This window comes from Podarcis filfolensis (assembly GCF_964270895.1).
Source record: "Podarcis filfolensis genome assembly, chromosome: 13".
NCBI classification, from domain to species: domain Eukaryota; kingdom Metazoa; phylum Chordata; class Lepidosauria; order Squamata; family Lacertidae; genus Podarcis; species Podarcis filfolensis.
Window position 1 is genome coordinate 51016028 of NC_139615.1, and position 102537 is coordinate 51118564.

Here is a 102537-nt window from a genome sequence, read left to right on the forward strand (position 1 = left end):
ATAAGAATGGAGTTAAATGATTTTGAATGGAGTTATATCTGTAAGATGATGTCTCTAAGCTTGGCTTTATGGCTCACAGACTTTGGAACATTCAAAACATATACAGGAACTTTTAATAGTATTTATTTCCATGAAATGCTTGATTTCATTATGCTTTTGATGTCCATATGCTTACAAATAATAAACATCACCTGAGAACTTCCTGTTGTAGGATTAGATTTGTGCTTTAAATCACCATAAAAATGGCTTTCTGATTACCACATGCCAACCAGTATCTGATTCATTGGTAAAAGAACTACATCTTATATGAGAAGAAGTGATGGTTGGGTTGTCATTTTTCTTCTGGTAGGGTAACTGGTACAAGCTTATCCTGGCATGGAAAAGCACCAATGTACTAATTAATCAGTTAGATTTCTGAAAGTCATATATATGTCAAATGCATGGCAGTACACATATACACGCTTGAAGATTAGGCATCCAGAAGGCTCTGGACAGGACAAAAAAAAAGAAAGAATTGCTATCTTTTTTTAGGACTGGCTCTATGGTTATGAGAGCCCAGATTAAGCTCCAAGGTCTTCTCTCTGTTAACCCCTTTCTCTACAGAATCCTTCCACATTAAACTCCCTCTCTGCTTCCGTTTCCCCCCAAGACCTAGGTCAACAAAGGGCTTGTTTTGAGTGCACCAAAAGCCCCTCTTAGAGCAGCACAGTGGAAAGCAATGTTTGTAAAAGTAAAAGAAAGAAGTTCCACATTTGAGAATTTGTCCTTAGTTGGCTTCAGAGGCAAATTACTTAGGAAGTGGTTACAAAATCATTGATGGGTGTCAAGTACCCATCTCCTCTGGTGCCCAGAGAGCCCAGTCCCTTGGCAAAATTTGGGACAGAACCCTCTCAGCGAAAAGTACAAAGGAGCAAAAGAGAGACAGGGAGAGTGAACCCTGAACTCCCTAAGAACTCTGGAGCCTGTTTACTTTCAACAATATATAGGGCTGGGCCCTTTCTTCTGCCAGATTCCTGTTTCTTTCAGAGAGCTGTCAGTTATTGTTCAAAAAGATATACTAAAATAGACAAGGTCCAGAACATGCATAAAAATATACCAAGTCCCTGACAACTGCCTCACACTCTAAACAAAAACATGGTCAGGAGGGAAGGAGGGAGAAGGAAACGCCCTGTGCTTGGTGGATGAAGCTAAAAGGACTCAGAGGAAATGCAGTCAAAGGAAACTTGCACAATAATTAAACCAAAGATACAGACAAAGATAATCCTTGCAGAACATCAAGAAGGAAGTCAAGAACCTGGAGCAGAGCGGAAATGAGAGCCACAGCTCTGGTGCTTAGAAAGATGCCGCAAGGAGGGAAAGATGACTTGTTTGTACACAGTAAGTCCTAAAAGGCAGGAAGTGGTGCCTGTTCTCGCCACCATCATGGGATGTTTGCGGGTTGAAGGCACTTGTGCCCATTTCTTCCCACTGTAGCTGTTTAATGCAAGGCAAGTGCAACAGTTTCCCATCATAATCTAATTAAGCATGCAGGCATTGACTTATACATGTTACTGAGAGAAGGCTAGATAAAGAATCTTAGCCTTATTCTTCAACATGTAATATGTATACCACAAGCCAAGGATTTCGGAGTTGAACAAGGATAATTTGTAGTCACCTTGACTTGTAGATCAAGCATTCTGCTGATGCCCAGTAGACTATTTGGCCAAACTTTGCCTGTCAACCTTGATAAAGCATTTCTCAAGTCTCACGAAATGGAGAGAAGACTTATTCTCTAAAGAGCTTTAATGTATACCTACTGAGACTATTTCAGTAAGACCATATTTTGATGGTTTATCTTTTTGACCTCAATCAGGGATAATTGATTTACTCAACTAACACTTGGCCTGAGACATGTGATGCAACACATCATGATTTTATATTTTACAGAGGCTGACATAAATTGTGTGGATAAGGACTGTTCCAACAGCATCCCACCGCCCTTCCTTTTTTCCTGGTGACCAGGATGCATCTTTGCTGTAGTGGGTTCATCTGAAATCAGATAGTCCCTGATCTTATGGTGTGCCCAGCCCACCTCCACATGGCAGCCATTTTGTGTTGTCATGCCCACACTATGGCAGCCGTTTTGTGACTGGTAGCCACACCACTCTCTTTTCAAAATGTGCCCATTGGTGCAAAAAGGGTTGGTGACCTGAGAAAACCCTTAAGCTGCATTTTTGGTACTTCATGGGATCTCTCCAACACTGGCTACCCACCTCCATCCAGAATAGATTTCTGTGCCCACAGCAATTATCTAGTTTAAGCCATAGCTTGATTGCCCTCATCCATCCCAAAACTGCCTCTGGGCACTTTCTAAAGGATTTCCACAGCCTCCCTGGACTAGTAGTTGGAAATGAAAAATACAACTGAGTAGCTTATGTTTTGTCTCCTTTTTGTACTGCTGCTTATTTGGAAGTCAGTATTTGCAAACCATACCGCAAGCAGTTTTAGTTGCACAGAAATAATGATTATGCAAACATATACTTTATTGCTTTTCTGTTGGTAGAAGACTACACCACACTGCCATCTGCTGGCATTAGAAATACTACCAACGCAAGATTCTGATTTTTGATAGGTGAGCAGAGAAGTACATATTTACAAAGCAACCTTAAAAGACATGAAGCAAGTAGTCTCAATAATGTTCAGTTGAAAGTTAAACAGAGCACAGACACACACTGCTTTATTCTAAAAATAGAGACTCCAGAGTTTTAGGCTGAGAGAAAGGCACCTCCCAGCCTGGAAATTCCTCCCTTTTCATCGCAGATGGGTGGGAACTGACTGTGGTCATTCACTGGTAATCAAAAGGCACTCTGCACTTGCTCTGGGGAATCCTCTTTCTGACTACTGTTTCACATGATCCATAGGCCTTGAAAATCAGTTCGGTGGAGGCCTTGCTAATAAACTCTGATCTCATGCTGCACAAACCAACTATTAATAAAAGGTCACTTAATGACATTAAGCATTATTATTATTCTTTATTAAATTTATATACAACCTTTCATCCAAGGACCACAGGGTTTACAGTGTTACATGTAGCTTAGTTCAGATCACAAAGGTGACTAACTTGAGAACTTGATCACACACTTCCAACAATTTATAGAGAGGTGCTTTCTCAGCCATAAATAGTAGACTCTCAGACTGAAAACAGCAAAAACACTAATTAAGAATAGTTGCTTCCAAGTAGCACAGTAAGATTTATTACAGAAAAGGTGTTGTCATGCAAGTGGCAGAAGCTGAAGTCATTGTCTTTTAAGCCCAGTTCCCTGATCTAAGCTGCAACCCTAAAGCACACTTGTCTGGAAATAAGCCCCACTGAAACAGTGAAATTTATTTCTGAGCAAACATGCATAGGGCTGCAGTTAACAAAAGCCACCAGAGAAATTAACCTGAGCATTATGGTACCACACAATCACCATTCACCTTGGTGAGTCAAAGAAAGACATTAAGTGCTTAAGACGGTCTGTTAAATGACCAATACATATATGGTGGTGAAGCTGAGATCCCAGAGGAAATCGGCCATATCTGACACGTGTATTGTATTGATACTCGGTAATTTTTAGCTACTACTTTCCCAACATGACCTTCTCTACCCTCTTGAACTTTTTGAGCTCAGCAGATAATTCCCAGTATCGAAGGTAGAGCCACATTAGCCTTCCATTCTGACGTTTATTGGTGTTAAGCAAATTACTGCAATAGGTATCATGCCTGAAAATATCTTTTAAGCCAGTTTCCAGGTCCAGGTCCACAGCAACTGGATCAGTTGCTGCTCTAATCAGCAAATTCTTCTCCACTTCCAGTCGCCGGTGTCTTGGTAGCACAAGGCTACAGTAGATGTCCTGCCTTTCCGTAAGAGCATCTTCAAAATCTTTTAGTAAAGCAGTTGCTCTCTTTTGCCACTGCTCTTCCTTCTCCAGGCAATTCTGATACAAAGCACCGGCAGCTCCAGAGTGCTGCAGAATCTGCTTCTCTTGTTCTAATTTTGTACGTTCTTGTTCCAGAGTTCTTCTTTCTTCTACCAGTTTACGGCTCTGAGAGACAAGGGCTTCACGGTAACTCACTGTCCTGTTCCGTTCCTTTTCCAGTTCCAGTTCCAAATGGGCAACTGTGCGGCGGTTTTCTGTGATTATGTCACGATATTTAGATTCAAGTTCTCTCTGTACCAATGAGAGCTTCCTATAGGTATCTTTTCTCTCTCTTTCTATCTCTTTCTGAGACTCCCTGGACCAGATCCAACCTGCAATGCATGATTAATATCTCATGATTAATACTGAAATTTTGCAACAAAAATATCTAATAATACTTCCAAAAATAGCCCCAACATTAATGAAAATACCTATCTGTTCAATTATGCCTAGATCTGACAAAGTCCGACTGGGGAGTACAGGGATGTTTTTAACTCATTTCCCCCTCCTTGGTTTTAATGTATCTAAGTGGCTTTGTTTTTAAGTCGCTTTGGGTTGCCTTGGGCAAGATATAAGCGACTAAGAAATTTAATAAATCATAATAAACGTGCAGGGGGTTGAGCCTATGGGTGGGGTGAAAGTTTTGGCACTTGCTAGATTTAGAATATGACCCCAGTTAAAAATAAGTTGCCAACACGGCAAACAAAGAGAAAGAAAGCGAGAGACCCTTGCCGACATTATCATTATTTTCTGAAATAGAGATGCAGACATAAATACTATGATGACATTCCAACAGCCACCCTAGGCTTCCTTCTTTATTTAAAGGAACCCCCATTACTTCTGAAAGCACTTGTTGTGTTTGAAAGTCACCTCAATTTCAAAAGTCTTGTTATGTGATGTGAAGAGCAGCTAGTAGCGGTACTGCTGTGGCGGGAAGGTAAACTGTGTTTCCGTGAGCTCTGGCACTCGTCAGGGTGTTCTGTTATGCCAGAAGCGGTTTAGTCATGCTGGCCACATGCCCTGGACAGCTGTCTGTGGACAAGTGTGGTCTCCCTCGGCCTGAAAGTGAGATGAGCGTCGCACCCCATAGCCGCCTTTGATTGGACTTAACCGTCCAGGGGTCCTTTACTTTTTTTTTTTTTTAAAGTGGCAAAAAGCACAAAGCCCAAACTCCCTGCTTATCTGGAATTAGTCAAAGCATTCTTTGGATTCTAGCCATTACTTTAATATATATCTCCTGGAGCCTCACCAACCCCCACCCCCCAAAAAAACAAACAGACAAACAACAATTATAGTGATTTGACTTCTTATATGCACTTTATACTTCTGGACCAGAGGAAATATTACATTAAGAACTTGAAAACTACATTTTTTAGGAGAAAATTATTTACCCATAATAAACACATCTAACGCCAGGTTTGCCCATATCCTATGTACGGCCATCACTCTTACTCTTTTTTAATAAAAAAGTAAAACGTATTTCTTTTCCTAAGTTTACATTGGCTTTGGTTGACTTTATCCCACATTAGGTCAAGCCCACTGCAGTTTTTTTAAAAAATATTATTTTTATAATTTATTCAATTTGTATGGTGTCTTTCATCCATAGATCTCAGGACGGTGCACAGCGTAAAAATGCAAGGTTTCTAAGAGCTTACGACATTAAATCACCCAGTCCAGTTTGTACCAATTCCTGTTAAGATAACTCATCCAACAAACTGCAAAAAGGAGAAAGTCTAATTTTATTTCAAGTGTCACTTACGGAAGGCAGCCAGCCCCAACATGGGAACCAACAAAGCATAATTCCATTTGCTTCCATGGCCTTCATCATCCCTTGCATTGGGCTGGATGTTCCAGTTAGGAGGGTCATTTAAATTATTCATGGACAGACCTTTAAAATTAGAGGAAACAAAACATTTAGGTTGTTTTAATACCTGACTGTAAAATTCATTCTCAACAGATGCATTTAAATTGACACAGTACCAATACAACTCTCAAGGGAAGGGGTGGAATAGTTCAACACCCACCAAGGGGTGGGGATGTGGCCATGAAGGTGAGCCAGTCTCAGATTCCCTCCTGTGCGTTGGCTCTGTCCACCTTCCTTTCTCTTTGCCCTCTTCCTTCTTTCCGCTGCATCATTTGACCCTTTACTTGCTCCTCACCTACTACTACTTTCCTGCCCCCAACTTTGCCCTAGTTTCTGCTTCTCCTGCTGATTTCCCTTCACATTTTCACTCATAGCCCATCCATATAGACATATTCCTTACACATTCCTGTGGGAATAATCATGGTAACAGGCATGGATAAGAGAAAGGGGACTGATAGTACAAAGGAAACACCTAACTGGCCTTGTGCTTTTACTCACTGGTGTTCCTGGCAGTAAAGGTCATTCAGAGGCCTTTCTCTCAGGTGAAAACATACATGCTCCCCAGCCTGCATTTGGCCAGTCCAGCCTATTACTTTCACTTCCATCTCATCTATGCAAAGGTACCTCTTGTCAGGGCATACAAAGCAGTTCACAAGAAAATGGCCAGCCCAGTAAATCTGGAACATTTCATGCAGAGGTTAGGCAGTCACTTTCCAAAATTCAATCATAGTGCATGTACAAAAGGGATGGGGAACCTGTGACTCTCCAGATGTTGCTGAACCACCATTTGCATCAGCCCCAGCCAGCCTGGCCAGTGACCAGGGATGAGGGGAGTTGTAGTTCAGCAACATCTGTAGGGCCACAGGACTCCCCATCCCAGGTTTACTCGCACTTCAGTACTTTTGAATATTCACAGCATTTCTAAAAGAAACATTAAATGAACGTGAAAGACAAGGACACAAGAGAAATAAATAAATCCTTACCCTTAATTTCTCTTTAGCAGTCAAACAAATTTGATCACTCAGAAGATAAAGGGAAAAGCCTCTTGATCAAAGCCATCCTGGAACTAAAATTAAGTTAAACAGTTCATGTTTTGCAAGGAAACATAGGCATACATTTCTGAATACAGTACTAAAATTATTTTTATTTCAATGAACTTTTTAAATTGGCAACACCAGGTTGCTAATTTAAAGTATAATTTTATCTTTCCTTGCTAAAAGTGGTAAGATCGAGGGTTCGAAGAAAAACACGAACTTTTCTCTTTTTAGGACATGGAATATCATGAGATCTGAGTTCATCCCAATGCAAGCCCTGTGCCAGTATTTATAATAATTTCAACAGCAATCTGTTTAACAGTGGGAGAGAGGATATTTCCATAATAATTGACAAAAGAGTCCCAAAGGTGTTACGAAATAAGAATTTACTGACTTAACTTTATATAACTTGGCTTTATATAACTTTTCTACTGTCACAAAAACAAAGGTGAAACACAGCCAAAGGGGCGGGGTAGAAATAAATAAATAATAATTTGTACCTGCACCTCCCACTGTTAACAAGCTACATATCCAGAAGCTGTCTGAAAAGGCCCAAGTTTCCCTTGACTATTTATCACTTTATGCCAGTTCAAGTGGTAATATCCATGTGTGAATGGACATTTACAGACAAAATTTCATTTGCCCAGGTGTCACCAGAAATGCAATGCATTTCAAATGAGTCAATTCACACATAGCTGCCAGGCTTCATGTGCATCTGTATCGATGTTTACATGTAAGACATACATTTGAGAAATATACCCAAACTCTCAGAAGCCCTCGATACAGAAACACACATACAGCACACCTATGCACTTTCATTCATTCATTTTATTTGTATGCCACTTTTCCATACACAAAAAATCATGCTCAAAAGCGGCTTAGAAGAAGAGGAGGAGTTTGGATTTCATATCCCACCTTTCACTCCCCTTCAGGAGTCTCAAAGCGGCTAACATTCTCCTTTCCCTTCCTCCCCCACAACAAACACTCTGTGAGGTGAGTGGGGCTGAGAGACTTCAAAGAAGTGTGACTGGTCACCCAGCAGCTGCACGTGGAGGAGCGGAGACGCGAACCTGGTTCACCAGATTACGAGTCCACCGCTCTTAACCACTACACCACTCTGGCTCTCTTACAACAAAGAAAACAGGAACGAATTTCAAAATCAAACAGTGAAAAGTCAATTTCATAATAACATATCAAACCAACACAATAGCAAATTTAAAACACAAAAAACACAGTACATTATAAATGTAAGAAGACTATGTAAACAACACCCAGCATCCAACAGCAAGAATAACAAGCCAGCTTTACAGTTTCACCTTGGTCCTTGAAAAACCCCTCCCATGATGTTGCTCACAGTCCATCCTAGGGGTTGGGGTAGCTGAAAACATCCCTCCTCCCAGTATGCGCTTTCATACCAATGTATGGCAAAGATGGGGAATCTGTGGCTCACCAGATGCTTGACACCAGCCAGCGGCGCGGCCAAGATGGTGTCCAACAACACCTGGAGGAGGGCTACGGTTTCTCCGATCCTAGGTAAAGGCAGTATAAATGTTCACTGCACGTAGAAAACTAGCCTATCAGGAAAGCCTAGGCTAGAACCCTTCAATCCCTCAATGTTATTAGCTCTCTCTACTTTTAATTTTTTCCTGCTCCAGTGGAAGAACATTTAAACCACACAAATCCTTAACCGCAGCCTCAAGTGGAACAAGCCCAGCCAACTCCACCCACAGCCACAAATCTGTTTTCTTTCTGAAAAGCAGAACCTTTTACTTGACTTATAAAAGGGCCACTTAATGTTTGAGACGCAAGAAAATGAGTGGGGGAAGGGCGGCAAAAAGACACGGGTTTGTTGCTATTCCACGTGCCTTGAAAGCATCCGGCGAAGCCTTTAGTTCAACTGGGTCCCCTGCAAGGGCGAAAATCCGGCCCCCAAGTACCTTATGGGCCGAGTTCGAGTCTGCCTTTTCGCTTGTCATCTGTCAAGCTTTCTCTTGGTCCTGGTAGTGGAAACAGACACGTAAATGCTATTGCAAAAAGGACTGTTTTATTCTGCTTTTGGTGCCGTGATCCGCCCCGGGACTTAAGGGGAAGGGCGGGCAATAAATATAAATTTACTATACACACATACCTTATTGTTATTATAAAGCGTGGGCATTCTTAAGCGCCCTCCTGCCAAAGCGGCCTCCCAGGGAGAAAACCAGACACAAGAAGCCCCCCCTCAACCTCCGAGCGGCGGCGACCACCTAAGGTTTCTCTGCGCCTGCGCAAGGTGCCCTTTCAAGCCCCGCCCCGCTCTTGGAACGAACCATCCCTGTGAGGACAAGGGGGAGGAGGATGATAACGATTATTTTCCCCCTCGGAAACTCTTTCGAGTACAAAAGAGCACTAGGCAGACATACTTTTCCTCTTTGGGGGAACCGAGAAAGGCATTTCGCGTCTCTGTTCCTTTAGACCGTGAGGTGCCTTTGAAAGCTCCCGCTTGTCCCCCCTCTCCGGTTGGTTGGTTCCTCCCGCGCGCCCGCCCTCGACAATTGTTCGGTCAGGGCGACCTTCCCCCGTTTCTCGCGCGCAGGCGCAGTAAGCCCGCTCTCTGCCCGGCCTAGTTTCTGAGGGCCGGTGCGAAATGGCGGCGGCAGTGGCGGCTTCGCAGGCGTTGCGGCGCTTGAGGCAGCTCCGCGCGGTAAGTGCGCGGCGGGAGCCTGGGGGGGGGGGAGGAGGCGAGTCCCGTAAGGCTCAGCCGCCCGGAGACCACGAGGGAGAGGGCGGCGCCGCTGCTCCACAGGCAGCTGCCCGGCTGCCTCGCCAGCTCCGCACCGCCGCCCTTCCCCCGTTCCCCAAAGAACCCCGGGGCGCTGTGCAGGCACCGCCCGTGGCCCTGATCCTCCTAACAACCCGGCCAGGTTGGCCAGCCTGAGGGGGAGGCGGGTGGCCGGTCCTCAAGGTCACCCGCGGATTCTCTCATAGATCCATCCTTTGCCTCATATGGATAATCCATATAGACAGATCTATATTATGCTAAAATAGAATCGTAGAATTGGAAGGGACGCTGAGGGTCATCTAGTCCAACCCCTTGCAGTGCAGGAATATGCAGCTGCCCCATTAGGGAACCTGCAACCTTGGCCTTCTCAGCACCGCACTCAAACCAGCAGAGCGACCCACTTGGGTCACATGTCATAGCAAGTTACGAAACATTTATGCGTCCTCATAAATAATGTGAATGGCATACTTTGAGAGACCTTTAAAAATAAATCTTAAGCATAACCCCTCCCCCCCATCAGCCAAAGATGAAGAGGTTGTTTCAACTCTGAAAAGGCAGCTCAGGTTCCCTACATTACAGTCACAGCCTTCTAAGATAATGCCACGCTTCTAAGATCATGTAGTAATCTTCCAATCGTAGGACAAGAACAATTAGGGAACATTGCAAGGATCAGTGCGGATCTCCATGTGCTGCCTCTCAGCTAGTTTTGGCACATGTACAAATGATTACAGGTGCACCAGTTCTTTCGGGGTGAATTAGATGGTGTCCCTTGAAGTTCTGTTTTATGTAACAGGTCTTGGCACCCAGCTCTCTTGATGCTCAAGCATCTATATAAGAACATAAGAATAGCCCTGCTGGTTCAGACCAATGGCCCATCTGGTCTGACGTTCTCTTCTCATAGTGGCCAACTAGATGCCTATGGGAAGAACGTGAGCACAAGAGCAATCTTCTCCCACCCGCCCCACAGTTTCCAGCAACGTGTTTTCAGAAGCATTGCTGCCCCCCAACTGTGGAGGTAGAGCATAGCCACCATGGCTAGTAGCCATTGGCAGCCCTCTCCTTCTCCATGAATTTGTCTAATCCTCTTTTAAAGTCATCCAAGTTGGTGGCTGCCACTGTCTCCTTGAGAGCAAGTTCCATAGCTTGACTAAATCTCCAAACATTCTGTTTCATTGGATGTCTACAAGTTCTAGTATTATGAGAGATGGAACTTTTCTCTATCTACTTCATCCATGCCATGCATAATTTTATAAACTTCCATCGTTTCACCTCTTACTCACCTTATCTCTAAACTAAGAAGTCCCCAATGCTGCAGCTTTTCTTCATAAGGCACTTGCTCCCTCCCCCTTAATCATTTGGGTGGCCCTTTTCTGAACCTTTTCCAACTCTACAATATCATTTTTTTAGGTGAGGTGACCAGAATTGTACACAGCAGTCCAACTTCAGTTGCATCATAGATTTCAGCATTATGATACCAGCAGTTTTATTTTCAATTCCTTTCCTAATGATCCCTGGTATGGAATTTGCCTTTTCCCACGACTGCTGTAGCTTGCTGTTTGCATTACAGTCTAGCCAGGCAAAAGCACTCGAAGGTAGTATGTGGAGCAGGGCCAGTGAGAAGTGCAGCTTGGAGAGAGCGGAAGTGTCTTGACAGAGTCCAGAGGGTTGGCTATAGATGCCTAGGGAGTCACATTTGGTCCCTGGGCCTGTGGTTCCTCCACCACAGTTGTAGGGGAACACCAAGCCAGTCTGGCACTTCTGCTTGAGACCTGGCTTCATTAACTGAGGGACCAATTCAAGCAGCAGCCCAGTATATGCATTACACTAAACCATTCTTATTTTTAAAGTATGGTTTAGCAAGAAAATGCGGGACGCGGGTGGCACTGTGGGTTAAACCACAGAGCCTAGGACTTGCCGATCAGAAGGTTGGCAGTTCAAATCCCCGTGATGGGGTGAGCTCCTGTTGCTCGGTCCCGCACCTGCCAACCTAGCAGTTCGAAAGCACGTCAAAGTGCAAGTAGATAAATAGGTACCGCTCTGGCGAGAAGGTAAACGGTGTTTCCGTGCACTGCTCTGGTTCGCCAGAAGCGGCTTAGTCATGCTGGCCACATGACCTGGAAGCTGTACGCCGGCTCCCTCCACCTATAGAGCAAGATGAGTGCCGCAACCCCAGAGTCGGCCACAACTGGACCTAATGGTCCCTTTACCTTTATAGCAAGAAAATGCACTGTGCTGGTGAATGCTGCTCAAAAGTAATTTAAACCATAGTTTGAATTTTATTTAAATTATGGTTTACAGTGATGCAAATCAGGTCATTGATAAACAATGAGGTGGGGAATCGTGTCCCATGTGAGGGGCAGTGCTGCCAAGCCCCACCTCCTTTGGCGCATCATCCTTATTCTTTGTTCAGCCCTCCACTAGTTTGAGGGCAAAGGTTTGCATTGGGAAGCCTCCTCAACTCATAGAGACCGCGTGAGCAACTAAAAACCTTGATTTTGCAGGATTTTAGATTGTGAAGGGAGCCTCCATGAAGTGAGGAGTCTCCCTGCTTCATTTGCCCTGGAGCTTGAAGTGTTTCTGTGGGGCAGGGCAGTGCTTACAAGTGCTGTGGAAGTCAAATAGGGCTTATGAGAAGGTGTATTAAGAAGGCTTTCCAAACTGGTCCCCTATCAAAACTGCACTTAACATTTCATTTGTGTCATATCCACACATTGCCCAAAATGCTCCTTATAAAGTAGGTATGTGGGGCAGTTCACCCAAACTACCTTGAGGACTGAAAGGTTATCTTTCAGTGGCCAATATGAAGGAGTTTTAAGTCCCACTACTGAGCTTATACTTGAAGTTTGAGAAGTTGTCATCTAAATTGTGTCCTCTAAGTCTAATGTACCAATGGAAGCATTGCAAAAGTTGGAAGGTGGGTTATTGTTTTGGGTTTTTTTATTATTTACTTGTATTTTGATCTTGTATTTTATTCTGTGACACACCCTGAGATCTTGTGATGAAGGGTGGTATATAAATGAACTAATTAACTAACTATTTGAGGCCATGAGTTACTAACATAGGCATTTGCAAATGCTTGAAGGAACAAAAGGGGGTGGGTGGAATAACTTATGGACTTCTTTGCGAACCCATTTCTAACCTGTGTTTTACCATTTAAATGAATACTCATTCTTAGCTGAAAGTTAGATTCAAGGTTGATGATTGAGGGAGGCTTTAATTATTCTTATTCCACAACCAGTTACATGTTTAGGAAATTCTGTGGTTACTGTAAAGCAAGCTGAAATGCTTGTTTGCAGTTGAAATACAGTACTGCTACTTTGTTTTGCTTAATAGCTGTAGACTCTTTGTGAATGCTGAAACCTCTCCCACCCTCAGCTGCCATTACAGGGCTACTACCTAAGGGGCATTTTGCCCTGAGCAGAGAGAAATCTAGAACTTCATTAACTATGAACCCCAAAACTTGAGATTCCCTGCAAACCCTTTGTAGGGTTTTGTAGTCTTTTGTAAGTTTTGTAGCATGAACCCCACATTTTAGTGCCCCCAAACCTAGTAATTGATACTCAAACCAGGGGTCATAGGTTTTCCCTGATACCAAACATTGTCCCATTTACTCCAAAGCAGTGCCAAAGTTTTGTAGCCATTTTGTAGGGTTTTGTTTGGTAGGTCTGCCCCGCCCCAATTGAGGAATTGCTACTTAAACTGGGTGTAGCTTCATTAACTACTGAGTAAGATAGTAACCCACTTTTGGGGATTGGCAAAATGTGGGGGTTAACTACAAGAAGGCTGCAAAACAATTGCAAAACTTTGGCATTGCTTTGGAGTAAATCAGACAGTGTTGGATTTTGAATTTTGTTAAGCAGGAACCCTGGTTTGATGCATCAGTTACTGTGCTTTTTGTGTGGTATTGCCAAATATGGGCTTTACACTGCAGAACCCCTATAAAACAACTACAGAACTTTGGCGCCAGTTTGGAGTGGATGGGACAATGTTGGGGTTTGGGGGATACCTAGGATACCAGTTTGAATGTCAGTTACTCCATTTTGGGGGCCCTACAAAATGAGCTGGACCATAAAGAAGGCTGATCGCCGAATAATTGATGCTTTTGCATTATGGTGCTGGAGGAGACTCTTGAGAGTCCCATGGACTGCAAGAAGATCAAACCTCTCCATTCTCAAGGAAATTAGCCCTGGGTGCTCACTGGAAGGACAGATTGTGAAGCTGAGGCTCCAATACTTTGGCCACCTCATGAGAAGAGAAGACTCCCTGGAAAAGACCCTGATGTTGGGAAAGATGGAGGGCACAAGGAGAAGGGGACGACAGAGGATGAGATGGTTGGACAGTGTTCATGAAGCGACAAACATGAGTCTGACGAAGCTGTGGGAGGCAGTGGAAGACAGGGGTGCCTGGCGTGCTCTGGTCCATGGGGTCACGAAGAGTCGGACACGACTAAACGACTAAACAACAACAACAACAAAATGCAGGGTTCAAGCTACCAAATGCTACAAAACAGCTATGAAACATGGCACCAGTTCAGGGTGACTAGGACAATGTTGGATTTCTGAGTGTTACCTGCGAACCCCAGTTTGATGTAGCAATTACTCAGTTTGGTGGCCCTACAAAACGACTACAAAATCCTACGAAAGGTTTGGAAAGGATCCCAGATTTTGGGGTTCGTAGTTAATGAAGCTGAAATCTGGTTCTCAGAAAGATCACCCATGGTAACTTGTCTTAACTGTTTATTATTCAGTCTTATTTGATGCTTATTTTTCTAATATTTCTATGTCAACCAGTTGAGGTTTTCATGAGGGTTTTCCTTCCCTTCAAAGAGAACATATATACATAGATATATGCATAGAATCAGAGAGTCTTTCCATCCAGTCATAATTCTACTAAGTCTGGTGCTTAGATTCCTCTTATTTTTGAGATCTCTGTTCTAACCTCTGAAGAATGGCAACTTAAATTAATCAGACTTGTCTGTGAATAATGAATTTAAAAGGTAAAGTCACATTTGAAGAAGGAAGACAGTTAGCTTATCCTTGAGCTCTTTTATATTAATTCTTGCCAATGTTTGATTTTTGAAAAAGATGGCAATTCAGAAATGCATTAAAGTGCTTGGAACAGCTTAATTGCAGGTTAATGATTTGCTTTTCTGTACTGTTATACATTCCTGTGAATTACTTTAAGCAATAAAACAAAGTAAAGTTATGCTAGCTTTATCTGAGCAAATATGACGATGTGGTAAAACATAATAGCAAACTTGATCTATGAATTGAGACTATGCAGAAAGCAACCCCGGTTGTTACATTGTGGCCACATTTACATTTTGGAAACCAGTTCGTTAAGGATGTTGAGATTTGTTGGAAGGTCCCTATTTGTCTCCCAGAGCTACAATTACCAGAGTGATTTAACAATCAATCCTATTTCCAGGGAACCACGACTGTTATGGTATAGTGATTAAAAGTGGTGGTGTGAATGTAGCCTATATTTTGTTCAGCAGTTTCAGGTATTTGCATGGGATGATGGGAGTTGTAGTCCAAAAACATGGAGGGCATGGCATTGGCTGTCCCTGGCTTTAGGAGATGCCCAGTAAAAGAGATGGTATTTTCTGGCTAGACTTAGCAACCATAATATGCAAGTTTCCCTGGGCAATCTGGATGCTCTTCATTGAAAAAAGAAGATTGAAATAAATTCATGACAGTCATTTCTACGTATAGGCCTTCTCCCTTTTCAATATTTTCTTGACAATTGTGTGGAAACTATACCTGGTGAGTTTCTGTGTGTCAGGGGGAAAATGCCACAAAAAGGTGAGAAATCCCACTTGTAACCTGGAATAGCATGCATTTACTTCATATTAAACATTTTACAGTATATAATTTAGAATGCTTAGGATAAGGTGTACTTCATGTAGATAACTGTTTATCACATAAGTTATAACACTTCTTTGTCTTGCTTCAGCAGGGGCCAGCAGCTTGTCAGGCACTCTCTCGCAACTTTCACTTCACTGTTTATGGAAAGAAAAGTGCATCTGCCAAAGTATCTGATTCAGTAAGTTCTTACTTGTCTGGCATATTGGACATATTCTGATAGCAGCCTTCCCCAACCATTGGTTGTGCTGGAAGTTGTCCTCCATAAGATCTTGAGGGCGCCAGGTTGCGGAAGTCTGTAGGAAGGCCAGCGTTAGACATTAGCCATGCGTCAGGTGCGTTTTGCCACTGGCGCGGGTCCAGTTGCAACCATGTGGAGATCTCTGGATGCCAGCTTGGCAACTGACATCTTCATCTGGCTGGCCCTTCCAGCTTTCTTAAGCAGGTAAGCAGAAGAGCTTATTTATTACATTTATATCCCAGCTTTTTCTTCAAGGGGTGCATGGTTCACTCCTCAGTTAATTGCTACAACAACCCTGTGGTAGGTTTAGAGGCTGTGACTGGCCCAAGCTTCATGACTGAGTGGGGATTTGTACCCTGGTCTAGGGCTTAATCCAGCATACTAACCACTACATCATTCTGGCTTCCTAGAGTACTTGTGCTATGGGGCAGCTATATAAATTTAAGTAAGTTAATAAATACAAGGAAAGCAAAATGTCACTTGGAGTAGGATATGAAATATTTTCTTGAAGCTTTAATTTGTTTAATTGTTTTATTTGATGTTTTAATGTGTTGTAAACCACTTCAAGAATTTTTTCTTTAAAATATAAAGCGGCCTAGAAATGAAATTAATAATAATAATAATAGAACTCATTGTAGGGTGGGGGGGAAATGGTGCCTAGACATTGCATTGCGGTGACTGTAACCTAGGTTTAAGGTGCCATTTGGCAATTAGCTTATATAGCTGAATTTCTAACACTGATTAAGACATGTGTGAGAAGAGTGGACTGGGCACTTGATTGTATTGCTTGCTCCTGATTCACCAAAGCATGGTGAATCAACAACAAATCAACAGTGGGCAGCGTTAACTACGGAGTTTGAAATTTGTTTTTTAATACAGTAAGTTCAAGTGTGGTGCTCTCTATGTGTACATGTATATTCATTATAATTATTCTATGGTTTATTTTCCTAGATGTTGCAAATGATGTGCCTGTTCATTTATATTTTTTCTCAACCAGATTTCAACACAGTATCCTGTAGTGGACCATGAATTTGATGCAGTTGTGGTGGGTGCAGGTGGTGCAGGTTTGCGAGCTGCGTTTGGCTTGTCTGAAGCTGGGTTTAACACAGCATGTGTTACAAAATTGTTCCCTACCAGATCCCATACCGTTGCTGCACAGGTAAGAGGCCAGTCAATTCCAATTTATGGTTCATAGACTATAGACAGCGAATGGAGTAAGCTGTGTGTTGTCTGGATTTGGGTGTTGTACACTGGGTTACATTGTATAGAACCAATGAGCCCATCTGCTATCTGTGGGCATAAACTCTGTTACTGAAATTGTGATAAGCAGAATGCAACTCATGCATTTATATATTTGTTTTGCTCTTTTTAAAAATTCTTAGGCCTAGTTCTCAAAGAGGCAACCCTGTGTCTGGACTCTACCACTTCACATTGCACGTGGGGGTCACGGAACTCACTATTCTGCCTTTGAAAAAAACAAACCAAAAAGCTCCTCTTCACTTAGAAAAATAGCATGTCTGGGAGAAGGTTCCAGCCCATCTCTTTCCTTGGCATACTTTGCTATGTTGTTAAAACACGAGTTTGGGGTGTATAATCCATTATTTTTACTATTACCTAAAACATCAGATGAGATAATACTACACTTACAAATTATTCCATACTCTCTTCACAAAGCAAATGAAATATATCAAGCTATTTATAGATCCTTGGGTGTGCCTTTGTTCTAAGGTTAGTTTTTAGGATGGCTGGTCCTTTGTCCAAATGCTCTAGGGAAAAAGCCATACAGCTTTTGAAGATGCAGATCAGCTAAATTTCTAATTCCAATTGCAGTTCTTATGCTATCTGCTGACTACTTCTGAAAACTTGTTTCAGAGTTATGAGTCTCATCTGGGCCTTGAGGCATGAGGGACAGATTTTATCAGGAAATGGCTGGTGTAAGACTAATTTGAATGGGTCACAAGGAATCCACTGAATAATGTCCGCTTTCTCAGGCCTGGATTGTGAAACAGACCAACGATTTCTCCATCTGTGAAGGTTGCTATCCTGGAATGGGTTACCCCTTCCTCTTACTCCAACAAGCAGGATTTATGCAGATTAGCTTTAGAATCCTTCTCCTTGACAGTTGGAGAGGTAACAGTTCTCTTCCAGTTGCTGGCCTCTGGGACTTAAGCTCTGTCTTCAACTTTACTTGAAGTTTTCTAGTGTTTTGTCTCTAGTTGAGCCTGGATGAGGTAGTCATCCAGATTGCTGATGGGGAGCTTCTGGTTCCACCACTGTGGAAACAGCTGCACTGGTTGCCCATCTGCTACCAAGCCAGGTTCAGGGTTCTTGCATTTATTTGTAAAGCCCTGAACAACTTGGGTTCAGGATACCTTAGGGATTGCCTGAACCCTTATATTCCAGCTTGATCAATGAGATCTTCAGCAGAAGCGTCTTTGATCATTCCCCAAGTTGGTGAGCCTTATTTGACAACAGTGGAGAAATCAAGCTTTTAGTGGCATTGACCCAGCCCTGTAGAACACCCTGCCAATAGAGATTCAGCAGGTGCCTTTTGTGCAAACTTTTAAATGCTGAAAGCATTTCTGTTCTTCCAGGCCTATGCAAGGCAAGGAAGAGGACATCCCACCCCCCACCTCCAATGGTCTATGGATATTTGTTTTAAATTTATTTTTGCTTTTAACTTGCTTCTAACTTTTTATGATGATATTGTTTGGTTTTATGTTTTTATGTTGTTGTAAACGACTGTGATATGTAGGTGTTGCATTCTAGGTCATTGCACGCAATGATGGAGCACCCATCAGCCTGTTATGTCCCCCTGCGCGCGCACCCCCCCCCCCGGTTCCAGCCACTTCTGGGTTGCTGTGATTGCTGTGGTCCCAGCTGGTAATGTCGGACCTTAATCCTTGAAGGGATAAAGTCGCAGGACTCATTAACTGTTGGCGTCAAGTGTTTGTTTTAATGCATTTATCTTCTTCTCAACCATTTAGGGTACTTGTTTGTGGCTGCAGCTTCTACAGGTGCACCTGATATTAGGTCTGAAATTGAGTGTAGCAGAGGCTGTTATCATAGTGATAACTTTCTTCCTCTCTTCTACTCCTGCTCTATCCCCCTTTCTTCAAATTTGAAGACTTGCCTGGAGGCAAGATGGGCTTGTAGGCAGGTGCATCCCTGTGACAAATTGGATTGGGCGTCTGAAGGTTCCCACAGATAAGAAAAGAGGAAAACAATTCTGAGCAGGATGCTGCAAGTTCCTAAGCACAAGCGACTGGGGATCCAACACTTAGAGCTGCACCCATCATCCAAGCTCTGGGGGAACCGAAGACCCAATGATCAGATGACCTCTTGGCTAGAGAGGTCACAGACTTTCAGTCCTCTATTTATACAGAGAGGACAGTGAGTGGTTCAGTAAAGAGGCACCCTGCCTTAAAGTACCATTCTCTTGCTAGAGCTGTAACTATTTTGGAACTGGGGGAAGATCAGGCTGCCTGTCCCACTCCCACTCCTGGCCTTTAGTCAAGAGGTTTATCCCAGGTCCTGGGGGCCAAACTGAATCATTATGTTTACATGAAGTATTTAAGAAGACTCTCAAAGTGGAACGGCATCTCTTCCAATGAATTTGGGACATGTCTAAAAATTGTACGCAATGCCTGCTTCAGGGAAGAAGATGTACTTAAGGAGCCATGCACCCATTGCAGTCTTAATGGAGTGGTAAGGAGAATGAAGTGGTTGAAACACTGAACCTGGATGCAGGCTGTAAGATTAACCTTTCCAGTACTATGGTCATAAACTGCTTGGTGATAAAGCACTGAATGAGATGCTGGAAGAAGCCATGGATAAAACAAAAGCCATACCTAGATTAAACTATAAAGGAACTGATTGCTAAGTATTGCATTTGAGCAAATGTTTGCTTTTGATTTCCAGGGCGGAATCAATGCTGCTTTGGGGAATATGGAAGAGGATAACTGGAGATGGCATTTCTATGATACTGTGAAAGGCTCTGATTGGCTGGGAGACCAGGATGCAATTCATTATATGACAGAACAGGCTCCTGCTTCAGTTATCGAGGTATAAGTAGCACCATATAAAATGAGTCTTTCTGAAATACCCTTTCATGACCGACTACTATAGCAGTTGTGAAAAATGAACAAACCTCTTGAGGTATGTTCAAAACCATTTTTTTCTTTGTAGGAGAAACCAGTTTTCTAAGTTTTCTCATAGTGAAGATTGCACTGTTTCATTGTATTTGCGTGTTCTGATTCTGTAAACTGCTCCAGAACTCTATTGCTTCATAGTAAGGTCAGATGGTACAGTATTACTTCATTCTACAGAATGTGGTGCTCTGGCAAATTGTTATAGGGTACATTACAGCTGTGAATATGCCGACACTGCCAACTTCTCTGAGGATATACTGAGCCTCAACAAAGTTGTTCCAGAGGGAGGAGTTTCTTACAGTGGCTTGGAGAATGCACACAACTCACATTAACTGATGGAGGTCTCCTGCTTCAATCTAGTTAATTTCCCCCAATTTTTTAGAAAGTTCCCAAATGTTCATAAGCCAGATTCTTGAAACTAGGACACAGTGTGTGCAAATCAAAGGTTTATTTAGCCTAAGTTAACTTTTTTGTTTTCACATGGCAGATTCTTTCTAAAATTGAAATATGTGTAAAGCAGACTTTCCTTGTTTTCATGCTGATGGTTAAATGGCTAATAAGTTCCACTTGGATTCCTTAGCTGGAGAATTATGGCATGCCGTTTAGCAGGACAGAAGATGGGAAGATCTATCAGCGTGCCTTTGGAGGACAGAGCCTAAAGTTTGGGAAAGGGGGACAAGCTCATCGATGCTGTTGTGTGGCTGATAGGACAGGCCACTCTCTGCTTCACACCCTGTATGGTCGGGTAAGAAGATGCTGGTGGGGCAGAGAATCAAGATCACTGAATTTAATTAGTAGGATCACTTTTGAAATTGATAGTTACACTCCTATCAGTAACTGACTCAGAAAAACTCTTAGCCAGCACATCCATGTGTCTTCTGCACAGTCAGAAAAAACAAACAGGAGGCATGTGTGGCGATCACACAGGGTCCCTGATTGTTTTACCGTCTATTGATCCCTGTGCCACCACTTTATTTCTCGCTGCCACCACCCAGGCCCTACCTGGTACAATACTGAGTCCAGCCACGGTTAAATTGGAACATAAACTGCTGTTTATTTATTGCAGTTTAACAAGCGTGTGGATTTATAAACGGTATCAGTCAATTACAATCATGGGGTGCCTATCCAGACCTCTAACTTCTGCTACCTGCTCTCACTCACTAAACCACCTCTCAGATATTTCCTTGTCTTCCTAGTTCCTAACTGTTCCTGACTCAGCTTATTTCGCTACACTAACTCAACCTACCCACAGACTCTATCCCAATTCACTCCCACTCCAACCAACCACTCAACTCCCAACAAACTCCTTCCGCCCCTCCCAGAGCTGGTTTTATAGTCCCTCTGACTCCACCCCCGAGAGTTCTGATTGGGTAACTTGTTTAACTATTTCACCTCCAGCACTCTCATATGTTAACGTCACAGCGTGCATTTCTAGATACAGCAGCACTCATGAATCGCCCTACACAAATGTGTTTTTCTATGTTTCATTGACAAATGGTGTTGTTCTAAAAAATATTTTATAAGCTTCCTTTTATGCTGTTGGCGAGCACCCAGAAGGTAGTATACTACAAAATTTAAAACATCAAAAAAGCAAGCATGAGATGCATTCTTCCTGTCCATTTCCTGGCACAGGTAATCCACAAGGAAAGGAGTAGCCCATGTTTTCCTCTCCATGTATTGTTGAACCCATCATCCCTGACTAATGGAATTATCATACTGGAGTGATATTTATGAACTGCCTAAAATAGGTTGGTTCTGACAAATTAAAATTAGTAAAGACTTGCTTCCAGGGTTACAGTCTCATAGAGTACCCCAAAAACCTTGTTGAATAATAATATTATTATTAATAATAATAATACATGATTCTTTCCCTCTCCCCCTTTAGTCTCTTCGATATGACACGAGTTACTTTGTGGAATATTTTGCCCTTGACCTCCTTATGGAAAATGGAGAATGTTGTGGTGTTATTGCACTTTGTATAGAAGATGGAACCATACATCGTTTAAGAGCAAAAAATACGATTATTGCCACTGGGTAATATTAATGAGCTGTTCATACTGATGATATGTGAATGTACTTCCTGGAATTGTCTGTCATTCTGGCCTCAGGCCAGATCAGGGAGGAGTCTATTGCTGTCATCCTTTTCTCTCTCCCCCCCCCCCCCCACGGAGAGAGAGAGAGTGTTTCCACCAACACTCATTGGGAAGCCTCCAAACCCTCCTCCCTTTGGGTTATTTTCCCTGCCCTTAATACTGTGAGCCTTGCATCCTGCCCATTAAACAATTCTTTCCCTTTTCCTATTGAATAGGAGGGGGAAATCAGACTTCATGTCAACAAACATATGCTCCCAATACTTTGTTTGCAAAGATGAAAGGGAATGCAGAGATGGGGGCTGCTTACAAAAGATTATGAAGTCAGACTTTTACTCTAAGAATATTTTACACTTTAAAGTAGGAATTTCATATAATATATAATCTTCCTAAACATGTAGCCCTGTTAAAGATAACAAAAAAAAAATACCTCTGTGTGATGGGATGTTGAGCTGCTTGTGCGTAAAGTTCCTAATCCCTCAGTGTTTGGCTAAGTCCACAAACCACTGTCTGTAACGGAGCGCCCATAAGCATGGCTCCGTCAGTCGCTGGCAGAATCCGACAGTGGGCGTTTACGGAATTTCTTCCAGCATAACAGCTCCTTAACGGAAACACGTCTTCTGGACTCTCTACGTGACAATTTCCGGCGAGGAGTGGGTGTCCCTAATGGAGGTCCTGAAACCTCCTCGCTGTTCTCGCTGGAATTGTCTCTGAGCCAATCTTCTGACTCGCCTTCCCTTGGAGCTCTTTCTCGCCCCCTGCTGGTTCCCTCCTCCGCTGATAAGTCTCTCTCAACCTCTGGTAGCCCCTCCACCACCTGTTCTTCTGATGACAGGTCCCTGACATCCACCTCCCCTCCAGGGCCCCCTCCACCACCCCCCTCCCTTCCTCTGCTGGAGGCGAGGGAGCAAAACCCCTGAAAAAACTTCCCTCATCTTCCGAAGTCTCGAACATTTTCCTCCACCGGTTGCTGTTTTGGGTTTCTAAGTACTCATCCTCCTCAGAATCTATTCCTTCTTCCCACTCTGACCCCGTGAATCCTTCCAATTCCTCCTCCTCGTCGGTGGTGCCAAAGTACTCTCTCCGGAACCTCGCTACTGACTGAGGTTTCCTGGGGAACCTTTGATGGAACGCTTCGATCAAGACCTCGTCATTGACTTCCTCTGCCGTCACCCAGGTGTTTTCTGACTCCGGTTCCCCTTCCCACGCTACCAAATACTCCACCTGATTACCCTTCCACCTGGAGTCGAGGATTTCCGCCACATGGTTGCTGCTTTCCCTCTCTTCTAAGACAGGTCCCTGTGGGAAAACCCCTTCTTTTCCCCCCCTATACGGTGACAGTAATGACCTGTGGAACACTGGATGCAGTTTCATGTGGTTCGGTAACCGGAGTCTGAAAGCTACGGGGTTAACCTGTTGAATGACCTCAAATGGTCCCAATCTTTTGGGTCTTAATTTCTTGCAACCCCCCTTGAACGGCAGTCCTTGGGTGGACAGCCACACCTGATCCCCCACCCTTATGGTTTCACCTTCCCTTCTGTTCTTGTCTGCCTGCTTCTTATATTGTTCTTTGGCCCTTTCTAAGTTGAGTTGGAGTTGACGATGGATCGCTTCCATTTCTTCTACAAAAAGTTCTGCGGCTGGGACGCTCCATCTCTCCCCTCCTCCCCCTGGAAATGCCCTGGGGTGGCACCCATAATTAGCCAAAAAGGGGCTCATCCCGGTGGACACATTCTCCGCATTATTGTAGGCAAATTCCGCCAGCGCCAACTTTTCCACCCAATCGTTCTCTCTGTCATTGACATAACACCTCAGATATTGTTGGAGGATACCGTTTGCTCTTTCCGCCTGCCCGTTGGTTTCTGGGTGCCGGGCAGTCGAAAAATTGACCTCCACGTGCAGTAAGCTCATGAGCTTCCTCCAGAACCTGGACGTGAATTGTTTGCCCCGGTCTGAGACCACCCTCAAGGGGGCGCCATGCAGTCTAAAAATATGTTCTACAAACAATTTAGCTGTCTCTTCCGCCGTGACTGCATGTGAGCAAGCTACAAAGTGGCCCATCTTGGTTAACAGGTCTACTACTACCAGTATGGCGGTTTTCCCCTTGGATTTCGGCAGATCAGTCATAAAATCTATCGATACCGCCTCCCATGGCCTCTCTGGTGTGGGCAACGGTTCTAACAACCCCGCCGGTGCCCGCCTTTCTCCCTTGGCTCGCTGGCATTGGTCACACCCTCTTACATACTCCCTTACATCTTCCCTCACTCTGGGCCACCAAAATTCCCTGGTAACCAACCACATGGTTTTGTGTTGCCCAAAATGCCCTGCTGTAGGGCTGTCGTGCATCTGTTTGAGTACTCTCCCTCTCAATTCCCCTTCGGGTATATATAGTGCCCCTTTGTAATACAATGCCCCGTTTCTTTCTTCAAAACCTCCGGAGTTTTCTCCCTCCCTCCTTAGACCTTGGAGCTTATTCTGGGCGTATTCATCATTCTGCGTCTCCTCTACCAGTTCCCTTTGCCCCACCAACGCCGCCCCACACACCCAGTGGTCCTCTGGGATGATATGTCTCTCTTCGGGTGCTCCCTCCCCCTCCAAATACTCTGGTTTGCGTGAGAGAGCGTCCGCCCTGACGTTTTCCGGGCCTGGCACATAGCAAATTTCAAAATAAAATTTGGAGAACTCCTGTGCCCATCTCACTTGCCGTTGGTTGAGCACTCGTGCCGTTCTCCAGTACTCTAAATTCTTGTGGTCCGTGCATACTTGCACCTTGTGTTGTGCACCAATTAGTAAGTGTCTCCATTTCCGGAACGCTTCGTGAATGGCGAGTAGTTCTCGGTCATATACCGTGTAGTTCTTCTCGGATTTGTTCAACTTCCGCGAGAAGAAGGCACACGGTCTCCACTCCGACTTATCCTTCCCCGGCTGAAGAAGCACCGCCCCCACCGCCCGGTCTGATGCGTCAGTTTCCACTCTCATGGGTTTTTGTAAATCCACATGCAGGAGCTGTTCTTCCGAAGCGAAAGCCTTTTTCAATTCTTTGAATGCTTGCTCCGCTTCTGCCGTCCAAACAAATTTCTTCTTGCTGCTGAGACAGTCCGTGATGGGAGCCGTTAAATGGGCAAAGTTCTTGATGAACTTCCTATAAAAGTTCCCAAACCCTAAGAATCTTTGCACATCCTTTTTCGTTTTCGGTCTCTTCCATTCCAGTACCGCCTGGACCTTGCCTGGATCCATGGCTAACCCCTTGTCTGACAAGCGGTACCCCAGGAATTCCACCTCCTTGGTGTGAAACTGACACTTCTCTAATTTCACCCACAGTTGGTTTGCTTGCAGTCGGCTCAACACTTCTCTGACGTCCTTTACATGCTGCTCCTCATTCTCTGAGTAGACTAATACGTCATCTAGGAAGGCCACACAATTCTTGTAGAGCAGAGGCCCCAGCACGTGGTTCATGAACGATTGAAAACATGCTGAGCCTGCTTGTAATCCAAAGGGCATAACGAGATATTCGAAAGCCCCTAGGGGGGTGAACATCGTTGTCTTCCATTCATCCCCCTCCCTTATCCGTATCAGGTTGTATGCCCCCCTTAAGTCCAGTTTAGTGAAAATTTTTCCCTTCCTCACCCGGGTCAAAATGTCATCAATCCTGGGCATGGGAAAGGCCACTGGTTCCGACACTGCATTTATGCTCCGGAAGTCCACTACAAGTCTAGGTTTATTCGTGTTTTTTTTGTCCACAAAAAACACTGGGCTGCCCCCCCACCGCTCTGGACTCTCTGATGAAACCTCTCTTCAGGTTTTTGTCAATAAACTCCCTCAACTCCTGCATTTCCCTGTCTGACATGGCATACAGCTTGCCCATAGGGAGCTGGGCTCCAGGGACTAGATTGATCTGGCAGTCAAAGGGTCTATGCGGTGGTAGTTTGTCTGCTTCCCTTTCGCTGAAGACATTGCTCAGGTCAGCGTATTGTTTGGGCACCTTTCCTTTGTCCGTTACTTCTGTTCCTGCTAGAAAGGCCTTTGCCCCTTCTGGAGCCTTGCCCTCTTTGCAATGTTCTAGGCAATGTGCTGACCCAAAGGAGACCACTCTCTGATGCCAACCCACTAGCGGATCGTGCAACGCTAGCCAGCTCATCCCTAAAATAATGGGAGCCCCTCCCAAGGTGGCCACATGGAACGCTATTCTTTCGGTGTGCCTGGCTACCCTCATTACCATTGGGACGGTCTGTAAGCAGACTCCTCCTCCCAACAGCTCTCTCCCATCGATCGTGGTCACCTGCAAGGGGTTGCTTAAAGGGATAGTCTGTATCTGGTGTTCTGCTGCAAACTCCTTGCTCATAAAATTACAGGAGCTGCCTGAGTCCAATAGCGCCCTTATCTTTAAGGGATGTCCGTTTGGCAGCTCCAGCAACACCTCTATCACTAGGGCTGGTCTCGGAGGTTCTGGCGTGGGCACTTTTACTGCTCCTTGGCCTGACTGCTGTGCCCTGATGGTGGCAGTCAGGCGCTGGCTTTTACTTGGTCCTGTCCTTCCTCCTCCTTCCCCCCAACAGCTCCTGCCATCCCTTGCCATTCCTTTCTTTGTGGACAGACTCTGGCAAAATGACCTGGCTGCTGGCAGAGATAACATTTCTTGGGGCTCTTCCCCTCCTTCTTCCGCCCTTCACTGGGATTTGAAACTGTCCGCGCGCGCGCTGTTCCAACTTCCATCGGCTCTGCGGGCGGGAAAGCTGGCTCCGGAATCTCTGGAATGCGGAAATCTCTCCAACGCTCCCCTTTCCCTTCCCGCTTCTCCAAGGCTCTGGCCTCCTGGCGTGCTCCAATGGTCAGCGCTGATTTGGTCAGCTGGTCCATAGACTCCGCCCTGGGCGCCCGGGAAAGTTCATCTTTCACAGCCGAGGAAAGTCCCTCTTCGAAAAGCATTTGAATGGGTTCCGCTGACAGATCCCACCCCAATTTGTGTATCAACATAGTAAACTCAGTCCAGTACTCACGGACAGATCGGCTCCCCTGTTTACAAGCCATCAACTGTCTGCGCACCACTCCCTGTTCAATGTCGCTGGAAAACATCAGGTCCATGGCGCGAAAAAACTTCCGTGCGTCTTTCAAGACTTCATTATGCCCTGCCATCAGGGGTCTAACCCAGTCTCTCGCCCCTCCTTCGAGATGGCTAATCACAAACGCCACTCGCGATTCCTCATCGGGAAAGTCATCAAACTGCAGATTAAGAGCATACTGCATCTCTGTCCTAAAGGCTTGATAGTTCCTGGGATCCCCCCCAAACTTCTGCACCAATCCTGGCATCTTTCTTGCTTGTGGGGGGGCCTTTGCCTTTTCTGCATCCTGAGCCCTCCTCTCATCGAGCCTCGCCGTTTGCAGCGCTAGCTGGACCTCCAACACCCGGTACCTTTCTTCGAGGCTTGGACCGGCTCCAGCTCCTCCTGCTTCTCCGGTTCCGGCTGGGTTGCTCATGATGCCTTCTCTGCACAAGCTGCTTTCAGGGACTGTCGGATTGCTGTGATGGGATGTTGAGCTGCTTGTGCGTAAAGTTCCTAATCCCTCAGTGTTTGGCTAAGTCCACAAACCACTGTCTGTAACGGAGCGCCCATAAGCATGGCTCCGTCAGTCGCTGGCAGAATCCGACAGTGGGCGTTTACGGAATTTCTTCCAGCATAACAGCTCCTTAACGGAAACACGTCTTCTGGACTCTCTACGTGACAATTTCCGGCGAGGAGTGGGTGTCCCTAATGGAGGTCCTGAAACCTCCTCGCTGTTCTCGCTGGAATTGTCTCTGAGCCAATCTTCTGACTCGCCTTCCCTTGGAGCTCTTTCTCGCCCCCTGCTGGTTCCCTCCTCCGCTGATAAGTCTCTCTCAACCTCTGGGAGCCCCTCCACCACCTGTTCTTCTGATGACAGGTCCCTGACACTCTGCTTAATTGTATTTTTATTCTAATGACTCACATTGAGTTAGAAGGGAATGGGAAGGAAAAAGTGCTGTAGTTTTCCCAGGCCAGCTGGTGCATATTTAAAAGGTGGGAACTGCAAGCTGCTCTTGCAGAGAAACAGTTGGGAATGTAGTCTTTATCCTTTGATCCTTTGCAGCTGTGTCTTTGTATCCCCTGTGTCTAGTGCTGGCCGTGGCATCAGGTGTAGGTGGATGTGGCTGAAGAGGGAATTGCTTTATAGCTGGCACGGCCAAACTTCACCCTCCAGATGTTTTGGGACTACAACTCCCATCATCCCTAGCTAACAGGACCAGTGGTCAGGGATGATGGAAATTGCAGTCCCAAAACATCTGGAGGGCCAAGTTTGGCCATGCCTGCTTTACAGGAATCCAGAGATTCCTCCTGTCTAGTTTACAGTGAATGTGCAGATTGCTGTTCCCAGTTAGCATGTGGGAGCAGCAAACCACAGTTCTTGTGCCCAAACCAGGGACTATGTTTTGTTTTACACCAACAAATTACAATCATGGTTGAAAGATTGGGGCAAAAGGGGGAAAACAAACTAAACAGGACAAAATTTGGAACATAGGACCAATACAAAAGGATTAATCTCCAACATTTATTTACATCTTGATAGAGATAAAATTATATTGGATGGTTTGAAAATAATATGGGTGAGTGATATTGGAGTAGCAAAAGAACAAAATGTATGAGAGAAAATATGGATGATTTTATCAAAGAAAGCAATATCATCAACCCATGGGAGAATTCTTTAAAATTATTACATCAGTGGTACATTACACTAATATCTCTGCAAATGCAAATAATACAAAATGTTGGAGAAATTGTAATTGGCAAGGGTGTGTGTGTGTGTGGTGGCCATTTTCTGTATCACAGTTGTGTATTATGATATTTTTATAGAAATGGCAAATATCACACATCAAAAAAATATCACACACCAACATTAACTCTTTTAACAATTTGGGCAGAACAAAATGAGAAAGTGAGACCTCTGGAACAAATAGTATTCATGTTGATGGCTGCTTGCAGGGTGATAACCAAAAATTGAAAAACTGCAAAGTATTTGACATTGGATTGTTGGTACAGAGAACTGTAGCAAATAGCGATGGGAGAAAAATTAACCCACCAACTTAAATTAGCTAAAGAGAAAGCAAAAATACCTGATTTTTATAACAGAGGTTTATTATTCCTGCTCGCATAGTCGAGCAACTGAATCAGGAGAAATCTGCACGTTATGGTCAATCATTAGCCATGGCTTTCCATGGTAAGTGTATGCAGCTGAAATCGTTGGTTTTCTTTGTGTTTGTGAAATGTACTGGCCAGATACTAATAATGAACTCTTTTCCTAGAGGATATGGGCGCACCTACTTCAGCTGTACATCTGCTCACACCTGTACTGGAGATGGCACAGCAATGGTAACACGGGCTGGTCTGCCTTGTCAGGATTTGGAGTTTGTGCAGTTCCATCCCACAGGTAAAATGATGTTCTATAGCATTACAGACAACTAAGGTTACTGTGAAACTCTTTAACCTTTAAATTATACCTCATTAAACCTTTAAATCCAGGGTGGGCATTTGGGATTGGAGCAGCCTACAGCTGTTGAACTTCTTTCTCATGGCAGATGAGTAGTTCTCTCTTGCAGTACGTAGTTTGAATGACTGTTCCATCAGATTAAAAGGATTTACACAAGCTTGTATATCTGATTATTGGAGCTGTCTTTTGAATCTTAAAGCAATTGATAGCTTTCTGCCTGTGTTACAACCATGAAAAAGTATAATACATCTTTAGCTTGTTCATGCTAGGGACATATTCATGAGAAACAACGACAATAGATCCCTCCTAGAAAGTAGATGAGAAATGGTTGTCTGAAGAGGCTAGCTATAGATAATGACTGTCTTGGAAACATTTAAGAAAAATGTCTATACAGGCAGTGATTGTTTTAGGCGCATCTGATATATGTGCGACCATGTATGCGTGCATCATGCTGAACCCAGAAGCGGCTCAAAAAATCACAAAAACTTAACAAAACGGGGTGGGGCAATGGCAGAACAGAGTGTTTGCAGTCTTTTTCAGTCGTGTTTCACATATATGTGATTTCACTAAGCCGTTCAGTGCCTTGGAACGTAACCCCAATGTAAATGTACAAATGTGAAGCAGGTTTGGAAATACTTTAATGTATTTATTAAGTGTCTTGTATTATGTATCCTGATCTTCTTTTCTGAAGAGTGCCCAGAGGGTGCTATCATAAAATCCAATGAAACCATATGTGATATGTAGTAATTAAAATGTGAGTTATAAAAACAGCACTACCTGTATGTAATTATCCGCTTCCAAAAGCATATACAGTACAAATAAAAATGTCTTCAAATTCCTTTTGAAAATAATCAGGGAACTGCCAGACTTGACTTGGGAAGAAATTCCAGAGACAGAATGCCTCTCTCTTTCCTTTGCAACCTCCTAGCCACCCACAGCAGTGATACTGCAAGAAGAGCTTCTCTCTCTCATCATAAACTGTGTGTTGGGACATACAGAGAAAGTCTTTGTATACTTAGAGCTTTGTATACCAATGTCAACACCTTGTATTACTGGCAGCTGGTGCAGTGCTGTCAGAATTGTTGCTGGCCCTCTGGCTGCTCTGCTCAGCAGCTGAGCTACCATATTCTGAACCAGCTGCAGCCTTGTGACTGTATAATATACAGTAGTTTAAGCCACTTGCTATATCTCAAGATTGAAACTCTGCCTCTGCCAGTTCCTACTCTTTCTACACCAAAGATTCTGTCAACTTTCAAAGGGATAGACAAGTTAATCTGTTGTAGCAGAGTTCTGTACTACCCTAAAGATTATACTTTTATGAACTAGTACTTGTTTTGTCAGGTGCATAAGGTGGCATCTTATGCTGGCAGTTGTAAATATGGAGAGCTTGTGTACTTTGGGATTAAAAACCTTTTAAAAGCCAAGGCAGTACAGCTGTCATTTTCTGTTCAGAGCCCTACAAAAGTGGAAGCATGTCCAGCATATTCACAAAAGCAGCCATTCATGGTAAATAAACAAACAAACAAATGTCATAACAAGAAAAATGGCATTAATTATTTTGCATAAAGTGTAAGCTAACCTAAATCATAATGGAGTCTGATTTTTATAGTATTCTACTAGTTTCTGATTTTCCATCTTGGCAGCCTCGTGCTAGAGAATTCCACTGAAGAACAGCAGCCTTAAAATCAGCAGCAGAATGTCTTAGGAGAGTGAAATACTCTCTGCCATATTTTAGTATTTATTTGGGATGGAACAAAATACCACCAGTCTCCAGTTAAGCGTAAAATAGTGTTTTGTGCAAAGATAGAGAACAAGTTTGAGTGATTTGAAGGAAGAATTGCAACCAATATTCTGCTAGCAGAAGTATTTATATCCTACTTTAGGTGTTCAAAGCACTTCCCATACATCCTCAGTATTCAAGAGCCCTGTAGAGTTGATAGTTTGTCACCCCTATATTGGCAGGTGTGAGGCTGAGAGAATGCTGACTTTTCAAAAGCCATTCAATGAACAAGCTTGATTGATTATCAAAGCCAAGATTTGAAGCTGGTACATACACTATATTGGATATTAAAATGTTGGTGTCTCATTCTAGTACTATGACATTGAGGAACATCTGTAAAACATAATCCCTAACAAGTTTATAATGTAGTGACTGCTTGTTTTGCAGGTATTTATGGAGCTGGCTGCCTTATTACAGAAGGCTGCCGTGGTGAAGGAGGCATTCTGATTAACAGTGAAGGTGAAAGGTTTATGGAGAGATATGCACCAGTTGCCAAAGATCTAGCTTCAAGAGATGTTGTGTCTCGTTCAATGACTATTGAGATCCGAGAAGGAAGGTAAGTCTGGTTTTCCGCAACTGCTACCTTTCAAATATTATAGGAGATGTGGGATTGCTCAGTTTGTAAACATTGACCAATCCAGTATCTTAAAGCCTTGGTTCCCCAAATGTTGTTGAACCACAACCCCCATTATCTTGGACCATTTGCAGTGCTGACTGGGGATGGTGGATGGTTGTAGTTCAACAGCTTCTGGGAACCCAGGATTAAGGAAAGCTATCTTAAGGAATAATAGTATTTCACTGAGACCATCTTGAACATGTCCTCCTGGCAATACAGTTCTTCCCGGGATTTAGGAGACAGGTGAGTGCGTACAAATGTAGGGATGTTTATGACCTACAGACTGGAAGGAGGGGGTGTAGGGCACATGGACAAGCCTCAGACGTGCTACCACATATGAGTCCTAATTGTAAGAAATGTGTTTCATTTATTTAAACTTTACAAACTGTTAGTAAATAGAAAGTGAAATGTGGGTTGAAAAAGATGGCTAGTTCCTGTCACCAAGAGAGCTGTTCTTATTTTGCCTTCCTATATAAGATGATGAATGACTTTAAAAGTTTGCCTCTAGATAGGACTGTGGAAATGAGTGTGTTTAAAACACTTTTTCTTTTAACATTAGAGGATGTGGGCCTGACAAAGACCACGTGTACTTGCAACTGCATCATTTGCCACCTCAGCAGTTAGCAACTCGTCTTCCTGGGATTTCAGAAACTGCTATGATATTTGCTGGTGTGGATGTTACCAAAGAACCCATTCCTGTTCTGCCCACTGTGCATTACAATATGGGAGGTATTCCTACAAACTACAAAGGACAGGTAATTTTCCAGAAGTAATATTCAAATAGGAAGTATTCTAAACTGAATATTGTGGGTGTTTTCTGCATACTGATTGATATAATTGTGAAAAAATAGCAACTTGACAGCCCACTTTGACAGGGGGACGGGTCTGCCTTCCTGTTAGTCATCTGACATTAGGTGATTAAAAGTTCAAGCTGTAGCTGCAAAGGGAGATTCTTCCTTTGTAGCCTTGGCTCTTCCTTCGCATCTCCAAGCCAAGAATGCAAATGAAGAATTTGCAGGTATTCAGGGCTAACCAGGTCCACCTTTCCTGAGCATGATGTTTTATGACATTTTCCCTTGTTAACGTAGGTTTGGTTAGCCCAAAATGCCCTGAATGCCAACCTCCAAGGCCTGGCAGACCTAATTCGGCCTGTGAGTCTTTGGTTCTCCCTTCTCTCTCTGCCTTCTGCCATCACCACCTTCACTCCTTGTGTTAGCCAACAGCTTTTAAAAAATGACTACAAGAAAGTAGTAAAAATGGTGACAAAGACTGTGTGTATCCCACCCTCAAAACTGTGTGGCTCCTTTTGTCCCTACCTTTGCTGTGCTCTCACTAACTTCTGCATTGGGGAGACTTCTCTGTCCATGGAGGATCTCTGCGGGGTTTTAGAACCCACTATAATCAGGGTTCTAAATCATGCAGGGATCTTTCTGCAGTGAGAAGTCTTCTCCACACATGAAGTTATGGTGAACACAACAGTGCCAGGAACAGGAGGAGCTGGGTGACTTTTGGAGTGGGGTAAATGCGTGGTCCCACCACCTCTGTCACCACACTTGCCCTCTTCATGTGAGCGGTGCATGAATAGAGTCACTGTATGCTTATATTGATTTCACACTTATTTTTAATGGCAGGTGATTACTCATGTAAACGGCAGAGATCAAATAGTTCCTGGCTTGTATGCTTGTGGGGAAGCAGCCTCTGCCTCTGTTCATGGCGCTAATCGTCTTGGAGCAAACTCACTCTTAGATTTGGTGGTCTTTGGCCGTGCGTGTGCTCTTAGCATTGCGGAATCCTGCAAACCTGGTAGGTCTCCTTGCTTGTTTTTCATTTCCCTTGAAAGGCTTTGAAAGGGCTGGGTACCTTTGAGCATTAGAGCCCAAACCAGCATGCTCTCAACCAGCCCTTTACTCAGGAGAGGTTGGTGCTGCTCTTTCAAGCTGGGGCACCTTCAAACAGCAGGGAGTGGCTGACCACTCTTTCCACATTTTCCTTCCCAGGGGAAAGGCTGAGGAATGGGGGCTTGCATGGAGAAGTGGGACTGGTAACAGCTTTTCACTTGACCAGCAAGGTCAAGAAACTCTATTAATGCCTATGAAAGAATATTTCCCTTCCTACCAAATTTATCAGAAGGGGGTGGGCAGGCACTGAGAATTTTACTAGGAAATAATTGAATTACTGATTGGCAATATATTCCTCTTGTTCCTTGCCTTCCCCCTCTCACCCTGACTGCTATCTAATTTTTGTAGACTTAACCGTAGCTGAATCATGCTTGTGTCTACTCTAATTAGGAGAGCCAGTTCCGTCAATTAAACCAAATGCGGGTGAAGAATCTGTAGCAAATCTTGACAAACTGCGCTTTGCCAATGGAAGCATAAGAACTTCGGATCTGAGACTTAATATGCAAAAGGTATATAAAAGGTTTGCTTGGAGGCTAGGCTAATAACATGTAATGTGAATTGCTAAAACAGATATATAATGTTTTGACTTGAAAACTGGATTTCTGGCATTTCTAAAATGATTTTCTTCTTTTTAAAATTTTGTGCTCTGGTATTTTCGAGGTGGAGGGGCTGATTATCCATTCATGATCTAAAAGTTGGCAAACACCCATGAAACCTAGGTTGAAACTCCTGTTGAGGTGCAAAGCTTCCTAGGTGACCTTCCTTAACTTTCAGCTTAAGCTGCTTCACATGGTTGTAGTAAACTGTGCTCAGAATACAAACAGGATGTTCCTCTGCAAATGGAACCTGCTTCTACACTCCATCCCTAAGGGCTGTTGCACTTCTCAAGTTAAATTTGCTTTCATGTCCAGGACCTCAGCACTCTACTCCTTCCTTTTTATACATAGGTAGAGTTGCATTCAGAGTATTTCAGATTTATACAGATTATGAAAGATAGCAGGCTGGCTGTGTTGATATGTGTTAATGGTTACATATTGCAGCCTAGAGTAAATTCTCTTGGAAGTGATGGAGCCATTAAGAAATAGCCAGGGCAGCTTAGGCACCAGGGTGATTTAACCGAAGACAATGGTGTTACTGCACATGAGTATGGACTTGAGGGTTTGTAGAAAGTGATATGGGTGTATTCAAACAGATTTTGACAACTGAACATTCTGGCAGCTGTAGGAGGTTAATTTTTTCTTCGAATTTCCAATCAATGTATTGTTTCTCAATTTCTATTTATAGACAATGCAAACCCATGCTGCAGTGTTCCGTACAGGTCCTGTCCTACAGGAGGGTTGTGAGCAAATTAGCAGTCTCTATAACAGCATGGATGATTTGAAGACATTCGATAGAGGTAAACTGTCTGAATGTAGCATTGTAAGCTTGGCGTTTTCTTAGAGGTGTGCAAGTAAATGATTGTGGCATCTATCATCATATGCAGTTCAGAGAACTTTGATGTTAAGAAATGTAACGTCAGTTTGACTTAAAAACAAGTACAGTGGTACCTCAGGTTACATACGCTTCAGGTTACAGACTCTGCTAACCCAGAAATAGTGCTTCAGGTTAAGAACTTTGCTTCAGGGTGAGAACAGAAATTGTGCTCCGGCGGCGCGGCGGCAGCAGGAGGCCCCATTAGCTAAAGTGGAATTTCACCAGGCTTTGTCTACATACTTAGAGGTCATCTCTGTAAATATAAGGTCTAATAATTAGCTTAAAAATTAGCTGGAACTTAATTTGTGCTCATTTCTGTGCTTATCTGTGCACTCAAATGCAATACATTCTGCCTTGTTGGAAGAGCTATTTTGTAAGGTGGTAAATCAGTCAGACAAATTATGTTACTCCATCTGATCACAGATGATGGGACCACATCTCCCCGTATGAACTGATTCAGACCCTGCGGTTATCATCTGAGGCCCTTTGTGTGCCTCTACCATTAGAGGTCCGGAGGGTGGCAACGCAAGAATGGGCCTTTTCCTCAGTGCCTCCCTGTTCCTGGAATGCTCTCTCCAGGAAGGCTTGCCTGGTGCCTTCATCACATATATTTAAGCACCGGTGGTACAGTTGAACTAATGACTTTTTTTGTATTTCTGTCATTTCCCCCCTGATATTAGTGGGGAAGAGAGCAGAGGGGAGAGTGCTGCCCTTTTTCCTGTGATATTTTTTCACATTTTTAACTAGGAATATAGCACAGACTTCAGGCTCATGACACTGACACAATTGTTATAGTTTCTAAGCTGCATGCAAGACAGCTTTGCAGGCCATGACTCAAACAGTTTTATATGAGAAACCACCAGAGACATGTTTTCTCAGAAGGGAGTGTTCACTTCAAGAGAGAGTGCATAGAATTGCAGCCTTGGTCTACAAGCAGAGTTGTGCTTTTGTCTGATTTGTATATTGGGACTGCTGAAGTGCCCCTAACATTTCATTGTACCTTTAGGTATTGTCTGGAATACTGACTTGGTGGAGACTTTGGAACTACAAAATCTAATGCTCTGTGCTTTACAAACTATTTATGGTGCAGAGGCTCGGAAAGAGTCACGTGGTGCTCATGCTAGGGAGGATTTTAAGGTATGCACAACTTCTTTATGTATCACCTGTGGTCCATTCCTGCTCTCACCATCCCTGAACATTGATTATGTTGGCTGGGGAGGGGGAAAGAGGAATGGCATATGGAAATAGTGGCCCCAGTTCCAGGAAGGTGCAGAATCCTGAGACACGTGGAGCTTTCCTCTTCTGAGCAGCCAGAGTGTGTCGAACAGTTCTCATTGAAACATATTGGGTTTATATGTGTTGCTGCTACCCCTGGTACTCCCAACCTGATTTGGAAAGAAAAAAACTTTGAAAGGACTGCTGCTTTGTTGCAATGACAGATCTTCCTGTGTGGTTTTAGGAGAAGCATCAGAATTTTCCTGTTTTATTCCACATCTAATGTCGGTATTGGAGAAGTATTCCAGTCTACAAATGCTTACATTTGTAGCAGCAGGCTACATGTGACTGCATATGTGCATATTAATCAGTGTGATACATTATTAGTGTTTGGGGCTGGGGAAGATTAAGGGAGTTGGGCGGGCCAGGTTCAGAAACACTTGAGCTTTAAAGCAAAATTTGCGCATCTCTGCCCAGTCACACCCCAACTTCCATTTCATTGCCAATGAGCCAATTTATTTTTAAAGCAGAATTGCACGTACCAACATGTTGAACTGGAGGTACCTCAGTAATTAATTTTGTAAGAAAGAAGCACAGCCTCAGCTGCTCCACAATCTCACGGAGATGTCTCTATCAGTGCCCCTTTTGACATCTCTTCTAAATGAGTGTTGTGGGTACCATCAGCAGCTTTTAAAAATCAGAATTATTGGGCTTTCAGGACAGCACTTCCACATTTAAGTTGTTTATAATGCAGCTAAAATATTTAATCCAGGACCTCTCTATATAAGAAAAGATAAGGCAATGCGTGTCCACAGACACAACAAAAAAGCTGGTTTCACTGAGGAGGTAATGAAAGCTAGAACCTAAGGAGTTGCACATTTGTAGAAGAATAGGTAGTGCTTCCATATTCATTTCTAGCTCTTCTAAATTCCTAAAGAAACTAGAATGTTCTTTAATATTTAAGGCTGTGTCATCTTCTGAGCAGAGCTTTGGGTTGTTGCCATTATCTCACTCTTACATTGTGTTGCTTAGGTAAGGATTGATGAATATGACTATTCCAAACCAATCCAAGGGCAGCAGAAGAAATCATTTGATCAGCACTGGAGAAAGCATACTCTCTCTTATGTAGATGTCAAGACTGGGAAGGTATGTGATCCCCCCCCCCACCTTGGCCTTTGAAATTAGGAATCCTGTATATCCAACATACTGCTTTTGGTAGTGTGGGACTTGTTTTCCAACTAAAAGAACTCAATTTAAAGAAATTTTGATTTCTCTTTTGGATTGTAATGAGGTTGATTCATTTTAAGTGCAAAATAATAAAGTTGTAGCTTGACTCTTGCTGTGCAGTCAGCTTTCTAACAAAGACAAACAACTGGTTTTTTTCAGGTTACTCTGGATTATAGGCCTGTAATCGACAAAACCCTCAATGAAGAAGACTGTGCAACAGTGCCACCAGCTATTCGTTCCTACTAGTGACTATCACTGAGTTCCTTGTAAGTTTCCTGGTAGAGAAGTGAACATCATGCAGCTTACTACTAGACAACTGTAATGCATTAAGTTTGAGAGAATCTTCATTTGCAGCAGAATCCAGGAAGCTTAGTATATTGGCCCATTGCTTCATGCGTTAATATATCATGGCAATACAGAGCTCATGCAGCAAAGTAATCTCATATTGTCTCTGCTTGAGTTTGTAGGTTTCTCTAAGTAGCTGGAGCTCTGCACGCAATTCGTATGTATTACCTTTATTTTGACTGTGCAATTTTGTATTGACTTTCTTAGAGTGATACATTAAAAGAGTAAATGCAGTATGGTGGTTAAGAGAAACAGCAGCATTTATCCAATAGTTGGAAGTACTTACACCCATTGAAATGAAAGGGTTTAAGTGCACTTAACTATTGGATTGTGGTCTTAGAACTTTATAATTCTCTACATTTTACAGTTCACATTACTTATTTAAATCACAGTTGCTGCAACTATAACTTGTGAACAGTGTCAAGCCTAAACCAAATATCATAGCAGATCCATAAAAGCTTGGTAGGACTTTTCTGTCTGTTGGCAGACACTAAAAATTTAAAGAATCCAGCTCTCTCTCCCTTAAATATCTTTACCTAGGTGAATAATACACTGTTGAGAATTGAAAGTTGTATATCTGGCATTCTTTGTAAGGCATTCTTTGTTTGGAGTGTGTCTCTGAAAAGGGTCACAATGTATAGATGGATATTCTTTCAGAAGCTTCAGTACTGTCGTATCAGTATCATCTGAAAAATCTGAAACAAAGTTTTCCTAACTGCTTTCTGATTTCATTGACAAGTGTGCATATTATGTATTTACTTTGTATTTGTAAAAATCCAGCACATTAAATAGGACAAGAATATAAGTACAGCGTGTGCCAGCACTGAAACAGTTCTATCAATTTCTCCATTAATGTTGTTCAACATGTGTGTGTTCTTGGATTTCACAGATTAATTTTTTGTAATTAGAATTTTAGCATATGCGGAGTAATTTCTTTCCAGAAGGCTTTTCTCCATGAGTAAGAATTCCAGATATCTTTAGTGCAAACATGCTTTTTATTCACCCCTGCCTCTCTGAAGATGTTTAAAAGGGGATGGAGTCCCCTTTTATGCAGAATCCAAGAACACCCCAGAAATAGTAGAACATAAATATTTTATACACACGTCTCTGGCTGTACATGTCTTAGGTAAAGGTAAAGGGACCCCTCCTGACCACTAGGTCCAGTCGTGGCCAACTCTGGGTTGCGGTGCTCATCTCGCTTTATTGGCCGAGGGAGCCGGCGTGCAGCTTCCGGGTCATGTCGCCAGCATGACTAAGCTGCTTCTGGCGAACCAGAGCAGCGCTGTTTACCTTCCTGCTGGAGTGGTACCTATTTATCTACTTGCACTTTGATGTGCTTTCGAACTGCTAGGTTGGCAGGAGCAGGGATCAAGCAACGGGAGCTCACCCCATTGCGGGGATTCGAACCGCCGACCTTCTGATCAGCAAGTCCTAGGCTCTGTGGTTTAACCCACAGTGCCACCCGCGTCTTAGTTCACAAATAAAAGCTTAAAATACAAAAATTCATGGGGAAATTATGAAAAAAGAGGCTTAATTGTATAAATTCCCAATACAGCCCTGTATCGTGAAGTTTCTAATATTTGATGCTTTATTATACTTTTATATTTTGCTAGAAGCCACCCAGAGTGGCTGGGGAAACCCAGCCAGATGGGTGGGGTATAACAACAACAACAACAACAAAACAACAACAACAATAACAACAATAACAACTGTTGTTGTTAAAACTGCATACAACTTATAAGTGAGGTTTGCTGTCTCTCTGGTATATACATCTAGGATGTACTGGAAAGCTTATCAAGCCCACTGACTGTTAGCCCTTTCTGCTGATTCACATCAGGAAAAATGGTACTGCCACACTTGGCTTTGAACACACTGCAAGTGAATATGAGGCTCTTGGTAGCACACCGTTGGTGGTTTGTTACTCCTTCCTGCTGAAGGTTTTAGGCTAAAAAGAGAATGAATACCAGAAGTGAATGGCTGGCTACACAGATGATGTCTTCAGAAAAGGCTTGCAATATTGTACCATGATGGACTACTGGCCAAAGAGAGGTTCCACACCACAAGGGCTGAGAAGAACATATTTGACTGATTGGTTTGGTACCCTCCCAAACACACTTTCTGAGATGCTTGCTCTGGAGAGAGAAAATGCTATATTTATAAATGGAGCATTTGCACCTATCTATTATTTAAGCTATTTATACTGCATAATTAAAATTCAGAGTAAGACAATACCTTTTATGAAGATCCACCAAAATTTCACACTGTAGTGAGAGTTTCCCAGAACTTTTCCATCAGGCTGGATGTTACACAATGTTGGGTTGGTGGAGAAAGAGAAAATAGCTGGCTTTATGTTTAAGTGATAAAGCTGGGTGTTCTGTGCCACCCATTACCTCTGCCTTGTGGCGTCCATGTTATCCCCAATACTCCTCAACATCTACATGAAACAGCTGGGGGAAGTCACTGAATATTTGGGATGTGTTGCCATCAATATGCTCATAGTACACACCTTTACCTTTCTTTTCCACCTACAACTCCCAGGGAGTCTGGGACACTTGTGAAACACCTGAAGGACCAGGTATACATCTTGGAACTGCTCTTGAACTCACTGCTTTCTGGAGAGGCACAGGTAGGGCAATAGCCAGTAGTGCAGCTCAGGCCCCATCTGGAGTGGTAGGACCTGGTCCTGGTCGCTCATGCTCTCCTTGCCTTCAGATTGGACTGCTGCAATGCCCTTTATGTGAGGCAGCTTCTGAAAGCAGCTCAGAAACTAACTGGTGAAAAATACAACTGTTGGGATGCTAATGAGGGCCAGAAGGTTTGAACACATTTCTGTTGTTGCATTGTATTTCTAGGCCCAACTCAATGCATTCGTATTAATCTTTAAGGCCCTAAACCAGGCTTCCTCAAGCTCGGTCCTCCAGATGTTTCTGGCCTACAACTCCCATGAACCCTAGGATGATGGTCAGGGATGATGGGAATTGTAGTCTCAAAACATCTGGAGGGCTAAGATTGAGGAAGCCTGCCCTAAACAGTTTGGGACTGGGTTACCTAAAGGACTGTTTGCTCCTTTATGACTCCCATCTCTTGCGGGTGCGCAATTAGCGCCAGTGCCTTCTGTCAAGAGTTTGGGTGTAATCATCGACGCCTCCCTTTCTATGGAGTTGCAGGTTGCAGCTACAACAAAGGCGGCATTTTTCCATCTCTGCCGTGCTAAGCAGTTGGTCCCTTACCTCTCTCACCCTGATCTCGCCACTCTGATCCATGCGACGGTCACCTCCAGGCTTGATTATTGTAATTCACTCCTTGAAGCTGACCCAGAAACTCCAGCGGGTGCAGAATGCCACGGCGAGACTCCATATGGGGTATTCGCCGCGGGATCACATTCATTCAGTGTTATACCAGCTTCACTGGCTCCCAGTGGAGTACAGGATCAGGTTTAAGGTCTAGTTTTAACCTTTAAAGCCCTATACGGCCTAGGACCCTTGCACCTACAGGACTGCCTCTCCTGGTATGCACCCACGGAGGACCTTATGGTCTGCAAATAACAACAGCTTGGAGATCCCGGGCCCCTGAGAGATTAGGCTGGCCCGGCCTAGTGGAACCCTCTGCCACAAGAGATCAGGGCCCTGTGGGATTTGACATCTTTCCGCAGGGCCTGTAAGACGGAGTTGTTCCGCCAGGCCTTTGGTCAGGGCTCAGCCTGACTCCCCTTCTCTTTCTGTATAAGAACTAGTATGAAAGAGGCCTCCCAGCATTCTCACAGGCCCATATAAGAACAGCGTAAACAGTTAAGCCTAATGAACATTTACTGTTCCCAACCCTAATCCTGCGGAAAGCCAACTAATTAGATTTTAATTTGATCCTGGCTTATTTTTAGGAGGTAATTTTTGTTTGATTTTATACCAGTGTTATATATTTGATGGAAGCCGCCCTGAGCCCAGTCTTGGCCAGAGAGGGCGGGATACAAATAAAAGATTATTATTATTATTAATGTCATGTAAGATTGAGGTCCTACTTGATATGCTAGCTGGTAAGATCTGTTAGGTTCCAGTTGCTGAACACTCTTCCAGTTAACATTTGCTTGGCCCCTTCCATTCTGGCATTCAGTAAGTCCTTAAAATTATTTTTACCACTGCCCTTCCTTAATATAGTTTTGTTAATCCAATTCAGTATCTCTCACGCACCTACTTCTTGTCTGTATTTACTATGTGCTTTATACCCTGCCTAGGGTTCTGTTTTATTTCTTTCTGGATATTGGTTTGAGAGCTTGGCTCTGAAAAGCAATCAGTGGAGCAAATAAAAATAAAATGGAAATAAAACCTGTGTGGGTCTCTGCCATAAGATGAAATATGGGAAGAGCAGCAGACTCCCTTAAGAACAGGGCTGCAAATCTGTAGTCATTTGCCTGGACATAAACCCTGTTGAACTCAATTGTGATTTCCTGCTCAAACAGGCAAACGATTGCACTGAAAAATAAGGACATGGTTGCTTATACAACAGCCTTTATTTTAATTTTATATTTCATAAAATTTATACACCACTTGATTGTAAAAAACAACAACCTCAAAGCAGTTTACAAAAAGATAAATCAAGAAAAAACAATACATTAAAACATAAAAAGTTAAAATTACTAAAACATTAAACCACACCTCAAGCATCTGGGTAGACTTGCCTAAAAATGTATGCTTTCAGCAGGTGCCAAAAAGTGTTCAGTGAAGCGTACAGTGCTGGATTTCAATAGGCAGGGAGTTCCAAAGTGCAGGTGCTGCAAATGCAGAACTGGTGTTCTGTGGCACCTGCAGCAGTGCCAGTTCTGCCAATCAAAGTGGGCACATGGGGTAACGTAGTTGATTAACTTTAGGCATAGTGAAGTTAAAATGCCTTATAACTATTTTCTGCCATGTTGGGATCTCAACCCAACCCAACTACAAGTTATTATTTAATTAATTTGTTAGTTGCTTTATTATTGTTGTTTATTGAGTTTATTATTTATTGAATTTCCGGAGGTCTCAGGGCGGCTTTGTCTTGCCTGGGGAACCCAAAGTGATTTAACAAGCAGTTAGTTGTGAAACAGCTTCTGCATCTAGTCCTTTCCCCCCCTTTAGTTACAGAAGAGAACTGGCAGCAATAGTAGTATAGGAAGCAAGAAAACCATAAGCAGAAGGGGTGGGGAAACTTAAACTAAATAATGGCCCTTCCTTCAAATTCAAATATAACGATACTCAGGGAGAACCACAGTTTTTACAACAGGTGGCAGGAATTGGTAAAGGTAAAGGACCCCTGGACGGTTAAGTCCAGTCAAAGGCGACGATGAGTTATGATGCTCATCTCGTTTCAGGCTGAGGGAGACGGCATTTGTCCACAGACGGCTTTCCGAGTCATGTGGCCAGCAGGACTAAACCACTTCTGGTGCAACGAAACACTGTGAGGGAAACCAGGGTGCACAGAAACACTGTTTACCTTCCCGCCACAGTGGTACATCTATTTATCTACTTGCGCTGGTGTGCTTTTGTTTTTTTTTATATGAATATTTATTAGATTTTCCAATTTTATATAAACACAAAAAAAGAACAATATTAAAAACAATTCAATTTCAATAACAGTTTTTCAATCACATATTTCTTTGACTTCCTCATACCTCCCCTTCTTGTTCTCTAGTTCACCTTATTAATTCAGCAAATCCTAATCTCTTAACATTCCTTTTAAAATAAAACCTTATTTTCCATTCAGCTTTTTTTTAAAAAAAAATTTAGACCTGGTGTGCTTTTGAACTGCTAGGCTGGCGGAAGCTAGGCAGAAGAACGTCGGGAAGCCCAAGAGGCTCAGTGGCTTGGACCACAGCGCCACCCACATCCCAAAGAAGTGTTCCCTGACCGGGAATCGAACCCATGCTGCAGCGGTGAGAGCGCCGAATCCTAAGCACTAGACCACCAGGGAATTTGTGGCAGGCTGGCAGCCAGGAGGGAGCGCGGCAGAGAATCGCTCCCGCGCGTGCTCATTGCAGCTGGCGCATCGCGAAGCCGCAGTTTCATTGGCTGTCCTCGTCGAGCCTGCCCCTTTTGCTTTTTTTTTTTTAAAGCCCTGCTCCGTTTCCTTGATTGGCTCGCGCAGGCAGCATGGGGGCGGGCGAAACCCTCCTTTCCTTCCACCCCATTGGCTGCGACTCCGCCCACTCCGTCCTCCCCCTCCCCCCTCCTTCCTCCCGCGGCGCCTCCCTCCGCAGCCTCCGCCATGTACCGCTCGCTCCGCTCCCTCCAGCGCCTGAGTTGCGCCAGGGGCGCCGCCGTCCACGCGCGCCAGAGGGGCCCGCCGACCTGCAGCCGCCTCCCGCAGCCACGGAGGATGGTGAGCCGCGCCGCCCCCCCCCCGCTGCGCGCGCAGTGGAGAGAGAGAGAGGGAGAGAGAGGGAGGCGCAAGGGCGCCGAGAGGTGACCTTTGCCGGCCTCTCGCGGGACAGGCGCCTCCTGCGCGGCTGAGGGAAAAAGCGGCGGAGGATCAGGCCCCTTCCCGCCTTTGGGGGCCTGACGCGGCCTCAAGTTTCTCTCTCTCTCCACATATATAAATTTTGAAACTTCCATGGCTTTTATTATTACCGCTTTCGCATTCTCCCTCCCGGGGGGCGGGCGGGCGGGGCTCCCCGGCATTTAGCCCCCACAACAACCCGGTGAGGGAGGCCGGGCGGGATTCAAACCCGGGTCCGCCCCCCCCCCACTGATTTGTTCATATGGCGTCTCGGGCGAGGACAACGTTTGACGGCCCCTCCCTCAAATATTCCTCATTTTCACAGTAATTCATTTTGGTACAGCTGCTTTTTCAAACGGATCTGTTCAGTGTTGCTGTTTTGCGCCCCTTTGCCTCCCTGCGCGTGGGAACCGCCAGCAGCGTCCCAAATCCAGCGCTGCTCCCCTCCTTAGGATGCCAAGCACTCTGAATTGGGAACTGGCCCCCTAGGAAGAGAGAGGCTTGCCCCCAAGTAAAGATGAATATAAAAGTACCTTGTTTTTAAGGCCTGCGGTGGTGGCGGCTGTTAAACACCCAAGGTTCACAACATAAAAACACAAAACTACATTAGGTGGTACACTGGTACTTTGGGTTACAGATGCTTCAGGTTACAGACTCCGCTAACCCAGAAATAGTACCTCGGGTTAAGAACTTTGCTTCAGGATGAGAACAGAAATCGGGCAGCGGCAGTGGGAGGCCCCATTAACTAAAGTGGTGTTAAGAAGATTTCCAGAACGGACCTCCAGAACGAATTAAGTTCTTAACCCAAGGTACCACTGTATTTGTAACCTTTGTTTCTTAGGGAATGTGAGTGGGATTGGGCTGCATGAGTGTGAGCTGCTTCAAGTCTCACTTCATCCCACTACTACAAGAATATTTCTGGTGTTTGCTGGACCAAAGCATCCATCACCCTCAACCTTTAGCCATGCTGGCGGTTGCAGGCAGGTCGGCTGCTCCTGCACCTGCTGCTTTGGGGCTGCTGGTCCTTCCCCTCCTGTGAAGTTCTTCCTGGCACAAACCTCTATTGTCCCTTGGCCCCAAGGCTGGTGGTTCACCCAAGTGAACCGTGACATTATTCTGGCCAGGAATGCAGTAGGGGTATGGGCTCCCCTAAAAAGCAGGGTATTCTGTACCCCCTTAAAAAGATACAGAAGCTCTGATTTTCCTCCCCTCCTCCCTATTTATGGGGGTTTCTTCTGGTCACCTTCTGTGTTAATGGTAATGTTATAATTGCCTCTGAGCAACTTAACGTGAAGTAGGGTGAGCCCCTTAGGTGGTAGAACTAGGAAAAGTTCACTACTGTATATTAATATTCTGGTACGCCATGCAAACTGAAATATTTTATTAAAAACCAATTTAGTAAAGTACAGTTGTATTTATTTAATACTTACGTTTTAAGATGAGAATACCATACGTGGAATGAATTTTAAGGAAATGAAGTATAGAAAATTTAATATTCTGCTTTTAAGCAGAGCACTGCATTCAATTTTTTTATAATAATCTAAAGAAGTTAACTACAGCTTTGAAACTGCCCAGTTTGAATGGGGTTGTATCCATTCATTGTGTTAGGAATTAATTTTTGAAGTGATGTATTTCTGAAAATTGATTCTCCGCCCCCCCCCCCCCGGCACACAAGGTTTTCTACACTACATCACTGGGGACTGATAAGGCTAGATTTGGCTTCTTGGCCACTGTTGCTCCAAGCCAACTGTCAAATGAAATAACCGTTTTCATCAGTTCATCAGCATTTAATTCTTTTTGGCTATTTGTTTAGGCTGTGCATGCATACAGTTGTAGGTGAGCACTTCCTGATAACTGTCCAGCAATAACATGTAACAATAACAATAACAAATGCAGCAGTTGTTCCAGCGACTGAGTGACAGGTCACACTAGTTCTTGACGTTTATTGAACATTATTTTCTGAGGGAGAGTTAGAAACTCATTACAGCATAACATTCTGATCTTCTAAGCTAAATAGGCTACTTAAGATGCTATTTTAAAAATCCCTTTACATTAACTTGGTTGTAGGAAATGGAGTCTTTTGAAAGTAATTCTCCAACCTCTGACACAGTCACTCTGGACAAGTCTGTGGCTTGTGTCTCTTCCCTTTTCTTGATGTCTCTCCTCCCAACACACATTCCCATGACTTAGTAATAGTGTGACATTTTCCCAAGGTTTCTGAAATAACAATATTGCATTTAGAAATGTGCCTTAAAACTGTGTGACTTTATAGCAGTGTTGAAGATATATCACTAAATATAATGATTCAAAATCCTGCTAATTATTATTATTTAATTAAAGTGGTACCTTGGGTTAAGTACTTAATTCGTTCCGGAGGTCCGTTCTTAACCTGAAACTGTACTTAACCTGAAGCACCACTTTAGCTAATGGGGCCTCCTGCTGCCGCCGCACGATTTCTGTTCTCATCCTGAAGCAAAGTTCTTAACCTGAGGTACTATTTCTGGGTTAGCGGAGTCTGTAACCTGAAGCGTACCACTGTATTTGAAAGTTAAACTTACAACAATTGCATTTTCCAATAAACCTTGCTAATCTCATGTAATTTGTGATGCAATCTTTTACGTCACAACAGTTAATATTTAAAAGGCAAAAGTACAAATATGGTTAAGTTGTTTGACCTCTGAACTGTATCTTGGCAAAAAGGCACAATGGAGAAACATGTCTGTTTGGTATTGTTATCGGAGTTTGAGAACAGCAAATTGTAAGAACTTCATAGTAAAATCTGTGGCTGAGAAGTAAAACAATTCTACAAACCTATATGCATGATCAATTGTTCCTGTGAAAGTGTGTACTACTTGAGATAACCTGATCAGAATGGTCCATCCCAAAGACTGGTGGATCCAGCTGAATTTTGGACATCTCTATGGAATTTCTCTTCTTGTCATGCTTTCGACTTGTTCAGCCTGAGAAATGTGGACAGGATTTCTGGGTATGTGTTGTTGATCACATGCTTTGCTTGAGCTTTCCTATCCTGCCTAACTAAAATGACTAGAGTGGAGCAGGATGTGTAGACAGCGGAAATGGTGCAAACCTTATTAAGTAACACAGATCCCTTGGAAGAGAGATTGAGTTGTAGCTCTGTGTAGGGAATAGTGCTCTCCTAAGAGCTCTCTGTTCATGTTTTATTTGTGGTCAAGGACAGTTTTTAACTCTTTCATTTGTACAGTTGTAAATTTTCAGAACATATTTTGTATAGCCAGCCATCCAGCTATATCTGTATCTTACTGTATTTGATTCCTTTGCTATGGTTTGTGGCTGATGCAAATAAAGATTTTATCTATCTCTCTGCACACTTAACAAAGTACATTTCTCAGGAATCAGAATTAAAGTGATATGATACTGCTTTAAATTAGAGCAGATGTGGCCTGCATATCATTAAATTAAAAAAATATATATTTCTGAAGACTGAAAGAAAAATGTGCCCCACTTTCAAGGTTGTCTCCTGTACATAAGATTCTGTTACTGCTCAATTATTGTTCAAGCAGAATCACACTACTAGACATATTTTTTGGCAGAAATAAAATGTTCTAACAGTGAACTCTTCCATTACCTGGCTAGGATCCATAGAATTGTTTATGTGAGGCTCTTCTGTCCTAGGATAATTGCTGACTCCCCGCTCCCTTTGAACCCATGATATAATCACCAACTACTTCTGAACCTCCCATCAGTTTCAAAATCAGATTCCCATGCAGCTGGGGAGGGTGCTTTTGGACTTTACATCTAAATACTTCCCTATTGGGCTCAGGGAACTAGTTTGATCACAGTACTCTGGCTCCTAGCAGCAGAAGTTTTCTTTTTGGTTCTGCTTCTGCCCATTGATCCACAGAATTTGAACCATGGTGTGTATTATGACCCTGGTGCCTTTTCTGATAAGATACTTTTAAAAACAGTAACTTTCTGGCATTCTGTGCTAACATTTAAGTGTTTCTATTGTTACTAGGAGAGGTCTCTTCATTTTAACTCTTGATTTTTTTTCCTTCCTCAGGCCAGTCAGGACTCATTTAGAATAGAATATGATACCTTTGGTGAACTCAAAGTTCCAAATGACAAGTATTACGGTGCACAGACTGTGAGATCCACAATGAATTTTAAGATTGGTGGAGCAACAGAACGGATGCCAGTGAGTAATTGAAAGTTGAATTTATTCTCTACAACAGGTGTGGGGGAGTCCCTGGCATGGGTTCCAACTTGGATGGTGTGGCCATTTCCCCCTAACAATTCTCTCCTGCCCCACACCTAACATTATATGTGACATCAGGAGTGGGGCAGGTAGAAATGCTGCTGTCAAAGTAGAATTAGGCGCCTTAAAGTGCTTCCAATTGTTGCTTGGCAAAGGTGACTTGCTGTCAGTGCCGACCAGCCGATTGGCCCTTTCAGGAAGCTGGTTGCTACTGGCTACACTATGAAGTTCACCACTGAGAACTTCATAGCATGCCTGATCCCTGTGGGCTTCCTGTAAGAAGAGAAGAAGAAGAGTTTGGTTTTGATGTCCCGCTTTATCACTACCCTAAGGAGTCTCAAAGCGGCTAACAATCTCCTTTCCCTTCCTCCCCCACAACAAACACTCTGTGAGGTGAGGCTGAGAGACTTCAGAGAAGTGTGACTAGCCCAAGGTCACCCAGCAGCTGCATGTGGAAGAGCAGGGATGCAAACCCGGTTCACCAGATTACAAGTCTACCGCTCTTAAACACTGCACCACACTGGCTCTCCACACTGTAAGCACTCAACAGGTTATCGGTGCTCTCAGGAAGCTCTCTCGGATCTGCACTTGCATCACTACTGTAAGCACAAGGGGAAGCACCTGACATGATTATGGTATCAAGATGATTGACAGGTGGTATACCCTGGCCAGCTGTCATAATTATCTGTGAACTGTCAATCCTGTTTTTTGCCAGTGCTCTAAAAGCAAGCTTGGTGTCTCGTGCAGTATAATATCACATAGAACTGAAAGAGGTTAATTTTTGACAAAAATCTTCTATTTTGAAAGTTGAGACTGATGGGGGAATGTGTTGCCCTAGTATGTTTTCTTACTGGTTAATATTGTTTTTTTGATTCACATATAACTGCAACAATTTTTGGTCCTATCAATAGAGTACAATGTGGGAAGTGATAAGAATGCCTGGCTGTATCAATTGGGCTTGTTTAGAAGGAAATAATGCAATTAAAATGGCTTCCTCTATTTTATATGCATGTACAATATCACCATTCTTATTTTTTAAAATCTTAGGTCCAAGTAATAAGAGCTTTTGGTATCCTAAAGCGAGCAGCTGCTGAAGTAAATCAGGATTATGGCCTGGAGCCAAAGATTGCCAATGCCATCGTGAAGGCAGCAGATGAGGTAATATTTTAATATAAAAGCTCTGCATAATTGAACCAGGATTGATGTACTGAATTCTTTGCAGATATTTTCTTGTCTTCTCAAAATGATAATGCCTTCATCAGCCTGAGATGCAAATAATGTTCCCATGGTCCTTTTGCATTGGTCAGAATGTTTGGTGCTGCCCAATGTCAGTTGCATGATACTGGTCACAGGCACTGTGCAAAGTGGCAAAGAGTGAGGCAGGCTCTTTGAAACAGCCTCATAACTAGTTAAAAAACTCGTCGGGCTCCTTCCAGTATCATTGTTTCGTGTAAACCTTCCTTGTGGTAGCGTTTAAATATTTTTTTGACTAGTACTTTGCTCATGCTAAAATTAGTCTGAAACAGTTAACACAGCAGAAAAACCTATCTAGATTGGATCATTCTTCTCATCCTGCTTTAAGATATTTTGCAGAGGTATGTGATGATATAAGGTTTGCATTACTCCTTTGAGGAAGAAGCATGTAGTGTGGTGTAAACACACCTCATCACAGAAACTGAATGTTTTAAGTATACAATATGGAGTTTAAACCTAGAGCTTTAAAGGTGTCTATTCAATGTTATCTCATTTAGTAGTTCAATAGTGTTTCATATAAATTAATGGCTGTGAAACAATGTGTAACAATGATAAATGTGTTTTTGTAGGTATCTGAAGGTAAATTGAACGATCATTTTCCTCTAGTGGTGTGGCAAACTGGATCTGGAACACAGACGAACATGAATGTTAATGAAGTCATCAGTAATAGAGCCATTGAGATACTGGGAGGTAAACTGGGGAGCAAGGACCCAGTGCATCCGAACGACCATGTTAATAAAAGCCAGGTCACTATGTGCTCCTTCCAAATATTCTTGCTGTGTGTTTACATTACATATTATCTACTAAAAGGTCAAAATATTTATTTATCAAATGGGTTTTGTTTGATTAGGTGCAAGGTGTTTCAAAGGGGGGAAATATCACTTCAGTTGTTGGCATGCTGCCAATGACCAAAACATTCTTGAACAAAAATAAACTATGAACTATGAACAAACTATGAACATCCGATCTTTAAAACTTATCAGATGATTATTTGCTTGGGATGCGGAATTGCTCTTTGTGTTGTTGCATATAAACAGTGATAAGGGAATCACTAATTGATTGCTACATCCGAATGTCACATACTGTGTGTACATAAAATCACCCCCTTTTTACCTATATGGAATTTCTTTCCATTAACTGACCTATACTGTGTCAAGCTTGGGACTCTTACGATTTGTGTTCCTGATTTTGCTACTGGTTGTGGCATCATAAATAGGAGGAAGTGTCCTTTTTACATGCTTTTGAGTGTTTTCCTACATTGAGCAGTCTAGGAACAGATAAATAGTGAAAGAGATGTTCAGATAACAAGCATCTTGTGTTTGCATCTTCTCAGAGCTCAAATGACACGTTTCCAACAGCAATGCATATTGCTGCTGCACAAGAAGTTCATGAAGTGCTGTTGCCGGGGCTGCAGAAGCTTCAGGATGCCCTTGATGCCAAATCAAAAGAATTTTCCAAAATTATTAAAATTGGGCGTACTCATACACAGGATGCAGTTCCCCTTACCCTTGGGCAGGTAAAAAAACATTTTGACAGTTTAATATTGTATGAAAGTTCTATTTTTCTCTTGGAAGGAGTGGGGGGGGGACTCATTGCAAACATTAACTTTGTTTCCAGTCAAAAGGCATATCTTTGACTAGTGATAAGTGGCTCGTTTATGTTAAATTCTCACATGGAATGAGAATAATCTGGACAATAATATGATCTTGTTTGGCTATCCCTCTTTTTTTTCTCCTTTGAAGGAATTCAGTGCTTACGTGCAACAAGTCAAATATGGAATCACTAGGATCAAATCAGCCATGCCAAGGGTCTATGAGCTGGCCGCTGGTGGCACTGCTGTTGGCACAGGACTGAATACAAGAATTGGTTTCGCCGAGAAGGTGGCTGCTAAGGTGGCTGCACTTACAAGTAAGGGAGGACATGAAGGAAACTTCTGATAGCCTCTTAGAGAATTGAAATATAATTGTCAGAGGAAACAACAAAGCAAAAGAAATGGGACAGTAACTGCCTTTTCTAGAAAGAAAAAGCAGTGCTATATTCTGTAGCCCCTTCTCTCCGTGTTTCATCTACCTAAGCTTCATTGTACATTGGTGTTCTGCTGTACCAAAGGCAGCTGGTGACTGGATTTATCAGCCTGCTATTTCCTGCATCAACAAGGTTATGAACAGATAAAGCTTGAACTATATTCTTCAAATGAACCATCCAAAGATTTTTAACTGCTGGGGGAGGACATAGGAGCATTGGAATCTGAAGCACTGGAGGGTAATGGTCTAATTGTAGCAATACCTTCTTAACACCCCGGTTTCCAGCATTAGATTTAATATAGGTAATTAGATATTTTGTATTTAATAAATTGTTTTCCTTTGCCCATTAATTATTAGCCTGGGAGCCCTTGGAGATAAGAGTACCTAACTTTGTTTATAGATATCTGCCCAGAGCTGATTATAAAGTGAACGGTCGATATAAAATGTTTTTGTTTTTTAAGAGCACTTGAGCTATTAGTATGTGCATCAAATGCAAGAGTCGATGGATGGGATGCTCATGTATATATATATATATATCATTCTTTCATTAGACTTGCCCTTCATTACTGCTCCAAACAAATTTGAAGCCCTTGCTGCTCATGATGCCCTGGTTGAACTGAGTGGAGCAATGAATACCGTGGCTTGCAGCCTGATGAAGATAGCTAATGACATCCGTTTCCTGGGTTCTGGACCTCGATCTGGTTTGGGGGAGCTAATCTTGCCTGAAAATGAACCTGGAAGCAGTATTATGCCAGGTACAGTGTGGTTTTTGTTAATTTTGTGTTAATAAATAATGAGCTAGCATCTTTGACCATACATTTTAACGTACAACTTTACATATTTTTCAGTTTTTGCCTTCAAATATATATGTAAGCAGTACTGTTTTTTGCTGCCAGTTTATGGAAACGGGGTGGAGCAGTCTGTACTGACACAAAAAATTATATATCAAGATCATTTGGAAAAACTGTGGTAACAGATTATTCATGAGTAGTAGATGATATTATTGTGTCTTCAATAATTCTGGCAGATGTTCCAACATTTAGAACCATATCAGGCTTGTATTTTTGAACAATTTATTCTAGCTGCAGACTGCTAACATAACTTGCATGTTGCATAAATTGCTTGTATTTTTAGTGAATTCAAGTGAGGACTGATTTACATTTGGCAGGCACACAGTATTTTATCTTACGGTAATTGTTTTTCTCAAATTATTGCTGTAATTAGATCTGCCTTTGAAACCATGCCATTTGGAGCTATTTGCTTTCAGTAGAATCTTCAGTGTTCTATTATCTACATAGATGTGCCCCAGGTTCTGTATGATCACATCCAGTGTTGGGGGTTTTTTGGTACTAAATCTTTTAAATAATACTTTAGTAGCTCATTTGTAAGAGTTCCCTTTAAGAGAAGAAATGAATGGTTTTTTAAAAGTTGGAGAGATACTAATTTGAGGTCTTTTCCTTCTCTTCTCTCCCTCCCTGCTTTTTACAGGAAAAGTGAATCCTACTCAGTGTGAGGCCATAACCATGGTGGCAGCTCAGGTGATGGGGAATCATGTTGCTGTTACAGTAGGAGGCAGCTGTGGCCACTTTGAGCTGAACGTCTTTAAACCCATGATTGTACGTTTGAAGTTCTAATTAGATGACCTAGATGTCATATTTTAGTGCATGGTTAGAGGGGCTTCGTAATTGTAATGAGTCGATAATTGAGTTGTGCTGGAGTCGCATCTTATGCACGAGCTCATTTTAATTTTGGGCCCTAGCATTGCATTACAGGAGTGGCTAGCCTGAAAGCCTTATCTTACCATTTAAAAGAAATGTTTGGCTACTTCCATGGGATCCCCTTGCCTGCATTGTTGACTTCCTCCCCTCCCAATCTTCCTTGGTTCTAGTGTGTGGAAGGGTGGAAATGACCGCAGGCTATGGATGTGGAAAGGGGGTCTTTCCTGTTGAGCAAGTCTTAGATCCAGTGAATTCAAGGCCTCCCCTGCCACATCCCCAGAACTTCCCATGTTGGAACCTAATGCCAGCTACTGCCAGAGGGAATCCCTATTGGCACATGCCCACTGAGCTTTCCACAGGCGCGCGCGGGGGGGGGGTATTTCTGCAGTAATGGCTGTGCTATGGGAGGGACACTTCCATGCAATCCTAACCCCTTCCAACTCTGTGGATCTGGGAGCTAGTGTTGTTCCAAAAAACTTACGGACATAAAAAATTTAAACTTGGTTATTATTTTGTCAAACTGCAATTCTGGAGTCCTTGTCAAAAAACCCACAAACCAGTTGCTTTACTATAGGCTTCTTAAAATATCAGCTATTGAGATTCCATATCCAGTTGTGTTAAAAGGGTTAAATATTGCCGTCTTGACTTTTATTGAACAGAAAGTGAAAATGTTGTATAGCAGCTAGTCTTCTAAATCGGCACCTGTGATTTTTAATTGTATTTTAATATTTCATTTAGATTAAAAATGTGCTACACTCTGCACGACTCTTAGGAGATGCCTCTGTTTCTTTCACTGACAATTGCGTGATTGGAATACAAGCCAACACAGAGAGGATCAACAAACTAATGAGTGAGTCGCTCATGCTGGTGACTGCCCTTAATCCCCACATAGGTAAGTGTCTAACACATGCCAGTCTTGACTCATGTGAAGTGCTTAAAATGAATCTAGTTACCTGCTTGAGCAGATTTCCAGAGACCTGGAATGCTGGCCTTGGTACGTCTGTAACGGAAGGAGGGTAGGTTATGGTCCAGTGGGAAATGTAAAGACTACACATAGAAATGTAATAAAAGGGGGAAGAGCATTAATTGTGCCAAACTTCCCAGAGCTTTAAATAACACAACTGTTTCACTATTTGAATTCTAATCTAACACCCAGATACTGATTGCAAAGAAGGAGAGGAACATAACAGTGTGCTGGCCTGGAACATGAGAAGCTGCCATATAGCTAGTCAGACCTTCAGTCCATCTAGTTCAGTAATGGGCTACCCTCAGTGGCTGACTGAACCTGCATGAAGCTGATGCTCCACTGCTGAGCTATGACAGCTATTCTTGCTTAGAAGTAGCTGCAACTTTAATATACAATACTTTGTAATTGGTGTGATGTTGACTGCTCAGAGACAATCTTCTTTGGAGTTGAGGCCCAAATGAATGTATTGATAGATAAAGGGCTGTCACTGAAATAGCAACGCTGTCTCAGGCTCTCTCCTCTTCCACTAGGGATTCAGTGTGCAGTGTAGATGTCATTACGCTACAGGTTTCATTGTCTGCATTTTCATGAGCAGCATCCATATGCTCCCAAGGACACATAGTACAGTGGTACCTCTGGATACGAACACTTCTGGTTGTGCACGCGTCAGGTTATGAGCTGCACTAACCCGGAAGTAGTTGCTCCCCGATGCAAACTTTGCCCTGGGATGCAAGTGGAAATCGCATGCTGGAGGCGCACGTGCAGTGGGAGGCACACTTTCGCTAATTTCGCCTCATGTTAAGAACAGTTTCAGGATAAGAACGGACCTCCGGAACAAATTAAGTTCGTAACCAGAGGTACCACTGTAGTAGCAGTTACTGTTAAGTTTAGAAAGCAGGTGACTTCGTCGTTTGGTTTCTCATTGACCTAAAAATTATCTTATATGACTTCTCCTTTTACATTATGTGTGTAAAGGCTGTTCATTAAACACAATAAATGGAACTGACTGACTGACTTTTACATTAGGCTATGACAAGGCGGCAAAGATTGCCAAAACGGCACATAAAGAAGGGTCGACACTAAAAGAAACTGCTATCAAGCTCGGATTTCTAACATCAGAACAATTTGATCAGTGGGTAAAGCCAGAAGATATGTTGGGTCCTAAGTAACTGTGACAAATGTAGTACAAACAAAATAAATAAATTGTATAAAGTAAACAATTTTATCATCTGTTTCTGTTATGAAACCCGTTGCATTTTGTCTCTGAAGTGGTGGGGCCTTCTATGGTAAATATATAACTTTGTATGTACTTCAAATATCCTGATGAAAATGCATCTTGTTTACAGGCAGCAGTGTTTTTAAAACGGCCCCCAAATTATTGCGAAGTTGAATTTATAGGGCTGTTTGTATTCATAAAATCAATAACATGCTAAAGTCAACATGTCTTTACTAAAAATATACACATTCATAAGCACCAGCACACAGATGCAGTTAAGCGCAGTGGAGGTTAAAACAGACACTCCTTAAAAAGCTGAATGATGTCCCCTACCTTTAGTCAGGCACCAACACTGTATAGCTTTGCTTTATCCTGAAACAAGTGTTGGTGCCTGATGAACCCATAAAGGGAGGGCATTCCACAAATGGGGCACAACCACAGAGAAGGCTCTTATCCTGCATCATTGTTATAAATGAACTTCATCTGCATAGAACTCAGAAGAGCTGCCTCCTCCTTCTCCAGGTTTGTTGCTGAACTTGTACAATCAAGAGAGATAACTATGTTTAACAATGTAAAGGCGCACTAGAAACCTGCATTGTATTTCATGTTTGCTGCAAGACAGTGATTAGCCAACCTGTGCTTTTGTCACTCATCTGCAGGACAATTACTCCATCACTGTGGGGGAGAAAGAGTGATCTCTTGGAAGATGGTGGTGGTGGTGGTAGGGAATACAATATTGGGAGCAGAACAGCACAATACAAAGCAGGTGGCAAGGGCCGCTCTGAATATCTGCAAAGCTCCACTGCAGCACTGTGACAGCATACAAACTGCTTGATTCTGCTCCACTCTGGCAGCCATTTTGTGACTGGCGCCCACAGCTTTTTCAAATCCTGTAACAGACCTACTGTTGAAAAAGACTGGTTTACTCCCTGTGACAAAGGCATATTAAACATTATTTGTGGAGAGAGTGGTTAGGAAAAGCCTCAACAATAATACTGCAAGCAAAGCTTGTCCAAAGAGGCTGAGAGAGGATTCGGGACAGACACAAACTAGTCTGCTTGAGAGCCAAGGTGCCGCAGTGCTTAAAGTGTCCAGCTCTGGCCTAGGGGAGACCAGGGTTCGAATCCCCCCACACACTCGGCCATCGTGAAGTTCGCTGGTTTTGCCCTTGGGCCACGGTCGCTTCCTTTTCTCAGCCTAGCCTACCTCACAGGGTTGTTGTGGATTAAATGAGAAGGGGGGGGGGCAGAGAGAACCTTGAGCTCCTTGAAGAAAAACAGGCGGGATATCTTAATGCAATAAATAATAATATCAACAACATTCCTCGATCATTGCCAAACAGTCTCTCCCCCTCTCCATAGGTCGGATTCCCATAACGGAACTTATTCGTGTCCCACCTGCGGTATTTCAATAAGGCACAACCACGCCATTCTAGGGCAGTACAAGCAAACGGCAACAATAAATACACAGTAAATAAACAAGGCATATCTAGTGTAAATAGAGCACCCGCCCTCCGAGCCCCTTCCCCCGAGGGCAGGGCGGGCGCGTCGCTTCGTCTGCGCGAGGCTCCTTCCTTCCGCCTTTCCTTAAGGCGTCGCTTTCGATGACGTAAAGCATCACGTGGCACCCCTGTTTCCCCCACTTCCGCGCTTCTGATTGGCGGGTGCCGCCGGTCGCTTCCGGGTTCGGTGTTGCTGTCGGCGGCGTCGCTCTTCCCGGAGGGGCCCCCACTGCGATCCTGCTCGTCCCGCGGCGCCTCCCGCCAAGATGAACCGCTTCTTCGGAAAGTCGAAGCCCAAGGCGCCGCCTCCCAACCTGACGGACTGCATCGGCACGGTGGGCGCCCTTGCTTCGGGGATGGGGCGGGGCTCCGTCCCGTTGCTATAGAAACCCAGCCTACAGCACCCCCCCCACCTCGGGGTCCCGCAGGAATGATGCGGAGCCTTCGCTTTGCCAGGCCTGACAAGGGGGGGGGGGAGTGAGGGGGTGGAAAGTAGATCACGGCCCCCCATCGCCAGTGGATCACCTGATCCCGACTTATCCAGGGTCTGAGCTTTCCAGAGAAATCGCAGAGCGCTGGAAGGGGTACCCAAAGGGAAGCCGCCTATTATTATTATTATTATTATTATTATTATTATTATTATTATTATTGGAAGCCGCCTATTATTATTATTATTACTACTACTACTACTACTACTAATACATCTCTACTATGCCTTGTCCCCCTTACAACACAACTTATGGGTAAAAATAAGGACAACTAAAAACAGAATGAGAGAGAGAAGCATTAAAAAGCATTTAAACACACATACCCTGGCAGATTAACAACTTATTCTACAAAGATTACAGAAGGAGAGAGGGGGTCAGACTGTGCCTTGGCCAAAAGCTTGGCAGAACACCTCCGTCTTGCAGGCCCTGTGGAAAGATGTCAAATCCCGCAGGGCCCTAGTCTCAAGGGCAGCCCCACATAGAGTGAGTTACAGTAATCAAGCCTGGAGGTGACCATCGCATGGATCACAGTGGCTAGGTCAGGGCAAGAGAGGTAAGGAGCCAACTGCTTAGCTTGGTAGAGATGAAATAATGCCGCTTTTGTTATAGCTGCAATCTGCGCCTCCTTAGAAAGGGAGGTGTTGAAGATTTACTGTTCAAAGAGTAATCAGTATCTCACTGGGCGTATTCCTCCCCTTGGATGTGCCTATGTAGCTCTTTGGATCCAAGCCAAGATCATGGCAAAGGATGTTGCCTTGTTTACATATATAGCAACTAGTTTCTTTTAACTAGGTGAGTGAGCAGTGGTGGTCCCCGCTTACCTCTTGCCCCAAGTGGCCTGTTATTGCATGTGTGGTACCATTGCATGGTAGGAGGATGCTTCCAAACATTACCTTGCCTGGCTAGAGAGTACTGATTCTTTTGTCATTCATAACTGAACTTTTTTTTCTCTTCCTCATCTTTCCTTTTGCTAAAGGTGGATAGCAGAGCAGAGTCTATTGACAAGAAAATTTCCAGGCTTGATGCAGAACTGGTGAAATACAAAGATCAAATGAAGAAAATGAGGGAGGGGCCTGCAAAGGTAAGATGTGAACAATTTAGGGTGAGGCCACTCAAGCCATGTGACATGAAAACTAGTTTTCCAGGTTTTTAAAAATGTTGGTGAATGTCCACAATTGTTTTATCAGTGTCTGAGGCCTGTGCCATGCAGGGCTTCAAGAAATACCTAATGTGTAGGACACACTGGGTGGCGATAGGCCAGTGGCATTCTCTCTGATTTACCTCACAAGGTGGTTTTCAGGATGGAATGAAGTAGGTGGGGAAACATAGAGGAAGGATGGGTTCAAAAATATATATAAGTAAGTAATACTAGGGAGTTATTAGTTATTTAGCTTGCAAATTTTACTGGTTCATTGGGTAGACTTCAACATGAAGTACATTCTCATTTGTGCTTGTAAACCTCCTTGGATGTTGGTGTGGAAAGATGGTATATAAATCTTAAAAGTAAGCAATCTTGACTTTTTAAATGTTGCACTCAGAAGTTAATCCTTGGCATTGACATCTGATTTTTACCTTTTCTCTAGAACATGGTAAAGCAGAAAGCCCTGAGAGTGTTGAAACAGAAGCGAATGTAAGTTTCATACTCTCTTCAACTTTATTTTTTGAAATGGAGTATTAATTTGAAAGGAGTGGAAACACATGCCCTTAACTTTTGGCTTCTCTTAGTTAACTAGACTACCATTGCCGCTACTCGACCATTCCCCAAGTTCTGTGGCTCATGCAGAGAATGTGGCAATAAGGAAGAGCAACCCCGCCAGCCCTAAGTTGCTATAATGGGGTGTTTCTCACACTGTGATGTTTCCTGGCTATAGTCACAGCCACCTACTTCCACTTCTAGCAGAGGCTGTGGCCTCAGTCCCAGCCAGATGCACCATTGCCTGTTGACAGAAAAAGAGAGAGATGTAAGTGGACACCAAGTTGGGGCATTGGGAGGAAACTCAAAATGCAGGAGCAGCCATGTTCCTTGGACATACGGAGGATAAGCAACCCATTTCACAGTTTTCAGCTTAACCTTCTTCCTTCACTGATTTGAAACTGGAGAATAAAGTTGTCTACAGTACAGTTGGTGTCACCTAGTAGTATGACTGTCATAGTTAAAGGGCACATGCACTTAAAAAAACATTTTTTCCTTTCTTTGGGATCAAACTTCAGATTTCATACAATGTTCTTGATCCACTGTCATGGGAAAAGGTGGGGTATAAATAAATATACAGTATAATAATAACAGTAATCTCTGGAATGGAGAACAGACAGCAGCTCTAGTTTGTGAGTTACTGTGACTCAGAGTCTGAAAGCTTTGTGTCTTGACCATAGGTATGAAAACCAACGAGATAACCTTGCTCAACAGTCTTTCAATATGGAGCAAGCCAATTATACCATCCAGTCTCTGAAAGATACAAAAACAACGGTAACTTTAGTTTTCATTTAAATTTTTACTTGCATTTATGTATGTGTTATAGTGGGTCTTAATATTTTACCTGGCTACTTCTCTAGGTTGATGCCATGAAACTGGGAGCGAAGGAAATGAAAAAGGCTTACAAGCAAGTAAAAATAGATCAGATTGAGGTAAGTTTCAGTGTTACATGAAAAATAATCACTGATGACTCTACAAGCATGTTTACACTTAAATCTGAATTAGAGAACCTCTTTTATAATGCCTCTCCCTCCCTTTGGAATGTGTCTTATTTTTATATCTGTCCCAAGGAATAAATATTATCAGTAGTAGTTTGTATGAGCCAAACTGTTTATGAGGCTAAAACTTTTTGTGAGCAAAAAAGAAAGGCAAAATGCAGAATGGATATCTGAACTGCATACCAGTCAAGTTAATTAAAAAGATTTTGTTCATTTTAGGCAAATAAATAGGACCTAATGAATGCTTACCATTGTTTCACAATCAAATAGACCTCTTACCTCCTGTCATTTGGATTTATATTTCATAATAAACTTCAGGACTTGCAAGACCAATTAGAAGATATGATGGAAGATGCTAGTGAAATTCAGGAAGCATTGGGTCGTAGTTATGGAACCCCCGAAATTGATGAGGAAGACTTGGAAGCAGGTGAGTTACAAATTAATTCTAACTGCAAAGCTAGGACATAATGGGTTCAGGCAGATAATGCAGGCTCAATTCCAACATTGTATATAATCTAGGTTAAGGGCATTTAACTTTTTTGGTTTGCAAATCATTTGCAAACTGGAGAGACTGTTTTGGGCACTACATGCACACACCACAACTGTGTACACTCCCCTCTCTGTCAGCAAGTAGGGTTTGAAAACAGTTTTCACTTTTCTCCCAAGGCCTTTTTTTGTTGTTTGTGTGCAGGGGATGGTCTTCCTGGAGGGTGCGGTTTGGGTAACAAATGTCGACCTTCCCTCCCTGGCTGCAACCTCCATGAAGATCATCCTCTGCAGTGATTCAGCTTGGAAAAAAAGCTTTCCATTGGCCACAATGCAAAACTGTTTTACAGACTAATTGTGTGATCCTTTCCTTGCCTTACCTCCTGCAACCCTCACATTGTTCCTTCTCTATTGAGATTAGGTTTGTAGGTTTGAAATATGCCTTCCGTTGTATCTCTTTTGGTGCAGAGGGAGACACATTTTCTGCAGGAGTGAATACTGTCCTCAGGAAGACTGCAGTTAGGCCTGGAAAAGTGTATTTTGTTGGCTAATATATATGGCTTCCTTTAAACAACATATCAGCAGCCATTGGGTTGGGGGTGGGAAGAAGACCCTGCAGGAGCCTGGGAAGAACTTTGTTGGCACAGGTGTGCTCATGGGCACCTTGTTGGTGACCCCAGGATTAGTGTGATGTCCAAATTGATAAACCATTGGTGAGGTGCATCTGTGTCCCTCGTTACTGACTTCAGGAAGAATCTCAAAACATTCCTGTCTACTAGGCAGTTGATGGCTGAAAGGCACTGTTCGTGGCAACCCTGAGATTACCGGTTAAGGGAATCTTTAAAGTGTATTTTGTTTTAAGCTGTTACATTATTGATCTTTTTGCTTTCCTGGGCTCCTTCAAGAGGGATATAAATCAAGTATTAGAGTTTATGCTATCTGAGGGCAATCTCTTCAGAAATGTTCATTTTTTGTGCTGTACAATAGGTATTGAAATACTATTTCAAGTTCAGGGACAAGTTCAGCCATCCTCAGTTTTCCTGTTAGTGATAGACATTTTGTGTCCTAACAACAATTTTAGAGCTGGAGGCACTGGGTGATGAACTTCTAGCTGATGAGGATAGCTCCTATCTGGATGAAGCTGCATCTGTTCCATCAATTCCAGAAGGAACGCCAACTGAAGCAAAAAACAAAGTAAGTCTTCTTTCCCACCTCCTATTATGCGCAATACATTTACAACAGCGTCACCAAAATCAGACCCAATAGAATACAGTGCTTGGATAGGTTTATTGCCCTCATCCTTTTCTTTCTTCTTAATTATCTTGGCGGGGGGGGATCATAATATATTTATTAGGAAATATATTTCTATCTTCAGTACCAATAATTAAGCGGTATAAGTGCAAAGGAACATTCGAAGCTGCATTATAATGCAAGTCAGGACATTGGTCCACCTAGCTCAGTATTGCTTACACTGATTGCCAGCAGTTCTCTGGGGTGCAGGCAGGAATCTTTCCCAGCCTTAACTGGAGATACCAGACATTAAACCCTGGGACCTTCTGCATGCAAAACATGTGCTTTGAGTTATGGCCCTTTCCCAGGTAATGTATTTGATTGAGTGAACATCTGTGGGCAGTGCAATAAGGCAAACAATGTTGAAGAAAACTTAACTATGGTTTGGCATGTGGTTTTATGTTGTAAACTGCCCTGTGATCGTCTTATGAAGGGTGGTATATAAATTTAATAGATAATCATTTTGCATGGTGTCGGAATTGAAAAATTAGGATTTGCAATCAGCCAGCAAGACAGAATGAGAACCCTGGTATGAAGTAAGTTTGCAAACCACAGTTTGTGGCTAGCTATAGTTTGGCACAGTGTTTGATTTGACAAGCTATCTATTGCCATCATGCCACCTCAAGGTTGCTGTACCATGGAAATAGGAGTACACCCACAAAGCTGAGAGGCTGGAAAATAAAAGCAGACAGGTAGCTTGAAACCATGGTTTCCCTGGAAGCTCAAATCATAGCTTGGGTTCTCAACTATGGTTAGTGCAAAGCAAAGTTCAATGTTTGTTTAAATTGACCTTGTGCCTTAACCTTTTATGTTATGTACACTTTCTCAGTACCATTTGCTGCTTAATTTAAACTTATGATGCAGTATAACACCCTGGTCCTGTATTTATATTACACCTTCATTGGGCAGACAAATGAGGCTGACTCTTCCTCCATTTATATATGAAAACAAAATGAAATATTTCTCTGGCTATTCTCAAACTAAATCTTGGTTGTATTATAGATAATTCTGTCAAATGGTGGTCTCTTGCCAGCTGTGGTCCTTCTACATTATCTTTGCCAAGCAAACATAGTATCAGCCTTTGTTGCTAGCCTCCTTGAGTGTGTTAGAATGACAGTTGATGAAATATTAATAAACAAGTGGCTCCTGTAGTGTGGATGCACTGGTAGGTTCACTGTTTGCTGGTGCTGATATCTCAGGATATAGACAGTAAGATTAACATACATATTTTATATACTTTATACTATTAACCACAATTGTTTGCTTTTCCTCTCATAGGATGGTGTACTGGTGGATGAATTTGGATTGCCACAGATCCCTGCAACATAACTTCTCTAGCTCAGAAGGACTGCTGCTTTTCATCTTTCTTAAGAAGAATACCGTGGGTGGTGCAGATAAAGCTTTCCAGTACCACTTGATATCACTACATAACAGAATGTAGAGTGAATGAGTGACAAATTCCCCTCCTTTTGAAGACATTTTATTACTAGCTTTTGTATTAACAGCAAGAAATTGGTACAACTCTTTCCTGCAGTGGGATCTGTTCACAAGTTCTGAAATTTGGCTTCATCACTCCTGTAGTGTTGTAGTATTATTCTGAAAATTACTTTGGGCTATTTATGGTTTTCTTTGATTTATATTTCTCCGGACTACAAAGGGCACTGTGATGGTATTTCTTAGACTAACTTTATTGTGCTTGCTTGAATCATGCATATTTTCTAATGATGCTACCATTTGCCATTTATTGTGGATATATTTGCTATAGCCCTTAAATGTAGCTGAGTAACAAAAATAAGCAAAGGAGATTACATTGTATAATCCATTTTGACCTAAATTATATACCGTTTAGGGTTGCTTGATCTCTATAGTGTTATTTATTTTTTTAAGGTGCAGTTCCTTCTGTCTCAGTTATTGTTAAATATCAAGATGTCAACTTTTTGATGTCATTGGTCTCCAGCCGGTTACAGGTGCTTGTGAAACTATGGTTTCTTCCATTTCTACATGGGAACTATTTATGTGTTTCGGAATCCACAAATTTCAAAAAGCCTGAAGACCTTTGTCCCTCCCCATGTCTTAGTTTAAAAGCCTGGTCAGTAGCTCATTTTATTGGAGGGCCACTTTGAGGAGGGTGGGACAAGTGGGCCCCCAAGAGACAGTAAACCAGTCCCATTGTCAAAGCCACTACTCCCTCTGTGTACGTTGGTGTGGGTTGGCAGCTGGGACTTGGTCAGCTGCTAATACTCAAAGGGCTGGGCTTGGCCAGGTAAAGGAAATAATCCACATTGCTATGTCACCTGCCATCTCTTCCTGCAAAACATATCCTCATTAAGTTAAACAGGATACACTTGTCCAAAGTCAGTGTGAATAGGCTTCCATCCCAATGAGACAGTTTCTATTTGTGTAGTCTTTTTGTGTAGAAATTTGATGTTGCACTTTAATAAGTTCCATCTTGTGAAATGATGAATACGGATAATTCCCTGCAAGGGGTTGTTGCAGATGACTGTAGGGTGAGTGATGTCTTCAGCAGCCATGATGATTCGGGAAGGATTCCCTAAAAAGTAGCAAAGATTTGACTGTGATTCCTTTAGGAAACTAGATAATGTTCAATAAAAACCAGTTGGCTGGCTGGCAATGGAGGTATCACAGGTAATAATCACATATGCTCCATAAAATGGTATGCTTATTTACCAAGACTGTTCCTGTTCAGAAATAAAACTGGTGAAGCTTTTTGTGGCAGGGAAGCAGGGCAGGCACTGGGGAAAGTGCTCATTCTACATTTCTGCGTGTCAGGCTGCTGTTAAAGGCACAAGAGCAGCACCAAACACACTCACTCCAAATTCTTCTGCATAGACAGGGAAAAGCTGTCCGAAATGTCATATTCCCTCATATGAACATGCTCTGGTTCAGAGATCTTCAGAGGGGAAGCCTCTGCCCTGCCACCCTCACAGGCACACTCGATGGGCATGTGGGAGAGGGCCTTCTCAGTGGTGGCTGCTCCCAGACTTTGGAACTCCCTCCCTGGAGAAGACAGTGCTCCCTCCTTGCTGTCCTTCCGCTGGCAGGTGAAGACCACCTCGTTCCAACAGGCTGCTGGGAACCAACTGCTTCGAATGAAAGGGCTGGTGCTGTGCTGTTTTTGGTGGATTGTATGGTTTTAATAAAAAAATAATAATACTGTAGATAGATACACATTTAAGTTGTGTGCATTCAGCTTAACCTGCTTGGCAGAAAAACCTAAATGGCAGGTGTCTGGAGAAAAAAGAATGGCAATCTCACCTGCCAGTATGTTTTGAATGTATGTGCACTCCTTGGAATGTAACCCCTGCGTAAGTCAAGAGTTGCCTGGAATCACAAAAATAATAGTGTACTGTAGAACCCCCTTGTTCCCAGCAGGCTTTTGGGAACGGGCTGCTTCTAATGAAAGGGCTGGTGCTGCACTGCTTTTGTTGTGATTGCCTGTTTTCAAATAGTTTTATATAGTTTTAATTCTGTTACACAGCTCAGGACCTCAATACCTCTGCATACGAACCAACCGGACCCCTGCACTTGTCATCCAAGGCCCATCTGTGTGTGCCCCCTCCACGAGACACGGGGGGGGGGGGGAATGGCCTTTTCTGTGGTGGCTCCTCCTGGTGGAATGCTCTTCCCAGGGAGGCTCGCCTGGTGCCTTTGCTGCATCTTAGGCCCAAAGTGAACACACTCCTCTTCCCCCAGGCCTTCAGCCATTGAACAGTCTGGCCTTTTAAATGGGGTGGGGAAGAGTGCTATTGTGATTTCTTCTCTTGTAATTGCTTTATTGGGTTTTTTTTTATTATACCATGTGAATTACATTTTTAATGTTGCACACCGCCCTGTGATCTTCGCAAGAAGAGCAGTATATACATGGAATTAATAATACTGTAAATAGTTTCCCACCCACCCCAAACGTTTCTTAGCTGATCTTATTTTTAATCAGTACATCCGCCTTCGGCCCCTGTGAGGGGGGGCGGTATAAGAATAAAAACAAGACCATAAATAATAATAATAGGGAATAATAATAAATGATAATAAGAGATGCTTAAAAGTAGGTAAATAAATAAGCCAGCAAGCGGCGTCTTCCCCGCCCTCGGGGTCTCGGGGTCGGCGGCGCGCCTCTCTCGTCGGGCTCCGGCTGCTCCTCCTCCTTCCCCGGCCGGCAGTTTCCGGCGCCGGAGGGCGGCACTCGGCGTGGGCTCCGCGAGGGCGAAGCGGGGCATGGCGGTGCCCGGCGGCGGCGGCGGCGGGGGCTCGGCCCTGACGGTGACCGTCACCTACGGTGAGAGCGCGGCCGGGCGGGGCGGGGGGCGAGGCCGGGGCTTCGGGCCTAGCGGAGCCTCTCTCCGCCGCGGCGGGCGGGCGGGCGGGCGGAGGGAGCCCGGAGGCGGGCGGGGAACGGGCGGCCTTGCGCCCCCGGCAGCCGCTCCCTCCCCCGTGGATGTCGCCCCGCTGAGGGAAGGAGATGAGGGGGGGGAAGGGGGTGGCACGCGCAGACTGGCCCCCCCAGACGCATCGCGCCCACATCCATCCATCCCCCCGTGCAGTTGTGCATTCATGCATCCATCCATCCGTGCATTCACACGTACATCCATCCCTGCATTTGTACATCTACGTGTGCTTTCCTCCATACATACATGCATACATAGCTTGACCCCATTCCTGAAACCCAGGAGGTTCCAAGGCTAGAGTGCCTCAGAGCATGTGTGAACGTGCCCAGTATTAGGAACCTATGAGAAGAAGAACTGGCTCTTGCCAATTTCTGTGATGTCACAATATCCTTGGCAGCCAGAGGTGTCATAGTTCCTCTGCTGTGATGTCAGAGGGTGCCTGGACAGCTGGGCAACGGATGACTCGGAGAGACTGTAAAGAGACTGAATTTTACCTCCGCAATGAGCTCAGCAGGGTGACCCTAAGCAAGCTGTTCTTGCCCTCTTCCCAAAATCTGTTTTACGGGGGTGGGGAGAGGATATTGAACTGAAGTTAGAGGAATTTTTGGAAATTATATACAAATGGCTCAAGACATTTAAAGTCATTCTCTTGTATTATCAGCCACTATATATACATGTTTTTTACTAGGATTAAGGTCAGTAAGAGAACCTCTGCAGCACAATCTGATAAATGTGGATAATGCAAGCTGGCTGTTCAGTGAATTCAGGGATGGGAGGGACCTGCATGGCTTTACTGGGGTCAGTAATAAAGACTGGCCAGTGGATAACAGTCTTGTAGCAGGGGGAAGATGGCAATTTGAGGATGCAGGCAGAGACGCCGATGTGGGTTGAGAGGCCTTTGGGTTCACACCAGCCTTCTTTGTTGTTCTGGCTGCGGCTGATGGGGTTGTAGTTCAAAGGCACCAGGATGGCAAAGGCTGAGCCCCTGGGAGTGTACGCTAGGGGCCATATTCAACTAAGTCATCATACTCAGAATAGACCCACTGAAATCAATGGACTTAAAGTTAGCCACACCTGTTTATTTCAGTGGGCCTACTCTGAGTATGATTATGGTTGAACCTTTCATGTGTGAAGCTTTACCCCATTGCTTTATCTCCATGTTAGGTAAACTTTATTTGTTAAATACTTGCTTGTAAGGCTGTAGTTTGCAGCACATATGGGCTGAGCTAAACCCAGTTTGTAATCTGAATATATTTTCATTGTGGTATTTTCAGGTAGTGAAAAACACAGTCTTCAGGTTGCTTCTCAAGAAGAAGACAGTCAGCCAACAGTGCGTGATATGGCTCTCTTAATTGAACAAGTTACTGGAGTTCCAATTTCTTTTCAGAAACTGATATATAAAGGTAAGTAACGTTTTTATATTTGCAGCACAATCCTATGCATGGCAACTCAGAATTAGGCTCCACTGAGTTCAGTGGGGCAAAATATCAGTTAGAACTGGTCTTAAATAACTATATACAATTGGGTGAGGATTTATTTTTGAGGAACAGCTATGCTAATTTCATCTCTTTTTAAAAATTGATTCATCCAGAGAACAGATCATGAATCAGTTAAAACTACAAAGTGAGTTTTATTTATCAAATGCTGAAGTACGTGCATGCATTGTGAGAGAGAACAATTAATCACCAATATTCATTCTTCTGCTTTTTTTTACTAATATATTTGCCCAGGCACTGTGTATTTGAGTCAAGCTTACACAACTTTTGGCTCATCAACCTGAACACAGGCTACTAGGCATGTATGATATTTGGCACACCTCCGCTTTTTTACAGTTTCATGTATTACACAGGAGATATGAGAGGCTTGCTGAGCCCATGATAAAGAGCTATAATGGATGGTGGGCTCTGTTCACATTAATGGGTTACAGTGTGCTGGGTCAGTTTTAATGTTTCAGATTTATTATAGTGCATGTAGTTTGAAAAGGAACATGAATGGTATTACTGCTACACTAATTTCTGGGATTCTCATAACCATTTTAAGGTATTAGGAACCCATGAGAGAAGAATAACTGGCTCTTGCCAATTGTTGAATTTTATTTTATTTTATTAAACTGAGTATCAAAGTAACGCTAAAAACCTTTTCAGATGATTTCATTTGTCTTCTGTTTCTGTTTTGTTTTGAAAAAAGTTTTGTTTTGTGCTTTCCTTTTAAAGAGAACTAAGCTCGATATTTTATCAAATAAATAGAGCCTCTAAAAATTATGTTTAATGAGTACAGCCTGTTCTAGTATAAGCAGCTGATTCTCTGTGATGTCACAATATACTTTGGCAGTCAGAGGTGTCATAGGCTTCCAAGTGATACCTTGTATCAATATCAACAACGAGCATTTTTGGAGCCTTTTATGTTAATCAGGTGACGCTTTCAGCTTTATGCTGGTATAGGTGTATAAAAGGTATACAAGTTGTTCCATATTTGTAAATGAACGTAAAACTGACTCTTCATTTTGTTTGCTGAAGTTTCCCAAATAAATTTGTAGGTTTCTTTGTTTTTCCTCCTAGGAAAATCCCTGAAAGAAATGGAACAGCCTTTGGCAACATTTGGAGTTAAAAACGGTTGTAAAGTCATGCTGATTGGAAAAAGGGTAACTTTCATTTTATGAAGGCTGTGTCTCTCTTTCCCCTCTCCCTCCCTCTCTCCCTCTCTCTCTCCCTCCCTCCACACACAGAAACACACGTGGATGAACATGTATCGTTGAGCTTCCTAATATGAGAAGTCATATTTTTCCCCCCAATAAGACATTTGCTCACTTGCTATTTCTTCTCAAGCGCAGAGCACTTTCTCCTTGCTCTCCAGTAAGGAAAACTGACTATGCTTTTGTTTCCCCGTTTTTTCACTTTTGGAGGGGGTAGTTTTATCCGATCCCTGGCTTGGATCCACTATTTGCACTGCTGCACAGCCTCTTGCACTAGCATGAGCAGACGATGTCTCTCCATGCAGCACTGCAATGTGTTACAGGCTGCAGCACATAAACCCTAGTGGATCACAAAAAGATTTTGAAAAGGAGCTTGCACAAGCAGATGAACTTCTCTAGATTTAGTGTCAGCTATTCTGCAATACTCCTCCACTAACTTAGAAGCAGCTCTTCCACTCAAGCCCCTGATTTTAGTGGGACTTATGTGCCTAACTTGCTGTGGATTCGTTTCTAATGTCTTTTCTGCCTTCTGTCCTCTCTGTTCTTCCCATGTTGCTCTTTTTTTGTTCTGTTTATCTTAAAATGTATTATTTTGCCTTTTAAAAAATCATTCACAAGGCAGTACGCAAAACATCTTCAAATAATGGAGCCTTAATTAACCAATAACCTTGTTTTACTGTACTTGTTCCTACACAATAAACTCTCTGTTCTCTACTGAAATATTTATGTGCATTGCATATCTGTGATAACTTCTCAAACAGAACTGGAAGGAACCCAAATCATCTAGATTGGGGTGGGGAACCTGTGCCCCCGCTCCCCTTGATGTTGTTAGAGTACAACTCATCATATTTGAACATTGGCCAGGCTGGCTGGAGTTGATTGAGTCCAGCAACATCTGGGGGACCATATATTTTTTACCCCTGATCTAAATAAACTTGCTTTTTGAAAAGGAACCCCTCCTTTTCCTAACGACGCAATTTAAAATACATGCATCTTCCAAAATCTTAACTGTAGCTGTATGTTACTGCTTTGGATACTGTTTTCTTTTGCCGAAGAACATAAAATAATAACTTCTAGGTACATATTAGTATTTGCCAACAGCAGTAACCATCTTTACTTGGTTGCACATCCATTGAAATAGTGAGTCTATTGATTTTTTTAAAAAAACCAACACCAAGCAAATTGATAACTGTTAGAAGTAGAGAGAAGCCAGGGTGCTGAATGGAGTAATAGCAAGCTTCTAAATCTTTGTTATTGTATGCTAGAATAAATGTATCATAAATGTTAGGATTGATGTAAACCTGTGCCATCTTGTTCTAAATTACCCAGAATAGTCCAGAAGAAGAGACTGAATTAAAGAAATTGAAAGATTTGGAGAAATCTGTGGAACAAATAGCAAAAAAAATAGAAGATGTTAATAAAGAGCTTGGAGGTATTCAAAAAGTAAGTTGATTTCTTATTTCAATAGTTTACCTAGCTTTATAATTTTTAATTGTTGATACTATATTTCCTAATTTAAATGAATTTACCTCAAAAGATCGGTCACCTATCTTGATATTTATGCCTCTTCTAGAAAAATGCTCTAGCTATTTATTGACTCCTCTTTTAATCCTTCAAAATAATAAATGTGTATAATAGTATTTTGACAAACAACATGATAAATTATATTATCTAGATAAGATGTCTTCAGGTATGCTATGAGTAAATTTTTATGAGAAATTACAATTTCCATACAGGGATTTCTAGCAAAGAATCTTCAAACTGAAGCTCTTAACCAGTTGGACAAGCGGATCAAGGGAACTGCTGAACAGTTTATGAAGATTCTGGAACAAATTGATGCCATTGTGAGTAAACAATTATAGCAATAAGTTGTTGATCTCTGAAAGAACGTTTAGTTGTACTTTTAAGTAATATTAGCTTCGGAATAGTAGGCTTTCCTAGTCACTTAGTAGGCACCACATTAATGGCTTTTTAGGGCTTTTTTATGAACCCGTTGTTTCCCCACTATTAAATAGGTATCTCTGTTACACTGCCCATTTTCTGTAACACACAAACAATAGTTCCATATACACATTCTTCATAAGGCATCCTATTATCATTTATCAAATTATTCACTGTATTCAGTTTACTAAGGCTCCCACTCCAGAAAAGCGAATTAGCCGTCTCCCCACTCATGCAGGGGTTTGTGCATAAGTGAAATGAACGTCAAGTGGGGAGCACCTTCTAAAAAGCCTCTAAATGCCTGTTTTCTCCTACTCTCCAGCTCTCCACACAACTCTCTCTCTCTCTTCAACTAGTTGAAGTTCTGGGGCCTGCTGGAGGATGCGTGGGACAGCAGTGGCTGCTGCACTGCCCCATGTGTCAGCTGTTAGGTGGGGAGGCTGAGCAGCCTAAACAAAGCCCCACTGCACCTCAGGTCTCTTTGGGGCTTCCTCTGCCCTCACTGACGTCCTCTTCAGGCTCTAGAGAGGGCCTCCTTACGAGCCACGAGGACTCTCTAGCTCTCTCCCACCATTTCCTTGTATGATTCGATTTATTTATTTTCTGGCGCTGCACATATGCACAGTTGTGCGCAAGTAGAACACGCGTAAGTGGGGGTAAGCCTGTATACATACAGTTGCCCTCATGCACCAGAGGCATTTTGAATAGCAGTTTCCCTTTCCACTAACTGGGAAGATGGTACCAGAACTCTGGAAAGGAGGCAGGAATAAGCACCTTTCAAAGCTGTGTAGATGAGCTGCTAGTGTTCTAAAGAAAAATAGCTTTCTTGCACATTTGGAACTTCTCATGTACTCCTCCAGACTAGCGCCCAAAACTTACAAATTCAAATGCAATTTGTCCTCATAGAAGCAGAACATTTTCTTCTACATATGTTTAACGTTTTGCTCACAAATGGCAGAAAAGACAAAGAAAAGTGAATCCTGTTTTTATTTATTTTTATTTTTTAAAAAAACTTTTTAAAAGTTGGAAGGACCATTTCATGCACAGTGATTTCCCCACACCAATATTGCTTCTCTGTAGGAAAAAGTGTTTGCATTGTGTTTATCGTAACATCACAATTGGCAGAATGTGTCTGTTTCACCAAAGGTATACATGATAGAAGTCTGCAGTGCATCACAGCTTCTTACCATGTACACATGCAGCAAAATAGGTACATAACATGTTCCTCATGAGTGTATCTGCTCTTTCTTGCACAGAAATAATAACTGAGTCTTAAGCTGTTATATTATAATGTGAGAGGTTTTCTTCTGCTAAGCTTGTGGGATTCTGGGTCCATTTGAAGTACAGTCTATTATTACACTGGCTTGGGCTTCAATAGCTTTAAGAGAACTAGGTTTTTGTCAATGTATTGTAGGTTAGGAAGACTAAAACATAGCGAGGTTCAATATCCATCTGTAACTACAAAATCAGATTCAGGTTTTCATTTATTACAGTATGCATGCTGAATATTAGCTCTTTTTGTCCACAAAGAAATTGGGAGATACTTTCCTATAACTAGTTATTTTTTACAAAACATTTGTAAAATGTTCCTAGACAGCTTACAAGTAGATCAAACGTTTAAATGCCAAAACTTCCATTCCTTTTATCATTTCTTAGAATACATATTTTAGAACCTTATTTATAGGTTGCAAATCATTCATTCCTTTAGGTATTCAGCTAATTTTTATTCAGAGTAGACCCATTGCTTTGACCAAACTGCGGGAGGCAGTGGAGGACAGAGGTGCCTGGCGTGCTCTGGTCCATGGGGTCACGAAGAGTTGGACACAACTAAACGACTAAACAACAACACAAGACCCATTGCAATTAATGGATCTTAGTCTTATTCATTAATTTCAGTGGGTCTTCTCTGAATAAAACTTATCTGAATACCACACTGAAAGTCCTGATTAATTACATTCTAGCTTCAATAGAGCTAGGAGAATGAGATCAAACACTTTTGTGTTAATAGCCAGTCATTGTGTTCCTCATTTATACTTGAAGAACTTGTTTAAACGTGCATTAGTAACTTTAGAAAAATGAATTGATGTGCTTATGCAACTTCCTTAGCTAGACTTTGCAGATACAAGGGGGTGTCTGTAAGACTGCTTAAATAAAGATGCACATTTAAATAATTAGATAACTGGTTTTTGTGAGCTTTTCAAAATATTTTGGAGATGAAAATACTAGTTTTGTAACCTTTAAAAACCTATTTTCGCTTTCAAATAGTGGACTGATTTATGTTCTGACCATTGAATAACTAAACCTAGAGATGTTATAAATTTATTACTTAGTTAACTAAATATCCATTCTTCTTTTTTCTTCCAAAAGAGCCCAGCGCAGCAAACATCAAAATATTAAAAAAGAATAAAAACATATTTGAGATATTGTAAAGTTAATTAGGAACCAGCTAAAAAACATTTCAAAGCACTTACAGCATCTAAAATCTTTAAGAGAGGGTTATGTGGGTTTTCCATAAAATTTTGAACTGGAAAATCTATGAAAAAGTTACACTGCTCAACTGAAAGGGATGTGACTTAGTATTTTTATTTGACTTACATTGGTTAAAAAAAGGCCTTTAAAAAGTAAATCTGATTTTACATGCTGTGTAAAATCTGAAAAGTTTTTCCAGTAGCCTAAAGTAGTTGAAGTATTTGCTTAATCTGTACTTGGTGCAATTCAAAAAGATCAAATTCTTTACTTGGAAATGATTTTTATTGGAATGTTTTAAGAAGGCATAGACCTTGGGAGTTGCATAATGTAGTGTTTACCATAATAATTAATAATGCAGAGTTGTATGGAAGGGCACAAACTGGAAGATGAAATTGAAGTCCAAACAGATGAACCCATCCCAACATTTTTATATTTCATTATCACTAATGCAGCAGTCCTCTTCGTCACTACAATAGTTCTGTGATGTAGGCTAGTTATTCCCACTGTAAGATGGCGAACTGAGATCGACTTGCCTACAAACCATCCAGGGAGCCAGGCCTGAGTGAAAAAGGAATGAACTCTGGTCCAAGTCCAAAATATCTGTTGGACCACACTGGCCAATATGGATCGTAAGAAGGTTCTACAACAACTATGTGAGATACAGCTTGATACAGATTAGGGAGAAATTGCCTTCCCACCCCTAAAAAAGCAGTGATCATAAAATGATAATTATAAAAGCAACAAAATCCAGAAAATAAAAAGCAACAGGGACAGCACACTGAGAATAGATAACACATTCAAGAATGCCTTACTGAAAATTCATTAGAATAATATTGTTGTTAATTGAAGCCTGAAGATAAAGTGATGCGACCTGATTTCTCAAGGCAGAGACTAGTTTCATAGCTTGGCCACAACCACCAAGATGCACCTCTGATGGTAATGAGATGCAGAACCTCCTCTGGCGACTGAAGCGTGCGGACAGGTTCATATGGGTAGAGGGAGGTTCTTTAGATATCAAAGTCCCAAACTAGCTCTGAATTGAAATAGCCCATCTGAAAACATTCCAAATGAATAACGAACCAGGCTCCCTCTGCAAGATGTTGCTATCACCAAGCCCTTAAATTGCAGTTGGTGACAGGGTCTTGCACAAGCACCCCAAGCATTAAATTATCTTTACTGATGAACTTTATTTTAATTGAATATTCAAATGTTATTGTAACTCAAGGTGTATTGCTAACTTCACCTCTTAAAACCTTGAATAGTTGGACAACGTATTCCTGGAGAGGAGACGTAAGCTGACTTAAGGTAAAAAGGAAAGATGGTGAGATCTGAATTGAATGTTACTGTAATGTTTTTCTCACGCCACCAACTCGGAGTTGGTGACGTTAAGATCTGTTTGGTGCTGTGATCCTGTGTTTGCCAGTTGCCTAGTGAATATGAGCTTTCAAAACACAGTCTTGGGGATCTTGTTGAGTGTTCACAACCAGGGCTATTTCTGAGTGGATTCCTTAAGTAACTGATGTGAAGCCTGTAGTTATGACAAAATTACAAACGTCATGTTCCAATCATATATATTATCTATATAGAAGAGGCATAAGGTGCCCTTCAAATATTCTTGGACCAGCTCTCATCAGCTCCTGTAAGCATAGCCAATGGTCAGGGAGTTTCTTTATTAACTGAATTTATATCCCAACCTTCCTTCCAGAGGAGCCCAGAATTGTAGTCTGACAACATTCAGTGGGCCACAGGTTCCCCATCCGTGGTTCAATACTGACATGACAATTTGTTTCTCCCTATCATTTTTAACAAGTTTCCCTTGGTTCCCTGTAATGCACTTTTGAATTATCTCTGTCAATTAAGTGAGCTTCTTTTATTACTTTGGAAATTCTTAATTGCGTTTTCCTCTTGCTCGGCACAGTGTTCCCTGCAAAATGCAGGCCTTCTTCTTACAGAAGGTAAATTGTGTTTTAGAACTCTCCACTGAGGGAAACGTTTAACCTAACTAACACAGTCCCTATTTTCGGAATAGAATAACCTTGCCATAACACCATTTCGGATCCAGAATGGTTCAGAGGATACTTCTTCGACAGTCTGATGTATGCTTTGGTGGCTAAGAGTATGACTGAGTCTGACTGAGTCTGACTGAGTCTAGCCTCAGTCACAAAGTCACAAAGTCACCAGGTGGCCTTGGGCATGGAAGTGTCTCAGCTGTGGCCTCCATCAGCAGTATGGGATGATAGTACTCTAGGACGTTGTATTGAGCACTTGAGAATCCTTGATATTTATCTATTTTATTTAAGGGCTGTATACCTGCCTTTCAACAGGCTCCCAGGGTCTCTTACAAAAAGTTAGAATTACAGTGGCTGATATTCAATGTTCATTATAATCAGAGTAGACTCATTGAAATTAGTGGACTTTCCATTTCAGTGTGCCTGTTCTTAGTATGTTTAAACATTAAATATCACCCAAAAAATTTAAAACAACCACTTTGAAATAACCACAGTATGAAAGAGCATTGTTATTTAAGTAATCTTTGTGCGCAAATACATTTGTGCAGTCAGTAGATTTTTCACCATATCAGTCTAATTTGGCAGACTGAGGTGTCCTCTGAACCATTTTGTTCCACTGGGATAATACATCAATCCTTCTCCAAGTTCATAATTTTATGTCTCTTGCTTATCAATAGTATCTACCGTATATATACTGTGCACTAATAATTCTGTGCCAAGAAATCTGGGACCTGTATATATTTTAATATTTTTTTAATACCTTGTTTTTCATAATTCTGCTTTTTCCAGTTATGTGGTAGCTTAAGAACTATGCTTGCCCGTGATGCCTTGTGCTGACAGCTAAAAATCCATCCCAGTCCACCCTCTGATTTAGGTTTCAAAGTGTGGGGGTCACTTTCTCCATTCTTCACAATATTGGAGGCTAGCAGTATTTAGCGGGGAAGGACAGCTGAGAATTTAATACCGGGTGAAAATTTTCAAGTTGGTCAGGCATAATTGTAAAAGATACATGCATACATACATACATTTTATATATATATATATATATATATATATATATATATATATATATATATATACACACACACACACACACACACACACACACACACACACACCGGATATATATATATATATATATATATATAGGCGATCGTTGTTGAAAACCTGTGTAGCATAGATTTTAAATCCCAAATGAAAGGTCAATATTTCATCCATGTTTGTTCATTCTGAAAAGTTGTTAGTTAAAAAGGAACTCTCTGTGGAAATCACTGTGATGTGTCTGCACCATGATTTCTATAATTAGGTAACATTTCTGGGCCCATAATTGGGCCTAAGCAAAACTAAGGTGACACGAGTGTCAGCTTATATTCAAAAGAACCCTGTGTTTAGAGTTACATGGTTATGGAAGCGGCATTCAAAATTAGCTTGTAAATGACGAGGACATTTTTTGCATTTGAAATATATTGATTCAGGAGAGAAAGAATTAACACAAGACTATCCAGGGTGCAATGAACACAATTTGGGTGTGTAATAAATGGGTTGCATAGTTTTTAGGGTTGGATAGTTTTAGAATAAATTCAGAAGGCACACTCTTCTGTCAAGTTTAACCAAGAGCCTCACACATGGACCTGAATTCCACTTTCATAGCACTTTGTGTTGCTTGATGAGGGACTTGTGTGAAGAGGAACTTGGCATTCTGGTTTTTTATTTGTCTGTTCTTTTGAAAGCTAGGTGGCGGCAGCTTCCGGTGGAAATGTTAAGAGCTCTAGTATCTATTGTAACTGAGTCTTTCATTTTGGTAAGCCTGCTTTGCAGATGCTATAACTGTTCAAATGGTTTAGGATTGCACATAACTTGTGAGAAGACACACAAAGTCATATCTCTCTGCTCTGCAGTAATTTATGGCAGAAGTGGGGAACGGGATCCAGCTGGCAGACCAGATAATCATCCCCCCAACAGGCCAACTTTGACAGGTGGACAGTGCTACCCACTTGTCAGTTTCCTGACACCACAGTGGAATCATGTGTCCATTTTTTGACCACTGCAAAGCATTTTGCCAGTGCCACAATCAGCTGGTTATCAAAACTTGTGAAGGCAGATGTATGGCACAGTGCATGACCTGATTTCGGGTTCTTGCGAAGCCCCTTGCACATCACTTTGTAAGTATGGTCAGTGCTGCTGCTTCACTTACATGGAAAGGCCTGGTGGGTTCTCCATGGCTGGTGTATAGAGTGTGCTAGGCATGCAGCAGTATAAACTAGCAGTGCCATTGGACTGGGTGTTTAATGAATTTAGATTATATAGGTGATTGGTTCTGTTTAGGCTGTCATCAAAATTGTGCATATACCTACTGAGGTACCAATTGCAAGAACTATATTTGGACATACAACTTTATATATTGCTTTTATAATTAGACACCATCCATTTTGTTTTGCCACAGACTCTCCCAGAAAACTTCAGTGACTGTAAACAGAAAAAGAAAGGGCTAGTGAAAAAGGTTCAGGTAAGTCCTGTACCAAGTGTAACTGTGTTCATCTGATTAGGAAGTGGAACTGCCAAGTCTCTTGAAAAATCATGTGACCTCTGTTAAAATCTCAAAAACAAAACTCCAAACTTTCAATCATTTGATACGCATATAGTCAATCTCATTAAGAAACAGAGAAATAATTTAAAAAAGCAAATAAGTATGTACATGTTTTTATCAAGAAGTGAAGAAAAATCAAGCATCGTCCTAGCTATGTGTTTATTACCATTTGTATTGGTTACATTTCCCATGCAGGACCTTGGAATTGCATTTTAAATTTCAGAAAATATAAACAAAATAGTAGTCCAGAACAGCATGCAGTTTGACAAAAGCACCTAGAAGTCACATTGCTCACCAGTCCCAGGCTTTCTCACACTCCTCGGAGGAGCATTCGGTAGTTGAACACCTGATAATCTCTTTTTTTTCCTTTGCAGACTTTCTTGCAGATAGCAAACATTTATATTTGAATAGCTGAATGGTAACAATTTCATGGATTCCCAGTGTTAATCTACTGGTTCCTAAGTAGTTAAACTATTGCTTGCAAACTGGGAGTGAGCCTTGGGAATGCATATGTTCCATTTCTGGTGTGTCTTAACCCCTCCTGTTCCTGTTCCTTTAACTGTGGTTTTGCATTACATTTGCACCATTGCCTAATTTTGGTAAACCCTGATCATGCTCCCTCTCAGCTGTGATTTACAAGCCCACTATCAGTTTGAACTCTTGGTCAAGATGGAAACCATGATTTTCAGATGTAAAACTATGGTTAAGAAGAACAGGAAGGGTGGGTTCAATTCAAATTAAAGAGAGTAAAGAAAGCTAGAGGGAGGGAGACCCTTTCCTGAGGCTGGCTTCCAAATTGCAAACTGGTTATTGCTACACCAGATCTTAGGTATGTTTTATAAAAAGAGTTACTTGTGCCTATGATTCATAAGCTAAGTTGTTCTTGCTGTCTTTCCTATATAAAAAAAATACTATGCTTGGTTTTTAGATACCCTATTGCATTAAGCCTCATTGTCCTTAATTTTGCTTTTAGGGTTTCCTTGCACAGTGTGATACAGTGGAAGGCAGTATTGGTCAAGAAATTGATAAACTGCAGTTGAAGAACATGGCCCTGGCAGAATGAGGCATTATTTTAAGTAACTAGGAGAAATAATTGCTCTGTGAGCAAGAAGAAGAGTTTGCTCTTGATTTTGGAGCACCTGTTTAGTATTCAAAATTTTATTTTAAGCAGAGTCCAGTAATCCTGTTGCATGTTGACCATTGCTTACTGGTTGTCACGTGTTCTGCTTAGATGTAAAGCTCTTCTTTCCAAAAAATAATACAACACATTCTGCTGTTTTTCTTGACTATATTTCAAAACATGCCTTTGTGTAATCATATCTGTTTCAACTAAACTACATGTTGCTTTCCTTCATTAATCATTCAGAGCAACTACTGTAACTATGATGCTGTTAAGTAAAATCGTATGTGTTCTCAGATGTAGGAAAGATTTAACCACCTGAGGTTTTATCTGTCTTACTTTCAGGATGCCTAAATTTGAATGTACTGTAAGATGTATTGTGCTTTTAACTAGTGGCTGAACATCGATAAGGTCCTTGATGGTCATTTTTACATATTTGTGATATATTGTGTATATGTTCTGTGTTCTCTTTGGGTAGTGTAGGACATTCTGGAGCAGGAAATTCCCATCAGACTTCCTGTCTCCTATGGTGGGGGAGGGGGGCAGAGTTAGTCACATGAATGATGAATGTGGCACAACAGCCTCACAAGAGTTTGGCCTACGCCAGCTACTTGGTTAGCCGCGTGCTTCTCAGTTGTGGAGGCTGCTGAGCAAAACATTGATTCCCCTGTGCAGCAACTCCCACCCCACCTATCCCAGAGTCTCTCCTCCATACAGCTAGCAAAGGCATAGAAATACACCAAAGCCAAATCCTGAGGAGAATTATGGGTCCTGTAGTGCCTAGGTGCTTCACTTGCCTAGGCTGGTGAGGATAATGTGTACAGTGGTGTCAGTTTTACGCATAGCTACCCTTAGGAAGTCTCAGCAACATGCAGGCAAGCAGCTTGGCATGTGTGCCTGGTCAGTTCGGGGAGGAAGCAACCTAAGCAGCAGCTGCTCAGGATGACCCCCTCCGCTCTCTGATGGTATCCATTGGAAAGGTTATGGTGTGGGGGGTCCATTCTAATGCCCTCCAGCTGGTCCACACCTTGACCACAAAGTGCACAACCCTGCAAAAATTCAGTTAGAGGGAAGAGGGTGTGATTGCTGGTGATTGCTTTCCTGCTGCATTAAGATGACAGACGGTTCTTTTCTTAACATTGCATGCTGCTGAATCAGGCTAAGCTAAGCAGCAGCAGTGGGCTGAGAACATTGCTGTAAGCAAAAAGTGGCAGGTTGTCTCACCTGCTTCTCACCCACCCCTCTGTAAGGAGATGAGGAAGCCCTTTCCATAGTGTAACCTGGTGTTAGAACCTATTACAAGCAAGGAGGAGGGAGAGCTCTCTGGGAGGAAGCCCAGAGAACCAGAGTCTACGTCTACCTCTTTATTTGCCCCAGAGAATTTCCAAGCCCTGCTGCTGAAAGCAGTTATGAAGCCTAGAGGCGGCAAGTAGATGTTTGCAAGTGAGGGGAAGCCTGTGAAGGAATTTGTAATCCTAGCTGGAACTCTGTGAATCTCAAATGAAAGGGAGAGGAGTGGGATTCCCCTACCCCTTTTAGCAAATCAACTCAGGAATGATCATGTTATACTACCTACCCAAGAGCTGTCCGGAGACCTTTCCTTCCAAGAAAGGAAAGGGGTTGCAAGGGACCGAACAAATGAATTTGCCCTCTGCAAATTCCATGAGGCTTCTGCCATCTGTAATGTCCTCAGCAGCTTACTCTTCTTTTCACCAACGCCTTAAATGTGGACGTACAAGTTCTTTCAGTTCTCCACCAGAGCAATGGACTGAGTTGTCTTACTCAGATGCAAGTTTCAGCTCAGAAAGTTGGTCAGTAGTCCAGGCTTCAACTAAATTCAAAGTAGCCACACACACCCCCTTGCTGCCACTTGAGGAAAATCTTAAAGATATAAAAACAAAAGATTAAAGGTTATGCCTTCTACAGTACTTCAGTCTTACAACACCTTCCTCAAATTAAAGTGGCCAAAGAGGGGGTGGCATTAGCAGCAGCAGTGTTCTCCAGTCACGAAGTGTTGGTCAGACTCCTGGGGTCGGGGGCAATAGCAAATGGCAGGCTGTCACCAAAGGGAAAAGGATGTTGACAAAATTCTATCTGGTATAAGACTAGCATATTCCAGAGACTATCGGGTAAGGAAATGGTAAACAACAGATATGTGCTTGATTTCCCCTCCCTTCCCCCTGGTTTGCTGGAGCTTCTCAGGACAGAGCTACCAGGAAAATATACCTGCTGCTAGCTGTTATCTCATTTCATGAACATCAGGGTGATAGAACCAGTACCATCCAAAGAGAACTTCTTTGGCATTTTATATATTTTACAATGCAAAAAAATATGGAAACTGGAGAGCCATTCTGGATCTCAAAACTCTTGAATAAACATCTAAACTGTAAGTGGAAACTTTTGAGATCTGTAACACACACACTAAAAGCAAACAACTTTCTGGTCTCCAGAAAGGCCAACTCCACATGCCTGTTCTCCCATGTTCCTATGGCTTCAAAACGCATTTTTGAAACAAAGCTGTGCTTCAGCCTTGCCTCCACCCAGAGACTGTTCACCAAGATCATGGTGTCAGTTGCAAGCAAATCTCTGACTCCACTACCTGGAAGATACTATCAGATCTTGAGAGTGGGGACTGTGGGACAGGTGAGCAGTGTCTCCAAAGCCATGGTTTCCTTATAAAGAAGATAAAAATTGCTTCCTACAGTGAAGTGCCTGTCATACCTGAGAAGTCATCTTCAGCACTATTCAGTATAAATTGTTTTGTTTCAAGAATGGTAGAAAAGGAGGGAGACACGACTGATCCATGAGACTAGGTTAACTCCTTTCCTAGTGTTCTGTCATTATTGTTTTTTTTAAAAATTCCAGCAAGCTTTTAATTTCCCTACTTGGGGCTTTTGTTTGCTTTAGGCTTGCGTCTCTGCTGTTTGTTAGTCATAATGTTTTACTGTGCATTCAAGAGAACAGTTCTGGTTTATTTCAGTCGGTGCCAATACGCTAAATGCTTTTATACCTTTAGCTGCTTTGGGAATCTCCAATCGGGGAGGAAAAGCAGGTTACAAATATGATTAAAATGTGAGCCTCAGAATTGTACTCTTGCTACCAGGAGTTGCTATAACACTCATGTGAACCAATGAGGTGCACCAGGAAGAAACACTACTAATGCAAGTAGGCTGACGTCCACTCTCTCTCTATTGGAGGTGGAGCACATCAGGGAATATATTTAAATGCAGGGAAACCTGCCCCCTCCAATCCTCATCACAGACTTATTTTGAAACTCCCTCTGTTTCAGTGTCCAGGGCTGCTATATGAGGAAACCAGTCAAACCAATTCCTGCAGAATTAGTAACAGTTCTGTGGAGACACAGCAGAAATTAAATGGCAGGATTCTGCAACAACATTGAAAGTAACGCTATAGGCAACAAAAAGACTCATCATACTAAATCACAAATCCGGAAAAAATAAGTTGTAAATGCTAGGATGCTGAGCTGGAGAGATTGTGGCCCAGGTCCAACTCAATGAATGGATGTGGCTGGGTCCACAGCCTGGTGGGGGAAATAATGTAGCTGTAGCAGATGCCTGTGAGCCTTTTTGTCTGAAGATTGAACTCTACATGAGCAGAACACAGGGTTCTGTGGCTCTTGTAGGGTTAATGAGGATGTATATGAAACTCCTCGACCTGTTCAAAGAACAAAAACAACTGATAAGAAATTATTGTTAAACTCAGTGGTACCTTTCAGTAAACATGCCTGGGAGAAGGCAACTAATTAGCCTGCTCTTATATAAACCAATTGATTGTAAGAAAATGTCAATGCAGTTTACAGAAATATAAAACATTAGCACGCTCAAGTTTAAAAAATACTGTATATAAAAATGTTCCAAGGTATTATTAAAACCAACAGTAGCTAAAAAGAAATATAACACATGTACCTTCTGTTTTAAGTAATCTTCTGAATGTATCCAAAGAAAAGAAAAGTTTGGAAGCCTGTGAGCCCTCAACATTTTCTTTCTTGGGAGAAAATTTCTTTTGAAAATCAGTGATGATTACACATTCTAAAACTACAGCCAGCTTCATGTTTGCTTTGGTAACACATATACTAGTGATGCTTTTTCAAAACAAATCAAAACACAACAGTTTCGGTCTATTGTATGTATTGCACTTTAACTGGCATATTTCTTTTTAAATATGTAAAGAGTGTTGTTCATCACTTGGGGGTGGGGGTGGCGATCATTGGGCCAACCTTTCCCCCGGTATCTATATATAAAACTACAATATCATACCATACTATATGCAGGAGGCAGGCTTTAGCTATTCCTTGTACCCAAACTACTCTGAAAAAAATCTGGTCTGTACTGCAATCAGATGAGATTATTATTATTATTATTATTATTATTATTATTATTAATTACTGTTAGGTTGCAACAATAAGTAGGGGGAAACCATTATAGGTCAAACATTCTCATCCAAAAAAAAGAAGTGAAAAGGCTGGAATAAAAAAGGAAAGGACATATGAAGAGGAGAGAGAGACTACATAATGAGGAAACTTTATAATACCAGGAATTATTTAAAAGGAAAAATGTTCGTAATTTACTTTGTTGTTCCAAAAATGTAGAAACAAGGGCACACCTCTTAATAAATCTGTTTTTTTAATCATTAACTCTTGCATTTTTCTCGCATGCAAGTTTAACCATTAAGTTAGTTTGTGAAGCTTTCCTTAAGCAACCAGTTATGGTGAGGGGAATATTTACTGGTATTTTTCTTAGTGGCAATGCAGTTGTTTTTGCTGCCATTAGCAGTGCAGTCATCAGCTGTAAATCATCATTAATTATTTCAGAATGAGTAGTTTCAGAGTTTCTTGAGAGATCAATAATTCCAGACCACAAACCCAAACCCAGCTTCAGGGCCTAGCCATGCATTGCCAGGGCTGCCAGGAGACATTCATTATTATTCATTTCATTTCTATACTGCTTTATTTTTTAAAAAACAAAAAACCTCAAAAGATATTTACAACCTACATTAAAACATCAAATAAAGCAATCTAGAATGAAACATTTCTGAAGAAAGACAAACAAAATTTACCATTCAAAGCAACATAACAGGAAACCAAAATATGAATTTATTTTTTTTAATTACTGTACAAAGGACACCTACAGAATGCACATTCAACGCAGCTAAGTTAACCAAAAAATGATTCAAAAAGAGACACCACTAAAGGAAGTCAAATACAAAATATGCATTTAAAACAGTATCATTAACAAGAGAATGTTACCACACGCCCAAGACTTCTCTCTAACATTATTTCCGGGCACCATCTCAAAAGGGGCGTCCGAAGGAACAAGGAAGTCCCGCCTCCAGTCACTCAACCGGCTGCTCCGCTTCTTCCGGCCTCCACGGCGGTTGCTAAGGAGCGGGCGGGGAGAGAGTGACGCAAGGTCTTCGCGACGAGCGAGGCTGGATGACGCGCTTTCCGGTGCGCCCGCTTCCTCGGCGGCGGCTATGGCGGCTTCGGGTCCGGCGGCCGGGAGGCCTCGGGGGCGGCCGGCGGCGGCGGCCTCGGTGGGGCAGGAGGAGCTGCGGCGGCTGATGCGGGCGAAGCAGCGCGAGGCGGCGGCCGGGAAGAAGAGGAGGGTCGACTCTCCCTTCGCCAGATACCCTTCCTGCGCGGGGGGCGGGGGCGGGGGGGGTCTCCTGCTCTGGGCTCCCATAGCAGCGCTGCGAGGTGGGCAGCTGGGATGGAGACGGGGACGAGGGGAGACGGGGGCGGAAGGGCTTAGGAAAGAACTCTGCAGCCGCTGCTGTTGTATTTGCTCCCCTCCTCGTTCCCAGAGTGGGACTCAAATAATACTAAGAACAGCTAGAAACATAGGAGGGAGACAACAGGCGGGAAAAAACAGTTAAACATTGAGGGAATTAAGCTAAATTTGAATACAAAATATCTACTGAAACTATGCAGATAATCACAGCAAGAAGCCGCAGCAGCAGCATGGACCAACCCTTTCATTAGCAGACAGTTCCCAAGAAGATCCCCCCCCATAAAATCTCAGAACCAGGAGAGGTTCATTATGAAGTCTTTCAGAGAGCTTCAGCCTAAGACATATTTGTTGTTCCACCAGTGATTATGATGTTACCCAGGTTGCCATAACCATTTCTATGTCTCCTTCCCTCTCCTTAACTTGTGGAAACAAGCAGGGCTCAAGACCCGCAACTATACAGTAATAGATTGACTGGCGGGGGGGGGGGGGGAGGGGGAAATATGGGTTTGGTCCTGTGCCTTGTGAGGGGGCATTGCCAACTTCTTACCCTCCATTTTCTCCATCCTCACTGCAGTTCCCAATCTTGTCTGAAAGACTGGCTGCATAGTACTTTATTTATTTCATTTCTGTCTCACCTTTTTGTCATGGAGTTACATGATTTCCCCCCCCCCCCCAATTTAATCCCCACAACAACCCTGTGGGGTAGTCTAGGCTGAGAGCAAGTGAAAGCCCAAGGTCACCCAGTGAGCTTCATTGCCAAATGCAGATTCAAACCTTGGTCTCCCAATTCCTAGTCTGACACTCTAACCACTACACTACATTGGCTTTCGTTTTTTGTATAAATGACCAAAATAAATTCATATTTCTTTGATGTGCCACCGAAACGCTTGTTCTTTGCGGAAGCAGACTAGCACAGCTACCCCTTTGGAAAATAAGCTCTTGCTGTATCTCAGTGTAACTTATATCTCAGTGTAACTCAACCAACAACTTTGTGGTGTGGTGTGTGGGAATGCAGAGTGGTAGCAAAGCAAAAAGTGGCTTAAAAAAACTAAGTGTACAGGAATCATTGTTATGAAGCCAAGTCTCTTTAATAGCTTCACACATACAAATTTACATTTTACTTCTCACTTTTAAAAGCTATAATGTGGCTTAATAATACGTATTTTAGCCAAGTTTATGTTGCATGTTCAAAGCCCACAACTGCAGTTTTGAGAGGTGGGTTTTTTTATATTCATTTCCTTGATTCCAAATTCTACATATAACAGTTTGGGGAACTTAAGCTGTTCTCTCTGCAACATGCCTGTGAAGAGTGAACTGTTGTGGCAAACACACGTGCTTGGGAAGCAACACAAAGAGGTAAGAGACAGTTCTTTTTTTAAAAAAGTAATGTGCTTACAACAATTGTTTTATGTGTTATGTTGCAAAGCTAAGACTAATAGTTCTTTTCTTAATTACCAATCTAGAAATTGAAATGCACTGACAATATTAATATGATTCTGCAGTACAATAATACATGAGATCTGATTATCTTACAAACTAGACATAATAGTGCCCCCCATTTTTCCCCATTTAAAACATTGACTTTTAAAAGGATGATTATATCAAAAATGCAAAATTGCTTCATATGCTAAATAGTCTAATCACATAAAAGTAACAATGTCTGTTGCCCCTTGTTGCAGGCTTTATTGAATCTTGCTTGCTAATATTGCTAGTGTTGTTTATTTTGTGGAATATGTGCTACTTTGTGAAAAGAACTTAAATTCTTCTTTGTTGTAATAATTTATTCCTTGGGAATAAAGTACAGGTGCTTATCTGTTGATTTTAATCCCCACCCCTGCAGAAAGTTGAGCAGTTGAAAAATCTTAAACAATCAGTACCAGGTCCTATTCCTGACACCTCATCTTCTCTAAAGAGGAAAACAACCAACACAGAATCTCCAGAACTCAAGAAAGCCAAAGGTATGGAAATGTTAGGCTGTGCTTACTGACCTGGTCATTTTTCTACAGTTCTTCCCTGTTCCCCAGCTGTCTTGAAATCATTTGTGGATTAAATATTTTCCTTGGATGGCGTGTTTTATATAAAATTATATGAAGCTGTTAGGAGCAGTCTGTTGGAGATTTGGGGCACAGTTTGAGTCAGGAGATCTGTGCACAAGCTGAACCAGGACCTGGACACACTGGTGGTCTGCGTGAGGACTAATAAACTGAGGCTGACAAGGCAGACAAGTGGTTCCTGCAGCTGAAAATTGGTGATTTTGCCTCTTCTAGATGCACTCTCTTTAAAGGGACAGGTACACAGTTAACAGGTGTTGTTGGAACCACATTTGACCATGGATGCACATGTGGTCTCTATGGAGAGGAGTGCTAGTACAATTTGGCCACTGTGACACATTCGTTGGTAACCTCACGTTCTAGCAGTCTTTGTGGTTCTTCTTCCCTTCCAGCTGGTTCATAGGCTGCTGCTAGTGCAGAATGTCATGGACCAGGTGGTGAGTGGTGCTCTTTACTGAGCACATACCATGCCCATACTAATGGGTCTGCACTAACTACCTGTCACCAAATCAATTTTAAGGAGTTGCTATTTACATATAAAGTCTGAAACAATTCCACACTAGCTTACCTGAAAGCCTGGTTAAGGACATTAAATAAAAGAACCCCAGTTAGTCTTGCCATGACTTTATGATTATCACTTTGATGATGCAAAAGTGTTCTTTTTCACTGGGAGCATTAGTGTTACAGAATGCACTCCCTGCTGAAATGCTAGAGGCCCTGTCTGCAATGCTACTTTGCTGGCTTTTGAAAATGATTCTATTACACGGGCATTTTCCCAACCCAAGTCTCCTGTTTTAAGAGACGTAATAGGATTGTTTTATTGAATATTTTAATTATGGATATTTATGTTTCTCTACTTTTTTCTAATTGCCTAGAAGCCTACTTTGACATTAAATATAAATGAATTAATAATCAATACAAGTAGTATTTGAGTACCCATAACATGAATGCCAGGCAGATTTGCTAATAATTATAAATTAGTTTTTGATGGGTACTTGCTAGGACAGAGAACAGATTGTGGTAAAATGCTGAAAGTAACCATTTATGGTTTCTAGTCAACTAGATGTGCCCTTGTATATTACACACTGTAGCTGCTGCTATAGTGCAGTGTTTAAAATGCTGGGGGTGTGTGTTTTGAATAAATGCACCCAAAGGGGGTGAATTTAATCTTGGTTAAAGGTCCTAGCCTTAGAGTGGAAGATTAAAGCTATGTTTAGGTAAACTACAGTTTTATGTGATTGGGAAGGCTACACAAAATTTCTTTTAACTGATTTTATATCTATTTTTTTGTATTTTTCCTGTTGCCACATTAATTGCTTTTGTTTCTGATGTTTTTGATTGGTTGTATATTTGTTTTATGGTTCTCTTTTGTAGGCCATCTTGAAAACCTAGATTAATAAAATTATGTTTAATTTTAAAAAACACACTTTTACATAAGGAAAATTCAGCTGCTTGCAATGCCTGTGTTTCTTGGAGTAACTGTCCTATGAATTGTTCTTTTAACATACCATCACCTGACTGTAACCACTTTAACACTGGTCAAACCTTAGCTCAATTACCTGAAAAAACCCTGTTATATTGATCTATTATTATTTATTAAATTTGTATACCACCATTCATCCACAGTTCTAAAAGAGATGACAGTGCAATGTGGATGGAAGAAGGTGCTATTTTTCAATAGTTTTAAAGTCCTGACTTGGAGGTGTCACTCTATCCATTTAAGACATATTTTAAGGCTGCATAATGTGGGTTGCTATGTCAGCAAAAAAGTAGCCTCCAAGGGATTCAATGACATCACAGTCATTGCGTCATAATCATTGGCATCATAAGTTTTTATCGTCTCCTGCACTCAGAGGTAGAGTGTGTGCTGAGAGAGAGAGACTTGCCCAGGTTGTCCCCACTGAGTGGGGATTTGAACTTGGCTTACCTTAGTCACATGACTGATCCAGAGTTCTTCATGGGTCACTGCAGCTTGGGTGTGAAGTTCATCTTTGTGTTCTTTTTCTGTTTTAAATGTGACAGAACTCTGATAAAATGTTTTGCAGATTCAAGGGACCATCCGCAAACACTCTCTTCTGGGTAAGTTGAGATGGTTGTTATTAGCTCTGTTTTTACATTTTCTTTTTTCATAGTTATGGATATGAACAGGATGTTATATTTGTTATTCATTGCCTGAAGTTCTAACTGGTGCTGAGAAATTTGCTCTCAAACAGGGTGGTTTGAATGTTCCCATATGGCAGTTGTTCAAATGCAGTGACTGACAACATTGTTATTGAAAATTATCTTATTTCGTGGGGAGTCCCAGATGGGGACACCCAATGGAGGTGACCACCATGTGGAAAGCTTTGGCATGGGGAATGTCTATTTAAGGGAGGAAAGTTTTGTTTTTGTTTTTTAAATCACCTTAGGTTAGGTGTACTTGAAATAATTGTCTTGATTCTGGCTTGTATTATGATGGAATGTTTTTAAGTTGTTGTGGAAAGCCAGCAGATGGATGGGGCATAAATAATAAAATTATTGTTATTGTTGTTATTTCATTTTTTAAGGCTGCCAGCAGATTTTTTTGGAAAAAATGAACAAACAGAAGCAGAAAAGGCCTCTTGCAAAGCTTCAAGTGGTGGCTTATTACTTGGAGACTCTGAAGAAGAGGAGGAGGAGGAAGAGGCAGAAGAGATGGCCAAAGAAATCCAGGACAACAGCAGCAAACCTCCTTTGTCGTCCACAGTGCAGCATACAGCAACACCAGCCCACCCTCTAAAAGTAGACACCACTGCTTTACCATCAGGTAACTCTGGGGCTTTCTCTGCTGACTTTACAGTAAAAAAATAGAGAGAGTTCCAAGGCCACTCCAGCTGACATGGTACAAATCAGAAGTTTTGCTTAACTTTACCTCTGAAGTTGTGTCATGTCCTCTTTTATGGCTTCCGAAGTATTGCTGTCCACATTAGGTAGGCTTATCCGTATATACTGCAGTGCGCTCCACGTGTGTCATACATGCATATTAGGTGGCTTCTCATGCCAAATGAAAACTAGCAATCATCTGCTGTTGATGGTTGTAGATGTCCAGAATTCTGTTTCCAAGTGTGGCCAGCCAGATGCTTCTGAGGAACTCCAATATGGCATGGAGTTCTGTTCATTACTAGCATCTAGTATGCAGAGCCTCTGCGGTTCTCTCATAGTACAACAGCATAGCTGACCAATTCTGATATATACAATTCAAGGACTAGTATGGGGGTAGGCAACCTAAGACCCGGGAGCCGGATGCGGCCCAATTGCCTTCTCAATCCAGCCTGCGGACGGTCCGGGAATCAGCATGTTTTTACATGAGTAGAATATGTGCTTTTATTTAAAATGCATTTCTGGGTTATTTGTGGGGCAAAGGAACAGTGGACCGGCCCATGGTTGAAAAAGGTTGCTGATCCCTGGACTAGTATGTGGTGATTATGAATGGTATTATGAATAAGCAAACAGTTTATTTTATAGCTTAGTGTATGTGATAGCTTTAGTCTACAAGGGGTGTAAATTTGGTGCTTTTCTAAAAAAGTGCACAGTTGCGACAAATTGAGCTTCAGTGCTACACTATTCAGGATTCAGGATTAGGATAGACCTATCCTAATAAATTTTGTCTAGTCATTTTAAAGTAGTGGTCATCACCAACATGCAGCCCAGTCCTATGCATGCGTCCTCGGATATGTTTACTGAGTCCAGTGGGACTACTGCTAAGTTAAGTGTGCACAGTATTTCAATCTAAGCAGTGGTGAATCTTGTAAGTTAATCATTCTGTGAAGTATTTCCTTTTGTTGATACTTATATCAACTTTCTTGGTTCATCACAAGGTCTGAGTGATCTCAGTTTTTCCCTCTCTGCTCATCGTTTGTGCAATTAATACATCCATTTTTAGTGACTTGGGCTTTCAAATTGTGCATATTACACCGGCAGTGATTCTTTTCTCTATTGCAGACTATTCAGACAATAAAAATTTAGCTGCACCTTTAGTCTCCCATTCTGGCTCTATTCAGAAAGCAGAAATACAAGAAAAAGTTGTGGAAAGGTAAGCTAGCCAGTGTAAAGGTTTTCCTTCCTATTTAAATTTGTAATTAAATGTGTTTGGGTTCTCATAATTAATAATCCTCAGTATGCCTCGTATATTGGTACTTTTTTTTAAAAAAAAGTCACAGTCTGATGAGATGAACCAGTATTTTAACAGTGTTCGTAACTTAAACAATTAGGACACCATACATAATGGAGCTTTGAGAAAGCAGTATATTAGGAGAATGGCTTCTTGCATTTGTTTCCTTTATCTTTATTGGATCTTGGAGGTTTGGAAAAATTAAACTTACAGTGCCAATTGATATGGTTAGCTCAAAAGGGGTTCCTTCATTTCTCCTCAGCCTCAGGCCAGCGGGTGGGGAGCGCCAGTGGGCATTGCGTTGCTCGCTCTGTTCTCGGTGCAGATATCTGATCTGTTTTGAAGGAGTTAAAACTAGTGCAGAATTGGCTCAAGACAAGCCATCACCTTAACATTTCAGGAAAGAAAACACTGCGGAGGCCTTGCCAGAGGGATTTTTTGATGATCCTGAAGTGGATGCAAAGGCAAGTGTGATTTGTTCCGATTTCAGCACATGTCAATTCTTTGAGGAATTAATTCAGCTAGTCAGCTAGCGATTACAGAAGCTGAATAAAAGATTTACATAATGATTGAAATGCTTTGTGGTATCCTTCTGTAAACGATTTGATTAACTTGCAGCAGTTTTGGTGTAGCAAGTAGCACTGGCTTTCTCTAAGTTTGTGTTGAATATTGTCTGACATGAATCAAAAGTAGAGATGGGAAGGCCTGGGGAAAAACCGGGAAAATTGGGGGGGGGGAACACTGGTTTTATTTCCAATTTTTCTGGGGGTTTTCCCAGGCCTTCCCATCTCTAATCAAGAGTAATTGATCCTACTAGCCAGGATGCTGTATTCCTCATATGCAGTCAGATTTCCCTCTGCTGTTCTTGTAGGTGGTTGACAAATAGAGAGTGCAGTGAGACTGTTAATTAGCACACCTGTACACAGCTAGTTGAAATGTGATGTTTATTCTGTGATGCCCTAGATTTTGCAGAATTAATGGATGTGGGCCTGACAAAAGATGTAGCAAAGTTGGGAATAAATGTTCATGTAAAATGAAGGTAGACAGTGTATTGGGGCATTGTACAGATCAGCCTTTGCTTCTAAACTCTTAGAATAAATGCATTAAAAAATTCAAAATGCACATCTATAATCCAGCCTTTCTGCCTTTAATTACCATCTTGCCTCCTCCTGCCCCTCTCTCTTTCCAGCAGCCCATACCGATGTGCAGATACAGCTGGAGAGCTCTCTAAGCACTCACTTACTTTGCTTAGTTGCTAAGAGTCCCAGCCTCATCTCCAACAGAAACAGTTAGAATTTTTTTGGTTTGGGAGTAGCCAAAGCAGTATCTCTCTTGAGATCATTTCTCTCCAGAAACTTTTCCTTGGGAAACGTTCCTTTAGTATAGCTGAAGGAGCGTCTCCACCACCTTCATTCAGCCTGGACACTGTGAAGTCCTCCAAGGATCTTCTGGTGGTTCCTTCACTGCAAGAAGTGAAGTTACAGGGGGCCAGCAGGGGGCCTTCTCGGTAGTGGCGCCCTCCCTCTGGGACACCCTCCTGTCAGATGTCAAGGAGATAAACAACTACACAACTTTTAGAGAACATCTCAAGGCAGCCCTGTTTAGGGAAGTTTTTAATGTTTGACGTTTTATTATGTTTTTATATTTTGCTGGAAGCCGCCTAGAGTGGCTGGAGAAACCCAGCCGGATGTATAAGTAATAAAATTATTATCATTATTAAGTTTGGTGAGTGTTGGTGGCCTTTTCTCCAGGAACCTTCCTTATCATTACAGGTTAGGAGATGGGGAAGAGTGTTCTTGAGTAATACTTAGTAATCACATTCAGCCATAGTAGCTGCATTTCAGAAACCTCCTCTAGATTGTACATTGAAGTGACCTTTTTAAAAATTATCTCCAGAGTCATAGGGACTGAAAACCAGGATACCTGTAACAACAGCAACAACACCTTAATATTTATACCCTGCCCATCTGGCTGGGTTTCCCCAGCCACTCTGGACAGCTCACAACAGAATTAAAAGCACAATAAACCATCAAACATCAAAAACTTCCCTAAACAGGACTGCCTTCAGATGTCTTCTAAAAGTCAGGTAGTTGTTTATTTCCTTGACATGTGTAAATGCTCCGACTACCTACCTGTTTCAAGCAGGTTCATGTGTGTTTAGTGTTTTTATATCCAGAAGACATCTTAAAACAAGAAAGGAAAAGCAAGTTTCTATCCCTTTCTCTGTCTTAATAATTTAAATGGGGGGGGGGGAGTTCTGCTGATGCCCTGTTGGACTGAATGGAAGCTGCCCAAATCAGAGAAGGGGCTTCTGGTTCTTTTTTCCTTTTGTTTGTTTGTTTCCTGTGCCTGTCTGAATGTTCCTGATATTTAACCTCTGGAAGACGTTAGAAGTCTAGCTTAGAAAGAGTTCTGATGCCTGGTTACCAATATTGTAGTGGTTTGCATATGCTAATTGTTGCTGCCCGACTTTGAATTTGCCTCTGAGGGTTGAAGAAGCAAATGCTTTTGAAATAGACCTTGATATAATTTATTACTGATCAAGCATTAACTGAATTCTTTTAAACTTTTATTGTCCAATGTGTAACAAATTAAAAAAGGCAGACCATAGTACACAAGGGGGGGGTGGTACTACATCTAAAACATTCACAAAGAGCAAAAGCAATGTATGGTTAATGAAGTGTATATTCTTATGGTAAGTTACTTTGAAATGATTTACGTATTGTTATATTGTAGCATAATTAATCATTCAGAATCAAAGCACACGACTTGCTTTTACATGGATGAAATGTGTCTCACTTCTGGAGGGGGAAACAAATGCACAAAACAGAGCTATAAGCATAATTGCAATGAAAATTTATTTCCCCCAATTACTTTATTTAGCCTGAAGTATATTTAGCTGGCATTGGTATGGCAAGCTATCTGGCTTGTTGCAGCTTTCAGAAGGATGAGTCTTGCTATAAGTGTCAACCCAGAGATCTACTCTTTATCTGTTAAACCAATAGGAAACAGGAGGCAAGGCAGCTATAGTTCTCACACTCCCCCCCCCCCCATATTTTTGTCTGCCCCTTTGCCTTCCTCCTCATACTGTGCAGCAGCTCTCTATTAACCATCCTTGTGTCCTTTAACACAAGGGGGGCAGATATAAGGAATGAGGGGGAAATGAACAGAAGAAGCTGGGCCTGAGATTTGGGTCTGTGCATGCCCAATGAGGGTAAAGAGGCTGTCAGGCCAGCTGCTGTGTCCTTGCTCCTGAGTTATACGTGTGATTATCTATAGATCAACACCTGTTAGGTGTAGTAGTGGCTAAATGTGAATCAAGAAGCCTACAGCCATGATTTTGGTGGGTGGTCTTAGATGGGGCTGGGCAATACCTGGTTTTCAACTTCATGATATATCATCAGCTAAACATCGCAATATACTGATATATCACAATGTCTGAAATAAGGATGGAGCTATGTGGAGGCATTGGCTGGCTGCATGGTTTCCCCCCACATTGTGATTTTTGCATAACGCACCCCCCCCCATGATTTGCAATATATTGCCAGGTCAGAAATTATGAAACCAGTATCATGCTATGGACTTCAAACCAGTTTTGGACAATATATCAATATATTGCCTAGTCCTAGTCTTAGATAAGCTGCTCTCTCTCTTCCTCTCTCTCCCTCAGCCCCCTAATATTACCTGGGTAATATTAACCTTGCTTTCAAGGGGATGTGCATGAGATGCTTTGGGACACAACATAGTGTAGTAGTGATATGATAATATCCTGCTGCTGAATTTTGAAGGAGCAGTGTAATTTTTTTGTCTTTTGTTAATTTTTTTTTGTAAGATCCAAAAGCATTTTTCTCTCTTCTCCCCAGCTCATAGTAAAACATACTCTGTCCATCTCCTCCCTCTCTTTCTGTATCATTCTTCATGTGCCCTCTTGAGATATATATATATATATATATATATATATATATATATATATATATATATATATGCTGGCAGAGTAGCACCTTATTTGAAGGAGATGCTGTTTGTATGCCTTCAGTTACTCTGAGACCAGTTCTCCCTAGTGCTAGCAGATGTGTCTTCATCCCATTTCAATTCCCAGTATCTTAGCCAAATCTTGAAAAACACATAGTAAATATACTTTGAATAACATGTGTAACAAGGGCAGACATTTTATGGTACCCAAGCTAGGAATCAAGCAGATAGGGAAATATTGCTGAATCCATTGATGCTACAATATTCTGTGGTGCCAGAATGCTAATGACTCTTATTCTAAATATCAAGGAGTTAGGGGGCTAAGTAGATAGCATATAGTAGATAACAAATATGTGTTCATTCTTAGTTGCTCACATACTGCTTTCATCTGCTCTCTTTGATGTCCCTTAGTGTGTTTAAGTTGACAATGCATTGCAGTGCAAACTGGTAGCACATAATCTGAAATAAGGATTCTCTCTCTCTCTCTGAATATAGCTTCAAGTTGTCTGGATAAATTGTTTGCTTCGAAAAAAACAGCAACTTAGCAACCAAGTTCTCCTTGCTTGCAGCATGAAGTAGAAGTAGAACCAATAATGAGAAATAAGAATACAGCCTTCCACAAATTGCTCATCTTTCTCATTTCATAGGTGAGGAAGGTTGATGCTCCAAAGGATCAGATGGACAAAGAATGGGATGAATTCCAGAAGGCTATGCGACAAGTCAACACTGTAAGTTGATGCCTCCTGTTTTGAATTGCTTGCACATGCAGAACTAGAACTTGGCAGAGTGACATTCCACTGCATTTGCTGACTGTTTTAATATCGGTTAAAATCATTTTATAAGCTAGCTGTGGTCTGAGTATCCCCCCTTCAAACAGTGAAGTGAAGAAACTTTAGTAACAGATGACACTACACCAAAAATTGTGATGAAGTTTGCTTTTTAAAAATTTGATCAGCATATCCTATCTAGCAGGAATGCAGGATGTATATTCTGTCAGGCCAGATGGCCTGTTACTGTCACCATTCACTTTCATTTTTTCAGGTCTGGTGCACTTGATATTTTAAGTCTGTATACTTTATACATATACTCTATATATGCAAGAATTATCTGGCTCTGGATTGGATTGAACATTCCTCCTATGTCGCTTCATTTTTATTGCAAGATTTGCCTCACCACATCCGCTGTTGACTAGATCTGTGGTTCTCACATCCTGCTTTTAAAAACCAATCCCTTTGAAGGTGATCACTCAGCAACTTCACTTGTGCCTGTGAACTTTGCTTTCAAACTCTGGCGTTGCAGAAAGTTTTCCGTGAATGAATTGTTGGGAGAAGACTGTTGTAGAGCAGTCATCCTATTCTGAAATGCACTCGGTGCTATAAACACAGTAGATGTTCATACAAGATCAGCAGTGGACACATTTAGTGAACATTAGTGGTGCACAAGGGCTCTTCTTGGTTACATGTTGGCCACTGGCTGCACAGCATCTCCAAGACACTCAACTTTGAGAAAGTATATGCTGAAAGAAATAACAGGTTAAAATATATTTTGGAAATCGGAGATTAACTGTTAACAGAATTCTTAAACGCGAGTTTCGTCATCAGTGCTCATATTACTAAAGCACCAAGATCTTCTTTGCTTGGGTTTGTCACTTTCAAAACGTATTGTGGTGGGCCAGAGCAAGCTGGCTTTCTCTTAACTTGTAGTTAAGATAATAGGAGCAAGCTGTATTCTCCCTTTTACCTGGTGCCATAAGCAGGTTAAGACCACATTCCTTCTTAATCCAGGGTTTTAATTTGCTTAAATTCAGGTTAAGTGGAGAGCCTATCCAGTTTTGGAGAATCTGTTGCCAGGAGGAAGCATAATCCTATAGCTTGCTCCTAGTTTTCTCACTGCAGTAAAGAGAAGGCAAAGCTTACTTTTATATCAATCCAGTTTTCTTACGGAAAATAATACCCACCTTTTCTGAGTTAGATTTCAGAAGCTATAGTAGCTGAAGAAGATGAGGAAGGGAGACTCGACCGTCAAATTGGAGAAATAGATGAGCAGATGTAAGTAAAGTAAAACCTGATTTCAAAAAGCTTAATGTAAACGCACTGCTTGAAATTTAATACAACAAAATTCTGCAACTTTTATATAACACACACAACTCTGTGCTTGCTGTTGTGTTTTTGCTAGTCAGGGGTAGGGAGAAGAGATTCTTTGGGAACTGAATTCTGCAGCTACTATCACATTCCACAGCTGTGGACTTCCTTGTACCTGCTACATCTCCCCATCTTCACACGCACGGCTAGATAGAATCAAGTGATGAAATTTGGAGGAAGGCCCTAAAGATCATAGACATGCAAAGTGTCAAACGTTCTCCTAGACTTTTTAAACAGTTCCATTTCTGTACAAGAGCACTTTAGATGCACAATTAAGAATTGCATGGCTTAGGACATTTGCCAGTTCCACATCTTTGGAATGGTTAGTCCCATGCATGAGATCACAACAGGATTCTTAAAGCCAACTCCCATACTTACTTTTGGGTCCAGCTCTCCTCATATCTGACTCTAACCAAAAGTAGATGAGGTTCTAGAGCAAGAGTGGCTAACCTGTGGCACTCTACATTTTATTCGTCCCTAACTCCCAGCAGCCCCAGTCACCTTGGTCAATGTTCAGAGAAGATAGGAGTTCTGCAACATCTCAAGGATCACAGGCTGACCACCACCCAGACTCCTGTTATATTTTTTCCTTGCCTTGCCCCTTGTATCCTGTTGTCCACAGCTAAAACACGTCCTTAAGCACAATGATACAGTAAGCTCACCCTAATATTATAAAATATCTGGAGGCACCAAGGAACTTTTTTGTATTAGTGTGGCCTCACTTTGGGTGTATGCTTTGCTGCACAATGTAAGACTACCCCTCCCCCCCCTTCCTTAGCTGGTGACTCCCAAGTGGAAGCAGGAACATGGAAACTGGTGGAGGGGACTGTTTGAGGTCTCTTGAGATTTGTTGATTAATGAATCACTTCCTTTTTTTTTTTGTAGCCAAATAACTTTACATGAGTGTCTTAAGTTTAGAGCAGGGGTGCCTAACTCAAATTCATCGGGGGCCGCATCAGCAGTTTGGTCATCCTCAAAGGGCCAGTTGTATCTGTAGGACTTACAGTATAGGAGAGAAGGGTTCAGGCAGCCGTTGGATCTGTCACATCACAGGATGGCATGCGCTCAATATAAAAACAAGTGGAGGTTTCCTGAATGCATGTAAAGTGGAGGTTTCCTGTGTAGAACGGCCGGCGCCGCTAGAGGGCAGACATTCTCTGGCTTGTAGGCTGCCGCGCATGCGCTGAAGAGGCGGCTTTCTTGTGTCAAAAAAAAAAAGCAAGAATAAAAGGTGAAGGCTGGCGGCCGCCGGCGGCTACACGGGCCACATGACGAGGTCTGGCGGGCCGGATTCGGCCCGCGGGCCTTATGTTTGACACCCGTGGTTTAGAGTATCCTTAACTTTTTTGTCAGCTCTGGAAATGTACCGTATTTTTCGCCCTATAGGACGCACCGTCCCATAAGGCGCACCTAGTTTTTTGGGGGGGAAATAAAGGGGGAAAAAATTATTTCCCCCTCAGCCCCCAGAACAAGCAACTCTCCGCAAGCCGTGGAAGCCCGGAGCCGGGCTCCCGTGCCTTGCGGAGAGCCACGCGAAGCCTGGGCACGCTGAGCTCGGCGCGCCCAGCCTTCGACATCCAAGCAACTCTCTGCAAGCTGTGGGAGCCCGGCGCTGCGCACCGACCCCTCTCGCTCTCCAGGCTTCAGCGAAAGCCTGCATTTGCCCCATAGGACGCACACACATTTCCCCTTCATTTTTGGAGGGGAAAAAGTGCGCCCTATGGGGCGAAAAATACGGTAACTGGCTTTGGCTGTCAAGCTGACACTTTTGTACCATAAAAGTTTCCAAAATAAATTTAGTGAAAGTTGCTGGTTCCTGTTCCTTCAGTAGAAAATGTAGAAAATGTATTAAATTGCTGTCTGTTCTTGACTCAGAAGTGCAGAACTATTGTTCATTTGTATGTTAAAAAAATAAAAGATTAAAAACAGATATGCAAAATATAGTGGAATAAAATTAATTTCAAAAAATCAATAGTTTTCAAATTGTTCCAGAAAACCTTGGAAGTCTATATAAAATTCTTTAGTGAACCAATCAGGCGCTTTTCCTTCCATGTGCCGTCCAAGAAAGGAAGATTGTCTGGTTGCGTTCTAAGCATTTATGCAGTCTGCTCGGTGACAGAGGTGTTCCACAGGCCAACCCAGTATTCTGCATGACATGAGCGGCTTGCACAGTGCTCAGGGCTTTGGTGCAAGATACCCAGGAGTTCACTGGAAGAAAGGTCAATGTGGCAAGTGTTCCCTGAAGGAAAGCCATCTGAAAACCACCTCCTAAATAGCAGGCAGTGGCCCCAGTGCAAGTACAGCTTGCTAGGCTTACCCTTTGCACCCCAAAAGGACAAGTAAAAAGCAGCTGGAAAAGTCTGAACTCATTTAGTGATAGCAGCTCAGGTTCTTGGACAAAGTACCATAGGCTTGAATGTTAATGTTGTGTCTGAGAAACTGCCATGTTCTTTCCAAAGATATGAAGACTGTGAACTTAAAAGGCACACCATTGCAGCTTTTCACTTAAGCAGCAGAAGAGGGCAAATTATTATTTTTAATTTTACCCTAGTGAATGTTTCCGCCGTGTTGAACAACTGCGTGACCGCCAGGAAGTACTGAAGGATAAACTGAAGGAAGCCATGAGACTAAGAGCTGCACAGGTTGAGGACGGCGACACTGGCAGTGATGACGAAGGAGAACTGCATGACCTCCTCTCTCAGGACTGGAGGGCAAAAGGAACATCGTTGTAGCTGCTAGGAGCCAATCTCCTGATGGGTGGTATTTTGGTCTTCTAACACACTTAGGATAAAATATTTATTTGAAGAATCCTGCAGGTATTGAAACGTGTAAAAATACGTTTATAGGGTTAAGAGTAGAAAAAGCCATTGTAAAGAGTTGTATATTGTAAAAACTTTTTTTTTAAAAAATGTAATTGTAGCTTTCCTATTAAGATCTACAGAAAATGTTTTATTTGCTCTATGAATCCAGTGTAGCTTCTGTTGTGTTACCTGTGCTGTTTTAATACCCATTAAAAGTGTTAGGGTCTAGGGAACACATAGGGAAGTGTGAGCCCAAGCAGTTGGAGCATGCTGCAGGGCAAAGCAGGGCTTTGACTTTGACTACCACAGCCAAGGCTACACAGGGCTTGGTGCTGGATCCATGGACTCTCACCTCCATGCCTTCTCCCAATATGTATTTGAAATACTCCTTGGATTCAAAAGTGGTTTTCCATTTGGCAGGGGGCGGGGGCTCCTGTTTGAGAAAATAAGTCTGAAGCCTGTACACAGTACATCTTTCATTGTAAGATTCCTAACTATTTAGTTACTTGTAGATGCTAGTTAACCTGTATGATCCTAGAAAAACTTCCTTGCTGCCTTGGACTTGCTGTCTTTTTCTAGTATAGTTTAGAAAATACTTAGACAGCCCTGAATGATGGCTACTGGGTTAAACAGAACAAGAGAAATTTTGCCCTGTGTGCTTTGCACAATATGTGTTGGTTAATTTATAGAGCGAGTACGTACAACCATGAGTAGACATTTCACTTAGGCTGTTTGGGCTCTATGCCACTGAAACCTTTTCTCAGGAGCAATGTAATGCAATCCGATCTGAAATAGCAAAGACACGATGCTTTTTTCTAATTAATGATGCTGCCATAAATCAAGTAAAATGTTGTTTGGAATAGATATTCCAATAAAATACTTTCTCTGAAGGAGAAGTGGTTTTGTTTTTTTACTGTGGTATAAATGCTGCTGTCAGTTTCAGCACTTGGCCCTAACCTATAAGAATTATGTTTGGATATTGCCTAGTAATATGTCCTGAAGTCAAACAGTAGTATGAATGTCAACAGTAAGGAAAGGCCTATTAATCCATCAGTTATGTCCTGGATACCTGTATTTTTAAAGCAATTGTTCATCATCCAAAGAGCTACCTGGGTTTATCTAAGGGATTTGTTTCAGCCCAGTGGAATTCTTTGTGTCTTTTCTTTTAAGAGCACTTCTGCTACCACTGTCATATTAAATTGTTTCTTGACACCCCTCAGCTCCACAAGTAGTTCTAATGTGGTATAGCAACCTGATTTTTGTGAAATGTACCTGAAGCTCTCTTATGCTCATGGACATGCCATGCTGGACATGGATTCTCTCCAGAACCTCCCACAGACCCAGCAAGCTTTTGCAAACATAATAATATCCTATTCAAAATGCTATTGGTATGTAGAAAACCATTTCCACATGGATGATACCTGTGTTTTTTTTCATTAAGCCACTCACTCAACATGTTGGCTGAAAGTTCCCATTAAGCAAATTATTGTGCAATACTCTTTAAGATGCCATATTAGGTTGTAATGCTTTCCCCCAATAAGCACCAGGCCTAATTGCAATTATGTCAAACTTTTAATTGTTAATGCAAAACAAGCCATAGGTCTGAACTCATTGGTGACAAGTCACAAAAATAGTATTTGATCAACATCTTCGTTACAAAGTTAAAAATCACAACAGCTATTTGTATGCACAAAGCTAAGATGTGGTTTTTAAAGTCAGGAAAACCTTTATTTATAAAAAACAGCTTATTTAGTCTATCAAGTCTATACTTAATATATAGTGGTTTAAAACATCAACAGCCCATGCTTTGTACAGACTGGCCAGAGCATGAACATCTACAGAAATTTTTAAAAATAATAATCATCTGTTACTGTTCCTTGCTGAGCCTCAAGATTATTAAACCAGAATAGCAATGAAAGCAACACAGGAGTTGGGAAGCACAGTTGCTTAGAGTAAAAGTGTTTATTTTGAGATCTTGGAAGAGTAATAAAGTTAGAAAGGACCACTTCCTCTGTTGATTAGTCCATAGAAAGCATTGTCTCATGAGGCTTTAGAAAAGTCCTGTCAGGGAGCTCAAGCCCTAGTGCATGCTGGGACACATTACAGAGCCCCGAGGCCAGTGACTTCTGAAGAGAGCCTGAAAT

At 42.2% G+C, this 102537-nt stretch overlaps 7 protein-coding genes and 3 long non-coding RNA genes across 42 annotated transcripts in view; 5 read left to right on the top strand and 5 right to left on the bottom strand.

The window, feature by feature from the left end:
* Window positions 1-2996: 2996 nt before the first annotated feature.
* CCDC127 (coiled-coil domain containing 127) lies at window positions 2997-9101 on the bottom strand. Of its 4 annotated transcripts, XM_083583556.1 has the most exons (6): window positions 8965-9101; window positions 8774-8833; window positions 8153-8365; window positions 6786-6868; window positions 5698-5826; window positions 2997-4270 (listed from the first exon to the last, which is right to left on the bottom strand). In XM_083583556.1, exons 5-6 carry the CDS (start codon window positions 5816-5818, stop codon window positions 3600-3602), a joined length of 792 nt encoding a protein of 263 aa, XP_083439682.1. In that variant the 5' UTR covers window positions 5819-5826; window positions 6786-6868; window positions 8153-8365; window positions 8774-8833; window positions 8965-9101; the 3' UTR covers window positions 2997-3599. The 4 variants fall into 4 exon arrangements, with proteins under 4 accessions (XP_083439682.1, XP_083439679.1, XP_083439681.1 ...); XM_083583553.1 differs by having other exon boundaries at window positions 8252-8365; window positions 8774-9071; XM_083583555.1 differs by lacking the exons at window positions 8153-8365; window positions 8774-8833 and having other exon boundaries at window positions 8965-9038.
* Window positions 9102-9211: 110 nt separating this feature from the next.
* Window positions 9212-38799, top strand: SDHA (succinate dehydrogenase complex flavoprotein subunit A). 3 transcript variants are annotated; one of them, XM_083582895.1, is made up of 15 exons: window positions 9212-9516; window positions 15550-15639; window positions 16697-16858; window positions 19621-19764; window positions 20431-20595; window positions 21736-21884; window positions 29256-29380; window positions 31608-31776; window positions 32396-32591; window positions 33468-33639; window positions 34125-34243; window positions 35019-35130; window positions 36214-36344; window positions 37455-37568; window positions 37809-38799. In XM_083582895.1, the coding sequence occupies exons 1-15, from the start codon at window positions 9460-9462 to the stop codon at window positions 37893-37895; spliced, it is 1992 nt and encodes a 663-aa protein (XP_083439021.1). In that variant the 5' UTR covers window positions 9212-9459; the 3' UTR covers window positions 37896-38799. The 3 variants fall into 3 exon arrangements, with proteins under 3 accessions (XP_083439021.1, XP_083439022.1, XP_083439023.1); XM_083582896.1 differs by having other exon boundaries at window positions 9244-9516; window positions 15553-15639; XM_083582897.1 differs by lacking the exons at window positions 9212-9516; window positions 15550-15639; window positions 16697-16858 and adding an exon at window positions 17822-18153.
* Window positions 38639-43944, bottom strand: LOC310748197. The gene is made up of 2 exons (XR_014541188.1): window positions 43750-43944; window positions 38639-43492 (listed from the first exon to the last, which is right to left on the bottom strand). It is a non-coding gene; the product is annotated as an uncharacterized lncRNA (long non-coding RNA).
* Window positions 43945-44166: 222 nt separating this feature from the next.
* FH (fumarate hydratase) lies at window positions 44167-55876 on the top strand. Of its 3 annotated transcripts, none has more exons than XM_083583163.1 (10): window positions 44167-44339; window positions 48499-48633; window positions 49741-49851; window positions 50517-50693; window positions 51281-51463; window positions 51690-51855; window positions 52523-52726; window positions 53460-53587; window positions 54428-54581; window positions 55683-55876. In XM_083583163.1, exons 1-10 carry the CDS (start codon window positions 44226-44228, stop codon window positions 55823-55825), a joined length of 1515 nt encoding a protein of 504 aa, XP_083439289.1. In that variant the 5' UTR covers window positions 44167-44225; the 3' UTR covers window positions 55826-55876. The 3 variants fall into 3 exon arrangements, with proteins under 3 accessions (XP_083439289.1, XP_083439290.1, XP_083439291.1); XM_083583164.1 differs by lacking the exon at window positions 44167-44339 and adding an exon at window positions 47199-47442; XM_083583165.1 differs by lacking the exon at window positions 44167-44339 and adding an exon at window positions 48179-48352.
* Window positions 48638-55676, bottom strand: LOC310748179. Its single transcript, XR_014541166.1, has 2 exons — window positions 54643-55676; window positions 48638-48966 (listed from the first exon to the last, which is right to left on the bottom strand). It is a non-coding gene; the product is annotated as an uncharacterized lncRNA (long non-coding RNA).
* Window positions 55877-57473: 1597 nt separating the features above from the next.
* On the top strand, window positions 57474-64187 carry CHMP5 (charged multivesicular body protein 5). The gene is made up of 8 exons (XM_083583601.1): window positions 57474-57708; window positions 58838-58942; window positions 59445-59491; window positions 60235-60328; window positions 60415-60486; window positions 60871-60979; window positions 62120-62232; window positions 63607-64187. Exons 1-8 carry the CDS (start codon window positions 57640-57642, stop codon window positions 63655-63657), a joined length of 660 nt encoding a protein of 219 aa, XP_083439727.1. The 5' UTR covers window positions 57474-57639; the 3' UTR covers window positions 63658-64187.
* Window positions 64188-66495: 2308 nt separating this feature from the next.
* BAG1 (BAG cochaperone 1) lies at window positions 66496-81939 on the top strand. Of its 3 annotated transcripts, XR_014541275.1 has the most exons (8): window positions 66496-66622; window positions 68006-68134; window positions 69290-69372; window positions 70753-70866; window positions 71160-71267; window positions 75096-75138; window positions 78286-78348; window positions 79403-81939. XR_014541275.1 is itself a non-coding variant. In XM_083584018.1 (7 exons), exons 1-7 carry the CDS (start codon window positions 66562-66564, stop codon window positions 79490-79492), a joined length of 648 nt encoding a protein of 215 aa, XP_083440144.1. In that variant the 5' UTR covers window positions 66497-66561; the 3' UTR covers window positions 79493-81939. The 3 variants fall into 3 exon arrangements, 2 of the variants coding, with proteins under 2 accessions (XP_083440144.1, XP_083440145.1); XM_083584018.1 differs by lacking the exon at window positions 75096-75138 and having other exon boundaries at window positions 66497-66622; XM_083584019.1 differs by lacking the exons at window positions 66496-66622; window positions 75096-75138 and adding an exon at window positions 67185-67426.
* LOC310748319 lies at window positions 79678-89389 on the bottom strand. The gene is made up of 2 exons (XR_014541289.1): window positions 87288-89389; window positions 79678-83224 (listed from the first exon to the last, which is right to left on the bottom strand). It is a non-coding gene; the product is annotated as an uncharacterized lncRNA (long non-coding RNA).
* On the top strand, window positions 84668-101283 carry ZNF830 (zinc finger protein 830). Its single transcript, XM_083584024.1, has 10 exons — window positions 84668-85203; window positions 86565-86655; window positions 87140-87257; window positions 89396-89429; window positions 89897-90135; window positions 91311-91401; window positions 91880-91943; window positions 96099-96179; window positions 97423-97499; window positions 100144-101283. Exons 1-10 carry the CDS (start codon window positions 84809-84811, stop codon window positions 100322-100324), a joined length of 1371 nt encoding a protein of 456 aa, XP_083440150.1. The 5' UTR covers window positions 84668-84808; the 3' UTR covers window positions 100325-101283.
* The window catches only part of LOC310748288 (poly(rC)-binding protein 3-like), a 257271-nt gene continuing 248765 nt past the window's right edge, over window positions 94032-102537 (bottom strand). For 21 of the 24 annotated variants that reach the window (XM_083583909.1, XM_083583924.1, XM_083583918.1 and 18 more), the window contains one exon: window positions 101947-102537. This exon is cut by the window's right edge. Coding sequence is in view for 3 of the 24 variants with exons in the window: in XM_083583915.1 (XP_083440041.1) it covers window positions 96907-96967 (61 nt within the window). In the remaining 21 variants the exon portion in view is untranslated. Of the gene's footprint in view, window positions 96968-101946 lie in introns of those variants that run through there. The other 3 variants (XM_083583915.1, XM_083583914.1, XM_083583916.1) reach the window with 3 other exon arrangements.

What these genes read in the sequence shown, in the direction of transcription:
- BAG1 (XM_083584018.1), top strand. Translation starts at nt 66,562, where the DNA reads ATGGCGGTGCCCGGCGGCGGCGGCGGCGGGGGCTCGGCCCTGACGGTG. An exon ending in TCAGAAACTGATATATAAAG is followed by an intron (nt 68,135 to 69,289) that starts GTAAGTAACGTT and finishes TTTTCCTCCTAG; the next exon opens with GAAAATCCCTGAAAGAAATG. An exon ending in AGCTTGGAGGTATTCAAAAA is followed by an intron (nt 70,867 to 71,159) that starts GTAAGTTGATTT and finishes ATTTCCATACAG; the next exon opens with GGATTTCTAGCAAAGAATCT.
- ZNF830 (XM_083584024.1), top strand. Translation starts at nt 84,809, where the DNA reads ATGTTACCACACGCCCAAGACTTCTCTCTAACATTATTTCCGGGCACC. An exon ending in CACCACTGCTTTACCATCAG is followed by an intron (nt 90,136 to 91,310) that starts GTAACTCTGGGG and finishes TCTCTATTGCAG; the next exon opens with ACTATTCAGACAATAAAAAT. An exon ending in GGAGAAATAGATGAGCAGAT is followed by an intron (nt 97,500 to 100,143) that starts GTAAGTAAAGTA and finishes ATTTTACCCTAG; the next exon opens with TGAATGTTTCCGCCGTGTTG.
- CHMP5 (XM_083583601.1), top strand. Translation starts at nt 57,640, where the DNA reads ATGAACCGCTTCTTCGGAAAGTCGAAGCCCAAGGCGCCGCCTCCCAAC. An exon ending in GTGTTGAAACAGAAGCGAAT is followed by an intron (nt 59,492 to 60,234) that starts GTAAGTTTCATA and finishes TCTTGACCATAG; the next exon opens with GTATGAAAACCAACGAGATA. An exon ending in CAACTGAAGCAAAAAACAAA is followed by an intron (nt 62,233 to 63,606) that starts GTAAGTCTTCTT and finishes TTCCTCTCATAG; the next exon opens with GATGGTGTACTGGTGGATGA.
- SDHA (XM_083582895.1), top strand. Translation starts at nt 9,460, where the DNA reads ATGGCGGCGGCAGTGGCGGCTTCGCAGGCGTTGCGGCGCTTGAGGCAG. An exon ending in TGTGCAGTTCCATCCCACAG is followed by an intron (nt 29,381 to 31,607) that starts GTAAAATGATGT and finishes CTTGTTTTGCAG; the next exon opens with GTATTTATGGAGCTGGCTGC. An exon ending in TGAGACTTAATATGCAAAAG is followed by an intron (nt 34,244 to 35,018) that starts GTATATAAAAGG and finishes TTCTATTTATAG; the next exon opens with ACAATGCAAACCCATGCTGC.
- CCDC127 (XM_083583556.1), bottom strand. Translation starts at nt 5,818, where the DNA reads ATGAATAATTTAAATGACCCTCCTAACTGGAACATCCAGCCCAATGCA. An exon ending in GTTGGGGCTGGCTGCCTTCC is followed by an intron (nt 4,271 to 5,697) that starts GTAAGTGACACT and finishes CATGCATTGCAG; the next exon opens with GTTGGATCTGGTCCAGGGAG.
- FH (XM_083583163.1), top strand. Translation starts at nt 44,226, where the DNA reads ATGTACCGCTCGCTCCGCTCCCTCCAGCGCCTGAGTTGCGCCAGGGGC. An exon ending in TAAGGTGGCTGCACTTACAA is followed by an intron (nt 51,856 to 52,522) that starts GTAAGGGAGGAC and finishes TTCTTTCATTAG; the next exon opens with ACTTGCCCTTCATTACTGCT. An exon ending in TGGAAGCAGTATTATGCCAG is followed by an intron (nt 52,727 to 53,459) that starts GTACAGTGTGGT and finishes TGCTTTTTACAG; the next exon opens with GAAAAGTGAATCCTACTCAG.